Here is a 144,179-nt window from a genome sequence, read left to right on the forward strand (position 1 = left end):
AAGAAGTTCTGTCACTCAAGCTTTTGGGTCTCACTATCTGCCATGATCTTTCCTGGAAAAACCACATTTCAAATCTGGCCTCCAAAGCCAGTCGCCGACTGGGCATCCTCCGTCGTGCGAAGTCCTTCCTTGGCACACCTGAGCTCATCACCACATACAAGGCTTTCATCCGCAGCTCAATGGAATACTGCTCTCCCCTCTGGGCTGGTGCTCCTGCCTCACACCTAGCTCGCCTTCACGCTGTTGAAACCAAAGCATTCAGAATCATTGGAATCTCCCGCGATGAAGCTAACTCCAAGGGCCTCTCACTCACTCAACGCAGGCAGGTTGGTGGTCTTTCCGTCTTCTACCGACTCCTCTCTGGCCTTGCCCCCCCAGCTCTCTCTGGGCTCTATCCCGCAAATATTCCTACAGGTCGCACAAGATCTGCCTGCAACCCTCTTTTGGTTAAACTGCCAAAATCAAGACTCTCTGCTCACCTTCACTCCTTCATTCCTCTTTTCTCCCGCCTCTGGAACAAACTCCCTCACTCTCTTAAATCCCACTCCACCCTCCAAGTCTTTAAAACAGCTGTTCACCACCATCTCTTATCTTCCCCCATCCAAAACCTTGATCTTTTATACCCCCGCTAATTTCACCCCAATTCCCCTTTTTGAAATACCAACTTCTGTCCTGTAAGTCCTTGGTGTCCTTGTGCTTTATACTTCACCCTCCCCCCCCCCCCTTCCCATGCCTCCTCCCCCCGGGCCCTCTCCCTTCCACACATCTCCCTGCTCTCGGATGTTGTGTTTGTGTGCTTCCCCTTTTCTCCCCATCTTGTCTGCCGCTCCCTCTTTTTGTGTATTTTGTTTGTCTGGTCGATTTGTTTGTGAAGTAAATGTTAGCTCTTTCACGAGCCTCGATTCAGTGTACAAAAAACAAAAAACAAAAAACAAAAAAACAGGCATGGCAACGGAATGCAATAAATATGGGGTTTATTAAAAATAATGCAAAGTAACAGGGAAGGTGAGGTAAGCTAAATTCCTAAATGAGGGACCCTCCACATGGACACAGAGACACAACAAGGGAAGACAAATCATACTAAAATGCGCCATTTGGTGTCTGTCTGTCTGTCTGATGAATTTTTGACACCAATACATTCCGTCGTTACTTATCCAATCTCAACCAAACTTGACAGGACGACGATGGGTTACACAATGAAGGTTGTAGCGCATTTATTTGCCCCCCACCCAAAGGGAGTTTTCTCCCCCTAGCGGGTTTTCCCCACCATTTCCGTCAATGGCATTGTGTGTTGAGGTGTATATTAATGTTAAATTAGCTTTATCGTGGCGTTTGACCAAAGAAGAAGATTTATCGTGGCGTTTTTCCAAAGACGCGATTAATAACAAAATTAATGATAATCGCATATTGTTAATGTTATTACAAAACAATATTAATACTAATAGCCGGCGAAGCCGGTGTTGTCAATAAACGAGTACGTATTGTGTTGAAAACCTGATTATGCCTTGGCTCGAGAATTCCGAACGCAGTGGACACAGCCATCTTGCGGATGCGGAAGTATGCATAACAAATTTAAAACGTTCATTAGGAGTTTCTTTCACCCGTCATCGTTTGATTCACAATCTTATGCACCTCCAATGTATTAATAAAATAATTTAAGACCAACATCTGCCCGCACGGGCCTGGTTATCTTCAACAAAACGCGTCACCAAACACCGGACCCAATGAGAGTCGAGCATTTGCAAAAATATTTCTAAAATGAAATCACTCAATGGTGGCCGCCATCGACCGGATGCGGAAGTTTGCATAAAACAATTGCGAAAAAGTTCAATAGGAGTTTGTTTCACCCGTCGTTCTTTGATTCACAATCTAATGAAACCTCTAATTAGTAATTAAAATACGTTAAGACCAACCTCATTATCTTCAACGAAAATCGTCATCAAACACCAGAACCAATGAGATTCGTGCATTTGAAAAAATATTATTACGCGTGTCGGAGGGTTTAAAACGGCGTCAAATATTCTAACATTGACGAAGAATTATTTTTAAGAAATCTCGCGGCCGGATGGGATAGTTTTTCACGGCCAGAAATATGGTATAAGCGGTTTACATATTTAGTTTAGAAATACGGATAGTTTTTCATGGCCGGAAATATCCGAAGTCGAGACGGAATTCACCGAATTAATCACTGCAAGCTAACGTCTTCTGGTGGAGGAAGCCGCAGTGCCCGGAGAGTCAGAGAACCAGCCCTGGCGCCTGACAGCGACTGAAGTTAGAAGACGACACACATACTGTGAAAACGTATGTTAAGCCCAGTTAAAATTTCTTAAAATAGGCCTTATGCTAGCACATCGTATAGTTACTTCCTTAAGCTTCTTGTGACATTTATTGTATGCAGGTATTGCCATTGGGGAGGACTGTCTGCTCTTCTCTTTTACGAAGTCTTACCAGGTACGGTACCTACTACACCTACCTACTACCAACTACCTAACCTACTGATGCCATAGTGATGGGTAAAATAGTGGCAAGAGGCTTTGGCTTCGCCGGCTCATTGCGGCTTTGCAGTCGGTACTAGTAATGTCCCACTTCCCCAAGGCGTTTTTCCTGCAGTCATTATGTGTATAAATAGCTTATCGTTATAATGGCGTTTCAGTAAAAATATTATAAACCACAAACACGTATGATTAGCTTTTTAAACAGTCACTAATGCTCTTTATAACACTAAATGAAGAAATTTGGAGGAATCCCGACATCTGTGAAGTTAGGTTTACTTACAGAACTGGGCGAAGATCTACTGTACTCTATATAACCCACAAAGTTTGGGTTAATAACATGGCCCTTTCTGCCGCTACCGTGGCATTTTTCGTAGCGAACTTTTGAAACTCGCTCCTGCTGTTTGATACGAAACTGAAAGGGAGAAGCTCGAGTTGTGCTCCTTTACCAAGCAGCTAGCTAGCGCTTGCCAAGCCAGCCGTTCCTTAACGGTTTTGAATGGAGTGCTTGCTCGAATGCTTAAACCACTTGGCGATCTCTTCACAAGAAACTTGGTAAATGAACACACACCCAATGTTCTTGAGATCCGACCATAGATCGACTGTAATCTGTATACCCCAGAGAGGAATGACCCTTCCTGCCCCTCCCGTAGTGAGCGGGTGTACTAGTTGGAAGAAATGTGAGTTCAGATATCTCAGTGCGTGGAGCCACTTTTTTTGCGTCGGGTTTTGATTATTTTTTTGAATTGGAGGACCATAGATTAGCGCCTCTTCCTCATTCTTCCGAGTTGTTCCACAATTCAGGGATTAATGAAGGAATGAGAGAGTTGAGGTGTGAATGAGGTGCGTGGCTAAATTATGTGGAGAAGATGAGTGAATGGTACAAAGTGGGAGTTTGTGAGTGAAGCAGGGTACACCCACCTGTGGTGACAAGCCCTCACCTGCATTGGCGTTAGATTAGAGGAGGTTCAGATGTTTTGGTATGACAAGTTGTTCAGTGGTTGGTGCTGTTGGTGGAAAATGTTGTTTCACAGGGTGTAATGGTGTTTTTTTACGGGCTGGAAGCGTTTACGGGCTGGACGTCAGTGAAGGTAGGTTGTGTATTAAAGAGCACCTCGGGCACTGGGAGCCCATGAGTAGGCCGTGAACCCAGGGCCTGGGTACCCTGGGAAGGGAACCAGAGCGTCAATTGTCAGTGAGGGCACCGGGGAAGAAGCCAGAGAGAGCTCCCCCAGATTTTTGTCTGGAGAGCAGGTGTGCTCGGAAGATACCCCAGTGTTCTTGGGAGAGATAGAAATACCCCAGTAGGCAAATTGGTTGGCCTGCAGGTGAAGCCACACTGCCCGGCCACAATATCGTGCGTGACACAGGAAGAAAATTTGAATGCCGGGCCATAATTTGATGAAGCAAAAATGAGTGGGACACCTATGGCTACATAGAACTGCTGTGGGAGGGGCTGGGGGGGAATGTGTAGGGGAAGGTGGAGGTGTAATGATAAAGGAGAAATTGGTTTTGTGATATTAGGATAGAGTGAGGATGCTCCCCCCTTGGTAACATTTTTGGATGTCTGCGGCTGCTGGATTAACGGAGTATGGCAATTGGATTTTGCATGGATCCACTGTTATGTCGGGGTATGCATTGTTATGTAGGGGTACGTTCCCAATTTTTGTTATGTAGGGGTATGTGTGGTGGCAATGATGAGCTTACTCATTACTCCCAAGCCAAGGTGAGCAGAATGAGTATTTCCCCCTGCTCTACCCTCCCAATCCTCTGGAGGGCAGTCTAAGACCATAAATGACAAATGCAATTTGAGTAATGACCCATTAGCACTGCATTCCATACCAGACGATCTCCCCGTGGGGGGTCCGCGCGGGGCGGGAAGCAGACATGTTTGTATATTGTCTCTCTGCCTCCCCACCAGCCCTATCGCTGTCAAGGCCAAAATATTATGAACATTACTCCCCCCGAAATCAGTTGTTATTACTTTATGGTGGTCAAGCATTCTTGTCTTTCTCCCAATGTCCTTGTCTCTCTCTCCCAAGCTGGCTCGGCCACCTCTTTGATTTCTCAGTATGGGATGAGGGGGGAGGTGGGGGAAATGTGGACTATGTATATGACCGGCTTGGCGGGGAGAACTTTAAGATTTCAGTGTATGGCATCGAGGCAATCCCTTGTGTATTGTGCGCACCGCGACTTGCTTCTGGCTAATGTGGGTCATGCTGCTGTGCACCGGGGACTGTCCCCTTGGCTCGTAGACTGAAATATTCCGTGCACGTATTAGTGATCCTATAATAAACCTCTTGTAGAACAGTTCCAGTGCTTCCTGGGTTTATTCCTGGGGAAATGGGGAACCGGGGGTGCTGGGTGCTGCCCCCACATACGCATATTCCTCATATATATATGGAAAAGTGGCCCAACAATCCTGTGGCCAAACGCTCCCTGGAAGTTAGTCCATGGCCAAACGCTCCCTGGAAGTTAGTCCCTGGCCAAACGCTCCCTGGAAGTTACTCCGTGGCCAAACGCTCCCTGGAAGTTACTCCGTGGCCAAACGCTCCCTGGAAGTTACTCCGTGGCCAAACGCTCCCTGCAAGTTACTCCGTGGCCAAAGGCTCCCTGCAAGTTACTCCGTGGCCAAACGCTCCCTGCAAGTTACTCCGTGGCCAAACGCTCCCTGAAAGTTACTCCGTGGCCAAACGCTCCCTGCAAGTTACTCCGTGGCCAAACGCTCCCTGGAAGTTACTCCGTGGCCAAACGCTCCCTGGAAGTTACTCCGTGGCCAAACGCTCCCTGGAAGTTACTCCGTGGCCAAACGCTCCCTGGAAGTTACTCCGTGGCCAAACGCTCCCTGGAAGTTACTCCGTGGCCAAACGCTCCCTGGAAGTTACTCCGTAGCCAAACGCTCCCTGGAAGTTACTCTGTGGCCAAACGCTCCCTGGAAGTTACTCCGTGGCCAAACGCTCCCTGGAAGTTACTCCGTGGCCAAACGCTCACTGGAAGTTACTCCGTGGCCAAACGCTCCCTGGAAGTTACTCCGTGGCCAAACGCTCCCTGGAAGTTACTCCGTGGCCAAACGCTCCCTGGAAGTTACTCCGTGGCCAAACGCTCCCTGGAAGTTACTCCGTGGCCAAACGCTCCCTGGAAGTTACTCCGTGGCCAAACGCTCCCTGGAAGTTACTCCGTGGCCAAACGCACCCTGGAAGATACCCTGATATTTTCCTTAAATGTGTATTTGGAAGAAAAATACCTCAAGAAGTGTCGTCACTATTTGTTTGCACCAGTAAGTATTTCCACGCTCAATAAAGACAAGGAAGAACAAACACAACGACAGATAGATAGACAGTGACACGAACTTCCGGCCAAGAGAAATCATGGCTTTAATGCTGCATAGATATGATTGGAATGCAAGACAAGCCACGGTGATTCCTTCTGTCAAAATAAGACCTTGGACGGTGGAATGGGAACAGAGGGGGAGTTGTTAGGAAGGGGGTGCTGAGGTCGGACAGAAATGGGACAAGGACGGAAGTCGTTTTGGGAAAGTGAACTTGTGGCATCACAATTCAAGTCTCTGAAAAGAGCTTTTTCAGGAGGCACCAACAACTACCTAACGAATAGCTCTTTGGCTGTTAATACAGGGGTGTGGATGCCGTGGTACACCATGTTACCAAAACTATTGGGACAGCACACCTGAAGTGGAAATGCATCCTCCCAAACGGAGTGATCACATGTTCCCAAACGAGTGCCCAGTGCCCTAGAAAAGTTGTGCAGCAGGTATCGACTCACCTTCGACGTGGAGTAGTTACGAGCACCGGAGGTTCAGGACATTTTCTACACATCTGGCCTTCCAAATGTGGCCGTGAAGCTCCGGCGGTGTCCTCCCAGTGAATCGGAAGGCGACGGGTCATGCCAATGTTGAAAATAGGACAGGCAGGAAAGAAAAGATTCACCATCTTGAGCCACAAGAACCTTAAGGCATGAAATGGCAGGATGTTCTTACTGTCCTAAACATGCCCTTACTGTCCCGATACCCTTGGTAATCAGTGTGGCATGAACTCAACAACAGAAGTTTTTGTCGTCAGCACTGGCACATCAAAACCACATGCAAACTACACAGTACAACATGGCCCAACGACCTCATTCATTTAGTGTCGGGGGCATTCTGAAGGAAGGTCCATTTGGTAGAACCAGAAGCGAAACTCGATACACAAATGCAAACTTGTACACCGTGAGCCAACAACCGGTCACCATTTCCCTACCATGTGACATCGGGCCCTCCACGATACACGGGCAAACGGACCATTTAAACCAACTCATCAAGGCCTGTTTTATTTGTGGTGGACCTTCATGCCTGGTTCAAAACCCACTTCCACAAGAGAACAAACGCGTGGACAGGTTAAAAAATGGAGGCCATACGCATCCGTCCACCCATTCAAATCGTCACGTGTTGCACCGTACAGTCATATGCTCAAGGAAGCAAGACCTTCATCAATCCTGTGTGTCCTTCGGGTCTCAATTTGCATTAAAAAAAGACTTCCTTGTGAGACGTGGACAGCACATTGGAAACAGAGAAAACGTCATAATAAGAGTATAAATTAAGGACTGTACAGTACAAAAGTCGGTGCAAGGTCCAGTTGTGCATCCTATGCTTCTCCTATCCACAGCACAGAGTCCGCGTGGCTCAGCGAGCGGACGTTACAGATGACCGTATGCCGTAAAATGTCCAGCACGTGTGCAGAGTCACCGACATGAAGCAGGACGAGCTGCATCTGTCCAGGATTTCCCTGCGATTGCCAGACCCAAGATGGTGAGGGCTTACGTGCACAGGATGGTGAGGGCGGCAGTCCGCCCGGAAGCTCTCTCATTTGCTCATGTCCAGGTGTCCTTGCACGAGTGTCCTTTTCACCCTGCCGTTGATCTCGAGATGCATCCGGAACCCAAGGACTTCTATATTTTGGTGAAGATTGTCGTCTTTCGTTTGACTCTGCTTTGACTTTTTGCCGTCGCTGCGTGTCCGATTGAGCAGCGTTCCAATCTGACTGAGGAGCAACGGGCATCAGGCTCCAGTTTCCCATCTGCAATTCAACAACCAGGAGGTCCACGTGCCCAACAAATGTTACGTAGAGGTCGAAACCAGCTGTAGCCCGGGCGGTCGGGAGAAAGTGGACCGCAGCCACTGGGACGTTGGAGTCAAAGCACAGCCAGTGTTCGACGTAGCCTTCAGGAGACACGGCCTGAACTTCCAGTTTGCTATGATGTCCTTGTACAGGATGCTGGGAGTTTATGGGATGCAGGAAGGATGCAATTTTAAGTGCAACGCAGGAGTCTTCTTGAACTTTCCGTATAACTGAGGTGACTGCCAGGAACCCGCTTCGGATGATCGTGTCTTCATTGTAATTTTCAACATCACGACTAGGACGTCGCTTGCACATCCTTGGTTCTCGGTCGGTGGTTCCCAATGGCAGATCATTTTTAGACCTCTCGCCCTTTTCCACCATTGGCTCAACGTTCCCCGTCGTGGTTACTTCGTGGACATGGCTGAGGCTGACGATGAATTGTCCATCGGGAGAGGTGTGCGGTGAGCCCGCTGTGTTTAGATTGGGACCCAGTACAGTTCCAGTCAGAATATCCAAGCAAAGTTGTAAACTATAGCTGACTGAGGACCGGCACTGCACAATCAGAGTTCCGCCACGTTGAGTAAAGGTGAGGCCGCGTGGTTTGCAGTTCCACGGAGAGAGATCGATGGTGTGGTCCAGCTGGTGTTTAATGAGGTCCAGTATGCAAATCCAGGGCTGGCCTGTACACCAGATTAGGCCGAACCTGATGGAGTAAAACAACGCACCATCATTAATCTTTTCTACCATGAATTGCCATTTGGAATGGAAGGGGATCTCATAGGGAGCTCCCTGCCCTCTAGTCTGGATTTAATTCCTGACACAGTAGGATATGACCAGAAACTGTCACCCTGGTGCTACGCGAGCAGCCTAAAGATTCTACTCTACCATTTGAAAAGAGTAGGTCATAGTGTGCCATTACCGGATTGGAAATCCAAATACTTCCATCCCGATTCTCTAGCCAAAGAAATAACTTCCAGGCAATGAGGAGCATCGACAGTAGGCCGACCCATTCCAAAAGTCAAAATAAACTGGAGAGTTTGTAGAACACCTTACCCAGTGCAGTCTTGAGAAAAAGGACATTGGAAGGGCCTTCACAACTCTTGCTTTGCTTTTCCGAGAGCAATCTGTATAATAGCTTAGTCTAGTAGGAAGACTAGGTCCCTCTGCACCCCCCGGAGATATACTTCTAATCAGTGTTTCTAGATTGGAAAAAATGTGTAGAAAATGACTAGCTATGGCCCCAAGCTGAAAAAATGTCCCACATACCATTTTTATGCAAATTACTGCTGCAAATTTTATGCAAAATTATGCAAATTTTATGCAAATTTTTGATGAGGAGTAGAGTTGAGGGGTCTTTGAGGGCTTCATCGAGGTGCTCTCGGTTGCAAGACTGGGTCATTCTGAGAAGCACAGCAGGGTCAGAGATCATGATGTTCTCCTCCTCAGTGAATCTCTCCATCAACAGCCTCTCCATTGCCTCACACACTGTTTTGAGGCAAAAGAGGGACTTTGCGTAGGCCTTTCCACTGAGAACACCTTTGAGAGATCCACTTGTTACTAGTTGTGCCTCAAAGAGAATCTCTGCATATCCAGAACCACGCATCTTGTGTCCAGTGAGCATCCCGATGTAGTTCATGGATGTGTGGAAGGGTCCAATCGTTACTACATGACTAGCAAATTCATTTGGCCAGCGCCAGATGATGGGAAGGGCTTTCATGCAGACACCCAGATCAAATGTATTCAGGACCCATCTCTGACCCACCTCAGCAGTTGCTGCCTCGGAACGCTTCAGTAGCTCACGAACAACTGCGTTGTCTGTGATCGGTTGGTGGATAGGCGTGCAGTAGTCGACTGTTGATTTGCTGGGTGGGGGAGAACCAGTTGCAGAGGTGAAACCCCCTAGCCCAGGCACAGGCTGCAGGCCATTGCCATGCCATGCAGGCACCATTGCCATGCCAGGAGCGATGGCAGCCATACGAAGCCGTTGGGTGAAACGGAACAGTCTGGAGCTGGACCTTCTGTCAACTCTTATTGCATAAACTGAGGATTGTGGAACGATCTTTGAGGAAAAAAATGCACCAAACAAACAGACATATATTTTGGATGAATCTGCTGTTGCATCGCTAGCTCCGCCATTTTTGTCTGAATCTCGCTGTCACTCCATCCTCAGAGCACGAGGTAAATTCGATTGTTCAAGACGGCCTAAATATTCCAAATACTGCTAAACTCAGGGTTTTTGGAAGTGCAAACATGGGAATTCATATAATTAAATTGAATTAAAATAAATGTTTTAGAGGTTTTAGAATTTTTTTGGGGAAGTTTACCACCGTTGATGCGCCCTCTTTTACACCGCCTTATTTAACACGGTACATTAGTTATTCGTGCCTGTTGTTTGTGTCCTTTATGACGGGTCTCACTAAAATCCCAAATGGAGCGAAATGGACCTCAAAATCCGAAATGGAGCGAAATGGACCTCAAAATAACCAATAACTTCCCCATAGCCTACACTTTTCATTTCATTTCATACACAACATATTAAACCAACCTCAATAACATCCGAAATGGATGGTGATTCAGTAGTAAAATTAAATGTTAAAATACTGATCTAAAACAGGTGAGGAATGAATAAAATGTAATGTTAATTAAGTACCCCTAACCCTAACCCTAACAACCCTAACCCTAACCCTAACCCTAACCCTAACAACCCTAACCCTAACAACCCTAACCCTAACCCTAACAACCTTAACCCTAACAACCCTAACCCTAACAACCCTAACCCTAACCCTAACCCTAACAACCCTAACCCTAACAACCCTAACCCTAACCCTAACAACCCTAACCCTAACCCTAACCCTAACCCTAACAACCCTAACCCTAACAACCCTAACCCTAACCCTAATCCATTTCGGATGATGTTAAAGGTCCATTTCGCTCCATTTCGGATTTTGAGGTCCATTTCGGATTTTAGTGAGACCGCTTTATGACGTCCCTAAAAACAGTAAATTTCCTGTTTGTAATGATTTTCAATTTGTTTTCCTGACAGACAGACAAACTGAAGCAACTGCTTTACCGCGAGCGCGCTCACACAATCGGGACGAGGTTTCATACAATTTGACAAATTCAGAGCCAGAGTTCTGCAAAACTGCAGGTTCCTGTTCCGATTCGTGTTCAAAATACATAATTAAATTGAAATTGAGTAGTTCCTCAATCATAGGCTGACAGGGTGAACAAATTGCTTAAACCTTGTGGGGTTGTTGTTGTTGTTTTTCGTATGCAGCCTGTGGCTGCTGGTTGCATCATTTCTCTGGAAGCGCGTTTGTGCCGCTGATGCAGTGCCTGAATTGCCAGTGAGATGGTCCTCAATTTGCGGACCTCGGAAGGATTACAGGCTGGTTGCATCATTTCTCTGGAAGCGCGTTTGTGCCGCTGATGCAGTGCCTCAATTGCCAGTGAGATGGTCCTCAATTTGCGGACCTCGGAAGGATTACAGGCTGGTTGCATCATTTCTCTGGAAGCGCGTTTGTGCCGCTGATGCAGTGCCTCAATTGCCAGTGAGATGGTCCTAAATTTGCGGACCTCGGAAGGATTACAGACTGGTTGCATCATTTCTCTGGAAGCGCGTTTGTGCCGCTGATGCAGTGCCTCAATTGCCAGTGAGATGGTCCTCAATTTGCGGACCTCGGAAGGATTACAGGCTGGTTGCATCATTTCTCTGGAAGCGCGTTTGTGCCGCTGATGCAGTGCCTCAATTGCCAGTGAGATGGTCCTCAATTTGCGGACCTCGGAAGGATTACAGGCTGGTTGCATCATTTCTCTGGAAGCGCGTTTGTGCCGCTGATGCAGTGCCTCAATTGCCAGTGAGATGGTCCTAAATTTGCGGACCTTGGAAAGATTACAGGCTGGTTACATCATTTCTCTGGAAGCGCGTTTGTGCCGCTGATGCAGTGCCTCAATTGCCAGTGAGATGGTCCTCAATTTGCGGACCTCGGAAGGATTACAGGCTGAGTCAACCCTCCTGGTGTGAATTCAACGATCGACCGGGATTCAAACTCAGAATCCTAGGATCCCAGGCCAGCACCCTAACCGTTAAGCCAACACCAGACTGACCTTGTGGGGTAAAAAATACATTGGGAGGGGTCATGAAAACACCAGGAACATATTGTTTGGTCATTGGAAGTGAATATATGGCCACATGACTTGGGTCATGCATGGCAGTACACCACATAAAGCAACAACATTACATCATGACTGCACTCAGTGCTTTATCTACCTGGGTGTCTGACTCTGCAGGTGGATCGATGGGATGAAAAGACGTGGTCGAGCTGTGCAGGGAGTACGGACAGTCAGAGGCTTCGTGGTTGGATTCCGGAGGAACCTGGGGATGACCTGGGGATTGAAATAGGTTGCATCACGTGTATTTGTGCTAGGCCCATCACAAAGTGCAGTTGCACCTCTATATGATGCAAATTCCCAACATGATATTTATTAAACTCCATGTCATGCTTTGATGAACACAGTCATACCATTCATTACATGACAAAACTTGTGAGATGAGTTATGTACTGGAATTCCCAGGTGTTTCCCTATTTCTGGATTTTTGTGCGTTTATTTACTTTTCAGTCTCATCTGTTAACTGCATCCAGGACTTGTCCAACAACATGGTGAAGGGGTAACACACTTACCTTAGAGGTATCGAGTCTGAATTAGATTCTGACCTGACTATAAACTGTTGGATTCGTGATTGGTGCTTTCCCTGTTGCAGGGCCTTGCCTTCCCACACCTTCGGCCTTGCCTTCCCACTCCTTCAGGCCTTCCCTACCTGTGATTAATTAAATAATTGTGTACTTGTTGTGCTAATAATGAAAGTTTTAATTTTTTAGATGAGGGTTAGTTCTATTTTGTTGATTTTTTTTTATCTGCTATACCAGCCTACCACCACCCCTAACACTGATTTTTTACCTCCTATACCAGCCTACCACCACCCCTAACACTGATTTTTTATCTCCTATACCAGCCTACCACCACCCCTAACACTGATTTTTTACCTCCTATACCAGCCTACCACCACCCCTAACACTGATTTTTTATCTCCTATACCAGCCTACCACCACCCCGAACACTGATTTTTTTACCTCCTCTACCAGACTACCACCACCCCTAACACTGATTTTTTATCTCCTATACCAGCCTACCACCACCCCTAACACTGATTTTTTTATCTCCTATACCAGCCTACCACCACCCCTAACACTGATTTTTTACCTCCACCACCAGCCTACCACCACCCCGAACACTGATTTTCTACCTCCACCACCAGCCTACCACCACCCCTAACACTGATTTTTTACCTCCTATACCAGCCTACCACCACCCCTAACACTGATTTTTTACCTCCACCACCAGACTACCACCAACCCCTACCACCACCCCTAACACTGATTTTTTTAAACCTCCCTTACCAGACTACCACCAACCCTACCACCACCCCTAACATTGATTTTTTTTTACCTCCTCTACCAGACTACCACCACCCCTAACACTGATTTTTTACCTCCCTACCAGACTACCACCACCCCAAACTGTTTTTTTTACCTCCTCTACCAGACTACCACCACCCCTAACACTGATTTTTTACCTCCACCACCAGACTACCACCACCCCTAACACTGATTTTTTTACCGACACTACCAGACTACCACCACCCAACACTGATTTTTTACCTCCGCTACCAGACTACCACCACCCCTAACTGATTTTTTTTTTTACCTCTGCTACCAGACTACCATCACCCCTACCACCACCCAACACTGATTTTTTTTAACCTCCGCTACCAGACTACCACCACCCCTAACACTGATTTTTTTTACCTCCGCTACCAGACTACCACCACCCCAACACTGATTTTTTTTACCTCCTCTACCAGGCTACCACCACCCCTAACTGATTATTTTTACCTCTGCTACCAGACTACCGCCACCCCTAACACTGATTTTTTTTTACCTCCAGTATCAGACTACCACCACCCTAACTGATATTTTTTTTCGCTCTGCTAGCAGACTACCACCAACCTTAACTGATTTTTTATCTCCTATACCAGACTACCACCACCCCTAACACTGATTTTTTTTTTACCTCCTCTACCAGACTACCACCACCCCTAACACTGATTTTTTTTACCTCCTCTACCAGACTACCACCACCCCTAACACTGATTATTTTCATCTCCCCTACCAGACTACCACCACCCCTAACACTGATTTTTTTTAACCTCCACTACCAGACTACCACCACCCCTAACACTGATTTTTTAAAACCTCCGCTACCAGACTACCACCACCCCTAACACCACCCTTAACTGCAGGCAATGCATGTTGTCACCGCTTTTGTTTTTGCTTTGTAAACGTTGCAGTTTGTTCATGTTTTTTATTGTTTAATTTGTAATAACAATGTCTTAAATGACATTGTACGCATCATAACGAGGAAACCTCATCATTTGCAGGAGGATCTGTAAAGATTGGACCTTTTGCACATTATGGACTTAAATAAGTCCAAATAGTACAGGAGGTTGTAATTGTACACCTGTACCTGGAACTTAGGCCTTGATGGTGTGATCTATGTGTATATATCGAAAATGAACTGGTTGTTGCATTTTGGGTAGAGGAGCTATCCATATATGGCATGAGTGGGTTTGAGGGGCTGGAGGGGCTTTGAGGGGCTTTGAGGGGCTGGAGGGGCTTTGAGGGGCTGGAGGAGAGCAGGGTGTCAAGGATGAAGATGATGGGGGCGAAAAAAAGACTCTTGAGGAAATAAAAGGAAATGGTGTTGAGGATAAGACAATCATAGAACATCGAGGTGAGAAGAGAAATAGTGTAAAGGAGGTGATGGGGGTCAAAGGTCAGCCATTTTATAGAGACGGCCCATGTTTGGAAACCCCTATTAGATCCCTGAACAATATGCTTCCAAAGTCGAAGACTGTCAAAGGTCAACACCATTTGGAGAAATTAGCAAAAGCTTCCTCCGTAACTTCCTGTTATTGGCCACACAACTTCCTGTTATTCCTGTCACTATCCGAGTGGGCCTAAAATAATGAAGGTGGATAGAAATACTTATTTGGGTTTGGCTGAAACCTGGCAGAAGGAAACTCAACGGGCGAGTACAACTCAAGCATGTCAAATCCTCCTGCTGTCAACTTAACTCCACCTGATGGATGATTCAAGGATAAAAACACCTGTTTTTTCAAGGTCGTCCAGCACACGATGTCATCTCGAGAGCTATTCCTCAATTTATTTGGCAAACTGCGGATACCAAGCCAGCGGTGCTTTGAAACGTCCGGATATACGGTCCGGAGAAGTGGTAACGGGAACCGATGGCAGGTAGAGGTACTTGATAACGTGCAGCACCAGCAGGAAGTTCCACTGTGCAGGTGTAGGTGCAAGATGGATGGCGGCCCATTTGTGCTAAGAGAAACTGCTCGGCTACGCTTCCATGCTCCGCAAAGGACACTTTCTATCGTGCTGGGATTAATACGAGTGAAGGTGAATTAATTACTAGACACCGAAAGGTTTTTAGTGGACATCTGCAATGTAACAGGAACACAAAGAGAGCATGCATCTCTGTATGTCTGGCTCATCATGTCGAAACGGATCTACGTGCTGCGTCATCCCGGATCTACGTGCTCCGTCGTCCCGGATCTACGTGCTCCGTCGTCCCGGATCTACGTGCTCCGTCGTCCCGGATCTACGTGCTCCGTCGTCCCGGATCTACGTGCTCCGTCGTCCCGGATCTACGTGCTCCGTCGTCCCGGATCTACGTGCTCCGTCGTCCCGGATCTACGTGCTCCGTCGTCCCGGATCTACGTGCTCCGTCATCCCGGATCTACGTGCTCCGTCGTCCCGGATCTACGTGCTCCGTCGTCCCGGATCTACGTGCTCCGTCGTCCCGGATCTACGTGCTCCGTCGTCCCGGATCTACGTGCTCCGTCGTCCCGGATCTACGTGCTCCGTCGTCCCGGATCTACGTCCTCCGTCATCCCGGATCTACGTGCTCCGTCATCCCGGATCTACGTGCTCCGTCGTCCCGGATCTACGTGCTCCGTCATCCCGGATTTACGTGCTCCGTCATCCCGGATCTACGTGCTCCGTCATCCCGGATCTACATACTCCGTCATCCCGGATCTACGTGCTCCCTCATCCCGGGTCTATGTGCTCCGCCATCCCGGATCTACGTGCTCTGCCATCCCGGATCTACGTGCTCCGTCATCTCGGATCTACGTGCTCCGTCATCCCGGATCTACGTGCTCCGTCATCCCGGATCTACATGCGCCGTCATCCCTGATCTACGTGCTCCGTCATCCCGGATCTACGTGCTCCGTCATCCCGGATCTACGTGCTCCGTCATCCCGAATCTACATGCTCCGTCATCCTGGATCTACATGCTCCGTCATCCCGGATCTACGTGTTCCCTCATCCCAAATCTATGTGCTCCGTCATCCCGGATCTACGTGCTCCGTCATCCCGAATCTACATGCTCCGTCATCCCGGATCTACGTGTTCCCTCATCCCGAATCTACGTGCTCCGTCATCCCGGATCTACGTGCTCCGTCATCCCGAATCTACATGCTCCGTCATCCCGGATCTACGTGCTCCCTCATCCCTCATCTACGTGCTCCGTCATCCCGGATTTACGTGCTCCGTCATCCCTCAACGTCATCCGTCTGCCCAACAGTGTGCTGGCCATTCATTTGCAAGGATGCCGGTGTCACTTGCAAAGTTTTATATCCAGTCTCTCCAACCCAGAGCCGCAGAAATAGACCCCAAAATGGTGACGTTCCTGACTGATGCTCGGCCAACTGGAAAATGATGAAAACAACCTGCAATCCTATATCCGACCAGGAAAACAACCTGCAATCCCATATCCGACCAGGAAAACAACCTGCAATCCCATATCCAACCCGGAAAACAACCTGCAATCCCATATCCGACCAGGAAAACAACCTGCAATCCTATATCCGACCAGGAAAACAACCTTCAATCCTATATTGGACCAGGAAAACAACCTGCAATCCCATATCCCACCAGGAAAACAACCTGCAATCCTATATCCGACCAGGAAAACAACCTGCAATCCGAAATCCGATGAGGAAAACAATCTGCAATCCGAAATCCGATGAGGAAAACAACCTGCAATCCGAAATCCGACCAGGAAAACAACCTGCAATCCGAAATCCGATGAGGAAAACAATCTGCAATCCTATATCCGACCAGGAAAACAACCTGCAATCATATATCCGACCAGGAAAACAACTTGCAATCATATATCTGACCAGGAAAACTGTTATTTTATAATAAAAAAAGAATAAGTGTTAAAAGTCGTTTGATGCTCAGATCCAAACCCCAAACGAGTCGACGGGAATGCATTCATCGGATATTGCCATTCCTTTATCAGGTTGTTCATCATTTGTCATTACCTCCACCACCAAACTTGGATGGAGGTTATGTTTTCACCCCTGTCCGTTTGTCTTTCTTTTTTTTCTTTTTTTTTGTATACTGAATCGAGGCTCGTGAAAGAGCTAACATTTACTTCACAAACAAATCAACCAGACAAACAAAACACACAAAAAGAGGGATCTGTCCATCCGTTTGTCTGTTTGTGAATAAAATAACTGAAAATGTTGTGGACGGATACCAACGAAATTTGGCAGAGATGTAGCGAATGTGACAAGGACTAAATGATTAGATTTTATGGGAAGATCCTTCGAACGGACAGACAGACAGATGGACGGACGGACATTTGGTGAATTATAGTAAGATTGTTACGTGAGTGGGGGTAGGTAATGGAATACCTTAGTCGAGGTAGAATTGTATAGAGTAGCATGCTCCGAATGTTGCGAAGAAGAAACGCTCATGTATCTAAATTAGGGCCGAATGTTCGTGTAAGCATTTATGTGTCTCCATGCGAGGGGTGGAGCTATACTAATTAGGTAGGGCATAAGGATAAATTCCCAGTGTGTAAATGCCCCTGTCATTGTTCCCTTTGTTCTTATAACACTTACTCGTCCAGCCATGCACTCGGCACATAATTACAACAACATGATCGCCGACGGTACCCAGACACTACGACCTGGCCCAGCCGAACCTTCTCGATTGGCGCCACGAATGGCCGTGAGGCCACGCCCCGAAGGACGATTGGTTGGGACGATTCGAAAGCGCTTGGTGATTGGAGCGAGCGCCTACAATCCGACACCCTCACCAACCATCGACTGGACTTTGTGTCCTTCTCACTCGAGAAGGTACAGAAAGTCCACGTCCGATTGTATTCAGACGTCGTCTTCTTCCGTGTGCTCAAAATAACGAAAACAATTAAAACAAAATGAAAATTGATGATTTTATGCAGCCTTGATCTTTGAGCTTTAGATCTAAAAAAATAAAATAAATCAGCTTCAGGCTTTTGATTGATGAACCAATTCTGTGGCCCAATATGCAAGTTCTTAAAAATTCAGGTCAATTAGATGAAAATTGACCATTTAATGTGATGCTGACCTTTGACCTTTTGACGAAATTATTCATTTGTCTTCTCCATATTCTCATAATAAAGCTTTGGTGAAAATTTGATGACAAAACTCAAATGGTGAAAAGATATGGCCCGGACAGACACACACATGCACACAGACAGACACACACATACACATACACACAGATACAGACACACAGAGACGCACACACACACAAACACACATACACATACAGATAGACACACACACACACTCAGACACCCACACACACACTCAGATACATACACACACACACACACACACACACACACACAGTTGATTACAAAACCCTGTTTCCTGCTGTGCATGGGACGGGCTAGTGACTCGTGCAAAGACAATGCTGCAACATCAGTGGAAGGAGAGCTGAAGTTGGACTACCTGATGACTTGTCAATGAGATGAACAGGAGTATTCATGGTAAAATTAGCGAAAAATATTTTTGCCTTTTTATGAGGAAAAGCATTCCTAATGAAGAAAGACATAATTTAACATAATAGATATTATTTGTATGTTCCAAGCCTTTGTCTGTAATACTCTGTCTCCATCATCAAGATCCTTTCAACAGCAGTGAGACCAAGCGTTACGCCGAGGTCCCCCGTCGGTGAAGTGATGTGAGTTGACAAAGTGGAAGACGCAGAAAACATGGAAGAGTCGATAATATTTGCGAGTGGGTGGGAGATACACCCACACACCAGATTAGAAGTGAGTAGTTCGTTTATTTTTCAAGATATTTCGCTCACAAGGGTCAGACACACATGGCGGCGGCCATCTTGGATTTTGACGTGGCCACCCAATTTTCAATAGCCTTCTTCCTTATGCCTAGGTACACCCACACACCAGATTAGAATTCGGTCCTTCGCTTACGCACGCACGCACGTCCGCACGCACGCACGGACGGTCGGACGCACACACGGACGGACGGACGCACACACGGACGGACGGGAAAAGCATAGTCCCCCTTTCGCTCCGCGGTGCGACAGGGGACAATAAGTGTCGTGTGCTGGAATATTGGGAATTTTAACATGGCAGTGCTCAAATAACCTTCCCTATACAGTTTCCTTTAAGTCTTTTTTTCTATGGAGTAATCTGTATGGAATTGTATGATGTGGGTGTTGTGGATTTGACAGTGAGGGTAGAATAAACACAGCACACCTGCATGCTGGATCCATGGCCAAGGAGGAACAGCTGGTCAAGTAACTCATCATAAAGCAGATGGCAGACAGGAAAAGCAGTTGGTATTGTCTGAGAAACAAGCATTCATCAAATCCATCATATGAACATGAAAAGGCACGTTACATCACAAAAAATACTAGAAAGCATCTGAAAATGCAAAGCCCATCTTTAAATTTTAGGTCAATCAGGTGGAAATTGGTGATTTTATGCAACCTTGACCTTTGGCCTTTTGATCTAAAAAAAAAAAATCAGTTTCTAGCTTTTGATTGGTAAACCAATTCAGTGACCCAAAATGCAAATTCTAAAAATTTCAGGTCAATCGGATGAAAATTGATGATTTTATGTGACGCTAACCTTTGACCTTTTGACCAGATTCTTAATTTGTCTCTCCGTATTATCATAATAAAGCTTTCGTGAAAATTTGATGACAATAGCTCAAAAGTTACGGCCCGGACAGACACAAACACACAGAAGTGATTGCCAAACCCCATCTCCTGCTGTGCAGAGGACGGGCTAAAAACGAAATGCCAATTACACTTGTGATCAAGGAAATGTCATTTTGGATTCAAATGTGGTAGTAAATCTGGAAGGTCTTTTAAAAAATACGAACTCCAAGGAAATCATAGCTTTGGAAACAAAATATACTCGAGCACGGTCAGTTTTCGTTAAGATGAAGGGATGAATTCCATAGATCCTTCATCCTAATTAATTTTTGGCCAAAGCAGAATTTTAGCCCTGAAAAGTATGAAAAGGAGGTAAAAAGCATGGTAGCTTTATAGAATGTGCCACAATGTAAAAGACTACTTCTCGGGTACTTAACTTCACTTTCACCTGAAATAAACTTCAAACATTAAAAACAGAGATCGTTAGTTAAGTCCACTTACAAACTCCTATAGCGAGACTAGACAACTTACAAACTTCTATAGCTGGACTAGACAACTTACAAACTCCTATAGCGAGACTAGACAACTTACAAACTTCTATAGATAGACTAGACAACTTACAAACTTCTATAGCTGGACTAGACAACTTACAAACTTCTATAGATAGACTGGATAACTTACAAACTTCTATAGCTAGACTAGACAACTTACAAACTTCTATAGATAGACGAGACAACTTACAAACTTCTATAGCTGGACTAGACAACTTACAAACTTCTATAGCTAGACTAGATAACTTACAAACTTCTATAGATAGACTAGATAACTTACAAACTTCTATAGCTAGACGAGACAACTTACAAACTTCTATAGCTGGACTAGACAACTTACAAACTTCTATAGCTAGACTAGATAACTTACAAACTTCTATAGCTAGACTAGACAACTTACAAACTTCTATAGATAGACGAGACAACTTACAAACTTCTATAGCTAGACGAGACAACTTACAAACTTCTATAGCTGGACTAGACAACTTACAAACTTCTATAGCTAGACGAGACAACTTACAAACTCCTATAGCTAGACTAGACAACTTACAAACTTCTATATATAGACTAGACAACTTACAAACTTCTATATATAGATTAGATAACTTGCAAACTCCTATAGCTAGCGGTGAACCACAGTCGGCGGTGAACCGGCTGAAAGTGGACAAAGCTCCTGGGATTTGTGGCATCCATGCTGAGCTTCTCAATGATGGTGGAAATGCTGTACTTGAGACGATGAATGCAGTTCTGGGCTCTGTTTGGAGCACAGGCATCATCCCAACTGACTGGAAGAGGGGCCTTGTTGTCCCTCTCTGGAAAGGGAAGGGTGCTCACCAGGACTGCAACAACTACCGAGGGGTGATGCTACTCTCAGTGCCGGGCAAGGTCTTTGTTTGGATCATTCTTGAGAGGGTTCGCCATCATCTGCTCGAGCACCAGCGCACTCTGAACTATACTCTGTTACTGAGCGTGCTGTGAGGTGTTGTGGCTCCATCTCTGACTTATTTCCAGTTGTTACCGGAGTTCGGCAGGGGGTGTGTCGTGGCTCCCACACTCATCAGCTCTTGTATGGACTGGATTCTGGGGAGGATGTCGGAGAGGTCAGGCTGCGGTGCATCGTTTGGGAGTGTCAAGATCTCTGACGTTGATTTCACAGATGATGCAGTCATCTTTGCAGAGACACTGGATATTCTTACGGGGTTCCTCCAGGCACTGAATAAGGAGGCAGAGCCGTTGGGATTACAGATTTCCTGGGTCAAAACCAAGATCCAGGCTTTCAATGACATCTTGGATGCTGCTGTCTTGTCTGTGGTGAAGATCTTGAGGTCACGAAGAGATTCACTTCCCTTGACAGTGTTATTCATGTCTCCGCATGTTGTGAGCCAGAGGTTGATAGACGTCTGGGACGGGCCTGGGGAGTCATGCATTCACTGGATCATGGGGTGTGGCACCGTCGGTATCTATGCAGGAGGACAAAAGTCAGAGTCTTTAAGTCTTTGGTGCTTCCAGTCTTGCTCTACGGATGCGAGACTTGGACACTTACCAAGGGCCACAGAATGAGACTCAACTCCTTTTGAACCAAGTCTCTTCGGCTATCGCTGGTCGGACTTCGTGTCTAATGAGCGGTTGTTGAGAGAGACTCAGATGAGATTTGTTTCCTGTATGGTCCGTGAGCGTCAGTTGCGGCTGTATGGACATGTGGCTCGTTTTCCGGACGCTGATCCAGCTCACCAGATACTCTCAGCCTCGTGAGTGGAGGAGGCCAACGGGCCGACCGCGTGCCATGTGGTTGCAGCAGGTTGATCGACATCTCAAGGGGATAGGGATGGGCCAGACATCAGCCTGGGGGATGGCCAGACATCAGCCTGGGGGATGGCCAGACGGAGGCCCCTGGAGTACCGTCGGAAAGTGGAAGCGGCGACGCGCTGCTCTGGCATATGCTGCCATACCTGATCTGACCTGACCTTTACTTTACCTCCAGTAATTCAAGAGATCCGTGGACACAGAATTATTTTTTTTGATGTGATTAAATTGACTTTAAACCAAGAAACAAAGAACTGAATGTCGTTTTCAATTTTAGTTTTTTTTTTTAGATTTTACAGTTGAAAAGGCAAACCCATCAGGTACCGCCCCTTAAAATAGCGCTGGTCATGACGTCACCTGTGTGACGTAATCAAAGGCAAGGTTGTTGCAGCACGCAACGGATAATGGCCGTACAACTCCCTTGAGGCTCGTCAGAAAGTGAATTTGACGAAGATTTTTCTGATGACGAATCCTCTGATGGTCAAAATCATTATAAAAACTACCCGCAGCAAAAAATATCCTTGATGACGTAGCGGGTCACGTGGGTGATAAAATCGCCGTTATTTTGGCGAGAGGAAGGTTGTGATGTGTATCCGGGATTCGGTGTCAGATGCAGATATTTGATGCGAATGCGAGCGGTAACCTGGAGGTGTGGCTCCAAGTAGATGTGAAGCAGGATGAGCCGATGCTGCGCTGGTTGTGTGGCGACCAGGACTCGGTTTCTCACGTTGACCAAGGCACCCCATGCACATTGGCTGCTCGGCCCACACAATAAACCCTGCAGCAACCAGAAAGCAAACTCTCGAGCACACCTTTACTGTCGCAGCGCAACCATCCAATGCCAAAATCGAAGCTTTACGGTCACTCCAGCAGTCGACGCACTAACCGATCGATCCAGGCCTTGTTCCTGGACCTTTTAAATAGACAAAGCGAAGTGGATGTGGACACAAATGTTCAATGATAGGGATGAAGAGACAAAAAAAAATGCGGACATAGTTGAAGAGTGAAAGAGAGAAACCTTGATCTTCAGACACCGACAATTAAAGGAAAGTTTGCAGCACATATAATGACAAGATAAAATGACCAGAAGATGGAATAAATAAAAATAGCAGACACATGGAACCTGGAGAGACAGGTACCTGAACATCGAGAGAGGGAGAGAGAGACAAAGAGAGAGAGAGAGAGGGAGAGAGAGAGAGAGAGAGGAGAGAGGGAGAGAGACAAAGAGAGACAAAGAGAGACAAAGAGAGAGAGAGAGAGAGAGAGAGAGAGAGAGAGAGAGACAAAGAGAGAGAGAGAGGAGGGGGGGGGGGTTGAGAGGGAAGAGAGAGAGGGAGAGAGAGAAAGAGAGGGTGAGAGAGAGGCAGAAAGTGAGAGGGAGGAGGAGAGTGAGAGAGAGGGAGAGAGAGAGAGGACAAAGAGAGAGAGAAAGAGAGACAAAGAGAGACAAAGAGAGAGAGAGAGAGAGAGAGAGAGAGAGAGAAAGAGAGAGCGAGAGGGAGAGGAGGAGAGGGGGGAGAGAGAGAGGGAGAGAGAGAGAAAGAGAGGGTGAGAGAGAGGCAGAAAGTGAGAGGGAGGAGGAGAGTGAGAGAGAGCGAGGAGAGAGGGGGAGAGAGAGAGGGAGAGAGAGAAAGAGAGGGTGAGAGAGAGGCAGAAAGTGAGAGGGAGGAGGAGAGTGAGAGAGAGCGAGAGAGAGGGAGAGCGAGAGAAAGAGAGGGTGAGAGAGAGGCAGAAAGTGAGAGGGAGGGGAAGAGTGAGAGAGAGCGAGAGAGAGAGGGAGAGAGAGACAAAGAGAGAGCGAGAGAGAGAGAGGGGGAGAGAGAGAGGGAGAGAGAGAGAAAGAGAGGGGTGAGAGCGAGGCAGAAAGCAAACTCTCGAGCACACCTTTACTGTCGCAGCGCAACCATCCAATGCCAAAATCGAAGCTTTACGGTCACTCCAGCAGTCGACGCACTAACCGATCGATCCAGGCCTTGTTCCTGGACCTTTTAAATAGACAAAGCGAAGTGGATGTGGACACAAATGTTCAATGATAGGGATGAAGAGACAAAAAAAAATGCGGACATAGTTGAAGAGTGAAAGCGAGAAACCTTGATCTTCAGACACCGACAATTAAAGGAAAGTTTGCAGCACATAGGCCTATAATGACAAGATAAAATGACCAGAAGATGGAATAAATAAAAATAGCAGACACATGGAACCTGGAGAGACAGGTACCTGAACATCGAGATAGGGAGAGAGAGACAAAGAGAGAGAGAGAGAGAGAGAGAGAGAGAGAGAGGGAGAGAGAGACAAAGAGAGACAAAGAGAGACAAGACAGAGACAGAGAGAGAGAGAGAGAGGGAGAGAGAGACAAAGAGAGACAAAGAGAGACAAGACAGAGACAGAGAGAGAGAGAGAGAGAGAGAGAGAGAGAGGGTGAGAGAGAGGCAGAAAGTGAGAGGGAGGGGAAGAGTGAGAGAGAGAGCGAGAGAGCGAGAGAGAGAGAGGGAGAGAGAGACAAAGAGAGAGAGAGAGTGGGGGAGAGGGGGAGAGAGAGAGGGAGAGAGAGAGAGAAGAGAGGGTGAGAGAGACGCAGAAAGTGAGAGGGAGGAGGAGAGTGAGAGTGAGAGTGAGAGTGAGAGTGAGAGAGAGAGAGAGAGAGAGAGAGAGAGAGAGACAAAGAGAGAAAGAGAGGGTGAGAGAGATGCAGAAAGTGAGAGGGAGGGGAAGAGTGAGAGAGAGCGAGAGAGAGAGGGAGAGAGAGACAAAGAGAGAGAAAGAGAGGGTGAGAGAGAGGCAGAAAGTGAGAGGGAGGGGAAGAGTGAGAGAGAGCGAGAGAGAGAGAGGGAGAGAGAGACAAAGAGAGAGCGAGAGAGAGAGGGGGAGAGAGAGAGGGAGAGAGAGAGAATGAGAGGGTGAGAGAGAGGCAGAAAGTGAGAGGGAGGAGGAGAGTGAAAGAGAGCGAGAGAGAGGGGGAGAGAGAGAAGGAGAGAGAGAAAGAGAGGGTGAGAGAGAGGCAGAAAGTGAGAGGGAGGAGGAGAGTGAGAGAGAGCAAGAGAGAGGGGGAGAGAGAGAGGGAGAGAGAGAGAAAGAGAGGGTGAGAGAGAGGCAGAAAGTGAGAGGGAGGGGAAGAGTGAGAGAGAGCGAGAGAGAGAGGGAGAGAGAGACAAAGAGAGAGCGAGAGAGAGAGAGGGGGAGAGAGAGAGGGAGAGAGAGAGAAAGAGAGGGTGAGAGCGAGGCAGAAAGTGAGACGGAAGAGGAGAGTGAGAGAGAGAGAGAGAGATGAATGAATGAAGCGGCAATAGAGACCAAGAGAACGATCACTCACAGTGCACTTCTCATACCTTTATTGGATTTGAGTTTGCACCATCGACCACCTGAGTAACACTAATGCCGGAGCCCACTGGGTTAAAAGCAGGCAGATGATGGACCATTAACCATGAAAATACACGAGAATAATTTCTGAGGCCCACTGGCTTCCATTAGCTAGACCTCGTCCACCTGTCTAAATCGATGATCATGTACGTTCAGCTGTGGATCTTGGCCCGTGCCCTGCAAGGCAACGCTACAGGGTGAGTCATAAGTCCCAGGACACGGTTCCAACTGCTTATACAAGATTTGTTTATACCATCTACCAGGGTGAGCTGTAAGCTCCAGGAGTAATAACAAATTACAGAAATACATAATAACAAGAGTAATAATAACATATTGCAGTAATACAACAATCCCATTACCTCCTTGGACAATGAGTGCATCTGTATGATGTCCGTCGTTGTCATGACACAAGACAGTTTTTCTCCACGTGCGGTGTGAAAACCGACGTAAAATACACCATGTGTTATGGTGCCAAATGCTTCCTGAATGCGTTGTTTCCGTTCATCAACAGATGCCGTACGATGCTCTGAAACCTTAGCTTTGACGTACCCCCACAGAGCATTGTCACGAGTGGTCAGGGCAGGACTGTCTGGTGGCCACAGAAGTGTGCCCACAGTCATGAGGTGTCAATCTGATTTCATGATCTGCATCTGACAATTCACAAATCACAGTTGGTTTATCTGGTTTCATGTGAAGGTCTTTCATTATGCGACGGAACGAGGAATATGAAACACCCAACTCTGCAGAACGTTTCCGCAATGATTTTTTCGGAGATCTCAGAACAGATGTTTTAATGTTTTGAATTCCCAAATCACGAATTTTTGATCGTCCGCTGCGCTTTCTGTAGAGTATACTTCCAGTCTGAAATGTCTTTTTTCCCCCCAAAGATGAAGATTTCATTTTGACGGTGCTGGATTTCCAAAACGCTCCTCGAAGTCTTCTTGCACCTGTTTCATCATCTTGTTTGTGTTTCTCCTCTTGTGACGCCACACCACCACTACCAGTCTCTCTTCCACTGTAAATGAACTGGTGTCTGCCATCTTGGTATAATGTATTATTTGTATTATCTGAAAAAAACCAGGATAAATACATGGTAAAAAACAAATCTTGTATAAGCAGCTAAGACTGTGTCCTGGGATTTATGACTCGCACTGTAGGGTTGCGAGATAGGCTAACCCTAACCCTAACCCTAACCCTAACAACCCCAACAACTAACCCTAACCCTAACTCAGCTTCCTGAAAGTTTTTCTGCATGAAGAGAAATGCATGTCGCCTTTAAACATTGTTGAGCACCGTTACATTTTAAGGGTAGAGAACATGGAAATGAAACAACTGCATGATGTGTAGTCGAGGAATGGAGGGCAAGATGTCCACTGCACATCCCTCATCCGTACCTACTTCATCGCGACTTCCTGGACAATGTACGGATACATTTTCTGTAGTTTACATAAAGCACACATCATCGTCATCATATCCAAGTCCCAAACCAAATGGAAGCATGTTAACTCGACCGAGCACGAAATAGCAGACCTCACTTCTGGAAGTCGGTAAACTAAGTCGATGATCAAAAGATCAGATCTTAAACTTTCAATGAAAATCGACATCTCTACGATAGGGGCGTCCGGCACGCTATGTCATGAACCCAAAACAACCAGCTCATGTCGAATCTCTCACATCTCTCCACACCGACGAGTGGAACTAAGGTGCTTCACAGTATCTAAGCAGTAATTGTTATCAAGGTGGCCATGTTGGTGCCCGAGGTTCCCTCCATCTCACCGCGCGAGGATCCGCTAGTGGAAAGTCTGCACGAGCAAAGCTGTGCAGCTCGCACGTAGTGGGCTCGAGGGTCCAAATGCCATCAGAGGAGAAGATGTAGAACGCGTTGCGTGGTGCCCACCCTTTAGAAAACACACACACATATATATCAATGTCACCACTGGAGTGGATTTCGTTTCATTCACCAAACAGATCTCTGCACTCCAACAATACATCGACGCCAATAAATATATGAACAAAACATTTGCTGATCATCCCAAACTACTGCTGCGAGTACAATCAGTCCCAATCATTGCCACCTTCTTGCCGGCGTCGGCTGGAGAAAGTTTTTGGCCCCAAATCATTTATGGGTCAATTGCCAAGTTTTAAGCGAGGTCTGACGTTTAACTGAGGGTCATTTTGACAGAAATTTGGGATTCGTTCAGGGTGCGACGATAGCTCACCACTCCAAAGCAGAAGGAGCATCCGTTCATCCGACGGATGGCACACTTTCTGATGGAACACCCTGTGCGCAAACACCAATCTGACGGCTCATAGTCCGGTCAGGAAGCAGACGCAGACTAGACAGCTCACAGTTAGGTGCGCTACTTCCGAAACACCTTGTTGGACTAAACATCTCAAAACTCCCCAAAAGTACGCTCCAGAGGTTGACAGAAATCAGACTGAAATCCAGATTTGACAGGACTTACGACAAAGGCGATCGTAACACTTCTGCCAAAATGGTGACATTGTTAGCGTGCTTGCCATCTGGAGGTCAAATGTCCCTCAATGTAAAGAATGTCCTTGCCTGGTCGTCCCTTTCCCCCTTCCTCTTGTCAAATTTAGATTTGAGATACTACTCGTAGATGCTACCAGTTGAGGCAGCTGCCCTTGCCTCTTGTTGATGCTCTGGTAAAAAATTAAAGGAGTATCTTTTCCTAGATTCCAAGATGCTCGGAGATGAGACCCAGTATGTTCTGATCATGCCTCAGAGCCAATATGGCTGATGCCAGGCGTCATATCAAGACACTTGTTGCGGAGAGAATGAAATGAAAATCATCCCGCTGTGCACCACATAGTGTGCGAACACACGAGGGTCTGTCAAATTGGGACGATACCGTAGTTGGCCTAACTGCGGAAATGTAAGTTTGTGCTGAAAATGCTGGAAGACTAAGCCGGACAAAGTCCTCCTTCCCATGAAACAAATTGTCTCAACGAAATGTGTAGACAGATATGCCAAATCCCATGAGAAAAGATGAAAATATAGGACGTGTCGAGTTGAAGGCGAGCTCTTTTTCAAAGCCATAGAATAGAGAAAGGTCTTGGGTTGGAGAGAAGCACAGGATTGCTGAAAAATGACAGAAGTCACCTTTTCACTTGAGCCAAATCACACCTGAGTCTGTAAGGAGGTGCTTAAAAGTTTTGAGTGTTTCTGCTTCAACAACCGTGGCAACTCGGCAACTGCAATTGATTCATAGCATCCATTAAGAACCTGGAGGCTTCGCTTTCTCATGATAAATCTTTGCCTCTCGTGTTGCACGGACTCGCCTTGATCTCACTGTGACCTTTTACCTGTAAAAAAGATTGTAGATTTAAAAAAAACTCCAATTACAAATGTCCATTCAGCCTCCAAGACATCAACTGCACCATCCGAGGGAAAAGATCGACCTGGCTGTAATTAAACAATAATGTGATTACATTGCGGACCGTTGTGCGAGGGATCGTCTCCCTCAATGGAGTTATCTCTTTCTGCAGTGCATACCTGAGTTACTATCCCATGGAGTCCAATAAGCCAATGCCCCTGAAAGAAGGCTCTTTGGTGAATTGAAAATTCCATTCTCAACGTTTTCAACACAAGGCGGACAACTTGATACGAAAACAGACACACTCCTCTATACTGCATGGAATGGTGACCATGGACCACATGTCACACCAGCACATGCTACTTCTGATCACCCTGGTAACGCAGGGGTCCTGACCACCAGGGGGTGCCTGCCAAACATCCACCCTGTTTCGGTAAGAACTTAACTTTTAACGTCAAATGGGCGAACCGGCTCAGCTACAGTATGTGAAAAACACGGAACTACCCAATGTTTAAAGCAGCTACAGTGCAGCATCAATCAAACTGTATAGGTTACATAAGAATTTTCATTTGGGGAATTTTGGGGAATTTTTGTAGCCCCCACCTCGAGTGGCCTTAGAGGCTTTGTGGTGGGTGATATCTCATTTAAAAAAAGTTTTAATCAGAAGTCCTTCCCCGGGGAAAGGAATCAATCCACGGACACATTTCTGGTTTCCTGGCCATCATCAGCGCAGAGTGAAAATGGGCTGATATGAAATCACGTGAGGCCAAAGATGCCTCATTGGAATGATTATTTTATATATACATTGTATGTATAAAATAATAATATAATAATCAAACCCCCCACAGACCCTGATATTTTTAATGCCATAAACAAACTTTGGTACATCATTGGCGATGAAGGTTGTGATGAAGTTTCATTGAAATAGTGTGTGTAGTTTTGGAGAAGAGAGCAAATACCACTTGGGGGTGGGGGGATCAACCCCCCCCCCTCCCCATAGACACCCTTAATGAGTGCAGATTTTGATGCGGTAAATACACCTTCACTAGGTATCAGATATGAAGCTTGTGGCCAAGTTTCATCAAAATCGTGTGTTTGGTTCAAGCGATAATTCGTAAAGTGTTTACAGACTCATTCACTCACTCATCACTCATTCACTCACTCACTCACTCACTTACCTACAGACACTGCTCGATTGCATAAGCTCACCGGACTAAAGTGCAGCTACGCACCTCGAATTCGCTCACCTTCTCGATATTTGAGATGATTTTGCCTTCAGTGCTAAACTTCACACACAGACAAAGCGAATTCAAACGGATCGCCCATTTCGACACCAGAATCACAATTGAGTAGTTGGTGTGGGGGGCTGCAGGGGATGCGCCACCCCCCCCCCCTCCTTTGGATTTTCGATAATAAGTTATTTGCTGTGATGCTGGATGAAGTCCAGTGGCAGAGAGAGTGGTGGCACCATTCAACTTTCCCTTCATGTGTTAGTCAATTATGTGTGTGGTTACAGGATACACACCTGGTGAGAGGTGTCGACTAAAAATTTTAATCACTTTTAATCATCCCAATTGTACTGTTCATCTTTTCGTTTCCCAATCAGCACGTCAGAACGCACGGTAGGCGTTACATTACATTATCAAGTATTACGTTACATTATGAAGCATTATGTTACGTTACATTATCAAGTGTTACGTTACGTTACATTATCAAGTGTTATGTCACATTAAGTTATCAAGCGTTACGTTACATTATGTTATCAAGTGTTATGTTTATGTTACATTATCAAGTGTTATGTTACATTGCGTTATCAAGCGTTACGTTACATTATGTTATCAAGTGTTATGTTACGTTGCATTATCAAGTGTTATGTTAAGTTAAATTATCAAGCGTTACGTTACATTATGTTATCAAGTGTTATGTTATGTTACATTATCAAGTGTTATGTTACATTACGTTATCAGGTGTTATGTTACGTCATCGAGTGTTACATTACATTATGTTAGCAAGTGTTACGTTACGTTATGTTATCAAGTGATACGTTATGTTACATTATCAAGTGTTGTGTTATGTTATGTTATCAAGCGTTACATTACATTATGTTATCAAGTGTTACGTTATGTTACATTATCAAGTGTTATGTTAAGTTACGAAGTGTTATGTTATGTTATCAAGCATTATGTTACAAATTGTTACATTATGTTAACAAGTGTTATGTTACATTACATTATCAAGCATTGTTACATTACGTTATCGAGCGTTACATTACATTATGTTATCAAGTGTTACGTTATGTTACATTATCAAGTGTTATGTTAAGTTATCAAGTGTTATGTTATGTTATTAAGCATTACATTACATTATGTTATCAAGTGTTATGTTACGTTATCAAACGTTACGTTACATTATGTTATCAAGTGTTATGTTACATTATGTTATGAAGCGTTATGTTACGTTATCAAGTGTTACGTTACGTTACATTACGCAAATTACTATAACACCCAATTTATGTTCGGAGATGTTAAGTCAAAATAGATGAACCAAAGGACCAGGAGATGGGTTCTTCCAAGGTCAGTATATTCAATTCAGAACTGTACAGCGTAACAATTACTCCAAGTGAGCGCGGCACTCACCAAGAGTTCAAGCACCTCACGGCCACACTTCCGCCATTACATCAGTCTTCGCACCCAAAAACCAACCACTGGAAGTCCCTCCAAGAAGATCCAGGCATTTCAACTAACTAACTATTGTGTTTACATATTATAACTAACTATTGTGTTTACATATTATAACTAACTATTGTGTTTACATATTATAACTAACGATTGTGTTTACATATTATAACTAACTATTGTGTTTACATATTATAACTAACGATTGTGTTTACATATTATAACTAACTATTGTATTTACATATTATAACTAACTATTGTGTTTACATATTATAACTAACTATTGTGTTTACATATTATAACTAACGATTGTGTTTACATATTATAACTAACTATTGTGTTTACATATTATAACTAACGATTGTGTTTACATATTATAACTAACTATTGTGCTTATATGTTAAAACTAAGTATTGTGCTTGTATGTTATAACTAAGTATTGTGCTTATATGTTATAACTAACTATTGTGCTTATATGTTATAACTAACTATTGTGTTTATATGTTATAACTAACTATTGTGCTTACATTACTAAAAAAATATCATTACGTAATATTTTAACGGTCCCGTATTGGGTTAAACAATCCGTGACCATGTAATGAATCAGCTCGTTCTGATATAACCGTGGCGGAGGCTGACATGGTGAGAGGTGTCGAGTTAAATTTTTAAATAACATTAAATGTGTGTTTCCCAATGGCGCTGTTCATCTTTTAAGAGCGTTTTAAATGCGCGCTTCCCAATCGGCCCGTTACCGGATTTTGTCGCAGGTTGTCATGTGGCCACAGTGTGGCCATTCTTGTTTTGACCAAGGATTCCAGCTGGACAGGTCTACAAACCAGTTCGCCTCTTTGGCCCGTTACATTAGCCATCACGGATCTGCTGAACTGTCGGGCCAGGGAAGAATGCTAACAACTGCAGAAATTTCCACGAACACAGGAAATACTGTTTTATTAAAAGAAGACAAATACCTGTGTGTGCTTGGTCTCAACACAGGAGCTGATTATCGGTGCGAAACAGCTTTGAGGAAGTTGGCAATTGCTTCGCTACAGAAGCTTGTTCATGTGGCCCATCACAGGGCTTATCGGTCTATCTCAGTTTTGTCTAAATCCGTCCACAACTTTATGAGATATCATGCTCACAGACAGACAGACAAACAGACAGAGGTGAATACGTAACCTCCATCCAACTTCAGTGGCGGAGGTCATAAGAAAAATTTTCTTGAAAGAAGAAACTAGGAAAGTTCATCAGTAACTTGAACTTCTAAAGTCTAAACTGTTATAGGGTGCCCCTTCCCTCATGGGTTGGCTGGTGTGTAGCGGCTTGGGATAAACAGCCACCATTTTCCAGGTTGATTGGTAAAGTAATTAGACGTAGTGCTTTGCAGACATGTGCCATGTTTGTTCGCCACATACGCCACAATACACACGTGGCTTGGTGGTGAAATCCGTCACAAAGAGCCGAGCTGAGGCTTGAACTCGTCCAAACGCTCCTTGTGCCACACAGCTGTACGTTGCCGTGTCCTCGAACTGCACTCGTTTGATACGCAACACCGCGCCATCACCTGCACGCACGAACGATTCATACGCTTCACAACAGCAAACATGAATCCGTTTTATTAGCCCCCGTTGGACTTTGTCCAAAATGGGGGCTAATGTCTCGTCTGTCTGTCCGTCCGTCCGTCCGCAACCACATCTCGGACATGTACGGACTGATTTTCTTCATACCTGTTACAAAAACAATACATGACGGTATACATACGCACATCGATCAAAGATGGCCGACTGGCGGCCATTTTAGTTGTAAAAAACCTGATGTTCAACACGTCCTCAACCATTTATCGGACAGGCATTTACCGATCTTGTTCAAACTTTGCAAACAGACAAAGAATGATGGCTTACATATGCACGTCATTATTTTTTCGAGATAGGATTCAAGATGGTCGACTGGTGGCCATTTTGTTACTTAAACATGTCCCCAAGCATTTATTTAACATGCATGGTCCGATTTTGTTCAAACTTGGCACAAAGACAAAACATGAGAGTGTGGCGGACACAAAAGCCCACTGGCGTGGTGACATCATTCCACGCACCAAGTGGGCGGTGGCCACGCCCGAGGGGTAGGCGTGGCCTCATGCTATACACCGGGCGACCAGCCCGGAGGAGTTCAGTGTTACAGTGTAGTCTTACAATAAAGACGTTTATATGTTACCGCTTGTCCGCTTCCTCCTTGCTCACAAGCAGCGCGCGTAACGCCGCGCTTTACTGGTGACCCTCGACGTTGGATCTGCCGTAGCGATCCTTCCGAACACGACGCCATTGCAATGGCCAACGACAAGGCAATGGCGATTAAACTTCCCGAATTTTGGGAGGCCCAGGCCGAAGTCTGGTTCGTTCAAGCCGAAGCCCAATTTCAGCTTCGGCGCCTCACCAACGACGACCTGCGCTACTGCCATGTCGTCGCCTCCCTCGGGCCCGGCACGGCCGCTCGAGTTGTGTCCGTCCTTCGCCACCCACCGGACGGCCACAAGTACGAGGCACTCAAGCGGCTACTCCTAGCCACGTTCGGCCTCACGGACGACACACGGGCCGATCGCCTCCTGGATCTCCCCGAGCTCGGTGAGACGCGCCCGTCGGTCCGAATGGACCATATGCTGTCACTGTTGGGCGACGAAGCCCCCGGTTCGCTATTCCGGGCGCTTTTCCGTCGCCAACTTCCAGCGCAGGTTCGCCTCGCGTTGGCCGGGACCGGGCTAACGGAACCCCGAGCATTGGCGGCCGAGGCGGTCAAGTACTTCGCCGCTTCGGACACGCGGGCGAGCGTTGGCGTGGCCGTCACGGCCTTCGACGCTGATGTTCCACAGCATCATCTTCTACAGCACGCTGAGGTTCAACAGCATGCTGATACGCACCTCGTGAACGCCGCCACGCCCCGCCCACCGCCGCGGCGAAAACCGCCACCGCGGGGAAACCCGTCGACTCCACCGGCCTGGCGGAGCCAGCCGCGCTCCTCCAGCTCCACCACCTGGTGCTGGTTCCACGCCAAGTTCGGCCACGAAGCTCGGCGGTGTCATCCGCCGTGCTCCTTCAACGGGTCGGGACACGCCCGGGCCGGCGCTCAATTGTGGCGATGAGCGCCGGCCGTTCGAGCAGCCTGCTGTTCATAACGGACACCTTCTCCGGGCGCCGTTACCTGTGCGACACGGGAGCACAGGTGAGTGTCATTCCCGCCGGCACGTCAGACAAGCACGCCGCGGGTGGGGGCCCCGCGCTGCTTGCCGCGAACGGGACGCCCATCCGTACGTACGGAAAACGCTGCCTCTCTCTGCGGTTTGGAGGGCAGGTTTTCCGATGGACGTTCGTCACCGCCGACGTGCCCATGGCACTGCTTGGCGTGGACTTCCTGTGCGCTAATGGGCTCCTGGTCGACGTCAAGCGCAGACGGCTTGTCCAGGCCGAGACGTTCAGCTCGCTCGCATGTGCGTTGCCCAGCTCAACGAGCGGCTTGCCAAGCGGCTTGCCGAACGATTCGGTTCCGGCCACGTTGGTCTGTACGCTTCCGGCAGCGGACGCATTCACCCGCCTCCTCGCCGGCTTCCCGGCCCTCACGCGGCCCACCTTCTCGGCGGGGGCCGTCAAGCACGGGGTGGCCCATCACATCCCCACCGTCGGGCCACCGGTCTACGCCCGGGCACGCCGCCTCGAGCCGACGAAGCTGGCGGTGGCAAAAGCGGAGTTCGCTACCCTGGAGCGACTCGGCATCGTTCGGCGCTCAGAGAGCGCTTGGGCGTCGCCGCTGCACATCGTGCCGAAGCCCGGCGGGGGGTGGCGACCGTGCGGGGACTATCGCCGTCTCAATGACGCCACGACTCCCGACCGCTACCCCGCCCCCCACATTCAGGACTTTTCCGCCCGTTTGGCGGGCAGGTCCTTCTTCTCGAAGGTGGACCTCATACGCGGCTACCATCAGGTCCCCATCAGGCCGGAGGACGTCCCGAAGACGGCGGTCATCACGCCATTCGGACTCTTCGAGTTCCTGCGCATGCCCTTCGGTCTGAAGAATGCGGCTCAGGCGTTCCAGCGACTGATGGACAGCGTCCTGCGCGACTTGGATTTTGTCTACGTCTACCTGGACGATATCCTCGTCGCCAGCGCGTCCCGCGAAGAGCACCTACGCCACCTCCGCACGCTCTTCGAACGCCTGGGCCAGCATGGCCTGATTGTGAACCCCGCAAAGTGCCGGTTCGGCGCCGCCACAATCGATTTTCTGGGGCACCGTGTCACCAGGCACGGAGCCGTCCCCCTGCCGGCCAAGGTGGAGGCGGTGAAGGGGTTTCCGCGCCCCCGCACGATCAGAGGGCTGCAGGAGTTCCTGGGCATGGTGAACTTTTACCATCGGTTCCTGCCCCGTATCGCCCAGCTCCTGCGCCCCCTGCACGAAGCTCTCCGAGGTAAGCCGGGCAAAGGCGACGTTACCTGGACCGAGCAAATGGACACGGCGTTCACGGGCGCGAAGCTCGCCTTGGCTAACGCCACCATGCTCGCGCACCCGGCGCCCGATGCACCGATCGCCCTCACCACCGATGCCTCGGACTACGCGGTGGGCGCGGTGCACGAGCAATGGGTGCGTGGAGCTTGGCAACCGCTGGCGTTCTTTAGCCGGCAGCTTCGCCCGCCCGAACGCCGTTACAGTACCTTCGACCGCGAGTTGCTCGGACTTCACTTGGCGGTCAGGCACTTCCGCCATCTGCTCGAGGGCCGGGCGTTCACTGCCTTCGTCGACCACAAGCCGCTGATCTTCGCGATGGGCAAGGTCACCGAGCCGTGGTCGGCCCGGCAGCAGCGTCACCTCTCGGCCGTGTCCGAGTACACGACGGACATCCAGCACGTCGCGGGGAAGGACAACCCGGTTGCGGATTGCCTTTCCCGGGCCGTCGCCCACGCAGTCCACCTCGGCATCGACTATGCCCGGATGGCAGCGGACCAGGCCGCTGACCCCGACGTCCAGGCCTTGCGGACCGCCGTCACGGGCCTCCGCGTCACCGAGGTGCCGTTCGACGGCGCGGGCGCGGCCCTCTTGTGCGACGTCTCCCTCGGGCGTCCTCGCCCCATTGTGCCCGCGGGCTGGCAGCGCCAGGTGTTCGACGCCATCCACGGCCTGTCCCACCCGGGCGCGAGGGCCTCCCAAAGGCTGATCGCCGACAAGTTCGTCTGGCATGGCCTCCGGAAGGCCGTCCGCGGCTGGGCCAGGACATGCCTCGCGTGCCAGCGCGCCAAGGTGCACCGGCACACCCAGGCCCCGTTGGCCCCGTTCACGGTGCCGGAACGCCGGTTTGACCACGTCCACGTGGACCTGGTGGGACCTCTGCCCCCCTCGCGGGGTTTCACCCACGTCCTCACCATGGTGGACCGCACCACCCGGTGGTCGGAGGCCGTGCCCTTGGCGTCGACAACGGCGGCCGATGTCGCGCAGGCTTTCATCGCCACCTGGGTCGCCCGGTTCGGCGCCCCCTCAGACATCTCATCCGACCGCGGCCCCCAGTTCACCTCGGAGCTCTGGGGGGCGGTTGCGCAGGGGCTCGGGGTCCGGTTGCACCGAACCACGGCCTACCACCCCCAGGCTAACGGCCTGTGTGAGCGATTTCACCGCTCATTGAAGGCCGCGCTCCGGGCCACCCTCCGCGACGGCGGCTGGGTCGACAGGCTCCCCTGGGTCCTGCTGGGCCTCCGGACGGCGCCCAAGGAGGACCTGCGCGCATCCGCGGCGGAGTTGGTCTTCGGGCAACCGCTGCGGGTGCCGGGCGAGTTCCTCCCCGACTCCACGGCACCATGGTCCGCGGCACAGCAGCGCTCCGCTCTGCAAGAGACCGCCCAGAGGTTCGCCCCGGTGCCAACGGCATGCCACGGGCACCCACCGACGCACGTCGCCCCGGAGCTTCGCACGGCGGAGTACGTCTTCGTCCGCCACGATGCCCATCGGACACCACTGCGGCCCCCGTACGACGGGCCTTTCCGCGTGCTGGAGACCGGGGCGAAGCACTTCACCCTGGACATCGGCGGTACTCCTGACCGCGTTTCGGTAGACCGCCTCAAGCCGGCCCACCTCGATGTGGACCATCCACCGCCAGTGGCCCGACCCCCACGTCGGGGCCGCCCTCCTGCGGGCGGACCCCCGGCACCGCCCAGCCCCGCCGCCACGGCGCCCCCCGGTCCTGCACCCATCCCAGGGGCAGCCAGGGGCATCCCACCTGGTATCCCTGCACCCCGGACGCCGCCGATCGCCAGGGGGCGCTTCGGCCGGGTCATTCGACTGCCCCACAAACTGGCCCTCCAGGTGCGCGGGAATTCTGGGGGGGCGCGTGTGGCGGACACAAAAGCCCACTGGCGTGGTGACATCATTCCACGCACCAAGTGGGCGGTGGCCACGCCCGAGGGGTAGGCGTGGCCTCATGCTATACACCGGGCGACCAGCCCGGAGGAGTTCAGTGTTACAGTGTAGTCTTACAATAAAGACGTTTATATGTTACCGCTTGTCCGCTTCCTCCTTGCTCACAAGCAGCGCGCGTAACGCCGCGCTTTAAGAGTGTACATATGCTGAAGATTTTGTTTTGTAATCCATCCAAAGATGGCCCAATTGACGGCATTTCATTTGGCGATGGTTCCGGCGATCATCCCCACCCAGTCCAAACTTGTCTCCTTGAGGTTCTCCTTTCTATGGAGCACTCAAAGAACACCGTTCCGAAGATTTCTACGCAGGTGGCATCAAGGCACTACCAGGTATGAGCCTCGTACATGTGTCAGGGGAATAAGTTGAGAAGCAGGTGAGGCTTCATCAGCTACCCTGCACCTTTCGATTCTCTTCAATGTCAAATTACAACAAATCACAAGAGGCCACGTCAAAATATAGCATATCACATTGCATGTTATTAGTGCACAAAGAGCAAACCGTTGGATGTGGAACCGAACGTATCTTGGATCAGTCATGGTCACTGCAAAAATGGCTGCCACCCGAAGTGCCAAAAAATTGTGGAAAGAGAGGACATGAAGTGGAAGGATGCTGATTCCAAATTCCCAAATTGGACAAACGGAGATAAATATCACGGGATGGGAAGTAAGAATATTTGTTGAGGGCACGTAGAAATATGGTGCTGTAGTTGCGGGAGGAGAGTTCGTGGATCAAGCGCTTACTATCTGGCAGAAGGTTTTGGGAAATAAATTTTGTGAAGAAGAAGAAGAGTCTATTATGGTGAAGAAGAAGAACACGCTGAGTACTTGAGAAGAAATAAGGAAATTTAAACATTTTAAATTGATTTACTTGAGTTGTTTAGCTGCTTGCAGAATGCAACCGGAAATCCCTTTAAAAAGCACAAATATCCAATCGCTTGAGAAGTTGTTGTATGACAAAGGCTCAATCTGACATTTTACAAATACACAATAGGGATCATGTGACCTCTGATGAATATGACATCACAAGCCAGGCTGTTACCCCTTCTACTTGCTTCTCACGTTTGTCTCAATTTCTACAAAACCTCCCAGCGAGCTTGAGTGACGAATACCTACTCGTTGTGCATGCGAGACATTTTACTCACTCTCGATGGCCAAGCGTCCGCTGTTGCTGATGTTGAGCTCCTCGCCGTTCTTTGTCCATGCGAGTCGTGCTCCGAGGAGGCCGTGACCTTGGCAATGGAAGCGAGCTGGTGCTCCGGGTTCTCGGACCTGGCTCTGTGGTTCCACTGTGATGAATGGTCCTCCTGGAAGGATGAGGTTGGAGAGAGAGAGAGAGAGAGAGAGCGAGAGAGAGAGAGAGAGAGAGAGAGAGAGAGAGAGAGAGAGAGAGAAAAGGCACAAAAGCCTCAGGGTGGTCCATTTGTCTCGTTACCCAAGTGAATCCTCCCCACCCCTCCCATTGATACATTCCATCCAATGGAAATCTATTACTGTATTTATTCACAATACCAATCAACTTCAGGAACATAACAATTGACAAGAGACACAAGAAATTGACAAGACAACAAACTATTTGCTGGTAAGTAGGGATGGGGGTTTCGGGTTGTTTGGATGCTGTGTTGCATTAGCGGTTTTTTGAAATATAGACAATCTTGTCCAATCTCTGAGAGAGGAATGATTTGGCAGATTGTCAGACGAGCTTGTTTCCCCCCTGGGGGAATGACACACACAAGAGTATAAAGTTCCACGAAGGCCTTATATCCACTGTGTCAGTGTTTCTTGGCAGCTCGGAGATGCTGAAGTGGGGTTCGGCCATGGCAGTATTTTTTGATGTCATAAAACTCAAGTATTAGGAGGAGCTCGATGGAGGTAATAATGTCGTCGTGTATATTAAAGCTATCAACACTAAAGTGGAGTTATTATGATTGTGTTGGAGATGTTACCGCTGTGTGGTCCAATTTCACTAAACCTGATCATTTTGTACACCGATCACGTGATCAAGGTGTATCTGTTACTCGTTGTCCATTGTCCCAAATAACTCCTCCAAGCCCTCTGGAATACCTCCGGCTGCTTATCCTATCTTTATTACCTCCATTAACTCTTCCTAACCCAACCCTCTTAAGAGTTACATATATGTCATTGCAAGTTAAATGTGAGCCAAATACATAGGACAAGGACACGTTTGGCGAGGTTGTCTGTTCATGGATAACAGTTCCTTGTGCAAGAAGCCGAAGCAGGAATATGCTCGGTGTTTTCCCATTGCCATTCTCACAGAGGTCCATTGAAGGGATTTTTGAATAGGCCAGGGCACTGACACATGGCTATCGATCTTCACAACAGCATCCGCAAACATGAAATGTCAGCATATGGTGAACACAGCGCTCTTTTAGTAGTCCTTGAGCCAACCAGCCATTTTTTGAAGTGAATGCTCCGGGGGGGGGGGGGGGGGGGGGGAGTAATTCTCATTATGATTTTCCATTAGACCAATGTCTCAAGTGTCAGAAAAGGTGTGATGGACATCTGAGAACGGTAGCTTAGTGCCCGGATGGACGCCATCTTTGAAACCACCCAGCTCGAAAATGCCCATTTGGTGGGGTACATTGTTGCACGTGTATCTGGACTTCTATACTAGCTATCGATGTGCGGTTGATGACTAAATATACGTCCGATGTGTACCGTCTAAATAAAAAATAATATGAAGCATTTTGTTTTAGATTAATTATTATAAAAATCAATTATCGAAAAAAAATCATATATTTTTCAATATTTTATTATTAGACTTGTACTTTTTTTAGTGAAACAACACTGGTATGATTTTCCAAATTATACATTGTGCTACACCGTTTATCTGTCTATAAAAATAACTCAAAAACTAAAACATATCATCCACCACGAGTGTACACAAAAAATATATGAAAAGGCATGCACTTTCCACAAACCGAAACTATGTCAGTTGGAATTTCCCGCCGATAATCAACCCACAGAACCCAGTGCCGAAAGTGACGTCAGTCTATTCTATATCTATATTCTATATTCTATATCTCAGTCTGAGATTTGTTGCGGTGACCTGATTAATTTCTGAGGGGGGGGGGGGGGGGGTGGGTGGCTTAAGAACTAAAAGTTAACATGTTAGATGGCGCCACATACAACTCTATTATAGAGTTGTATTGTGGCGCCATCTAACATGTTCACTGACTTGGATGAGTATGTCTATGTAAGCTGGCGAGCTTTTCGGATATCGGAGTAATCTAACGTCAGTCTTTTTGTTCTTTCAGCTGAGATGGCCGGTGTCGAGGCGAAACGGGCGAAGATTGAACCTGAGTCCGGAACGTGCATCCTGTGCAGCAAGAAGTCGCCACTCTCTGAACTAAGCAAGGCAGCGGGCAACAGTTCTTGGAAGACATTGTGTGACGCAGCCGCAGTTAGAAACTTTTATCCAATTCTAAAGCTAGTCCAAGAAGGCGCAGTTGAACTTCCTAATATTCCAATATTATACCATAGGGCTTGTAGATCAGACTTCACTCACAAAAACCACCTAGCTACTTTGACCAATGCAGCTAGAAGTTCTTCAGTTGATACTGGCGATGCGGTGCGACGGCGATCATCACGGGAAGAGACAGGATCAACTTCAACGGTCTACGATGATAAATGCATTTTTTGCCAGCGTGCTTCAAAATTCATAAAAGGCAGTCGTACCCGTGAAACAGTTGTCTTGGCTGTTGAACTTCGAGCAGATAAGACAATAAGAGATGCTGCGACAGCTCGCAATGATGAGAGAGTTTTGGCATTGACTACACGAGATATGGTTGCAGCTGAGGCTCACTACCACTTCTCCTGCTATAGAAACTACACACGGCCCCAAAAACCTCAAGTAGAAACTGACATTGAAGATAATATCGAGAAAAAAGAAATGATACGATGTATATTCAATTTCATTCGCACTGACTTGTTCTTGAACCCGAGGATTGTTCCAATAGTTGATGTTGCAACAGATATCCTGTCTTCAGATACATTTTCAGTTGATGTTCGTGACTCCATCAAGAAGAATCTGCAGCGCACATTACAAAGAGAGTTTGGAGAATCGCTCATCTTCTTCAATGTGAAACACCGTGTATACTTGATGCCCGATAATCTGACAAAGCGAGAGATTGCTGCAGAGTGCGTAAACCTGAAAGCAGAAGTGAAAGCATTTGAACGAACGGACGGTGAAAGTAACATTGTGCGTGCAGCTACTTCACTGCGACACCAGATCAAAAGATGCTCATTACAATGAACGTTGGCCGCCTCAGCCAGCAGAACTCACTTCAGATTACGTGAAGATACCAGATTCTCTTCGTGTATTTCTGCATACTTTGATTTGCGGGAGTGGGGGTAGCTCTGCGCGTGCCGACACACTGGTATGGTCGATGGCTCAAGATATCATCAATGCTGTACACCGGGGTACCATCAGAACATCGAAGCATGTCCTACTTCCGTGGGTCATGAAAACGCTCACCGGTAATACAGAGGTCATCAGAATATTGAATCGACTCGGGCACGGATGTTCGTACACAGTTCTGGAAGAAATCGAGACAGCGCTATGCATAGACAAATTAGCAAGTGTGGAGAAAGATACAGTACCACTTCCGTCACATGTGCACCCTTCGGTCCCGACTGTATTAGCATTCGATAACATCGACAGGCTAGAGGAATCACTGAGTGGTGGCGGAACATCGCATCGCGTCAACGGTATCATCGTCCAACCGAAGTCGCAGTCGTGTTTGCCGCCCCAACCTCCATCGGCAGTATCCAAAGCAGATAAGAAGCGATCTATCCCGTCATCCAGCCATTTAGTTCCAATATACAGCGGTGGGAAACGAGAGGGCCCACCTGCAATCAAGCCTGCAGATCTTTCTGACACTCTTGCAGGCGCAACATCCCTTGCGCAGCGCCGAAATCACGTATGGATTATGACTCGCATGCTGGAACCATGCGACCAGACAATCAGTTCGTGGACTGGTTTCAACATCATGACTAGAGATCGTGTTCAGGTGACGGAAGATGTAGTTGGCTACCTGCCGACTATAAACGCGCCTGCCACAGATATGGCAACAGTGCAAGAAATCCTCAGAGAAGCTCTGAACATCATGTCATCACTTCAGCTTGAGCGTATACCGGTGGTGCTAGACCAGGCACTATTTGCTAAGGCGACCGAAATAGCATGGAAAGATGTCGATCGATATGGAAGAATCGTGCTCATGATGGGGAACTTCCATACCATCTGTAACTTCATGTCGAGCATTGGGAAAATGTTTGGAGATGCAGGCCTTCGGGATGTAGCTGTTGAGTCAGGAGTAATCGCTGAAGGTTCCATCAACAGGGTTCTGGAAGGCAAGCAATACAACCGTGCTGTGCGACTCCACAAGTTGATGTACGAGGCACTAATGCGCATCATTTGGAAGGGCTTCCAGGTGTGGATAGAAAGCAATCATCCTGACAAGGAACCCCAGATTCGAAGCACTGACCTCAAAATTCGCAGCATCAAGGAGGATGTTTGCCACGAGACTCTCGCTGCTGCTCTCGATGATGATTCATGTGTACAGAGCTTTGACATGTTCGCGAAATACCTACATTTTCTGCGAACCAAACATGGAGACCTGGCTCGCTTCTGGATGATGTATATTGATATGGTAGAGACCCTGCTGGGGTTGATTCGTGCGGATAGAGAAGGCGACTGGATGCTTCACTTGGCTTGTGTCAGAAGAGTGACCCCTTGGTGTTTCGCAATGAACAAGGTGAACTATGCTAGATATCTACCAGTGTACTATGCACAGATGACGCAACTCCACGAAACATGCCCCGAGTTGTACAGGCATTTCAATCAAGGCTACTTCTCCGTACAGCTTAGACCAGGGAATCCATTTGCCAGAATCGCTGTTGATCAGACAACAGAAGAAACAGTAAACAAAGATACGCAAACAGCTGGAGGAACACGAGGTTTTAGTCTTCGACAAGGGGCTGTGTCACGATACTATCTAACTGCAGAAAATCGGGCTACTGCACTGAGGCAACTACGAGAAACTATCCTTGTGAATGGCAGCGACACATCTCACGCCAAGCACCCTGACTTGTCTACTTCTCGCATCAAACGTGATGAGTCTGGCGTCACAGCTATCTGTGATCTACTGGAAAATGACTGGACCAATCCATTCGCCGATGATCCGTCATGTCTTCTCAGTATATCTACCGGAGCGGCTGCGAGGGAGGACGTTTCTAATGACCTACTCAACACCCTGCAAAAGGGGGAAGCGGCGTATCAAAGCTTCCAGAAACGTCTTGAAGAGGGAACAGGCTTTCATGACACATTGAACAAGCTAAACTTGAAGACCTTTGGTAAGATCAAGCAGAAAGTTGTGAAGGGCACAAACAAGGAGATCGTCCTGAGAGCTGACAGACAACTGTTTGCCACCATGATACTCATCGCCAAGACAAGGAACCTCGACATGCAATTTGTCCTTTGTCACCCACTAGGGCCGTTACCATGGTCTTTGGCAAACGTTGATGGGTCAATGAAAAAAACGAACAAAGCTGCACTTGCGAAACACATGGAAGGTCTTGTGGAACCAGCCGAGAGCGTTGACAAGCGAAGTGCAACAATAATTGATGCGATGGCTCTCATACAAAAGATGCATGGCGAGAACGACACGTTCGAAGAACTATCTGACCGCATCCTTGCTGCAGTGCTTCATGCTGGTCAAGGCAGTGAGCGCATCGATGTTGTCTTTGACACATACACAGAAGAATCCATCAAAGCAGCTGAGCGTGTGAACCGCGGTTCAAATGAAGGCATCAGTTTCAGCGAGATCAGACCCGCACACAAAATCATGAACTGGCGGCGTCTCCTTGCTTGCAGCCAGACAAAGGAGAAACTGGTTGTGTTTCTGGCGGAGTCGTGGAAACATGAAACAAATCGCGAAAAGCTAGGCAACAGAACACTGTATGTCACCTGTGGTGAAAAATGTGTGGTACTGACCCGCGATAGGTGGAAGTTGGTGCAAGCACTCGAATGTAGCCACGAGGAAGCAGACACGCGTATGTTTCTCCACGCAAAGCACGCCGCTACCCACTACAAGACGATCATCTTAGTGGCAGATGACACCGATGTTCTGATCATCAGTCTTCATCTCAGCAGAACCATCGATAGTCAGCTCTTCATCAGACGAGGAACAAAGGTTCGAGTCAGAATGATCGACGTTGGAAAGTTGGCTGCGGTATTGGGGTCTGGAGTTTGCAGTGCATTGCCAGGGCTTCATGCATGGAGCGGGTGTGACACTGTGAGTGCTCTGGCTAGCCAAGGAAAGATAAAGGCTTTGAAGCTTGTGCAAGCGAATGAGCTGTATCTTCAAGCATTCACAGATCTGGGATCTTCGTGGAATGTACCAACAGACGTCTTCAATAGCATTCAGGCCTTCACGTGTCAGCTGTACGCCAAGAACACGAAGATCGTCGGTGTTAATTCGCTCCGTTATCACATGTTCTGTGCAAAGAAGGGCCAGATCGAATCTGGACAATTGCCGCCTTGTGAAGACTCCTTGATGCAGCATACGCTTAGGGCCAACTATCAGGCGGCTATCTGGCGACGCAGCCTTGAAAACCTACCAGACGTCCCAACACCATCAGCAGGACATGGTTGGGAACTCGATGATGGCGGTTCGCTCACAATCCGATGGATGGCGGGTCTACCAGCTCCAGATGTCGTCTTGAATCTCATCTCATGCACATGCAGAAGGACGTGTCGACCGTCAGATTGCTCCTGCATACTGAATGGGTTGAAGTGCACTGTTGTGTGTAAGCTGCAGGGATGCTCCAACATGGTGCAGGATGATGCTATCGTGGCTCAGGATGCCAATGACTCTGATGGCGACTCTGATGATTAACTTTGTGTGCACTGTATATTGTATAGCATATGTTGTTCTCTATTATAATGCAGGCCAAATTGCCTGAAAATCTTTATAGACAGATAACGGTTTAGCAAAATGTATAATTTGGAAGATCATACCGGTGTTATTTGACTAAAACATGACATGTTCAATGATACCTCCGCTTGCTTATTAGGAATATACATCGTATGGTGTTAAAATCAGCTCCATACGTCTTTCCAAACTCTAGTAATGAATAATTAATATAATTGGCGGCCATTTTGAAATCCAAGATGGCCACCAAAGTGCAGATTTCCTATGTAACAATTTCCGCCTGCTTATTAGATATCGTATGGTGTTAAAATCCTCTCCGTACGACATTCCTAACTTGCGTTATCGTCAGAATAGATAATGCCAGCGGCGGCCTAAGTAATTTTATGCCTCTTTACATTTATTTGTTGTAAACTCGTGGTGGATGATATGTTTTAGTTTTTGAGTTATTTTTATAGACAGATAAACGGTGTAGCACAATGCATAATTTGGAAAATCATACCAGTGTTGTTTCACTAAAAAAAGTACAAGTCTAATAATAAAATATTGAAAAATATATGATTTTTTTTCGATAATTGATTTTTATAATAATTAATCTAAAACAAAATGCTTCATATTATTTGTTATTTAGACGGTACACATCGGACGTATATTTAGTCGTCAACCGCACATCGATAGCTAGTATAGAAGTCCAGATACACGTGCAACAATGTACCCCACCAAATGGGCATTTTCGAGCTGGGTGGTTTCAAAGATGGCGTCCATCCGGGCACTAAGCTACCGTTCTCAGATGTCCATCACACCTTTTCTGACACTTGAGACATTGGTCTAATGGAAAATCATAATGAGAATTACTCCCCCCGCCGGAGCATTACTTTTGGTCTGGCTCAAGGACTATAGGTGTAATGTGAAGAAGAAGCATCCTCTCATTTTGCGATAATGTGCCCATGAAGCTGTGCCTCTGCAGCTTTGATGTTGCCATGCGATTGGTAAATTATCTTAGTAAGCGGTCTCAATAATCCATCCGTGGCCATGATCAGATTTCATGTCGAACCCTTACAATCTATGACGTCATAATGGGCTTGCCCATCACTTAAGATTTATACGCACGAGCTCCGAAAAGCTGGAACATCAAATAGCCAGGTTGCGTCCCAGATTGTACGGAAATTGTCGCCGATCGCACACGTTCTTGGAGTTGTTCTCCAGACTTTTAACGACGATACGCCGCTGGCAATATTTAACTTCAACAATGTTCCATGTGAATGCGGAAAACGTAGAGTGGCCACATGATCAGCAGGGATGAGAAACTATGATTGAAACCCCCACGGGTACAGTCAAACATTTCCTCGGAGACCTCCAAGGAAATGCTTGAACGCTTGGAGACGCGCTCAGCTCTGGCCATATCCAGGATATATGTTACTATCGGTGGAACCCCCTCCTTTCCCATTGGAGGTTGGAGTGCCCCAAGGCAAGTGTCCTGGGCCCAATCCTGTTCCTCATGTACATACATATACAGTATTGCACAAAAGTTTGGGTTATTCCAATAATTATAATAATAATAATAATAATAATACATTTATTTTATATAGCGCTTTTCAAGAAGCCCAAAGGCGCTTAAATATAATACACATACTTTCTGGTAAAGTCATCAAATCATCAGTGATAACAGTTATAATATATATATATATATATATATATACATATATATATATATATATATATATATATATATATATATATATATATATATATATATATATATATATATATATTGTATATATATATATATAATTATATATATATATATATATGTATATATATATATATATACGTGTTGATTATTGTAAATTAACAACCTTTATAAATGGACTTCAAACAATATTATAGTATCAGTCAATACTTTGTGTGTCCGCACTTTGCCTTTGTGAGTGCCACCACTCTTTTTCCCATCCTTCTGACATATGACTGAAGAACTCTTTCAGGAATATTGCACCAAATATATTCCAGTACATTCTACAGTTCTGTGAGGTTCGTTGGGCTCCTCTTCGTCTTCTCCGTTTCTAATAATCCCATATGGACTCACGTCCGGACTCTGGGGTGGCCATTCTAACACGAGGAGCACACCGGCCGTTACCATGTTCTCCAAGTACAACACTGGAAGCCTTTTGATCATTATCCTGTTGGAAAATGAATCCTCTTCCCATTATTAAACAATTTCCACAAAAAAAAACTGCGTGGTGATGCAGTATCTGCTTGTACTTGTCTTTTTTTAGCGTCCGAGTGATTTTATCAATTTTTCCTGCTCCAAACGCTGAGATACAAACCCAGACAGTCACAGAGCCTCCCACATGTTTATCGGTAGGGAACAAACATTGCATGTTGTAACCTTCTCCAGGTCTTCGGCCTACAAACTGGTGTCTCTTACATCCAAAAAGTTCAAACTTTGATTCATCAGACCAGAGTATCCGATTCCATTGTTCAGTCGCCCAATCTTGGAGTTGCCATGCAATTTTCAGTCTTTTCACAATATTCGGTGGTCTCCGCAGTGGTTTCTTTGCTACTGCTCACATAGTGCTGGATGAGATGTTAATGTTGAGGCCTGCTCCGATTTTATTTATCGGAGATCTTCAGCTTTTCTGCCATTTCCCTCATAGAGTGCCCTTCTCACAGAGTTTGGATCTTCACACCGTGTTCTGTTGAAACTTGCTTCCTTAGCACCATTCTGAACCCAATCACAGACTTTTAAACAAGGGAATAAGCTGGTGAAAACTAATTTCACATATTCACTAATTTGCAACTTTTATTGTGCTTGTAATTTGCATTAATGCGACTGGTGTTGGTTGATTCATTAATTTATTATTATTTACTGAACAAAACTCCACAACCTGGTTCATGCATATTTTTGTTGTGGTAAGTGGATAATACAAGCGCATGATAATCTACTCGTATAATGTATATATATATATATATATATATATATATATATATATATATATATATATATATATATATATATATATATATATATATATATATATATATATATATTGTTGCGGATATGGGATTTGGATCCATCCATATCCGCTTGTAAATATTCCCCTATTTCCTCAATACTTCCCAACTATCCCCAATCCCCCATTCCCTAGTCCCATTTTCTGTAAACAACACTCTGTAGACCCGACCTCCCCCTATTTCCCCCATTAAATGTTGCATCCAGGTCCACCGCATCTCACGTAGACAACTATAGGACATCTTGCTAGTTATTCTTAGTCTATGTCAGTTAAGGACTCGTTTCCATTAATTCTGACTCTTCGTTGCACCAGAATGTGATTGTATGGCACCGTTAGGAAGTTTAGGACCTCCCAATACCTCCCCGCAGCTCTTCCTCACGGTTCAGCAACAACAACAACAACAACAACAACGGCGGCGGCGCGGGGAGTGCGCGTCCTCACTCCGGCTTGGTTGGTAGGGGGTGTTGGGAGGGCACCATGCCTTTCCAACGAGCCGCCATGGAGCATGTGCTCGACGGGGTTACCAAGTAGGGGCTCGCTGTCAGCTCCTCGTCAAGGGCGGAGCCCGGTAACCCCCACACCCAATAGAAGCGGCGGACCGATCCCATCTGGGGCGGAGCCAATGAGCCGAGGGCGTGTCACTCCCCACTGAGCATGCGCAGGAAGAGGGAGGTGACGTCAGATGCGCGCTGAGCTTGGAGAGAGAAGGACGCCACCTCCGAGCGCTGTGACACCTCCCCGCATCTCTGGACTGGACCGTGCTTTATCCTGTCCCTGAGCCAAGGTGCACCTTGTGCTATCGACTGCCTGTCCTTCCCTGCCATCAATCCCTGTGTAAGTCAGTCTTGTTCCGTTTGTCTGTGGTCTGTCGGGGATAGATAAGATTGTGTCTAAGTGCCTATCTCTTCTGTGTCTTTACCTCATTACCTTGTAATCTACCCCTTTTCTCCACCACTAATTATATCCTCCTCCGGAGGTCTTGAGAACTGTACCCCTTGCGTCGTTTCATTTATCCCAGTCGTTGTGTCCTTTCCAATCATTGATTTAGCATAGCGCGATTTGGTCAACGTCGGGTGGAATCGGGTGAGTTGGGGAAGAATCGGGGGAACTGTTAGGTCGCGGCAATACCACCGCTCGGTAAATAACATCTAATCCGCGATCCGTAACAATTGGTGTCGGGAAGTGAGATTGGACCCGAAGCGCGCTTCACGCGCTCGAAATTATTAACTGTGAAATTTGTTTTGTTTTAAAATAAAAACCCGAATTTTGAAAGTCGCGCTATGGCAGATCAAGATGGCTGGGTTCCGGTAGAGGAGAGTGAGGCAGGGTCGATCCAGGACCAAATTGAGGGACAAGAGGAGAGCGAAGCAGTGAGGGCGGCAGGTTCGCAAAATGGCGTCCTCGCGCACGAGGTTACGGGCGCGCAAAATGGCGCCTCGCACATGGCCACGGCGACCGCGCCCGCGACAGTAGCAGCGCCGCCGTTGGATTCGGACCTTTTGTTGCTACAAATCGGGGCCCTTATGGACAAAATGAGGGACGAAGCAAGGGCTAATAGTGAGCGATTGGAAGCCAGAATGGGTGAGCAAATAAGAAACGAAGCGAGGGCTCAGAGTGAGCAATTGGGGGTAATGAGGGACGAAGCGAGGGGTACCGGTGAGGGGTTAGACAAGAAATTTGGGAAATTAGACAATAGATTAGGGGAAATACAGGAGGGGTTCACGGGGGTGGAAAATAGAATGGCTGCCCAGGAGAATCAGATAGAGGGAGTGAAAAATGGGTTAGAGGGGTTAGAAAACAGTATGGAAGGCAAATTGAGGGACATGAGGGACCAAGCGGAAAGGGAAGTTAAAAAAATGGGGCAGCAGATAGAGGGGGTCAGAATGGGGGTAGAAACTAAATTGGATGCTCACAGGGAGGAAATGGAGCAGATGAGGGTGGCATCTGGGCAGGAGATGCAAGTGATGGGAGAAGAGATCAGAAGAGGGGTGAGTGAGGAGGTCGGAGGTGTGCGCGAGGAGGTGAGGCACTGTAAGGAGCGCATGGAGAAGGAGGTGAGAAAGGGGACTGTAAAATTGCAAGGTGGTATAGAGGAGTTGACGCTGGGAGTAGAACAACTGACAGTGGGACAAAAGGAGTTGGGGGACCAGGTAAAGAAGAACACAGCGGTAATAGAGGGTTTAAAATCGACACAGAAGGAGATGAAAAAGGACGTAGGGGTAATTAAAAAAGAGTGTCAGACGGTACATGAGGACCTGACGAGGAAAATGAACAAGGTGGTAGAGGTGATGGAGGTTAAAGAGCGGGAGGTGCGGGAGCACATAGAAAAAAATAAGGTGGAGTTAGAGGAAGAACTTAAGGGGGCGCACGAGGAGATGAAGTAGGTGAAGCAGAAATTAGAAGAAGTGGAAGAAGGGGTGAGCGAAATTAAGAAGCGACGGAGAGAGGATAAGAAAGAGATAAAGGAGGAAGTAAAAGAATTGGTCCAAAGTCTGTGTTCGGATCGTGATGATGTGCTCATTAACCGGATGAGGGATTCGCAGGTGATGGAGGAGAAGCGAAGAGAAAGAGGACCCGGTGTAAGTGGTGACCAATATGGTCGTGCGTATGATGCGCCAGGTGATTTAATAAGCTTGGGGGTCGAGATGGACCCGGGTGTTCGTGAGAGGCCGTTGGTGAAGTGTGCGACAGGTCTGGTGTGCGAAAAAGGAGGTGTGCGAGAAAGTCTGACTCTGGGGTGTGTGAGGAAAAAGTGCGTGCCAAGGAGTGAGGGTGCTGTCGAGAGTGAGTCGGTCGTAGCGCGTGTGCGAGGGAGCACATGGAAGCGCGTAGTGAGGAGTGTTACGGAGGATGTAAAGGGAGAACGCACACCTGTGGTGAGTGTTACAGAGGATGTAACGGGAGAGTGTGCGTGAGAAAGATGTGTGACGGACAGGTGCATGGGGAAAGAGTGCGCTGTCAAAAGTAAGGAAGAGTGTACACCTGTGGTGAGTGTTACAGAGGGTGTAACGGGAGAGTGTGCGCGAGAAAGGTGTGTAACGGACGGGTGCATGAGGAAAGAGTGCGCTGTCGAGAGTAAGGGAGAGTGCACTGTCGAGAGTAAGGGTGAGTGCGCTGTCAAGAGTGGAGGTGAGAGTAGTAAGAGTGACACGGAGCGTGAGTTGGTTGTGACAGGTGAGAAAGGATGCACACCTGGAATGGTAGAGCGTGTGTGGGAATGCACACTTGAGTTGGTCGTGAGGCACATGGTTGGGTGTGCGAGTGAAAGCACACCTGTGATTGTCACAGAGGAGGTGACCGAGGAAGGGGCGCGAAGAGGTGTGTTGGTGAGGTGTGCGACCAACGAATGTGTGCCAAAGTGTTCGGTGGTCAGGTGTGTGACCAAGGCTGTGAGTGGAATGAGTGTACCTGGGTGTGTTAGAGAAGGTACGACGAGGAGCATGGGAACAGCTGGATGTATGGGCAAGAAAGGGGTAGCGTATGCGTGTAAGCATGCAGGTGAGGCATCAACGGTAACCGGGTTAGCGGTTAGAGCGACTTTTAGCCGAATCGGGCCCTCGGTGCGTGCCGGGCTTCGCGTGCCGCGAGAACCAGCGGGGATCCGAGCCACGGCGGGTTCGAAAGGACCGCCGTACGCGATCCACGCTGGGCCTCGCTTTGAACGGCCGCTTCCGTGCTCCACTAGGCGGAGCGGGCAGCCCGATAGGAAGGGTCGTCATGGCGACCACTTTTTGTGGAGGCATTCCGGCAGGTCGAGATCGGGCCATGGGATGGCTCCGTGCCGAGATGGTGCGTGGGACCTCGGCCCGGGTAAACCTCCTTCCCTGCACCGAATGCGGGACGTATCCAGCCGCTGGCACCAAACAACCCGCATTCATTGCTCGGCTGTACGAAGCTGAGCTTTAGAAGTGAATTGGCGCACCGAGAGGCATTAGTAAGTAGACTGTAATGACGAGGATAGTGTTTTGGCCCCGAAATTAGAAAAACGAAATTTGATGATTGGCAAAGGATTGGCAGTAATGATTGGCAGATGATGGGTAGTGATTGGCAAATTTTTGATTTGTTGAAATTTGATGTGCAAAATTGGTAGTGGGAGATGCCCGATGTGGTGGGATGGCAACTCTGTCATCCCTCACAAACTGGGGGGCAAAGGAGCACTAGATTATGGGGTGTATGGCAGTGAAAACTAGCCCGGGTGGGTTAGGATATTGTGTGTAGGGCCCTAGAAGATGACATTAGATAACGTTAAGGTTTAGATAGTGACTGATACCTGTAGTGGGGACGTAGTAACTTAGTGTTTGATAATGATGAGGGAGCGCAATAGTTTAAAGGGACGACTCGGAAGCGCAAGTTTCAGAGGGGAGTAGTTAGATGAGATGATGCTGTGTGAGAACTGGACAGGTGTGTGGAGCAGTGAGTGTTGTGGATCAGCGCGAATGCGCTTGGGGGAGAGAAGAGTGCAGGCGGCACCAAGTATGAGAGCACAGGTGTGCAAGTACAGGTGTGTGGAATATATGGAGCAGAGAATGAGTGGTGTGGAGAGAGTTGGAGTAAGTGGTACGGAGTGGTGTGCATGGTGCGAAGGTGTGGATGGGGGAAGAGTGGACCCCTTTCACGAGTACCCGGGGCGGGTAGTGTAAGTGTTAGGTAGAGGGTATAGGTAAATTGTGGTTGGATATTGGCATTTGTGGTGCGGTTGCAGAATGGTATTGTGGATGGGTGCATTAGTGTTGTGGAAATGGCTGGGCATGTAGCCTGTTAGTGTGTGTAGTTGGTTTGGGCACTCCACCACTGTGAGGATGCCGGCCAGGTGAGGCCGCAGGTGGGCTCTGGGAGCCGTTAGTGTCAGTGGGTGCCTGAGGATCCCGGGTGTGGATCGGGCAGCCCGTGCCAGAGAGGACACTGAGGGGGTGAGAGTGCGAGAGGGCCTTCCCCAGTTAGTTAGGTTAGGGTGAGGAGCAGGTAAGCTCGGGTGGCAACTACAGTGGTGGAGGTGTGCAGGTGGGTAGACCTGTTGGGAGAGCTACACGTCACAGCCCAGAAATTGTGCGAGGGCACCGGGAGATGAATCGGGGGAGTGAGACCCCAAATTGAGAAGCACCACAGTTTGGTCAATGGGAATTGGTTTTTAGAACCCATAGTGTAAGTTGGCCAATGGATTGGCAGGGAAAGACCCCGGGTAATGTAAAGTTGTTAAAGTCATTTAGGAAATAGTTAGGATTGATGAACTTGTCGCACCATACGCAGCCACTTACCTGAGGTGATGATGATGACTCCACACCTGTGTTCCTTTGTTCTGTGTTGCAGGAAGGGAGAATTGCTGTGTGGATTTGTGAGACGCATCACGACGTGGATGAGACATTGGGGTGATTCCATCTCTCCCTCCTTAGGAGGGACTGATGATGAATTGGTGATGGCAAATTTTGATGTTGAGTTGGAGATGGCAAATTTTGATGTTGAGTTGGAAATGGCAAATTTGATTGGTTAGGAGGGAGAGAAGACGAATTTGGTTTATGGGAGGAACGGGGAAGACAGTAGGGACGTTTGTTGATGTGTAAAGTAGATGTTTATGGGTAGTGTTGTGTTTTGTGGATACAGTAAGGGGTAAGGGAGGGGCAATGTAGGTTACCTGGTGGGGGGGGGGGGGCGTATGGTAGGAACGTACCTGTCTCACCTGGTTCCCATGTGCCCCCAGTGTGCATTACCTTATGTTGCGTGCACTTTTGCGCCCTTACCACCTTACTCACTTGTCTTCTTTTGTCTCCCACCTCCGAGGATCTGGCTTTGGGGCAGAGAGAGAGGAGAGAGAGGTGCTGGCTCTGCAGTTGTGGGCCTGTACTTCCGCTGCTTGCTGCCTGGATTGATACACCATATGGACCGCAATTTTGGTGGCCGCCCACAATGGACCGCAGTTCTTTTGCGGGCAAGCACCACCCGTTGATGGACCTCTGGGTCAACGTGGCACCTATGCCATACAGGTGAACCACTTATAGTTGGCCCCCCTGACGGCCACAATTTAGAAATGGACGCGGTTGGCGCCTTTCTTTAGTTCTAAAGAAGCCAGAAGGCCAAGTGCACTCCATGAAGGCAAGACCAGCGGCAGAACATCGGCTGGCTGCGACACCACCGGTGACCATGGACACTTAATTGTGCATTGTTACTGAACACTTTATTGGTGCACCGGATGGTGCTGACTGTGCGTATGGGGTGGTGCTTTTGGTGCTTGGATGGGGTGCTCTGCACATTATTAAAGGCCGTAGGGCCACAGGGCACTCGTGGATTGGTGTATCGATGCTGGCATGCGTGCTCTCTCTATGCATAACATCTGCATGTGTTCCTCAAAGAACAGGTCCTGGATCGTAGTGTAAATATCAGTGTAGTCTTGTGTAAATGATGCTCCCTACCGGCTGTATGTTTAGTTTGAGGATGCTTTCCGCGATTCGGTTATCCTGTGGGTGTGTTTCTGTGAGGAGAAGGGTGCAACGTCGCAGGGGGACATATTTACTCATTTGTGAACATCTGTAAAACTGTCGCACTCAGGGTTGAGTTAATAGTAGAGGGAACTACATCTGAGTGCCACACTAACGTAGGTAAAAATTTATCGGGTCGGGACGCCCCCAGGTAGAGAAGGGTGCAATGTTGCGGATATGGGATTTGGATCCATCCATATCCGCTTGTAAATATTCTCCTATTTCCTCAATACTTCCCAACTATCCCCAATCCCCCATTCCCTAGTCCCATTTTCTGTAAACAACACTCTGTAGACCCGACCTCCCCCTATTTCCCCCATTAAATGTCGCATCCAGGTCCACCGCATCTCACGTAGACAACTATAGGACATCTTGCTAGTTATTCTTAGTCTATGTCAGTTAAGGACTCGTTTCCATTAATTCTGACTCTTCGTTGCACCAGAATGTGATTGTATGGCACCGTTAGGAAGTTTAGGACCTCCCAATACCTCCCCGCAGCTCTTCCTCACGGTTCAGCAACAACAACAACAACAACAACAACAACGGCGGCGGCGCGGGGAGTGTGCGTCCTCACTCCGGCTTGGTTGGTAGGGGGTGTTGGGAGGGCACCATGCCTTTCCAACGAGCCGCCATCGAGCATGTGCTCGACGGGGTTACCAAGTAGGGGCTCGCTGTCAGCTCCTCGTCAAGGGCGGAGCCCGGTAACCCCTGCACCCAATAGAAGCGGCGGACCGATCCCATCTGGGGCGGAGCCAATGAGCCGAGGGCGTGTCACTCCCCGCTGAGCATGCGCAGGAAGAGGGAGGTGACGTCAGATGCGCGCTGAGCTTGGAGAGAGAAGGACGCCACCTCCGAGCGCTGTGACACCTCCCTGCATCTCTGGACTGGACCGTGCTTTATCCTGTCCCTGAGCCAAGGTGCACCTTGTGCTATCGACTGCCTGTCCTTCCCTGCCATCAATCCCTGTGTAAGTCAGTCTTGTTCCGTTTGTCTGTGGTCTGTCGGGGATAGATAAGATTGTGTCTAAGTGCCTATCTCTTCTGTGTCTTTACCTCATTACCTTGTAATCTACCCCTTTTCTCCACCACTAATTATATCCTCCTCCGGAGGTCTTGAGAACTGTACCCCTTGCGTCGTTTCATTTATCCCAGTCGTTGTGTCCTTTCCAATCATTGATTTAGCATAGCGCGATTTGGTCAACGTCGGGTGGAATCGGGTGAGTTGGGGAAGAATCGGGGGAACTGTTAGGTCGCGGCAATACCACCGCTCGGTAAATAACATCTAATCCGCGATCCGTAACAATATATATAAAACCGAAAAACACGGTCCATGAAGCCGTACATTTGTCCATCCATCCGTACGTTTGTCCGTCTGTCCCTCCAGGAAGCCATAAAGCCGTGTGATTATATGTCAATTATTTCTCAACTGTTTGAACGTCAGTTGCATCCTGTCTATTAATTATGTACTGTTGGAATCTTAACAAGTGGAACATGTCTTTCAATCCTGACAAATCTCACACTCTCACTTTGTCTCTCCAAAAAGAACGTCTGGACAACCCTCCCATCTACTTTCTGAACAATCCTCTCCAAGAAGTTCTGTCACTCAAGGTTTTGAATATCACTATCTGCCATGATCGTTCCTGGGAAAATCACATTTCCAAGCTGGCCTCCAAAGCCAGTCGCCGACTGGGCATCCTCCGTCGTGCGAAGTCCTTCCTTGGCACACCTGAGCTCCTCACCACATACAAGGCTTTCATCCGCAGCTCAATGGAGTACTGCTCTCCCCTCTGGGCTGGTGCTCCTGCCTCACACCTAGCTCGGCTTCACTCTGTTGAAACCAAAGCTTTCAGAATCATTGGAATCTCCCGCGATGAAGCTAACTCCGAGGGCCTTTCACTTACTCCGAGGAAAAACAGCTGTTCACCACTCTTATTTTATCATCTCTTATCTTCCCCCATCCAAAACCTTGATCTTTTCTACCCCCGTTAACACAACCCAAATCCACCTCTTTCAATCTCCGACTTCATTCCTGAAATTTCTAGTATTGTCAATTTGTTTTCTACCGTGCACCCTTCAATTTGTCAATCTCGCTTTGACTCTCCTTTGAAAATGACTCTTCCCCCCTTCCACAGATCTACCGACGTCCCTGTTCTCTACTGTTGTTGTGCTTGTGTGCTTCCCTCTATCTCCCCTTCTTGTCTCCCTCTCCCTTCATTGCATGTTTTATGTGTCCGTTTATGTTTTTTGTGTTTAATATGTTCGCTCTTACATGAGCCTCGACTTTGTATGCAAAAACAAACAAACAAAAAAAAACCTTTCGACCCTTTCAACTGCCGAGATCCCTTACACCTTTGAAGACCCTTCATCCCATTTAGAATGACTTTTTGAGGTCGACGTGTTTTTGAGATCAGTTGATTTGGGATGGAGTCCAAAACGCATAACAACATCTTTATAATGATCAAAGGAACTTTGAAAATATCCATCATGTGACGTCATGCAAGCCCTGCAGAGTGAAATATGTCGTCTACAAACACAAAATGTACACAAATTACCTTTTATTGATTATTTTTTTAAATGTTTCTGCTTCTTGTTCATTTACTTCTGCACAACATCTCTTGAAATGCTAATCATTTGTAAAACAAGGTCCCAGCTCGATGCGATGCCAGGTACAGCACGTAAACATCACCTTGTAGCAGAAGCAACTGAACACGTTAACGTTCCTCGGGGTCGAAACGCATGGATTTTCCCATCTAACAGCATCACATTTTATTCTACAGCGTTACCTGCAACTCTAGGGGTCAATGGCTGTGTTGCAATTCGGACTACGCAGCGCCGCAAACACATTGGGTCGATAAGCAGGACACATTGATCATGACCGCTCCCGGCTGGACAACTGGGCACGCGAAGCGGAAAGTGTGGCTCAGAAATTGGTTAATTTGTCTGTCTGTCTGTCTGTCTACAAATGTCAATGTATGATCGAGGAACGACTTAAATTGAGGAACAACTTAATTCCAATTCCAACGTTATATTTTGAACATGAATCGGAATATGAATCGGAAAACGGACCTGTAGTTTAGCAGTACTTTGTCTCTGAATTCGTCCCGATCGCACATACGCAGAGACGAGTGAGATAATATCTTTACTCTGTCTGCCAAAAAAGAAAATCATTACAAAATTTCCAAACAGGAAATTTTACTGTTTTTAGCAACGTCATAAAGGACACAAACAACAGGCACAGAGACCTAATGTAACGGACTAGAGTCCCTGTATAAAGAGAGTTGTGTCAACTCAAATTTGGACGCCATTTTGTGTCTAAGTGTGTCGGATTAGATATACATGTACATTCGCGATATGGGGTGATATATTCTAAACCTGCTAAAAAAAAATTTACTACACATATTTAGTCTTATTATTACATACAGGTGATATTTGTTTTGTCAAAAACTCAGCTATTGCCGTGAAAAAGAGCTGTGTGGTGATATTAAAAGTGGTATGGCAATGCATATTACAAGCCAACACTGCATATAAGAGCTAACATTATAAGTAAGACAAACCAATGCTGTCGTTCTCTGAATTTTAATAACTTTTAGAAAGGAGTGTGGGCATATCCAATATTTTTTAAAGGGTGCCGAGAGCAATTCCGTCCGGTGTAGGACTTCCAGCCGACATATAGTCTAACACACTTAAAACAAATTATGTACGTGGTATTGCCATATTTCTATAGTGTACAACTTTAGTTTTATCGACATTTATATTCAATTTCCATTGTAATGATTTAACAAGCTGCAAGTCAGCTTCTGTCTCTGACATAAGGAAAACGTCATCGGCATCTAGTAAGATTGAAACGTTCATTTATTACTACACCCTTGCCCAGAACTCTGATGGATATTGCCTGATCGATTAATATGTTTCATAGCTGGCGACTTGGCTGCACAACCCGCAAAAAAATTGAGCAGGTCCCCCCCTAAAATTGCTTTTATGATTGCCGATTAGGCTAAAGATTTTAAACCAAAAAAATAACTTGCCTCGGAATAAGTTTTGAATGGACGGACAGACAACTGAAAACAAAACGGACCATGGGTTTCCCACCCCTATAAAATCAAAATTAATTCCCTCTGAAAAAGTACAGTGACATTGCCCGCAGACTACCCAACCGCAGACCAGGCAATGTCACTGTACCGGGACATTTCATCAATCAATGACAATATGCGGTCCGCTAGGACTACCCGAAAAAAATTGAGCAGGGTTCTTCCCACGGAAATGCATTTTTGGTCAGCTCCTTGAAGATTATAAACAAACACAAATCACTTCCCTTTAAAAGGGTTTTCAACGGACAGACAACCAAAAAAAAACCGAGCAGATAGAATTGCTTTTGAACATCGATCATCAAGCGGCGTGGGCCTACCTGGCAGAGTCTCGAGGAGTCGATCGCTTTCCAGCTCTTTCGTCTGACTTTCGCTTCCCAAATTTGTCTTCTGACTTTATCACTTGGAAATCTATACATCTTATATTTCCCAGATTGGTTTGAACAACCAAAAGCAGAACAACCAGTCATTTTGTTTGGCAATAAACAACATTCCCGTACCAAGCTGACGTTCACGCACGGTGAAGTTAGACACAAAATGGCGCCACGAAATCACGTGACCAGAAATCTCGGGTCAGCGCATGGCGCAACTCTCTTTATACAGGGACTCTATAACGGACTAAATAAGGTGGTGTAAAAGACGCTGCATCAATGGCGGTAAACTTCAGAATTGTTTTTTTCTAAAACCTTTAAAATCTTTATTTTATTTCAATTTAATTATATACTTGAACAATGTAGAACACAAATCACCTTTTTCACACTTTCAAAAACCTTCCATTTAGCAGGACTTGGACAAAATATTACGGCATTTTACGTCATCTCGACCAATCAAATTTGTCGCGCGCAGACCCCGCCCATGTCCTTGTTTCTCAAAACTGCACAAGGTGAAACGTTTGCAGTAAGGCGACGAGTTCAGGACTACAAACAGTTTTGGGAACATACATTTATTACCTACAGGACCGAAAGAGGACGGAGATTACGTTTTCACCCTTGTTTGTCTGTTTGTTTGTCTGTAAGCACAATATCTCAAAAGGTTATGGATGGATTCTGAGTAAATTTGGTGGACAGGTTTGGTGTGTGACAAAGATGAAATGTTTACATTTCGGTGAGATTCCTGGTCCGGATCCGGAGAATCTGTACTGTGGAAGCAGTTCCCTAGAAAAGGTTATGCTAGATGGTTTGCCGATACCAATAAGGTATCTCATTCGTAGATCCATTGGATGTATAAAAAGTGTTCACGAAACTACGTACAAACAGATCAACCAGATCACTGGATTTTGACTATCTGAAAGGACAGGCAGGATTTAGGAAAGGACATCCTGCAAGTGGTCACCTCCAGGAAATCCAGAAGAGGGCAAAGTCAACCTACGGCAGTCAATCGGCTTGATTGACTATTCACATGAAGGTATTCTTGCAATCAATGACAAATCCAGGAATCGGTGATATTCATACACATACACACATATATATGTATGATTTCTGCTAATTCTGCCTTCATATATATGTATATAATGCATGGAATCAATAGGAATCGAATCTGTAACTTCTTGAAAATTAACTAATAAGGCACTAATCTGAAAAATAAATAATTAATCGATTGATTGATTAATCAAAAATACCCTTTACAGACAAATCTCTTGGTCACTGTCATGTCCAAATATCAGCTTCCGAGCTCAAAAGGTGCATGAGATATTGACTGGTTGACAAAGAAAACAAGAAAGAGCAATCAGAGATTGCAAACCCTCGCCAGGATGTATTTACTGTGGTTTTTAAGGCTTTTGTGTTAAAGCAAATATGGCGGCTGAACCACGTGACCGATAACGTCATCATTTTTTTTTTCTCCACCAGTTTATGCCGACATGGCGCTCAAGAAATTTCATCTTGATCGGATGAAGTTTTGTAATTGTCTAATTATGAAGTCATAATGAAGGCACCTATGACATCATCATTAACATATTTTATTCCCCATGGAGAGTTCCTTACAATGAGCCATGTCTCAATTTCCTCTATTGAGCGCTTTCTGAGATATGGAGGTGCAAAGTTTTTCAATTTTTCCAAGATGGCGGCCGAACCACGTGACCTATGACGTCATAATTATCATTAAAAAATTCTACAGCTGGAGTTGCACCTATGGTGAAAATTACCTGTCAATCGGACCAACGGTTGCAGAGAAAATCATATTTATTCTGTGCAGACAAACAAACAGACAAACAAACAAGGAAGAGGTCGAGCAGAACACGATACTTGCAAAATCCACCACCTCCTCCCCGCCCCCCCTCAAAATATGCCATAAATACATCAAATTGTTCATTTCATCAAGATTTAAATTGACGAACTTAATGAAAGCTCGGTTCAATAAGATATGGATTGATTATTTTTCAGATGGAAATTGATGATTTTAGAAGTTCGACCTTGAGTTGGTTGACGTTTGACCTTTTGACCTAAAAAAATAATTGCTTTCCCAATTCAATGACACTACGTAATTGCTGTTTAATTTCCAAGTAATGGGATGAAAATGAACAATTTTTCAGATGAAAATTGATGATTTTAGAAGTTTGAACTTCAGTTGACCTTTGACCTTTTGACCTCGAAAACAGTTGCTTTCCCAATTCAATGACACACTATGTAATTGCTGCTTAATTGTCATGTTAATGGGATGAAAAGTGATGATTTTTCAGATGAACATTGATGATTTTAGAAGTTTGACCTTGAGTTGACCTTTAACCTTTTGCCCTTAAAATATTTGGTTTCCCAATTTATTGACTCAAGATGCAAAGTTGAGTCAATCAGATGAAAAATGACAATTTTAGAAATCTAACCTCAAGATGACCTTTGACCTTTTCACCTCAAAATCAATAGGCTTCTTCCTTATGACCAAGTCTACAATTTGGTGTAGTTTCGTTAAGATTGGATTAAAATTGCAACCTGTATATGACTGACATACAGACAGACAGAAAGAATAACGCACACGACCAACCAATATATTTGAAAAATTTTCGATTTTACAAGTAACAGAAAGAGTGAAAACTGAGCACCCTCAATTAACCCTCGTTAATCCGGACTACTTTGTTCCCAGCACCCAATGTCGGATTAGCGAGATTGTCCGATAAACGATTTGCGGATTAGAGGGATAAAATGAATGGCGGAAACCTATTCCACGGATGTTTTGGTCGGATAGCAAGATTTCCGGATTAAACGGGGTCGGATTAACGAGGGTTGACTGTACTCCCTTTCGGCGCGCGTCATCGCCGGGCCCCCTTTGGCGTCCGGCGATGACGTCATGCAACGCCTGGAGGTAGAATTGGAAAGGAACTGTGTACAAGAAAAAGAAAGAGAATAATCTGTGGAAGAGTCGATAAAAGGTCAGGTAAAACATTTGAGTGCGCATTAATGAAAGAGGTGTACAAGTGGTGTTAGAGCACTCACTGTTCACGTGCAGAAGGTGTAGCTCCTCGATGGATCTCCCCCCATGTTGCACCTGACAGGTGTAGACACCAACATGTAGCAAGGAGACCGTCGGAATGTACAGTCGCCGCCCTTTCACCACAAACTGCAAGGACAAATTTTATAATTGCAAAATTAAAATGCAGACGACGAAAAATGATTGGCTAAGCGATGGGTCACCTGATGCAACAGACACCATTTATTCTTGTATGATTTATTTTATTACAATGATCTTGTGCTTGTGCCGGAGAATTTAGCAGAGGTTGATAGGCCAATGGCCTCGTCCTGTTTTCAGGTTCCTTGTGTACATTTTTGGTGAAGATTTTGGTGAAGATCCGCATCTGGATATTATTATTATTTTTTACCTCCATCACTCGAAGTGGACGGACATCATGTTTTCACCTCCGTCTGTTTGTCCCCATTTGCTTGTCTCTCCGAGAGCACGATATCTCAAAAAGTTTTGGACGGATTCGGACGAAACTTGGTGGGCAGGTCAGGTGCGTGGCAAGGAAGAATTCATTTTACTTCAAAGATCTGGATTCGGATCCAGATTAAATAATTTTTTAAGTGATTCTTCACCATTGAGTGATAGGTCATTCTCGCATTTGTGAACATTTATTTAAATTCGACAAACCATCACTATGGATGTGCACAGAAGGAAACGAAGCAAGTACCACCAGGACATCATGAAAATGAACCAAGTTATTTGAATGTTCACTTATTTTCCCGAGCAACCATTGTATCCTCCAAGTGTCCTCTTTTTGTGTCTCTCTAACCTGCTGCTGTGGGAGTGTGTCCACGCTTCACAATGAGTTGTTACTGTTCTGTATTCCAGCTCTCCTGTGAGTCTCCACTTTGGATCCCCAAAAAATCAATTATTCACCAAGAATTGAAAATTATTTAAGTTAACTATTTAACGCACACATGCACAAATACACGAACACACACACGAACACACACACACACACGAACACACACACACACACACACACACACACACACACACACACACACACACACACACACACACACACACACACACACACACACACACACACACACACACAAGGGATTTCAGTCAATTCCCAGGCTAATGGGGGCAGTTTGACCCATTTGGCTCCCCAGCGTCTGACTGTCTGGTTTTGGGAGGCTGTTGACAAAATCTGTGTCAACAGCTTGCGTCAACATTCTTTCCTTATGAGCAGCTCCCCGCTTGCTTGCCTTTCTCTCAAGGCCCAGCCCAGTCTGTGAAACTGGGAAGATGTTTATTTTGAGTTTTTTCTTTCATCTTTGAAGTATATTACCGAATACAAATTGTGATTCCTTGAGATGACATTGGGGCTTGACTGTGTGAGCCAAAGCCCAATGCCCAATCCCATGCATGATAATCTTATCCAGTTCAATAAACCTCCTGCACACTTGGTCCGAGTATTGAGACTCCTGGGCGAAGGGATTCAGGAAAACACACAACACACAACACACAACACACACACACACACACACACACACACACACACACACACACACACACACACACACACACACACACACACACACACACACACACACACACACACACACACACACACACAGTGAGTTCAAAACAATGAGAGTAATGGATAAAAACAATTGAGAGTGCAAAACAATGAGAGTAATGGTTCAAAACAATGAGAGTAATGGTTCAAAACAATGAGTATTGGTTCAAAACAATGAGAGTATTTGTTCAAAACAATGAGGGTTAAAAGCCATGAGAGTTCAACACAATGAGAGTATTTGTTCAAAACAATGAGAGTTCTAAACAATGATGGTAATGGTTCAAAACAACGAGAGTGCAAAACAATGAGAGTTATGGTTCAAAACAATGAGTATTGGTTCAAAACAATGAGAGTATTTGTTCAAAACAATGAGAGTTAAAAGCCATGAGAGTTCAACACAATGAGAGTTCTAAACAATGAGAGTAATGGTTCAAAACAATGAGAGTTCTAAACAATGAGAGTTTTAAACAGTGAGAGTAATGGTTTAAAACAATGAGAGTTCTAAGCAATGAAAGTAATGGTTAAAACAACGAGAGTTCAAAACAATGAGAGTAATGGTTCAAAACAATGAGAGTTCTAAACAACGAGAGTAATGGTTAAAACAATGAGAGTTCAAAACAATGAGAGTAATGGTTAAAGGCAATGAGAGTTTAAAACAATGAGAGTAATGGTTAAAAACAATGAGAGTTCTAAGCAATTAAAGTAATGGTTAAAACAATGAGAGTTTAAAACAATGAGAGTAATGGTTAAAAACAGTGAGAGTTCTAAGCAATGAAAGTAATGGCTAAAAGCAATGAGAGTTTAAAACAATGAGAGTTCTAAACAATGCGAGTAATGGTTAAAAGCAATGAGAGTTCAAAACAATGAGAGTAATGGTTAAAAGCAATGAGAGTTTAACACAATGAGAGTAATGGTTAAAAGCAATGAGAGTTCAAAACAATGAGAGTAATGGTTAAAAGCAATGAGAGTTAAAACAATGAGAGTATTGGTTCAAAACAATGAGAGTTCTAAACAATGAGAGTTCAAAACAATGAGAGTAATGGTTAAAACAATGAGAGTTCAAAACAATGAGAGTAATGGTTAAAAGCAATGAGAGTTTAAAACAATGAGAGTAATGGTTCAAAACAATGAGAGTTCTAAACAACGAGAGTAATGGTTAAAAACATCGAGAGTTCAAAACAATGACAGTAATGGTTAAAAGCAATGAGAGTTTAAAACAATGAGAGTAATGGTTAAAAACAATGAGAGTTCTAAACAACGAGAGTAATGGTTAAAAACATCGAGAGTTCAAAACAATGACAGTAATGGTTAAAAGCAATGAGAGTTTAAAACAATGAGAGTAATGGTTAAAAACAATGAGAGTTCTAAGCAATGAAAGTAATGGTTAAAAGCAATGAGAGTTTAAAACAATGAGAGTTCTAAGCAATGAAAGTAATGGTTAAAAGCAATGAGAGTTTAACACAATGAGAGTAATGGTTCAAAACAATGAGAGTTCTAAACAATGAGAGTAATGGTTAAAAACAATGAGAGTTCAAAACAATGAGAGTAATGGTCAAAAGCAATAAGAGTTTAAAACAATGAGAGTAATGGTTCAAAACAATGAGAGTTCCAGACAATGAGAGTTCAAAACAATGAGAGTTCTAATCAATGAGAGTTCTAAACAACGAGAGTATTGGTTCAAAACAATGAGAATTCAAAACAAGGAGAGTATTGGTTCAAAACAATGAGAGTTCAAAACAATGAAAGTTCAAAACAATGAGAGTTCTAAACAATGAGAGTTCAAAACAATGAGAGTTCAAAACAATGAGAGTAATGGTTCAAAACAATGAGAAAAACAAAAGAAGAATATTTGTCCATGTTGGTTTGTTGGAACACTGTCTGCAGTGCGTTACTCTCTGTCCCACAATGGAATGGAAGCACAGCCACTCAACACTATTTAGGTCAGATTATCTATAGGCCTTAGGAGAACACAGCACAAATCCAGGAGGCCTTGGAGTTAGAAATGGGCCACGACTGGCTGTGTCACCAAGCCGACACAACCCGACATGCAGGTCCGAGCAACACAATCAAATTACTGACACTCAAAGCTCCAAGGGGAAAGAAGGTGAGAAGAGAGAAAAATGGCAGCAATGAAGCACTAACATGAGAAGAGATAAATCTGTCATCGTCATCTGATACGGACACGTCCTCATTTTCTCATTGAAATTGTTTTTAATCAAACCTATGTATTGAAAAGTTTTTAAAAAGTCAAAATGGTGGCAGCAAGTCTTCACCATCGTAATCTCATAATTTTGTCGAATGACCCACGCATATCTGCGGTTGATCGACAAATGACCCACACGACAATCCAAACTGCCATCATGAAAATCTTGTCAATCAGAACTGAAGAACATGCACCAGAACAAATGGGTCAAATTATTGCTCTTATTGCTTATGGGACCTGAATGCCAAGTATTGTGAAGTCCAGGTATTTTCCCCCCAAAATAGGTATTTTTTGTTTGTTTGTTTCATCTTATGATTACGGTAGTATGATTTTACATGATGCCCTGTCTTCTATTGGTGAAAGGAGAAGCGTCCGTTCGTGTGTGTGTGTGTGTGTGTGTGTGTGTGTGTGTGTGTGTGTGTGTGTGTGTGTGTGTGTGTGTGTGTGTGAGTGTTATTACCATGGGTACCACTAGCTAATTGTATTAACAGGAAATAATAACAACCCGACTCCTCTCTAACAAGGATATTTCTCGTGTTCCTATATTTCCGCGAGTCCCTTTTTCATTTCAAGCAATAGAAAAATTTATAAAAGTACACCGAAGGAGCACAACAACAACAAGCACAGACACAACAACAACATGTCATAAAATATCCATTATTTTGTGTGTTTTCCTTCATTTTACATCCTCAATCACACTCGCCATCTCAGACACACATGCGGGGGCACTGCAAGGGGGGAAGTCAGGATGATTCCAAGGGCCCTGCACTGACAGGGGCCCTAAAAATTATTAGAACATTAGGTAAAAATGTGCGCGCGTGCTTCATCGGGGCCCAAAATCCCTGGCGGCGCCCCTGCACACATGGGATATGCTTGTGTAGTAGAACACGCTGTCTTTTGATTAAAGCCGTCAGCTGTCACCATAATGAAGTTCATTACGAAAAGCGATTACTGTCGACTCGACGACATGAAAGTGCAGATAAGACTTGCTTGTTATCTCCGCAGGCCTGCTGCTTCATATTGTTTTTCAATTCCTAGGGGCCATTCAAAAGTTGCATAACGCTTGGAGGTGTGGGGAGCCTTCCAGGAAGTGGAGGTGCAAAAACGTTGGAGCAAAAAAAGCCTTGCGGAATTTTTCAACAGGCCCGTATTCTAATGAAGTGTGACTCGTAGCTATAGTAGAGCCAGACAGGCAAGAGTTACAGTACCCAATTACAGTACCATTTTGCTTTGAATCGCACACAGAGAAACAACATGGCCGTTCAAAGTACGCAGCCCGCTGAGTCACCTTGTCTGTACAGGTATGTGAGTGGCCGGATGACCTTCCCAATGCTAGAACCAGGCCACACTAATCTCAGGGAAAAGAGCATCGGTACGGTACGTAAATACTTGCCATCCATCCATCTTCTCAAACCAAGGTTTCCTTCTCAAAGCCGAGCAAGTAAGGAGGGCTTACCTCCATCTGTCTCGGGCATTGCATGGTCCTCACACTCCAACGGTATAATCAAGGATTCAGAAGTTCTCCCACCATGTTTGGATCACCACTCAGAATTAGGCCTCTCCATGAATTATTCCTCGTTACACCTAACAAATCGAGTATAACAAGGCTGCCCAATCAATTTGTTGATTGGCTCAGTGGGCTGCATCTTGCAATGTAGTGAAGAATGGTTAAATCCTATAGGCACCTGGTAGGAAAATCATTGGCAAACCTCCCAAGTATATGATTTGCAGACATTCTTCTTCTTCCTCTTCTTCTTCTTCTTCTTCTTCTTCTTCTTCTTGCATATGCAGCACATGGCTGTGGATAGCATAATTCACTAGGGACATGGCCATGCTGCTGTGGGTATCCGTTTTCTTCATTTGAAAGGCCTCAACTATCGGGTTCCGGCGATAGTCCGTCGACTCTTCACCAAGGGCACCGTGGGATCTTTACCGTCCACTGACTAATGCTGGCAGACAGGAGGGGCAGTTTAACGCCCATCCGAGGTTCGGCACACACATTTATGAATTGCTGCAGAAACACTGCCTTCGTAGCATTAACTCTTGCGTTGAAGCAGATGAGACATTGAATGGATACCCTGTCTATGCCAGGTACCCATAATATTTACTGCATACCGTGCATTGATGTGTAAGAAGTCTGTAAGAATTATGAGTATGTAATAATTGCAAATTTGTTTTACTGCCGGTGTTGAGCTCGCTTAATGGAAACTTAGACTATGACTTGCAATACCGACTCTCACCAGAAGTGGCGCAATACTATATGATGCACATTTACATTGAGGGAATTCGGTACTTTTCGGTACTTGCAATACCCTCCCCACCCCCCTTGACCTTAAACCCCAGGGCCTATGAAATCTTTTTTACCCACTAATCTCCCCTTGCTACTCATGGCATAAACAAAAATTTATGCCGCTTTGCTGCAAAGCTCAGTGTTGGACGCTTTGGTTTGAACCTCTGCTTAAAATGAGTGAAATGAAAATTTCGAATTATCCTCACTCAGATTTCAACATCACCGTAACGCAAATTATCAAGTTGTTTAAACTTTCTTTATATGAGAAAAGACTAGAATGTAAGGCCTATCGGACGCACGGACGCAAGGACACAGGCACACTGAGACTGAGCTCCTTTTATCTATCTATAATTCCAGTAATCTCTGTCTGTCTGTCTGTACGTCTGTACGTTTGTCTGTGACCGCTGTTTCTCGACAACCACGGGTCCGATATACTTTTAACTTGCCAGGTATATTGCTGGGGACCCGAGGATGTGCCTTTTCAAGGTTTCATATTAATCGGACAATTACTTACCGAGCTATGTCCAAAAAACGATTCAACCAATCAGAGAGCAGCGAACGATCGCGTGTGCCGAACGTGGCGGGCACACTCTGCCTCGGATGGCACATTTGAGAGCGTATTCATTTATTTCACGTTTGCAAACTATGTTGGCGTTAAACTATGTTTTGATAAAGTTTTAAAACTAATAAAAACGAATTTGCGATTCATTCGCTTTCCTGCGCGTTTGTGCACGCGATGGCGATTGCTTTACCAAACTCCGGAAGCCGTTCGCTTTGGACCAAACCATTGCATGTAAATAGAGGGGGGGGTTCTGTGGTCGTTGCGAATGGACCAAACCATTCATGTAAATAGAGGGGGGGGATTGTCACTGTACTCGCAAGCCGTTCGCCGTTCGCTTTGGCGTTGCGAATGAACCAAACCATTTCATGTAAATAGAGGGGGGGGGATATAATTTTAGATAGATATATAGTACGGGCATATATATAGTACGGGCATGCCCTAGTATATTAGATGATTGGTAATACCGGATACCATAGGGTGGCTATACGATACACATTTACATAATAATAATAATAATTCATTTATTTTGTATAGCGCTTTTCCAAAAGGCCTCAAAGGCCTGTGACCTGTAGGCACTCTATGTGCTTTTGTATAGCACATAGAGAGAATTAGGGTCTTGCCCTCACCCTGAAAGCCCAGCCTCAGATATGCTACCAAGATATAAACCATACTCCGGGTATCCGTAGGTAACATGCAGAATTTTGTGGATTAGGTTCAGTGGTTTTTATTATTTTTTGAGGCCTGTATAAACAAATAAATAAACAAATAAATAAGAAATATGTCATGCATAGCACGACGACTGCAAAATCCCTAAAATAAGCTTCCTTCTCAAAGCTTTGGAAATTTGGCCTATGTTGACCTTTTGGCATATGTTGACCTAAAAAAATATTGGTGGTTGAATTCAATGATCAAGTATTAAAATCCTGTTGAAATTCCAAGTCAATCGGATGAAAATTGAGGATTTTAGAAATTCGGCCGATGTTGACCTTTTCACCTTTAGACCATGAACATTAATAGAGGTTGAATTAAGTGACCGGATATGCAAATCCTGTTCAAATTCCAAATAAATCGGATGAAAATTGAGGATTTTAGCAACTTCACCTAAGTTGTTGACCTTTAGCCTATGTTGACCTTTGGCCTATCTTGACCGGAAAAATAGTTGGTCGTTGAATTCAGTGATGTGATATGTAAATCCTCTTCAAATTTCAAGTCAATCGGATGAAAATTGAGGATTTCAGAAATTCCATCTACGTTGTTGACCTTTGGCCTATGTTGACCTTTTGGCCTATCTTGACCTCAAAAATAATTGGTGGTTGAATTCAGTGATGTGATATGTAAATCCTATTCAAATTTCAAGTCAATCGGATGAAAATGGAGGATTTTAGAATTTGACATAAGTTGTTGACCTTTGGCCTGTGTTGACCTTTGGCCTGTGTTGACCTTTTCACCTTAAAATCAATAGACTTCTTGCGTCTGGCCAACTCTAGCATTTGGTGAAGTTTCGTGGAGATCTGTTGAAAATTGTGACCTGTAGGCAATCGACAAACAGACAAACAGCCAGACAGACAGAATGAAAAATCACTCATAGAGCGACATTTGGCAAAACAGAACAAAGTAGAATGGCACTCAGTATAGCATCCTTTTAACCTCAAAAATAGTTGGTGGTTGAATTCAGTTAACTGATATGAAAATCGTATTCAAATTCCAAGTCAATCGGATGAAAATTGAGGATTTTAGAAATCTGGAGAAAGTGGTTGACCTTTGGCCTATGTTGACCTTGTGACCTATGTTGACCTCAAAAATAGTTGTTGGTTGAATTCAGTGACCTGATATGCAAATTGTCTTCAAATGTTAAGTTAATCGGATGAAAATTGAGGATTTTAGAAATTCGAAAAAAGTAGTTGACCTTTGGCTTATGTTGATCTTTTGACCTTTTGACTTCAAAAATATATAGGATTTTGTCGGACCACGAACTGTAGCATTTGGTGAAGTTTCGTGAAGATTGGTTTTAAATTGTGACATGTCGGCAAGTATAAGTGAGCGGACAGACAAACAAACACACAAACACACAAACATACACACACAAACCGGAGTGAGCAACATACTTGTCCAATTTTTTTGCAGGAGACAGTTGTAGGTCGGGAGACATCGGGACATTCAGGAGATCTTGGGTGTCGGGAGATTTTAACTGGACAAGCGACGTGGACATTAGTCGAGCGATATGCAGACAGGTATACGGTACGTACCGTGGCTTGCCGGATACACCAGCTCAGGCTGACATTGTGTCGCCTCCACGAGGGCGAGTGGTTGTGGATGCCAGGTAGGTGGCACACCAGGGTGGCCGAGCTACCAACGGTGGCCAAAGTCAGCACCGGTGAGTTACGTTTCCTCATCCAGCCTCGGGTAGCTGAAGGAAAGAAAAAGTTGGGATGAGTTGTTGAAAATGAAGAAACGTGTCTGCACAAAATAAACAATTAAATGAGTTAAGTGGGTTACAAACATCTGGATACTTCAATGATGGCCATTTCAACATTTTAAATAAATAAAGTAAATAAAATAAAGCCGAATACGTACTAAGGTCATGTGCCACAACTATTTCATCATACAGTAAATTTAGTGCGAGGTACAAAGGAATCCTCCAGGATTTGAACCCAGACTAGACATCTGGAGAGACGACACCTCAAGGCTATCCTGCCAGGCAGCCACAACCAATAATTGGCAGATAGTTCCAGTGGCATGGAGTTTGTTTAGGTTATTATGAATAAATGGCAGAACCTGGCTTTTGCAACATGGTCGATCGAGTCGACATCATCAGGGAATGATATCTCCATGAACCTTAAAAAGGCCACTGGGAAAGGTGGGAAGGTCGTCACCATGGCAGTGGGATGGTTACAAAGAGGAGTTCCGAAATACAAGGCACCTCATTGCTCTTGCCCGCTGAGCTGCGGCCTGCAAGGATTTCTGGCTCGACAGCACTGAACCTCGGAATCGCTCAGGCCTAGACTATCGGAAGGACTGCGGCCGCCCGAGTATAAATGGCTCTTTTGACGGAGAGCAAGGAAATTACTCGGGATATAGAAGAGGGAAAGCGGCATCGCGGAGGAGGGAAGGGGAGTAGGGTGAGGGAGAGTAGAGGGGGGGGGGGGGGGGGGGGAGAAATTGCACTTTTTTTCTCTTTTTTTTTTTACACGCGAGGACATAATTTGCTTCGCCATTATCTAGGCCTGGTAATAGGCAGGGTGGGGGATTGATGAACGGGCCTGCGATGTCGGTGCACTTTCTCAGTTAGTGTACTCGCGTTTGCCGAGATTGCGTGCCAAGGGAGTAAGAATTATGGTAAACTCACTTTGAACCTGAAAATGGAACTTAACTGGGTTTGAGCTGGTTAGATGTTGAGCAGATGTTGAGCAGATGATGATCCTTATCAGCTATAGTCTTAAATACTATTACTTATATATAGCTGTTGAAACACATGGAGAAGGTGGGCACAAAAGAGCAGAAGGTCAAAGGAATGATAGCGGGACGAATATGAAAAAAGGAAGACAGAAAAACCTGGACACACCATGGGATGATGAGGGAGTTCGAGGTTAAACAAGACCAATAGTCCAATAACGGTGTAGCCAGGCTTGGATCTTCTGAGTGGAGGATCTGCTGTCCTCCTGTCATGTGACCAGATCCTCAGCTCTGATTGGTGTTCGTTTGTGAGGGACATACATACATACGCTGTTCCTAGTCCAGGCAAAATAAGGTTTCACTTGGAACAAATTGCAACAGAAATTATTTCACCACAATGCATTTCTACAAGGTCCGCAGAACAACATACTAAAAGTCCCAAGCAATCCCAACATGGGAAATATGTCTAATTTGCATAATCCAATATGGCCGTATGGCCAACCAACATTGACTCCTTCCTGAGCTGTCATGCCATTTGCAATGTTGAGCAGTGTACTGTTATTAACAAATGGGTTTCTCTTTTCAAGATAACTGATAAGGTCAAGGGTGTCGCTGACATCTCTAGCTTGTCTTGCTGATGATATGTCCTTGCGTTGGTCACTGGTTTCATATGACACACCACTGAGCTTTTGCATGGCATCATTGATGTTTGCACACGCTGGCGTAGATAGGACCCACACCAAGCGCTGGGTTTCTGTCATCCCCTTTCCTCTTGTAAGTCCCCCACTTGTCTTAACACTTCTCATGAGCACTTGTTCAACAATGAGATCGGTCGACAATCCTGACCAATATCTGTCGCTGCGTCTCACCACATGGTATCCCTGCTCAAATTTCTGGTTGACTTCTGGGTGTGTCTCTGGCAGATATAACATCATTTGAAGATAGATATATGCAGACTTTGCATATAGTGGGTCCAGATGCTGCAAAGTATGGTAACATTTCACGTACTGATTGGAGAAGCATTTTCCAATTGCCTGTGCGTTCAGCCTTGCGAAACCTCTGTAGAATGTCTACCATTTCCATATATTGTACCCAGAGCTTGACTCAGAACAAAGGCAACACCTTTCCATTATTCAAGGTATTACATCACCATCCTGAAAATACAAATGTACATAATTAGAGTGTTGTAGCGGTTACCGGAAGCATGACACAATCACCTTGCACCGGCCGATGACGTAACCGGCGGGCGGTTACTTGCCCGGACTCGCCCGGACGTGTCCGGACTTGCCTTGCCCGGGCGGACTCTCGATTTGCATACCACGCCCCGTTGAGAGGCGTGGCTGACTTATTTGCATACCACGCCCCACCTGAGCGGCGTGGCTTTTGTGTGGTGAACTTTTGATATAAATTGCCGCCCGTGTTAACGGGCTATTCAGTGCTTTTGAGTTCTTTCGAGTTGAGCTGGAATAAATAGCTCAGTGAAACTTCGTTCCTGGTGTCGTCCATTTTGTCCGGCTTTATCGTGCGAGCATACCTCCACAATTGGTGAGCCCTTTTCGAGAACACAGCGATGGAGTCATCTGTAGCTTTGAAGCTCCCTGGCTTCTGGGAATCACACGCAGCCGTCTGCCCAGGCATATTCTCTCTTCGCCCTGCGGAACATCACGGAGGACACGACGCGTTACCACCATGTGTTCTCCGCGCTCAACGCCTCCACTGCTGCCCGGGTCCTGAGCTTCCTACAGAACCCGCCGAACGCCGACAAATACGGCGCGCTCAAAGGCCTACTCATCGGTGCGTTTGGACTCACGGAGACCGAACGCGCGCGACAACTGCTCGACCTCCCGGAGCTGGGTGAGGCCCGTCCATCCGAGCGCATGGACCACATGCTGGCTCTACTCGGCGACCACAGCCCGGATTTCCTCTTCCGCGAGCTGTTCATCCGGCAGCTACCCGGGCAGGTACGGTTAGCTTTGGCTAACTCACCCATCACGGACCCTCGTGCCCTGGCCAAGGAGGCCGATAAATTTTTCTCGGGCCAGGCGACATGTCGGAGCGGCCGCCTGGAACCCTGGGCCGACCGAGGCAACGCCCGCGCCACGACCGGCGCCACCACCGGCCGAGTCAGCGCCACTGGCGGCAGCGGCCGCCGAGACGCCCCATCGACCGAACCCGACACGACCGCCGGAGCCTCCACCAGAGCGAACCATGTGCTACTACCACGCCAGGTTCGGGCAGAAGGCCAGAATGTGCCGCCCACCATGCACTTTCGGCAGGTCGGGAAACGACCAGGCCGGCGCTCGCTGCCTGCCATGAGCGTCGGCCATTCAGGCAGCCTTCTGTTTATCATGGACACAGCGTCCGGGCAGCGTTTTTTGTGTGACACCGGCGCTCAGCTGAGCGTGATACCCGCCTCGGTGCAGGACAAACAGGCCGCGCTTTGCAGCCCCGCCTTGGTCGCCGCAAACGGCTCCTCCATCCGCACCTTCGGTTCGCGCAGCGTTGCACACTGCTTCGGGGGCCAGCGCTTCAGGTGGGACTTCATCACGGCGAACGTGCCCATGGCCTTGCTGGGTGCAGATTTTCTGTGCGCGCATGGGCTTTTGATGGACGTCAAATGGCGTCGGCTCATCAACGCGGAGACCTTCAGCTCGCTCGCTTGCTTATTGAGCGGCTCCGCACCAACCAAGCTAGCCTGCGCGCTCCCGGCAACCGGACGATTTCACCCGCCTGCTCGCCGAGTTTCCCGCCCTCACGCAGCCGACGTTTTCGGCCGTCGCCATCAAACATGGCGTCGAACACCACATCCCGACCACAGGTCCACCGGTCTACGCCAGGGCTCGTTGCCTCGACCCGACCAAACTCGCCGTGGCGTAGGCGGAATTCGACGCGCTGGAGCGATTGGGCATTGTGCGGCGCTCGAATAGTGCGTGGGCCTCGCCCCTGCACATCGTGCCCAAACCGGGTGGCGGATGGCGACCATGCGGCCATTACCGCCGCCTCAACGACGCCACCACCCCCGACCGGTACCCGATACCACACATACAGGACTTTTCCGCCCGTTTGGCGGGGCGGGTGATCTTTTCCAAGGTCGACCTCATTCGGGGCTACCACCAGGTACCCGTCCGGCCGGCCGACGTGCCGAAGACGGCGGTAATTACACCTTTTGGCCTCTTCGAGTTCCTCCGCATGCCGTTCGGCCTTAAGAACGTGGCCCAGGCCTTCCAGCGGCTGATGCACAGCGTGCTGCGCGACCTCACCTTCCTTTTCGTCTACTTGGACGACATTCTCGTCGCCAGAACTTCCCGGGCGGAGCACCTCATCCACCTGCGCATGCTTTTTGAGTGCCTCGGCCAGCACGGCCTCATCATCAACCCGGCGAAATGCCAGTTTGGCGTAACGGCCGTCGACTTCCTGGGGCACTGCATCACGAAGCGCGGGGCCGTCCCGCTGCCTACCAAGGTGGAGGCAGTCACAAGTTTTCCACGCCCCCGCTCCATCAAGGCCCTACAGGAATTTTTGGGGATGGTAAATTTCCACCACCGGTTCGTGCCTCGCGCCGCCCAACTCATGCGACCCCTGTACGAAGCCCTCCGGGGCAAGCCGGCCAAGCACAACGTCGCCTAGACCAAAGAGATGGATGAGGCATTCACGGGCGCTAAGCTGGCCCTCGCCAACGCGACCATGCTGGCGCACCCGGCGCTCGCGCACCCATCGCCCTCACCACGGACGCTTCCGACTACGCGGTGGGCGCCGTGCATGAACAGTGGGTGAACGGGGCTTGGCAACCGCTGGCCTTCTTCAGCCGCAGCTTCGCCCTAACGAGCGCAAGTATAGCGCTTTCGACTGCGATCTCCTCGGCCTTTACCTGGCCGTTCGCCACTTCCGCCATCTTTTAGAGGGCCGCCCGTTCACGGCGTTTGTGGACCACAAACCCCTGGTCTTCGCCATGGCCAAGGTTGCAGAGCCGTGGTCGGCCCGCCAGCAGCTCCACCTCTCCGCCGTGTCCGAATTTACGACGGACATCCGGCACATCGCGGGCAAGGACAACGCTGTGGCCGATTGCCTCTCCCGGTCCGGCGTGAATGCCGTCCACCTCGGTGTGGACTTCGCCTGCATGGCGGCCGACCAGACCGCCGACCCCATGGTGCAAGCCCTCCGGACAGCGGGCACAGGCCTGCGGTTGGCCGATGTCCCCTTCGAGGACACAGGCACAGTTCTCCTGTGCGATGTTTCCCTGGGCCAACCTCGCCCCATCGTGCCCACCGGATGGCAGCGGCACATTTTTGACGCCCTCCACGGCCTTTCCCACCCGGGCCAGAAAGCGTCGCAGAAGCTCGTGGCAGCAAAGTTCGTCTGGCACGGGCTCCGTAAGGACGTCCGTGACTGGGCCAACGCCTGTGTCGCCTGCCAGCGCGCGAAGGTCCACCGGCACACCCAGGCCCCTTTTGCACCATTCGACGTGCCCGCGCGGTGCTTTGACCACGTCAATGTGGACCTGGTGGGACCCCTTCCCTCCTCGCGGGGCTTCACCCACCTCCTCACGATGGTGGACAGGACCACTAGGTGGCCGGAGGCCGTCCCGCTGGCATCAACAACATCCGCCGACGTGGCGCAGGCCTTCATTGGCACCTGGATTGCCCGTTTCGGTGCCCCCTCGGACATCTCCTCCGACAGAGGCCCGCAATTCACCTCCGAGCTTTGGGGCGCAGTCGCCAAGGCCTTGGGGGTCAAGCTACACCACACCACGCCCTACCACCCCCAAGCCAACGGCTTGTGCGAGCGGTGCCACCGCTCGATGAAGGCCGCTCTCAGGGCCAGCCTCCAGGACGACGGTTGGGCCGACAGGCTCCTGTGGGTCCTATTGAGCCTCCGAACGGCCCCTAAAGAGGACCTCCAGGCTTCCACCGCCGAGCTGGTCTACGGCCAGCCACTGCGCGTGCCGGGCGAATTCATCCCTGACGCCACCGGCCCCTGGTTCGCGGCTCGCCAACGCTCGGTCCTCCAGGAGGCTGCCAGGAGATTTGCCCCCGTGCCCATGTCCCACCATGGCTGCCCCCAACCTCACATCCCCCCAGCACTTCGCACTGCGGAGTACGTTTTTATCCGGAACGACGCACACCGGGGACTGCTCCGGCCGCCGTACGATGGACCTTTCCGGGTCCTGAAGAGGGACGACAAGTCGTTCATCATTGACATCGGCGGCAAACCGGACCGCATCTCCATGGACCGCCTCAAGCCGGCCCATTTGGACCTCGACCAACCTCCACGGTTGGCCCTTCCTCCACGACGGGGCCGTCCCCCATCAACCAAACTCCCCGCCCGACCATCCACCGCCACGCCACCTACCACCCCCACACGAATCGCCAGGGGTCATTTCGGCCGGGTCATCAAGACCCCCCTCAAACTGACTCTCCCGGTGCAAGTTATTTCTGAGGGGGCGCATGTAGTGGTTACCGGAAGCATGACACAATCACCTTGCACCGGCCGATGACGTAACCGGCGGGCGGTTACTTGCCCGGACTCGCCCGGACATGTCCGGACTTGCCTTGCCCGGACGGACTCTCGATTTGCATACCACGCCCCGTTGAGAGATGTGGCTTTTGTGTGGTGAACTTTTGATATAAATTGCCGCCCGTGTTAACGGGCTATTCAGTGCTTTTGAGTTCTTTCGAGTTGAGCTAGAATAAATAGCTCAGTGAAACTTCGTTCCTGGTGTCGTCCATTTTGTCCAGCTTTATCGTGCGAGCATAGCTCCACAGTGTTATAATTATTATTTCATTGCTATTACTAACTTCTATAATTGCAGATTGGCGGCCATATTGGATTATGCAAATCAGACATATTTCCCACGTTGGGATTGCTTGGGACTCTTAGTATGTTGTTCTGGGGACCTTTTAGAAATGCATTGTGGTCAAAAAAATTCTGTTGCAATTTGTTCCAAGTTGAGTGAAAAAATGGGCTGGATTGCCTGGACTATCCAGACGGCATTGCCCTACAGGCTACGCCGTAAAAATATGGCTGTCGAACCACGTGGCTGATGACGTCATCAAAAATTTTTTTCACAAACAATTTATCCCTAGATCACGCTTAAGAAATTTCATACCGATCGGATCAAGCGTTCTACTTGTCTATTTATGACGTCATAATGAAGGCACCTATGACATCATCATTACCATATGTTATTCCGTATGGGGAGTACTTTACAACGAGCCACCTTTCAATTTTTTCCATGGAGAGGTTTCGGAGATAGAGGTGCAAACTTTTTGGGATTTCCAAGACGGCGCCCGTACCACGTGGCCTATGACGTCATAATTATAATTTAAGAATTCTACACTATTTTTCGCCAGCTAAATTATATTTTTCGAATGCAACACTTTAATTCTACACTTCGACTGAAAATTACGTGTCAACCAACGGTTGCAGGGAAAACGAATTTTAAACGGAATAAACCCACAAAATGCCGGCGGAAGGGACATACATACATACATGCATACATACATACATATATAGACAGGACAGACAAACGCTGTTCCAGATGGCAGTGCCCTACAGGCTACGCCGTAAAAAGGGGTCATGGGGTAAAAAAAATCTCAGAGGTTTTACAAAAAGGGAAAATAGTGAGGTAGCGTAAACATGATCCACGCCTGAGGCCTGCGAGTTGGACAAACTATAATCGCAACAATATAGACAAATGCACAAGGTGGGACAGAGATGGACACGGAAGTTGTTTCAGGCAACAGTCGGACAAGGAAAACATGGTGCCAGTTCTTCAACCTTGAAGAAAAATTACTCGGACGAAGCAAAGTAAAAAAGCAGCATCGAGGAACAAGAAAGCAATATAAAACAACAACAATCATAGTTATTGTTCTGTACATATAATAGCAATGTTACGATTTACGAAAGCGACACACTAAAATGAGATCATTCAATTGCGGCCTGTCCAATAACCAAAAATGTTTTCTTGCTTTTATGAATTGTCAACATTGAAAACCTTCATGGAACAAAGAAATTCCACCTATAAATGCCCAAGGTGCCTGCCTTGGGCCCTTATAATCCCACTCAAACTGTGTCCTTCAGGAAAAGCCACGTATTGATCGGAGAGATTTTGCTGTCATCTGCACGCTGCTTGCTCCACCAGGTTCCGGCAGGTTTGGGAGGTGCACAGGTGTTTGTGAGTAATAACACCAACGTTTTGGATCCAACAACTGCGTGGTTAACTGATCCAACAACCCCCACCAAAAATATTTGCTTTTCCAATACGTCGGTGCATGTCTGCCCACCTTGAGCAGAATTTACAGGAGGGATGGACAAGATATGACCTGGAGATTTGAAACAGCTGCAGCTCAAATGCAGGCACAGAGTCCATAACAAACCACAACTCAAAATTTCAACTCAAAATCTCAACTTAAAATCTCAAATAAAAATCTCAAATAAAAATCTCAAACGAAAATATCAAATCTAAATATCAAATCAAAATGTCAACTGAAAATCTCAAATCAAAATCTCAACTCAAAATCTCAAACCAAAATATCAAATACAAATATCAAATCAAAATGTCAACTGAAAATCTCAAATCAAAATCTCAAATCAATATCTCAAATAAAAATCTCAAACCAAAATATCAAACCAAAATATCAAATCAAAATGTCAACTGAAAATCTCAAATGAAAATCTCAAATCAAAATCTCAAATAAAAATCTCAAATAAAAATCTCAAACCAAAATATCAAACCAAAATATCAAATCAAAATGTCAACTGAAAATCTCAAATCAAAATGTCAACTCAAAATCTCAAATCAAAATCTCAACTCAAAATGCCAACTCAAAATCTCAAATCAAAATCTCAAATCAAAATCTCAAATCAAAATCTCAAACCAAAATCTCAAATCAAAATCTCAAATCAAAATGTCAACTGAAAATCTCAACTCAAAATTTCAACTCAAAATCTCAAATCAAAATGTCAACTCAAAATCTCAAATCAAAATCTCAACTCAAAATGTCAACTGAAAATCTCAAACTAAAATATCAAATCTAAATATCAAATCAAAATGTCAACTGAAAATCTCAAATCTAAATCTCAAATCTAAATCTCAAATCTAAATCTCAAATCTAAATCTCAAATCAAAATGTCAACTCAAAATCTGAAATCAAAATGTCAACTCAAAATCTCAAATCTAAATCTCAAAGCAAAATATCAAATCTAAATCTCAAATCAAAATGTCAACTCAAAATCTCAAATCAAAATGTCAACTCAAAATCTCAAATAAAAATGTCAAATAAAAATCTCAAATAAAAATCTCAACCCAAAATCTCAAATCAAAATCTCAAATCAAAATCTCAAACCAAAAATCTAAATTCTAAATCGCAAATCAAAATGTCAACTGAAAATCTCAAATCAAAATGTCAACTCCAAATCTCAAATCAAAATCTCAACTCAAAATCTCAACTCAAAATCTCAAATCAAAATCTCAAATCAAAATCTCAAACCAAAATATCAAATCTAAATCTCAAATCAAAATCTAAACTCAAAATCTCAAATCTAAATCTCAACTCAAAATCTCAAATCTAAATCTCAAATCAAAATGTCAACTGAAAATCTCAAATCAATAATGTCAACTGAAAATCTCAAATCAAAATGTCAACTCAAAATCTCAAATCTAAATCTCAAATCTAAATCTCAAATCTAAATCTCAAATCAAAATGTCAACTCAAAATGTCAACTCAAAATGTCAACTCAAGATCTCAATTCAAAATGTCAACTGAAAATCTCAATTCAAAATGTCAACACAAAATCTCAAATCAAAATCTCAAATCAAAATCTCAAATCAAAATCTCAAAGCAAAACCTCAAATCAAAATCTCAACTCAAAATCTCAAATCAAAATGTCAAATCTAAATCTCAAATCAAAATGTCAACTCAAAATCTCAAATCAAAATGTCAACTCAAAATCTCAAATATAAATCTCAAATCAAAATCTCAAATCAAAATCTCAACTCAAAATCTCAAATAAAAATCTCAACTCAAAACCTCAAATCAAAATCTCAACTCAAAACCTCAAATCAAAACCTAAAAACTCAAATCCACAACTGGTGAATGTAAATGACTGCATCAAAACTGCGGTCATGGCAATTATTGACAATACGGTGTTGAGGTAACATTGTAGCGGTTACCGCTGGATGCACACAATCGCCTTGCACCGGCCAGAACACGGCCAGACGCTCCTCTCCCGGGCATGCCCGGACTCACTGTTCCCGGGCACGCACGAACCTCCCGGGCACGCCCGGTCTCGTCTTTCCCGGGCATGCCCGCTCTCGCCTTTCCAGGGCTCGCCCAGAGCGTCCGGGCATGCCCGCTATCGCCTTTCCAGGGCTCGCCCAGAGCGTCCGGGCATGCCCGCTATCGCCTTTCCAGGGCTCGCCCAGAGCGTCCGGGCATGCCCGTCCTCGCCTTTCCAGTGCTCGTCCAGAGCGCCCGGGCACGCCCAGCCTCGACTTGCCAGGCCGCAGCCAAACACACCCGGGCAGGTCCAGACTCGCCTTTCCAAGGCTCGCCCTTGACACCCGGGCATGCCCGGTATAGCTTTTGCCGGGCAAACTTCCCGACATAAATGTGTATATACAGACTTGGCATTTAATATGGAATTTTTTTTTTCTTCTTGACTTGGGTTTACTTTCTTAACTCAGTATATCAATCTGGTGAGTTTCTTTTACACTTTGGTGATTTATTTGTTAAAAGAACCATGTCACTGATTGTCTGTCGCAGCAAGAAGTCAACAACAGGATTATATCACAGGTGGCGTGGCAAAATGTATGGACAGGTGCATTTGATGATTGGCTTCACAGTCGAGTATACAAGGGTTGTTGCGTTCTGTATTAGTGGAAAACAAATGCTGCACGTCTCCAAAAGTTATTGCCGCTTCCTCTGGAGATGGTCCGTCAACTCGACAATGCTGTTTGTCATGGAGTGGTGGCTTTACGAAATTACGGCATGAAACAGCATGCTATTGCTCGGCAGTATGGCATCACTCAAGGTCAGGTATCAAAGATCCTGAAACGAAATGCTCAGAGGGGTGTCCCTACTCCAATACCGAGGCCAGGACGTCCCCGCAGAACCACAAGGAGGGATGATCGCCAGCTGCACCGGTTAGTCCGCAATAGCCATACCAAGTCAGCTAATCGGCTTAGGGCTGAGTGGCAGCAACTGACAAATGTGCCTGTATCCAGAAGGCTAGTCAACCAATGACTGGTTCAAGCAGGCTATCGTGCCAGGCATCCCCTGAGAAAGCCATGCCTGACCAGACAACACCGCCAGCGCCGATTGCAGTGGGCCAGAGAGCACCGTCAATGGCAGCCAGGACACTGGAATCACGTGATCTTCGGTGACGAGTCTAGATTTCTGGTCTATCGTCAAGATGGCCGCGTCCGAGTGCGCAGACAAGTGCATGAAGCCTACAACAAAGATTGCATAATGCCAAGAGTCCAAGCTGAAGGTGGTGGGGTGACCGTTTGGGCTGCTTTTCATGCAGGGGGCAAAACTGACCTGGTTGTTCTGAATGGAAACCTGAACCATTTCAAGTACAGGTCCATTCTGGAAGAAACATTGCTTCCATTTGGTCGTGCAGCCTTTCGAGGAAACTTTGTCTTCCAAGATGACAATGCACGGCCTCATCGTGCTCGCATGATCCAACACTTTCTTGCTGACAGTGGTGTAGAGCATATGGAGTGGCCTGCCATGTCCCCGGATATGAATCCGATAGAGAACTTGTGGGCAGAATTAACGCGTCAAATCGACCACTTGGATCAGTAGCCGACCTCTGTGCGTGAATTGCAGCAGGCTATTGTCACTGCATGGCAAGCGATTCCTGTCCAAACCGTAGCAAATCTTGTGACCAGCATGCCTCAACGTTTACGTGCTCTCCTGAATGCTCGTGGGGGTTACATGAAGTACTGAACTGTAATTTTACTGTCCGCAATCCCAGTCGTAATTTAACTTTTGTTTTTGTTAAAAAAAAAATTGGCTAATGTGCAAAATAAAGAGATACTTCTGGAAAACGTACAGAAGTTTAACACAGTACTGTCCATGAATTGAGTTCGATATCAGTTTACATCACTTTCAAGGATCAATTTATTTGTTTCGAAATGTCAAATGTGGTTTTTGTTTCTTTTAAAGGTCACATTAACAAAATCTAGAATAATTTCAACATAATTCCAATGAACTTTTGGTTCTAAGACATCTTGAAAAGTAAGTTCACCCCCACAAAAAAAATATTCCATATTAAATGCCAAGTCTGTATATTGCTGCCCGATAAACGGGCTTTTGGTCAGAATACCTGAGCTGTTTTGTTTCAATAAAGCAACTCGGACGAATTCCGTCTTTGGTCGCGTCACTTCTTTCGACTCGCGTTGGAGCGCAGCTCCTTCACTGGTGACCTACCGACATGGACACGGCAGTGACTCTTATACTGCCTACCTTCTGGGAGGCTCACGCGGCTGTTTGGTTCGCCCAGGCGGACTCCCAGTTCGCCCTGCGAGGCATCACCGCGGACGACACCCGCTTCCACCACGTCGTGGCAGCGCTCGGTTCCGCCACCGCGGCCCGCGCCCTGAGCCTCCTCGAGCACCCGCCGGCTGCCGACAAGTGTGACGCGCTGAAGACGCTCCTCCTCGACGCTTTCGCCCTCTCACCGGCGGCACGCGCACGGCGCCTGCTCGACCTGCCCGAGCTCGGTGACACGCTCCCGTCCGAGCGCATGGACTATATGCTCTCGTTGCTCGGTGAGCACTCTCCGGATTTTCTGTTCCGCGAGTTGTTCCTTCGCCAGCTGCCTCACCCGGTACGCCTCGCCCTGGCTGGCACGTCGATCACCGATCCCCGCGCCCTCGCCAGGGAAGCCGATAAGATCTCCACGGCGGGCCAACACATCGGCGCGGCTACCTGGAGCCTGCCGCCGTCCGAGGCGACGCCCACGATGCCCGACCGCCCTGCGCGGTTGGAGGCCGAACTGCCGGTGAAACTGGCGGCCGCCACGCCGCACCGACCGCTTCCGACACGACGGCCGGGGCCTCCACCTGACCAGGCGTGGTGTTATTACCACGCGAGGTTCGGACACAAGGCTCGGACGTGCCGACCCCTGTGCACTTTCGGCAAGTCGGGAAACGGCCGGGCCGGCGTTCATTTCCAGCCATGAGCGATGGCCACTCGGGCAACTTGCTTTTTATTCGGGACAAAGCGTCCGGGCGGCATTTCCTTTGTGACACCGGCGCCCAACTGAGCGTCATACCCGCCTCCGAGCAGGACAGGTGGGACGCCGTTTGCGGCCCCTCTTTGGTCGCTGCTAATGGCTCGGCCATACGCACTTTCGGCCCGCGCAACGTCACCCTCTGCTTCAGCAGCCAGCGCTTTCAGTGGACCTTTGTGACCGCCTGCGTCCCCATGGCTTTGCTGGGCGCCGACTTCCTCTGCGCGCACGGGCTGCTGGTCGACGTCAAACGTCGTCGCCTTGTCAACGCCGAGACCTTCAGCTCCCTGGCGTGCACGATGAGCAGCTCCGCGCCGACCGAACTGGCGTGCGCCCTCCCGACGGCGAACGAGTTCGCTCGCCTGCTCGCGGAATTCCCGGCCCTCACACGGCCGACGTTTTCGGCCGTCGCAGTGCGGCATGGGATCGAGCACCACATACCCACTACGGGCCCGCCGGTCTACGCCAGGGCACGCCGCCTCGACCCGGCCAAGCTCGCCGTGGCAAAGGCCGAGTTCGACGCGTTGGAGCACCTCGGCATCGTGCGGCGCTCCAATAGCGCGTGGGCCTCACCACTGCACATCGTGCCAAAGCCGGGGGGTGGATGGCGCCCGTGTGGCGACTACCGCCGCCTCAACGACGCTACCACCCCCGACAGGTACCCGATCCCGCACATCCAGGACTTTTCCGCCTGTTTGGCGGGACGGGTCATATTTTCCAAAATTGACCTGATACGGGGATACCACCAGGTACCTGTCCGGGCGGCCGACGTCCCGAAGACGGCCGTCATCACGCTGTTCGGCCTGTTCGAATTTTTGAGGATGCCGTTTGGCCTCAAGAACGTGGCCCAGGCGTTCCAGCGCTTAATGGACGGCGTGCTGCGCGACCTGCCATTTCTTTTCGTCTATCTGGACGACATCCTCGTCGCCAGCACGTCCCGCGCCGAGCACCTCCTCCACCTCCGAACACTGTTCGGTCGCCTCAGCGAGCATGGCTTAATTGTCAACCCGGCCAAACGCCACTTCGATCGTTGACTTTTTGGGCCACCGCATCACCAAGACCGGGGCTGTGCCGCTGCCGACCAAGGTCGAGGCCATCACCACGTTCCCGCATCCCCGTTCCATCAAGGCCCTACAAGAGTTCCTCGGCATGGTGAATTTTTATCACCGATTCGTGCCCCGCACTGCTCAGCTCATGCAGCCCCTTTACGAGGCCCTCCGGGGCAAGCCGGCCAAGCATGACATCGTTTGGTCCGCGGCCATGGACGCGGCCTTCGCGAGCGCAAAACGGGCCCTCGCTGACGCAACGCTGCTGGCTCACCCGGTGCTCAACGCGCCCATCGCCCTCACTACGGACGCCTCGAACTATGCGGTGGGCGCCGTCCATGAACAATGGGTGGACGGGGTTTGGCAGCCACTCACTTTTTTCAGCCGGCAGCTCCGGCCGAACGAGTTAAAATACAGCACGTTCGACCGCGAGCTGCTCGGTCTATTCCTGGCCGTTCGCCATTTCCGACACCTCCTGGAGGGCCGCCCGTTCACGGCTTTCGTCGACCACAAGCCGTTGGTCTACGCAATGGCCAAAGTCATGGAGCCGTGGTCGGCCCGCCAGCAGCGCCACCTCTCCGCCGTGTCGGAATTCACCACGGACATCCGGCACGTCGCCGGCAAAGACAACGCTGTGGCCGACTGTCTTTCTCGGGCCAGCGCGAACGCGGTCCACCTCGGCGTGGACTTCGCGCTCATGGCGGCCGACCAGACCACCGACACCTCGGTGCAGGCCCTCCAGGCGGCGGACACGGGCCTCCGCCTGGCCGACATCCCCTTCGCGGGCACCGTCCTGCTCTGCGACGTCTCCCAGGACCAGCCTCGCCCCATCGTGCCCGTTTCCTGGCAGCGCCGCATCTTCGCCTCCATCCACGGCCTTTCTCACCCGGGCCGGAAAGCTTCTCAGAAGCTGGTGTCGGCGCGTTTCGTCTGGCACGGCCTTCGACGGAACGTCCGTGACTGGGCCAACGCCTGCACGGCCTGCCAGCGGGCCAAGGTCCACCGCCACACACAGGCCCCGCTGGCACCTTTCACCGTGCCTGCACGGCGTTTCGACCACGTCCACGTGGACCTGGTGGGACCCCTGCCCCCATCGCGGGGGTTCACCCACCTGCTCACCATGGTGGACAGGACCACCAGGTGGCCGGAGGCCGTGCCCCTCACCTCCACCACCACCGCCGACGTGGCGCAGGCATTCATCGCCACCTGGGTCGCGCGCTTCGGTGCACCGGCGGGCATCTCGTCCGACCGCGGCCCACAGTTCACGTCCGAACGTTGGGGCGCGGTCGCCCGCTCGTTGGGGGTCACGCTGCACCGCACCACGGCCTACCACCCCCAAGCCAACGGGTTGTGCGAGCGGTTTCACCGCTCCATGAAGGCCGCACTCATGGCCAGCCTTCAGGACGACGGTTGGACCGACCGGCTGCCGTGGGTCCTTTTGGGCCTCCGCACGGCCCCCAAGGAGGACCTCCGGGCGTCCGCCGCCGAGCTCGTCTACGGCCAGCCGCTCCGCGTCCCGGGTGAGTTCGTGCCCGACGCTACCAGTCCCTGGTCCGCCGCACACCAGCGCTCGGATCTCCAGGAAGCCGCCCGCCGATTTGCCCCCGTGCCAACGTCCCGCCACAGTGGCCCCCAGTCCTACGTCCCCCCGGCGCTTCACACAGCGGAGTACGTCTTTGTGCGTCATGACGCGCACCGGGGGCCACTCCGGCCGCCGTACGACGGGCCCTTCCGGGTCCTTTCGACGGGGCGACAAGTCCTTTGTCGTCGACGTTGGCGGCCGGTCGGACCGGATCTCTGTGGACTGCCTCAAACCGGCGCACATGGACGTCGACCGACCACCACGGTTGGCCCTTCCTCCGCGGCGAGGCCGCCCCCCGTCCACAGTTCCCCCCGCTCGACCACCCACCACCACGTCGGACTCCTCCCCACGACCCTCCAGGGGTCGCTTTGGCCGGGTCATCCGGACCCCCCTTAAATTGACCCTGCCGGTGCAGGTCGAATCTGGAGGGGCGTGTGTAGCGGTTACCGCTGGATGCACACAATCGCCTTGCACCGGCCAGAACACGGCCAGACGCGCCTCTCTCGGGCATGCCCGGACTCACTGTTCCCGGGCACGCCCGAACCTCCCGGGCACGCCCGGTCTCGTCTTTCCCGGGCATGCCCGCTCTCGCCTTTCCAGGGCTCGCCCAGAGCGTCCGGGCATGCCCGCTATCGCCTTTCCAGGGCTCGTCCAGAGCACCCGGGCACGCCCAGCCTCGACTTGCCAGGCCGCAGCCAAACACGCCCGGGCAGGTCCAGACTCGCCTTTCCAAGGCTCGCCCTTGACACCTGGGCATGCCCGGTATAGCTTTTGCCGGGCAAACTTCCCGACATAAATGTGTATATATATTGCTGCCCGATAAACGGGCTTTTGGTCAGAATACCTGAGCTGTTTTGTTTCAATAAAGCAACTCGGACGAATTCCGTCTTTGGTCGCGTCACTTCTTTCGACTCGCGTTGGAGCGCAGCTCCTTCAACATCATATTTATCGATTCGGCCGTGGTCTGACCTTTTTATTCAGCGAATAATTCCCCCGATGAAGAAACCATTGAATAAATCAACCACGCGCAGCGAGTACAACAAACAATGCCCTATTGAGGTCGAAATATTACTGTTGATTATAATATAATGGGCTAATTCAGTCTGTCTGTCTATATCTGTCTATGTCTGTATGTCCCACCCTGAAACACAAAAACGCCCCTTGGAGAGAAAAAAAATTAAGTAAAAGCTGCTTCAGATTAATCCAAACTTACGAGAAAATTACAATTCTTTTAATCAGGCAAAAAGTTGAACCTGGGCGGTGTATCGGCAACAGACCGCTTCTTTTAATCAAGCAAAAAGTTTTTTCCCCATTGAATATCTGTGGCGCGATTTTGGCCAACGTTCAGAAATCGGGTTAGTCGGGGTAACTGTTCGGCCGCGGCGCCATCCGCTCGGCAAACAACATCTTGTCCGCGGTCCGTAACAATTGGTGTCGGGAGCGGGGTCGGACCCGAAGCGCGCTTAACGCGCTCAAAATTACGAGCTGCTGAAATTTGATTTGTTTTAAAGAAAAACCCGAATTTTGAAATCGCGCCATGGCTAGTCAAGGCGATCGGATGCCTGTGGGGGAACTAGAGGAGGGGTTAGGGGTAACCCAGGATCAGAGGGAAGAAATGGAGGAGGGCAATGAGGAGGTGGTTGAAGAGGTTTCAGGTGCGCAAGATGGCGCCCTCGCGTACGAGGTTGCGGGCGCGCAAAATGGCGCCTCGCACATGGCTACGGCGGCCGCGCCCGCTGCACAAGTGGGAGGGATTGACATGCAGGCCCTCATTGTGCAGCTGCAAGCAGCTGTGCAGATGAGTATGGGAAACCAAATTGAAGGTTTGGAAAACAGAATGGGGGAGCGACTAGGAAATCAAATCGGGGTCTAGAAGCTAAATTTGAGAGTAAATTTGGGGGGTTAGACAAGAAATTTGAGGGGTTAGACAATGGGATAGAAGGGGTGAAACATGGGTTAACGGGGGTGGAAAATAGAATGGCTGCCCAGGAGAATCAGATAGAGGGGGTGAAAAATGGGTTAAGGGGGCTAGAAGATAGGATGGAAGACAAATTGCCGGAATTAGGGGAGCAATCCGCCCGAGAAATTAAACAAATGGGAGAGCAGATAGAGGAGGTGAAAATCGGGGTAGAAACCAAATTGGATGCCCAAAGGGATGAATTAGGACAGATGAGGGCGGCATCTACAAAAGAGATGGAGGAGATGGAGATGAAGGAGGAGATACGACGAGGTGTAAGCGAGGAGGTCTCGGGGGTACGCGAGGAGGTAAAGCGAGGTGAAAAGCGTATGGAGAAAGAGGTGAGGAATAATACGGCTAGGTTACAAGGGGGCATAGAGGACCTGACGCAGGAGGTGGAACAGCTGACGGTGGGACAGACGGAGTTAGTGGAGCAGGTACAAAGGAACACTGCGGTACTAGGAGGGTTAAAAGCGACACAAAGAGACATCAAGGACGACTTGATAGCGACGAAGAGGCAATGTCAGATGGTACGTGAGGGACTGACAACGAGGTTGGACGAGGTGACAGAAGTAATGGAGATGAAGGACCGGGAGGTGAGGATGCACATAGAGACGGTCAAGGTAGCGTTAGAGGAAGAGATAGAGGAGATGCACCAGGAAATAAAAGAGGTAAAGGAAAAATTAGAGGAGGTGGAAGAAGGGGTGAGTGAAATTAAGAAGAGACAGAGGGAAACTAAGAGAGAAATAAAGGAGGAGGTAATGGAATTGGTACAAGGTCTGTGCTCGAATCGTGATGATGTGCTCGCTAACCAAATAAAGAGTTTGCAGGTGGCGAAGGAGGTGCGGAGACGAGGTGCCAAGGTGAGTGGCGATATATTCGGAAATGCATATGATGTGAGGGGAGCTTCAGTCGGCTTGGGGGTTGATTTGGATCCGGGTGTTCGTGAGAGGCCGTTGGTGAAGTGTGCGACAGGTACAGAGTGTATGGACAGAGGAGGTGTGCGAGAATGTCCGACTCTGGGGTGTGTGAGGAAAAAGTGCGCGCCGAGGAGTGAGTGTGCCGTCGAGAGTGCGTTGGTTGTTGCGCGTGTGCGAGGGGGCACATGGAAGCACGGAGTGGGGAGTGTTACAGAGGATGTAACGAAAGAGTGCACACCTGTGGTGAGTGTTACGGAGGGTGTAACGGGAGAGTGTGCACGAGAAAGGTGTGTAACGGATGGGGGCATAAGGAAAGAGTGCGCTGGCGAGAGAGAGGGTGAATGCGCGACCGAGTGTGGTGGTAAAAGTAGTAAGAGTGACACGGAGCGTAAGTTGGTTGTGGCAGGTGAGAGAGGATGTACACCTGGAATGGAGGGATGCACACCTGGAATGGTAGAACGCGTATGGGAATGCACGCTGGAGTTGGTCGTGAGGCACGTGGTAGCGTGTGCAAGTGAGAGCGCACCTGTGATTGTCACAGAGGAGGTGACCGAGGAGGGGGCGCGAAGAGGTGTGTTGGTGAGGTGTGCGAACGACGAGTGTGTGCAAAGGTGTGCGGTGGTCAGGTGTGTGACCAAGTCTGTGAGCGAAAGAACAAGTGCAATAGCGAAGTACGCGGGGTGTACGGGCGGCGCTGGAGCACCGAGCTCTGTGAGGGTGAAAGGGGTAGCGTATGCGTGTGAGCATGCAGGTGAAGCATCGACGGTAACCGGGTTAGCGGTTAGAGCGACTTATAGCCGAATCGGGCCCTCGGTGCGCGCCGGGCAGCTTCGCGTGCCGCGAGGACCAGCGGGGATCCGAACACGGCGGTTTCGAAAGAACCGCCGTACGCGATCCACGCCGGGCCGCGCTTTGAACGGCCGCGTCCGTGCTCCACTGGGCGGAGCGGGCAGCCCGATAGGAAGGGTCGTCATGGCGACCCCTTTTTGTTGAGGCGTTCCGGCAGGTCGAGATCGGGCCATTGGACGGCTCTGTGCCGAGATGGTGCGTGGGATCTCGGCCCGGGTAAGCGTCCTTCCCTGCACCGAGTGCCGGACGCATCCAACCGCCGGCACCAAAGAACCCGCATTCATTGCTCGGCTGTACGAAGCCGAGCTTTAGAAGTGAATTGGCGCACCGAGAGGCACTAGTGAGTAGACTGTGATGATGAGGATAGTGTTTTGGCCCCGAAATTAGAAAAACAAAATTTGATGATTGGCAGAGTGATGATTGGCAGATGATGGGTAGTGATTGGCAAATTTTTGATTTGTTGAATTTGGACGAGCAAAATTTATAGTGAAAGATACCCGATGTGGTGGGATGGCAACTCTGCCATCTCTCACAACGGGGGCAAAGGAGCACTAGTTATGGGGTTTATGGCAGTGAAAACTAGCCCGGGAGGGTTAGGATATCGTGTGTAGGGACCTAGAAGATGACCTTAGGTAACGTTAAGATTAGGTAGTGACAATGATACCTGTAGTGGGGACGCAGGTAGATTAGTGTGGATTATAATGACGAGGGAGCGCAATAAAGTAAGGGACGACTGGGAAGCGCGAGTTTCAGAGGGGAGTAGTTAGATGAGATGATGCCGAGTGTTTGAGGATCGAAAGTGTATTGAGCAGAGTATGAGTAACTGATTGTGATTGTGAGTTGTATTGTGATTGCACAGGTGTGCAACTGAACAGGTGTATGGAGCAGTGTATGAGGGAGTGATGGTGATGTGTGTTGTGTTGACCAAATGGTCCAGGAAGGAAGGAGGGTGCAGGTGGCACCAGGTGTGATTGCACAGGTGTGCAACAACAGGTGTATGGAGAATGGTTGTGTGAAATACATGGAGTGTGGAATACATGGAGTATTGGAATGGATGGTCGTGGAGTGAGTATGGTGGAAACTATGGAGTGGAGTGGATGGTGCGAAGGTGTGAATGGGGGAAGGATGGACCCCCATCACGAATACCCGGGGAGGGTAGTGTAAGTGTTAGGTAGAGGGTATAGGTAAATTGTGGTTGGATATTGGCATCTGTGGGGCGGGTGAACGAATGGTATTTGGATGGGTGCATTAGTGTTGTGGAAATGGCTGGGCGTGTAGCCTGTTAGTGTGTGTAGTTGGTTTGGGCACTCCACCACTGTGAGGATGTCGGCCAGGTGAGGCCGCAGGTGGGCTCTGGGAGCCGGTAGAGTTGTTGTGGATGGGGCCCGAGGATCCGGAGGATGGACCCGGGTAGCCCAGTGCCAGAGGGCACCGAGGGGTGACAGAGCCAGGAGGGGCCTTCCCCAGTTAGATAGGTTAGGTAAGGAGCAGGTAAGCTCGGAGGCAACTACAGTGGTGGAGGTGTGCAGGTGGGTAGGCCTGCTGGGAGAGCTACACGCCCCAGCCCAGAAATTGTGCAAGGGCACCGGGAGATGAATCGGGGGAGTGAGACCCCAAATTGAGAAGCACCACAGTTTGGGCAATGGGAATTTGGTTTTTAAAACCACATAGAGTAGGATTGCCAATGGTTTGGCAGGGAAAGACCCCGGGTAGTGTAAAGTGTGTTAAAGTCATTTAGAGAATAGTTAGGATTGAAGTCTCCTCGCACCATCTGCATCCACTCACCTGAGATGACGTACCTCCACACCATGCCAGGTGGTTTTTGTTATTTTTATGATGCAAATGTTTTGGATTGTGAGACGCATCATGACGTGGGTGTGACATTGTGCTTGATGTTCCATCTCTCCCTCCTTATGAGGATTGATGATGAATTGGTGATGGCAAATTTTGGTTAGAGGGATTGTGGAGACGAATTTGGTATAGGGGAAATATGGGGAAGACGTGACATTAGCGACGAATTTGTAAATGTGTAGATTTTTGTAAATATGGGGTAAGGGCAAGGGTAGAGTAGGTGACAGGGGGGGTGACGTACGGTAGGGACGAGCTTTCTCACTTCGCTCTCCGTACGCACTTCGCATTGCATTGCCTTGATTGATGTGTACCATTGTGACCTTACCCCTCGCTCATCTGTCTTCCCCCCCCTTTGTCTCCCACATGAGGACCTGTGCGCCACTGGGCGCCGAGGGGAGCGTGCGTGAGTCCGCCATTGTGCGCCCGGAACTCCCAGAACCAGCTGTCTGCATCGATGCACCACATTATGGACCACATGTCTGTGGCCGAGCACCACTTATGGACCCCATGGGTTGGGGCATGGCCCCTCTGCTGGAACCGGCCATGAAGGCCCGAAATCTTGCTGGCGGACCTTGGCCACAGGGCACCGATGCCCCACAGGTGAACCACACTAGTCAGCCCCTGTGGGCCATAAATAAATAAAAATGAACACGTTGGGTGCATTTCATTTTATGTTCAAATAGGCCGCCAGTAGGAAAAAATGAAAGAAAATGACAACATCTGGAAGAAAGCAAATAGCCAGCAGAGGGAGCTGAAGAGCAAGAGACCACCTGCAGGGTTAGGGGTTGTTGGTTTATTTTTTATTGATGACAGTGATGACTGTGCACCGATTGGTGCTTGAGGGTGTTGGTGCGTTTTGGGTGCTTTCAGGGTGCATTGATGCAGAGCAGACTGTCTCTCCCCCCCAAAAGAACAATCACAGGTCCTGGGTTGCGTTTTGTAAATAAAGTAGAGCCATTGTAAATAATGCGCCCCCACCGTCAATGTATAGTTTGAAGACCATTCCGCAATTCGGTTAGCTGTGGGCATGAGTCTGTTAGGTAGGGTGCAATGGAGCAGCGGGACATATTTATTTATGTTTTAAAACTGTCGCACTCAGGGTCAGGTTAAAAGTAGAGGGAACTACACCTACGTGTCACACTAAGTTAAAGTTATAGGCCCGGGACGTGCCTAAGAGGAGGAGGGTGCAGTGTTGTGGATATGAGGATTGTGTTTTTTTATTGTGTTTTTTATTATTAGTGCTTTATTCTGGAGTCTGGACCCTCCTTACTCCAGTTATGTATAAAGGTCAAAGGGCGTCCCATAATTAGGTCATAAACAATCACGTCAGCCAATCATAGATTTCCCCCTTGTTGATAGTTATATCTTTATTATGTGTATTAGGGTAAGGCCTTGTCTTCCATTAAGATGACACTCCATTGCACCAAGTGAAACAAGATAGATTCCCTTTCATTCCCATTCCCAAAATCTCCATTTCCAGCTACATCCCCTCCAAGTCTCCATTGCCAACCGCACTGGGCAGTTTGCCAGGTTTGTTACAGCGGTGGGTTGCTGATTTCGCCCCAAAGCCGCCATTAAGCATGTGCTCAGCTCGGGGAAGAAGGGCGTGCCCGCCCATCGTCATCAAGGGCGGAGCCAGAGGGTCGTGCCGACCAATCAGGGCCGAGGCGAGCTGACCGATGGGCGTGTCCTGAAGGCCGGCGGCTTGATCGCCTGAGGCGCTATAAAAGCGCGCGCGCAAGAAGCAAGGTTGTTGTTGAGTTGTTGAGTTGAGTGGTTGGACCAGATGAGCTTTTACAGAAGTGGTTGGACCAGATGAGCTTTTACAGAAGTGGTTGGACCAGATGAGCTTTTACAGAAGTGGTTGGACCAGATGAGCTTTTACAGAAGTGGTTGGACCAGATGAGCTTTTACAGAAGTGGTTGGACCAGATGAGCTTTGACAGAAGCAGATGAGCTTTGACAAGACGAGAGAGACGAGTCCTGAAAAGAGCACGCGACGTCCACACAGCCGCAGCAGCAGCAGCCACAGCAGCAACAACAGCAGCTTGGGGCCTAGACGGCAGTTTTGAGCAGGGCCGCAAAGGAACGGCGGCTGCTAAACGCGCCGATCGTGCTGCAGTATCCGTTGGACCTTCCTCTCCCTCCAGCTATCCACCTCCTGCCTTTCCATCCTTTTGTGTACGTGAGTTTGTTCTGTGTGTCTTGTCCCTGGGTTAATTAAGACTGTAGGTAAGCTAGCGTTGCACTATGTCCCTAATATCTTCTGTAAATTATTTTCTTATCTTTCCTTCTTCCTTGGTTACTTTTGGTTGTATATAGTAAATAAATTATATTTGTATTCCTTACCCTTTGTCTTTCTTCTTCTTCACATCCTTCGCTTTAGTCTTTTCCCCATTGAATATCTGTGGCGCGATTTTGGCCAACGTTCAGAAATCGGGTTAGTCGGGGTAACTGTTCGGCCGCGGCGCCATCCGCTCGGCAAACAACATCTTGTCCGCGGTCCGTAACAATATATATATATATATATATATATATATATATATATATATATATATATAAAAAGATGGATTTCTATTATATCTAGAAAAATGGCAATTTCAGTGGATTTCTCAATCACTCCCCAACGAGCATCTTTGAGTGGTGGTCAATTTTCCAAAAAAAGAAAAAAAAATGAGGGCGAAAGCACCCAAAATCTTTGATTGATGAGCCCTGATGCTTCATCCATGAGAAAAGAGTGTAATGTAGCTCTAGTTCCTTGGGACGTTTGTTTATTCGCATTTTGCTTTTTGTTCAATTACCCGCTCACATGCACACACACACACACATCATACTGAAGAGCATCGCACAGTCCGCCATTCACCGCCCGCCCTCCTGCCACATCCTCATCCTCATCCTCATCTGCAGCAATCGTGCTGCAATGTTCAAAAAGCAATTACCTCCTAATGGGACAGGGGTAAAGACAGCAATGATGTCGGAAACTTTGTGAGAAAGGGCAAGCCAAAGATTCCCATCCGTATTGGATGTAACTGAATAATGAAAATTCCTGAAAAACGCAGGCCATGGTTGTGTGATTATCAGAGGTAATTCCATGGTGGTGTGATCATACTGATATGTTGGCAGAAACGCAACAGATGTTGCTATTATTCACAATTTTTTTCATCAATTTTTCATGTTGTGCAATGATGATGTTGTTGTTGTTGTTTGTTTGTTTTTGTCCCAGACAGTTGCCTGAACAAGCCCACATCACGGAGGTGGCCGATCAATCTCCCAAGAGCGAGTGACCCAGAGATCCCCCGCACCCAGGATGGTGTACCCCGCCTTAACTAAGTCAGGGGCACGACAGAGTTCGAGAGAGAGGGAGAGTTAGAGAGAGAGGGAGGGAGGGAGAGTTAGAGAGAGGGGGAGAGTTAGAGGGGGAGAGTCAGAGAGAGAGGGACAGTCAGAGAGAGAGAGGGAGATTTAGAGAGAGAGAGAGAGAGAGAGTGGGAGAGTCAGAGAGAGAGGGAGAGTCAGAGAGAGGGGGAGAGTTAGAGAGAGGGGGAGAGTTAGAGAGAGGGGGAGAGTTAGAGAGAGGGGGAGAGTTAGAGGGGGAGAGTCAGAGAGAGAGGGACAGTCAGAGAGAGAGGGAGATTTAGAGAGAGAGAGAGAGGGAGAGTCAGAGAGAGAGGGAGAGTCAGAGAGAGAGGGAGATTTAGAGAGAGAGAGAGAGAGGGAGAGTCAGAGAGAGAGGGAGATTCAGAGAGAGAGGGAGAGTCAGAGAGAGAGGGAGAGTCAGAGAGAGGGAGAGTCAGAGAGAGAGGGAGATTTACAGAGAGAGAGAGAGGGAGAGTCAGAGAGAGAGGGAGAGTCAGAGAGAGAGGGAGATTTAGAGAGAGAGAGAGGGAGAGTTAGACAGAGGGAGAGTTAGACAGAGGGAGAGTTAGACAGAGGGAGAGTTAGACAGAGGGAGAGTTAGACAGAGGGAGAGTTAGACAGAGGGAGAGTTAGACAGAGGGAGAGTTAGACAGAGGGAGAGTTAGAGAGAGGGGGAGAGTTAGAGAGAGTGGGAGAGTTAGAGAGAGAGTTAGACAGAGGGAGAGTTAGACAGAGGGAGAGTTAGAGAGTGAGTGAGTGAGAGAGAGAGAGACAGACAGACAGACAGACAGAGAGAGAGAGAGTGAGAGAGAGAGAGACAGACAGACAGACAGACAGAGAGAGAGAGAGTGAGAGAGAGAGAGACAGACAGACACAGAGAGACAGATTCTCTGCTCACCTTCACTCTTTTATTCCTCTTTTTTCCCACCTCTGCCACAAACTGCCACACTCTCTTCACTCCCTCGCCTCCTTTCAAACCCTCAAAACAGCTGTTCACCACTCTTATCTTATCATCTCTTATCTTCCCCCATCCATAACCTTGATCTTTTCTACACCCGTTAATACACCCCAAATCCACCTCTTTCAATCTCCGACTTTATTCCTGAAATTCCTAGTAGTGTCAATTTGTTGCGCTCTCTCATGCAATTTGCCCCCCCCCCCCCCCCCACTTCCCCATATCCAGATCACCCAATGTCCCCGTTCTCTACTGTTGTGCTTGTGTGCTTCCCTCTCTCTCCCCAACTTGTCTCCCCCTCCCTTTATTGTTTTATGTGTCCGTTTATGGGTTTTTTTGTGTTTTATGTGCTAATGTGTGTTTAATGTGCTAGCTCTTACACGAGCCTCGATGTTGTACACAAAAAATAAAATAATATAAGACAAGAGGGAAAGGGCCGGTCCATGGGGACCGATCGTCACTGTGACTCTGACCGCGCTGCACTGGTGAGTCCGGGCATCAGGGAAGAATGGGGAAGATTTGGCGTGTTGCTGGGGTCCAACCATCACGAGGAGGCGTCCCCAGTTGTGCGAAAAACAACAACAACAACTTCCACATCTTATTCCCAGGATGCAATGTGGAATTGGCGACATTTTATTTTCCCATCTGCCACGTAATGCGGTGTTTTGTTTTAGAGCGTCGTAGACCTCCGTTTATCTGTTCTATACTTTCCCTTGAGCATTCGCTCATTCTATGGGTAAGGACACCTGGTAGGCTATTACCTGCACTGAAAATACCTCTCCGAACCACTTTAATCGTTTCGCATTTTTACTTCCGTCAAGAAGGTGGACGCAGGTTATGTTTTCACACCTGTCTGTTTGTTCCTTGCGAAAATCGAAGATTGTTCAAGTACGTTGGTTGGTCTTGTGCGTTAATCTGTCTGTCTGTCCGTTTGTCAATCGCCTACAGGCCACAACTTGAAACCAATCTTTAGGAAACTTCACCAAATGCTAGAATTGGTCATAAGGAAGAAGCCTTTTGATTTTGAGGTCAAAAGGTCAACATAGGCCAAAGGTCAACAACTTTGTCAAATTTTAAAAGTACTCAATTTTCATCCGATTGACTTGAAGTTGAGCACCAAGATGTTTGAAGAGGATTTACTGATCAGGTCTCTGAATTCAACCAGCAATTCGTTTGAGGTCAACATAGGCCAAAAGGTCAACAACTTTGGTGGAATTTATGAAATCCTCAATTTTCATCGGATTGACTTGGAATTTGAAGAGGATTTGTATATCAGGCCACTGCAATAAACCACCAACAATTTTTGAGCTGAACATTTGCCAAAAGGTCAACAACCTTGTCAGATTTATAAAATCCTCAATTTTCATCTGATCGACTTGAAATTTGAACAGGATTGCCATATCGGGTCAATTAATTCAACCACCAATTATTTGTAAGGTCAAATTTGTTTTATGGATTTCGCAAGTATCGTGCTATGCACGACGTCTTTCGTGTTACTTGGCCAAAAAATTTTTTTGACGAGTATATTGATCACTCCGGTTTGTGTGTGTGTGTGTGTTTGTTTGTCTGTCCGCTCACTTATACTTGCCACAGGTCACACTTTTAAACCGATCTTCACAAAACTTCATCAAACGGTACATTTTGTGGTCCGACAAAATGGTATATATTTGAGGTCAATAGGTCAAAAGGTCAACAAAGGCCAAAGGTCAACCACTTTTTTCAAATTTCTAAAATCCTCAATTTTCTTACGATTGACTTGAAATTTGAATAGAATTTACATATCGGCTAACTGAATTCAACCACTGACTATTTTTGAGATCAACATCGGCCAAAAGGTCAACATAGGCCAAAAGGTCAACCACAGGCCAAAAGGTCAACCACTTTCTTCAGAGTTCTAAAATCCTCAATTTTCATCCGATTGACTTGAATTCTGAATATTGAACTGAACTGAATTGAACTGAATCTGAATATTGAACTGAACTGAATTGAACTGAATCTGAATATTGAACTGAACTGAATTGAACTGAATCTGAATATTGAACTTTATTCGAATTTCTAAGATCCTCAATTTTCAACCGATTGACTTGAAATCTGAATAGGACATGTGGAACAATGGACAAAATCACCAAGACGTTGATCGAGGTATACTCACCACCTTTGGAAGCAAGGCAAGTGTTAACACTTGAAACGACAGCTTCCCGTTGCTTCCCACGTCGGTTCGCAGGCCTCGATCAACAACTCGATTTCAGATCAACATCTGAAATAATCATCATTGGCCCAAAAACGCTCACAAAATCCACCCATAACTTTGCCCTCAACATCGACGGTATCCCAGTATCCACCTCCCCTCACATCCGGAATCTTGGCGTCATCTTTGACCAAACCCTTTCCTTCGACAAATACACTAAACAGATCACAAAGTCAGCCTTCTTTCACCTGAAAAACATTGCCCGTCTCCGCTCATCCCTCTCCTCCACGGCTGCAGAAACCCTCATCCACGCCTTCATCACCTCCCGTCTGGACTACTGCAATAGCCTCCTCTATGGTTCACCCTCAAAAATCACCAATAAACTCCAATACATTCAGAACTCCGCTGCCCGTCTACTCACCCATTCCCGGACCCGTGACCACATCACCCCCGTCCTTTACAAGCTTCACTGGCTCCCCATCCCCCAGAGAATCCAGTACAAAATCCTCCTCTTGACATACAAAGCCCTCCATAACCTGGCCCCATCCTACCTAGCTGACCTCCTCTCCAGACACACTCCCACCCGCAACCTCCGCTCTGCTGGTACCAACCTCCTGACCCCCTCCATCCGGACCAAATTCAGATCCTGGGGGGACAGGGCCTTCTCCATCGCTGCTCCCACCCTCTGGAACTCACTACCTCACACCATCAGAGACTCCTCCTCACTCACCACATTCAAAACATCACTAAAGACCCACCTGTTCAACACTGCATTCAGCATTCAACCCACAGCATTTAACCCCTGACTATCTCTTCTCCTTCTCCCTCCTTTTGCTTTAAATATTTCCCTATTGATTCTTGTCTTTTTGCAATTGTTGTTTTCATGTATTGTTATGCATTATGTTTGCCACTCTGTCAAAGCGCCTTTGGAAAAGCTTCTGGCTTCTGGAACTGGCTTCCGTGGAGGAGAGGGGCTTCTGGAAAAGCGCTATACAAAATAAATGAATTATTATTATTATTATTCATTTGATTCCATCCATTGTGTCAAAATAAGCCATTAGGGAGATTTCTACTGACCCGATTTGGCCGCCTCACCCGATTCGGATGATGCAAACTGCGCATATTGAAATATTTATATGCAAAGAAAAACTGTCCGCCTATTACCAAAGAGCCGCATACAAACAACCTAATATACCATCTTCCACTTAACCTGAGTGGCTTGGCGGAAAAATAGTCACATGGCGTAAAGCAAAGCAACAAAAGCATGCCAGCACGTACTGCTTTGGTGCATGTTTGCAAACCATTGGTGATGGTGTATCATAAAAAACTACACTCACCAAACAGCAAGTACCGTCGTGGCCAAAAATATTGGCACCCTTGCACTTTTTTCAAATATTGCATCATTTCTTCCATAAAATTGTTGAAATTAATAAATATTTTGGTATCCATATTTGTATTTCTTTGGTTTTCAGTGGAACAAAACAAAAAAAGGTGAAAAAAATTACTAAATCTTAGTTTATTCCACACAGAAATCCTAAAATGGCCCGGACAATATTATTGGCACCTTTTGCAAGTTGTTAGAAATAATTAGATTTCAAGCAGGTGATTCTCCTCTAATTTGGAATTGAACTCACATGTGGTTAGTTGCAGGTGCTGGCAATATAAAAATCACTCATTCAACCAGTTTGAATAGAGAAAAGGAGTCATTCTGCTGTTTTGTGTCCCTGTGTGTCCCACAATGAGCATGGAGAAAAGAAAGAAAACCAGAGAATTGTCTGAGGAGTTCAGACACAAGATTGTAGCCAAGCATGGACAATCTCAAGACTACAAGTCCATCTCCAGAGACCTTGATGTTTCTGTGTCCACCGTATGCAATGTTATCAGGAAGTTTAAGACCCATGGCACTGTAGCCAACCTCCCTGGATGTGGCCGCAAGAGAAAACTTGATTGAAGATTGCAGCGAAGGATTGTTTGAATGGTGGAGAAAGCACCTCGATAAACTGCCAAACAGATTCAAGCTGACGTTCAGACACAAGGTACGACAGTTTCAACTCACACCATCCGTCACCAACTCAATGAAAGGGGGTTCTATGGCAGGAGACCCAGGAGAGACATAAGACTCTCTCACTGCTGAGAGAGAGACATAAGAAAGCCCGACTGGAGCTTGCCAAAACACACCTGAACAAGCCAAAATCCTTCTGGGAGAATGTCCTGTGGACAGATGAGACCAAATTAGAGCTTTTTTGTAAAGCACATCATCTCTATGTTTCCAGAAAATAAAATGAAGCCTTCAAAGAAAAGAACACCTTCCCTACAGTCAAACATGGAGGAAGTTCAGTGATGTTTTGGGGTTGCTGTACTGCCTCTGGCACTGGGTGCCTTGAATGTGTGCATGGCATCATGAAATCAGGAGATTACCAAGGCATTTTGGAGCGCAATGTTGAATCCAGTGTCAGAAAGCTGGGTCTCCGTCGAAACTCATGGGTCTTTCAGCAGAACAATGACCCCAACCACACTTCAAAAAGCAACCAAGAATGGTTCAAGACAAAGTGCTGAACTGTTCTGAAGTAGTCACCAATGAGTTCAGATCTAAATCCCATTGAACACCTGTGGGGAGATCTGAACACAGCAGTTCGGAGAAGGCACCCTTCAAATCTGGGAGAACTGGAGCAGTTTGCACAAGAAGAGTGGGACAAACTGCCAGTAGAGAGGTGTAGGAAGCTCATTCATGGCTACAGGAAGCGCTTGACTGCAGTTATTTTGTCCAAAGGCCGTGCTACCAAATATGGTCTCGGGTGTCAAAAATTTTGTCAATGCCATCTCTTTTTATTTTCTGATTTAAAAGGATGTATAAGTTCTGAATTAAAAACAACGGTTCTGTAATATTTACAGTGAAATAAAAAATTGTGGAGATCAAATACTTTTGTCAATTTCAACTTATTTTTGGAGAAAATTGTGTTATTAAAAAAACGTGCAGGGGTGCCAATATTTTTGGCCACGACTGTTTGGGTAGTGTGGAAAACGGGATGGCAACCAGCGTTGCATAAATCCAAAAATGTCCAACTTCGTCACTCACCTACATTTGTCAGGAGCTTTCAATCATCTCCCACCGGTTTCATTACCCGCAGGCCCCAGCAGTGACAAGGATTTCATAATTGTGCTCTCGAATTGCAAAATCCTCGCTTGGCCGCTGTGGGGTAAGCACACTTACAATGTAATCGCAAAAATGCTCCAAGGGCTTCACTCAAACTCTGACATCCGTAACTCGAATGACACTTGGTAGACGCATACCTCCGCCAGGCTGAACAGTTTATGTTTTGTATCCCACTGATAGGCCGGATCTGGATCTGGACCTGAAGCAAAATCTAATCGGCTTGTTCTTGTCACTTAGACAACTCATCCACCTAGTTTTGTCATATCTTGTCCACAACGTCTAGAGATATCGTGTTATATATACTTTATCTCTAAATTGTGAAGAATCACTTTAGAAACCTTGTGTAGGGATCCAGATCCTCACCAAAATCTAACCAATACAGCACTTCCGAAATGACGTAATACGCCACAAAATTCTCGGTGCGCACTCCGGGAAGCTGAAGAGATCGGGGAAAAATAAAATGTATTATGTGTCCAGGATAAGGATTGTTACTTGGAATGGCTCACCAAGCTTCTGAAAGATACTTAGAAAAGTACCTGAGAGAAAGGGCACAGAGCTTTTAAAGAAGCCAAAAATACTTGGAAACGTACATGTGAGAAAGGGGCGTGCCTCTGCACAACGAAAGACTTGGAGAACTTTCTCAACTCACCGAACGGGCACCTGTTCCATGTTGGTCCATGTTGGTCCATGTGGGTCCATGTGGGTCCATGTGGGTCCATGTGGGTGGGAAGTTATATCTGGAGCTCGTGCTTGCACTGGATTAGTTTCTTTATATTAATCATGTTGGGACGGTTGGCGGGGGAGCTCTACAGGAGCTTTGATGGCTGTTAGAAGTATGTTGCTTGTTTGGTACAGGGGCTACAAGAAAAATGATTCTTGATTTTTGCATCTATTGGTAAAAGTTGAACCATCTGTCCATGTGTGTGCTTGTTTGTTATATCCATTGCCGACAAGAATGCACCAACAGTAAATGGTACGAACCCGTTAACTCTCAATCAAGCACATTTCTCATACTGTATGTGTATCCCATATTTCTGTGAATCCGATTTGCATTCAGGAACAGAGCAATTGTGGTTAACCATCTTGAAATTTCCACTCTTTATCGAAATGCTGGAAATTGCGTTTGAAAGACTTTGAACCACAGATTTAGTGCTGGCAACGGCAGGATAAAGGTGCCCGTCGAGCCAAACTAAATCAGGGTTAAAAAAACACAGCTGATGCACAAAAGCATTTTAGCATTCATCCACCATTTCGAAAGTCACATATTCGTCCTTGTCGCACCCAACCTGTCCACCAAATTTTGCCCGAAACTGTCTATAACCTTTTGAGATATCCTGCTCAAAGACAGCCAAACAGACAAACAGACAAACGGACAACAGGGGTGAAAACATAACCTTTGGTGATCCAAAGGTCGCCTCTTGCGACAAACACGGAATTACCAGTGAACTGGTACTCAATTTGCCTCATACTGTATGTGTACTGGTACTCAAGCGATCGACCGGGATTTGAACCCAGGATCCCAGCATCCCAAGCCCAGCACCCTAACCGCTAAGCCAACACCAGGAGAATAATATAAATGTACATATGTGCATATACATTGTGTAAGACTGTAAGGTCACTGTTATTCTGTACGCTGCCAAGCTAGATTAATGGGATGTGTTATTCCACATTACAAAGTTTTGACCGTAAATTATTTTTTGTCTCGTACGTTTCCCTTGTTGAATGAGCGATGGTGAAACTGATGTCCCGGTGGTGTCAGAGATTGAGAGCAGATGAGCACAGTCGAGCGTCGCACAAAGGGGCAAAAGTGGAAGAGCGTTCGGCCTTAATAAAGGGTAATAAACCTGCTCCATCAGGCAAGGAATATAATTTTATACAAAAATAAATAAATAAATGTGGAAGCTGAGAAAGCAAAAGCACCAAAGTTGCTGAATCAACAAAATTAGAACAAAAAAACAGGAATGTCACTGCACTGCTTACATTGGATTCATTCCTGTACATTTCCAGGCGAAATTACCCAGCACTAATCAAATTGCCCTATTATGCATTTGTCATCATGAATAATTACCTTCATTATCAAATAATCTTAACACGTACAACGAGGACAAATATATTGTATCGTTGTCTAACATGACCTTGTTATTATTACGTGCATCACCAAAGCTGGACGGAGGACACTCTTCACTTTTGTCTGTCTGTCTGTGAGCTGGATATCTCAAAACGTTGTGGACGGATTCGGACGAAATTTGGTGTCAGTTTGAGTGTGTGATGAGGACGAATTGTTTACTTTTTGGAGAAGATACGGATACAAGTTTTTTTTTTAGTGATTCTTCACTATTGAGAGATAGGGCCAAAAACGATATATAGCACTTACAACTATAACTATATATAGCAAACTATTACTATATATAAACAAAAAACTATATACAGCGCATAGCAAAAACAGATCCTTGCAACTACAGACCAATCAGCCTGCTCCCAATAATAATCAGCAAGGTCATGCAATCAATCATCGCTTCTGATATCAAATCTTTTTGATATCTGACTTCCTTTCTGTTCGCAGTCAACATGTGGCCCTGAATATAATTCCCTCATCTCCCCTTCCTGTTCAGGCTGGAGTTCCCCAAGGTAGTGTTCTGGGCCCTGTGCTTTTTCTGGTCTTCATTAATGATCTCTCCGACTCTCTGGAAAATCCTCTCTATCTCTTTGCTGATGACTCCACTCTCTGCAGCTCCATATCTTAACCCTCAGATCGACAGGCAGCAGCCTCCTCACTCTCCGCAGACCTGGAAAAAAAATCACAAACTGGTCAAACAAGTGGAACATGTCTTTCAATCCTGACAAATCTCACACTCTCACTTTGTCTCTCCGAAAAGACTGTCTGGACTACCCTCCCATCTACTTTCTGAACAATCCTCTTGAAGAAGATGTGTCACTCAAGCTTTTGGGTCTCACTATCTGCCATGATCTTTCCTGGGAAAACCACATTTCCAAGCTGACCTCCAAAGCCAGTCGCGACCTGGGCATCCTCCGTCGTGCGAAGTCCTTTCTGGGCACTTCTGAGATCATCACTGTTGTGGCAGAGCAGAGCAGAAAAGACAAGTAGGCCTTTAAGTAGGCTTTAATCAACACAATGGTGGCCAGTGCACAAGAAGAGGCCTAAGCAGGGCTTGAAGCCCTTAAGAGGGAACACAGCATGTAGCGGAGCGTAGGCAGCCCGCATGTCGTCGGCTGACCCGCTTTTATACAGTAACGATCCCAGAACACAGGAAGTGAGGACACAGGAAGTGAGGACACAGGAAATGAGGTACACAGGAAATGAGGGACACAGGAAGTGAGGGATACAGGAAGTGAGGACAGGAAGTGAGGTACACAGGAAGTGAGGTATACAGCAAATGAGGTACACAGGAAGTGAGGCATCAAGAAACTGGAATTATGTATGTCACCACATACAAAGCTTTCATCCACAGCTCAATGGAATACTGCTTTACCCTCTGGGCTGGTGTTCCTGCCTCACACCGAGCTTGGCTTCATGCGGTTGAGACCAAAGCATTCAGAATCATTGGAATCTCCCGTGATGAAGCTGGTTCTGAGGGCCTTTCACTCAATTACTGCAGGCAGGTAGGTGGACTTTGTCTTCTACCGACTCCTCTCCGGCCTTGCTCCCCCAGCACTCTCTGTGCTCTGTCCCCCAAATATTCCTACAGGTCGCACAAGATCTGCCAGCAACCCTCTTCTGGTGAAATTGCCAAAACCAAGACTCTCTGCTCACCTTCACTCCTTCATTCCTCTTTCCTCCCGCCTCTGGAACAAACTCCCTCACTCTCTTCAATCCCACTCCTCCCTCCAGGTCTTTAAAACAGCTGTTCACCACCATCTCTTATCTTCCCCCATCCAAAACATTGATCTTTTCTACCCCCGTTAAAACACCCTAGATCCGTCTCTTTCAATCCCCAAATTCGTTCCTGAAATTCCTCAAAGTGTTTATTTGCTTTATACCATGCATCCCCCAGCCCTCTCCCTTCCACAGATCTACCGACGTCCCTGTTCTCTACTGTTGTTGTGCTTGTGTGCTTCCCTCTCTCTCCCCCTCTTGTCTCCCGCTCCCTTCATTGTATGTTTTATGTGTCTGTGCATGTTTTCATGTTCAATGTGTTAGCTCTTACACGAGCCTCGATTTTGTATTTAAAAAAAAAAAAATTGCACAATATTTCAAAAGGTTGTGGACAGATTCGGCCAAAACTTGGTGGATGAATTGATTAGCGACGAGAACAAGCCGATTAGATTTTAGTTCAGGTCCGAATCCAGATCCGGCCTATCAGTGGGATACAAAACGTAAACTGTTCAGCCTCGCAGAGGTATGCGCTCTACCGATTGCTGTTCTAGTTGTATTTGTAACCAAGGTTAAGTTATATGTATTACAACAGTTAGCACATGAAAAGTGCAAAATTGCCAAAGGGTTTCCTCTTGGAGAAATATCTGGAAAGAGGAGCTGATAGACCCAAAATCATATAATGGAGGTACACTTTGGACGTCATCTGAAAAAAAAGTCTTTCAAAAATTAGGAACACGTTACGTATTGGTATTTTATGATGGTCAGACATGTGAGTGATCAATGGTGGAGTTGCCCAAAGACAATCAATAGTGGAGCACCACCTTAGATGATTATGTTTGCGGATCATGACAACAACACCACCACCACCAACAGGAATGGTCGGAAAATTTCCCCATTTTGCAAAGAAAAAAAACCACATTCATCTCCGAATGTTGTGGATAAATCGCATGCAGGACATCATTGTACTTCAATGTAAATTACAAAGATATTAACGAAGAACCCTGTCTTTCCAGATGGGGCAATTCCCCCAGCATTGCCATTTTTATTGCGACTTGTAATACCCATTCCTACAGGGAGTGGCGCTGTTTGTGACTTGCAATACCCATTCCTACAGGAAGTGGCGCTGTTTGTGACTTGCAATACCCATTTCCCACAGGGAGTGGCGCTATTCCGTACATTTTCATCATTTCACGTGCAGTCTGTGGCCACTGGTTTGCATCATTGCTGTGAGCATGGCTGTGCCGCTGATGAGGTTCTTCCTCCTGGTTAGAGCAGGAATTTGAAATTAGTTCCATGGTGCTCGCTGATACTCGCCTACTCATCGTGAAGGACGCCGTGTGATCTTTAACGTCCACAGACTAATGTCGGCAGATGTGCCCGTTTAATGTCCATCTAAGGGACGGCACACAGATAGATGGATCATCTGTGAAACACCAGGATGACAGTTTACATCTGGGCTGGACAGCTTAGAGACCATTGTGCGTATCTCTAGGCCATTCTGGCAGTCCGCCTCAATATTTGGGGTCTTCATCTCCACCCCAAACTATGAATTTTTTTTAACCTCCTAAAACACTGAGTACTTCCACCAGTTTCCATCTCTTTCCATGCAGCGGACGCACAACAGACAGACAGACAGACAGACAAAAAGAGATGCTTCTCGAATTATAGGATGATGATTATTATAGTTGACAAAGTAGATATCCATTGTTATTGTGTCGACAGAATTTCAATTTGGGTTCTGAGCACCATGAGCAGCCAGTCCAGGTCGGAATATCGAACCAACAGGCCAATCTGTTTAAGTGTTTGTAAATACCTCCAGGATTAGAAAACGAATAAACTCAAACCGGGAGAATTGTCTGCCCCCACGAATGCACAGACACCTTCATTACTTGTCCGAGACAGTTTCAGTGAGAAGATAAAACTTCAGGGGAAAGCGACAAAACACCAAGAAAGTTCATATGAATGTGGTGATACTCTTGACAGCAACCGTATATTCAACGCTTTGTCTTAAACGTTTCCTTTCCATCTTCAATATCCTCGGAGAGATTGGAAATGTGCCTTGCTGCTGGAAAGCATACCTGCGCAGGTGATAGTTGCAGTTCAGTGTGATAGTGACTGTGGGTTAAGAGTGATTTATGGAGATGAATACACCCGCTCACTACGGGAGGGGCAGGAAGTGTCATTCCTCTTTGGGGTATATAGATTACAGTCGATCTATGGGCGGGTCTCAAGACCATTGGGTGTGTGTTCATTTACCAAGTTTCTTGTGGAGAGATCGCCAAGTGGTTTCAGCATTCGAGCAAGCACTCCATTCAAAACCCTTAAGGAACGGCTGGCTTGGCAAGCGCTAGCTAGCTGCTTGGTAAAGGAGCACAACCCCAGCTTCTCCCTTTCAGTTTCGTGTTAAACAGCAGGAGCGAGTTTCAAAATTTCGCTACGAAAAATGCCACATTAGCAGCACAGAGGGTCGTATTATTAACCCTACATTTGTGGGTTATATAGAGTACAGTAGATCTTCGCTCAGTTCTGCAAGTAAAACTTACCTCACGGATGTCGGGATTCCTCCAAATTTCTTCATTTAGTGTTATAAACAGCATTAGCGACTGTTTAAAAAGATAAGCATACGTGTTTGTGGTTTATAATAGTTTCACTTCTGGTAGAGGCCGTTGGGCCGTTGCTCCCAAGAAAACGCCATGATAAGCTATTTATTTTATAAACGTTGACTCGACGTTTGTTCAAGGAGGAAAACCCCCTTGGGGAGGTGGGATATTATTAGTATTAATATTGTTTTGTAATAACATTAATACGAGTACCCGACTGCAAAGCCGCAATGAGCCGGCGAAGCCAAAGCCTCTTGCCACTATTTTACCCATCACTATGGCATCAGTAGGTTAGGTAGTTGGTAGTAGGTAGGTGTAGTAGGTACCGTACCTAGTTCAAAATGACACCATTTGCATTCTGGATGAAATTAAAATTTATAAAATTTCCTTCTTGATTAATTCGGTGAATTCCGTCTCAACTTCGGATATTTCCGGCCGTGAAAAACTATTCCCTACGGCCGCGAGATTTCTAAAAAATAATTCTTCATCAATTTTAGAATATTTGACGCCGTTTTCAGCCTCCGAAACGCGGTACCGGTAATAAGCTTTTTTGAAATATTTTTTCAAATGCTCGAATCTCATTGGTTCCGGTGTTTGGTGACGATTTTCGTTGAAGATAACCAGGGCCCGTGCAGGCCCGGGGAACGAGGTTGGTCTTAAAGTATTTTAATTACAAATTATAGGTGCATAAGATGGTGAATCAAACAAAGACGGGTGAAACAAACTCCTATTGAATTTTTTCGCAATTTTTTATGCATACATCCGCATCCGCAAGATGGCGGCCTCCATGGAGCGATTTGGTGCGTCAAAGCTTCGAAATTCTCAAAGGATTCAGCTAAATCTGGCTTTTCAACATAATACGTACGCGTTCATTCACAACACCGGCTTCGCCGGCTATTATGCTATTATCGTTAGTTTTGTTATTCGAAGCGGCCTTGAAAATGCCACGATAAAACTAACTTAACAGAGATTTACACCTCAACACGCAACCCATTGACGGCAAAGGTGGGGAAAACCCGCTCGGGGGAGAAAACCCCCTTGGGGAGGGGGGCAAATGAATGCGCTACAACCTTCATTGTGCAACCCTTAGTCATCTTATCAAATTTGGTTGAGATTGGATAAGTAACGATGGAATGTATCGCGGTCAAAAATTCATCGGACAGACAGACACGAAATGACGTATTTTAGTATGATGGTGCTCATGTACCTGGCTGCTGCACCTGCAGCTCCAACTCCTGACAATGTTTCTCGTTCCCGATATTCCACAACCACTCCTCCCCTCGTTCTCTTTTTCAACCTCTCCTCCAAGAACTGCACTAAGGCTGGGAAAATGCTTGCTTCCGGGTCTATAGGTCGAAGGTAAATCAATGATACTGATGTCGGATCTTTGAAGCTTCATTCTCAGACAATCTTGAAATGTTCGGAGTTTTTCCAAGCAAGCGTTGCGAATATGGACCTGAAAGTACAACGTAGAGGTACACAGAGGTACACCACTGAGTTGTCTACCCTGGGTTTGAACCTCAGCCAATATTTCAACTGTCATCCTGGGGTTATAGCTTGCAGGGCATCGACATGCACCGTCCATCGGATGAAATTAGCTGGTGGATGCAAACGACCCCACAGTGTCCTTCGTGAACAGTGGGGGAGTTAACACCGGCCGAGAAAAAATACAAATTCTTACCATGACTAATTCAAAACCAAAATGAAAAACCATGCAGCGCTCCTCCTCTCCCCCATCTCTCTCCTCTCCCCCATCTCTCTCCTCTCCCCCATCTCTCTCCTCTCCCCCATCTCTCTCCTCTCCCCCATCTCTCTCCTCTCCCCCATCTCTCTCCTCTCCCCCACCTCTCTCCTCTCACCCACCTCTCTCCTCTCCCCCACCTCTCACTTCTCCCCCACCTCTCTCCTCTCCCCCATCTCTCTCCTCTCCCCCACCTCTCTCTCCTCTCCCCCACCTCTCTCCTCTCCCCCACCTCTCTCCTCCCTCTCTCCTCTCCCCCACCTCTCTCCTCTCCCCACCTCTCTCCTCTCCCCCATCTCTCTCCTCTCCCCCATCTCTCTCCTCTCCCCCATCTCTCTCCTCTCCCCCATCTCTCTCCTCTCCCCCATCTCTCTCCTCTCCCCCACCTCTCTCCTCTCCCCCACCTCTCTCCTCTCCCCCATCTCTCTCCTCTCCCCCATCTCTCTCCTCTCCCCCATCTCTCTCCTCTCCCCCACCTCTCTCCTCTCCCCCATCTCTCTCCTCTCCCCCACCTCTCTCCTCTCCCCCACCTCTCTCCTCTCCCCCACCTCTCTCCTCTCCCCCATCTCTCTCCTCTCCCCCATCTCTCTCCTCTCCCCCATCTCTCTCCTCTCCCCCATCTCTCTCCTCTCTCCCATCTCTCTCCTCTCCCCCACCTCTCTCCTCTCCCCCATCTCTCGCCTCTTCCCCATCTCTCTCCTCTCCCCCACCTCTCTCCTCTCCCCCATCTCTCTCCTCTCCCCCACCTCTCGCCTCTTCCCCATCTCTCTCCTCTCCCCCACCTCTCTCCTCTCCCCCATCTCTCTCCTCTCCCACATCTCAAACACTCTTTGTAACTAAGACATGTCTGCCATTGACGTCCATTACATTGTGTTTGTGTTTCTTCCATGTGGACTGAGTTGTTTCGACATTAGCAATTTTCCCTCCTCTCATAGACATGATGGCGACATGTTTGGCAGTGATGACCACAGTAAAAAGTTCAACACAAGGCCATGGAGACTCTTTACTGGGTTTTAGGCCATCTGGACCTGGCAAGGCCTTGTTCACGGGTAGGGTGAGTTTGATATTCCTCATTTGATGTCCCAAACACACTTTTTCCCTCTCTCTCATTCTTCCCAACCGCCCCGACACTCTTCCATTCACCCACCCTCCTCACTCATCTGTTCCCAAATTAATTTCATTCCATAATATCTCATTCATTTTCCCTTCCTCTCTTCAAAATCCTGTTTCTAAATGTACTCTTTCATTTCCGTATATATATATACACTAGTGGGGGTCACCCGTGGGAATCCCACGGGCATGGACGTCTTAATTTAGATGTTGCACATTCAGTTTTACAAACTGGTTACTGGCAATTTATCAGATCCACAAATGATGTCATATACACAATGTATTTACTTCTGATAACATGTGAATGCATGTGCATGCACATGGGAAATACAGTTTGAAATGTGTGATTATATCTCATGTAAAATGTGAATTTAAGAGCTCAAATCCTCTCCCTCCCACATCACACACATAGGGGAGAGTGGGTCACACACACACGGGAGTGCTATATATATATATAGTCACGTGAAAAAGTAAGTACACCCCATGTAAAGTTTTGACTTTTTCAACATATTTCAACATACAGCTATTTGATCTTCATTTCAACAATATTGACAGATAAAGGTGATATAATATAACAAATATCATGAAACATTTACATTTTGTAGTCCATTGTATAATTTAAATAAACATAAATGCAAATTTCGCATGTGGAAAAAGAAAGTACACCCTTGGCTCTAATAGGTGGTATTGCCCCATTTGGCAGAAACAACCTCAAGTAGGCGTTTCTTATAACTGTCTACCAGTCTCTGACATCGACTGGGAGAAATTTTTGCCCACTCCTCCATGCAGAATTCTTTCAGCTGTGCGATGTTTGAGGGGTTTCTTGCATGCGCAGCTCGTTTCAAATCCCCCCACAACATCTCAATGGGATTTAGATCCGGGCTTTGACTTGGCCATTCTAGAACCCTCCATTTCTTTCTTTTCAGCCATTTCTTGGTGGATTTACTGGTATGTTTAGGGTCATTGTCATGTTGCAAGGTCCACCTTCGGTTGCGCTTCAACTTTCCGACAGATGGCCTCACATTATCCTCAAGCACCCTCTGGTACAATGAAGAATTCATAGTGGATTCTATGATGGTGAGCTGCCCAGGCCCTGATGCAGCAAAGCTGCCCCAAACCATAATATTTCCACCACCATGCTTTACAGTTGGTATCAGGTTCTTGTGGTCAAATGCTGTCTTTGGTTTTTGCTAAACATGTCTTCTGGTACTGTGGCCAAATAGCTCTACCTTTGACTCATCTGTCCAGAGCACATTGTTCCAGAAGTGCTGGTCTTTGCCTCGGTGTTCATTGGCAAACTTTAGTCTTGCCCTGATGTTCTTTCTGGACAGCAAAGGTTTCCTCCTGGCACACCTCCCATGTAGATCAAATTTGTGCAGACTCTTTCTAATGGTAGACTCGTGCACTTTGACATCAACAGTGGCAAGAGCTACCTGTCGGTCCCGTGATGACATTCTGGGGTTCTTGGAGACTTCTTTCAGCATCTTGCGGTCTGCTCTCAGGCTGAACTTGCTGGGGCGGCCTGGCCTGAACAAGTTGGTAGTTGTTTGGAATCTTCTCCACTTGTAGATGATCTTCCGGACAGTCCAATGATTGATTTCAAATTGTTTGGAGATCTTTTTAACTCCCTTCCCAGACTCGTAGGCATCTATAACCTTCTTTCTGAAGGCCTCAGAGAGCTCTTTTGATCTAGGCATGGTGACGCCGCACACTTCAACAACAAAGAGCAAACCAAACTAAATGTCTGAGGTTTAAAGAAGACAGGTTCCTCCAAGATCCTCTCTAACGATGTTCTAATCATTTGCACCTGAGCTGGTGCACCTGATTCTAATTTTAGGTATTTGAAGTAGTGATAAATGTAGGGGAGTACTTACTTTTTCCACATGCGAAATTTGTATTTATGTTTATTTAAATTATACAATGGACTACAAAATGTAAATGTTTCATGATATTTGTTATATTAGATCACTTTTATCTATCAATATTGTTGAAATGAAGATCAAAGAGCTGTATGTTGAAATATGTTGAAAAAGTCAAAACTTTACATGGGGTGTACTTAATTTTTCACGTGACTGCATATATATCCATCACAAATGTCGTCATCATTTCACCTTTTTGTTGAATATATGCTGGTGAATGTGCCATAGATAACGTTTCTGAGTTAAGTATGATGACGTTAAGGAAGAAGAAGAAGCCTTACCACCAACTTCTGCCACTTCTGGAATTGTTTGATTATTTGTGTTCAAATGTCTGGTGATTGTTTTGTATTTATTTATGTGAATGTGTACTTCTATATAACTGTCATCAATGAAAAAGATTTAGGCACTATAGAGAGATTTTTTTATTGTTGCCTAAAACACTCCCAGACACTCACTGATGAACTTCTGAAAGTTTGACGAAGATCCGTTCAGCCATCTCTGAGAAAAATGGCGACATACAGACAAACGGCTCTCTTATATAGTAGATTGTGGCGGACACAAAAGCCCACTGGCGTGGTGACATCATTCCGCGCACCAAGTGGGCGAGGGCCACGCCCGAGGGGTAGGCGTGGCCTGAGGATATACACGGGGCGCGCAGCCCAGAGCGGGCTAGTGTTACAGTGAGCTCCTGAAATAAAGACGCTTATAAGTTACCGCTTGGCCGCTTCCTCCTTGCTCGCAAGCAGCGCGCGTAACGCCGCGCTTTACTGGTGACCCCCTCGACGTTGGATCTGCCGGAGCGATCCTTCGACACGCGACACCATTGCCATGGCCAAGTTCATCAAACTTCCCGAATTTTGGGAGGCTCAGGCCGAAGTCTGGTTCGTCCAGGCCGAAGCCCAATTTCAGCTTCGGCGCCTCACCGGCGATGACACGCGCTATTGCCACGTCGTCGCCTCCCTCGGGCCCGGCACGGCCGCTCGAGTTGTGTCCGTCCTTCGCCACCCACCGGACGGCCACAAGTACGAGGCACTCAAGCGGCTACTCCTAGCCACGTTCGGCCTCACGGACGATGCACGGGCCGACCGCCTCCTGGATCTCCCCGAGCTCGGTGACATGCGCCCGTCGGTCCGAATGGACCATATGCTGTCACTGTTGGGCGACGAAGCCCCCGGTTCTCTATTCCGGGCGCTTTTCCGTCGCCAACTTCCAGCGCAGGTTCGCCTCGCGTTGGCCGGGACCGGGCTAACGGAACCCCGAGCATTGGCAGCCGAGGCGGACAAGTACTTCGCCGCTTCGGACACGCGGGCGAGAGTCGGCGTGGCCGTCACGGCCCTCGTGGCTGATGCTGCTGATGCTGCTGATCCACAGCATCAGCTTATACAGCATATGCAGCATGCTGATACGCACCTCGTGACCGCCGCCACGCCCTGCCCACCGCCGCGGCGAAAACCGCCACCGCGGGGAAACCCGCCAACTCCACCGGCCTGGCGGAGCCAGCCACGTTCCGCCAGCTCCACCACCTGGTGCTGGTTCCACGCCAAGTTCGGCCACGAAGCTCGGCAGTGTCATCCGCCATGCTCCTTCAACAGGTCGGGAAACGCCCGGGCCGGCGCTCAATAGTGGCGATGAGCGCCGGCCGTTCGAGCAGCCTGCTGTTCATAACGGACACCTTCTCCGGGTGCCGTTACCTGTGCGACACGGGAGCGCAGGTGAGTGTCGTTCCCGCCGGCACGTCAGACAAGCATGCTGCGGGTGGGGGCCCCGCGCTGCTTGCCGCGAACGGGACGCCCATCCGTACATACGGAAAACGCTGCCTCTCTCTGCGGTTCGGAGGGCAGGTTTTCCGATGGACGTTCGTCACCGCCGACGTGCCCATGGCACTGCTTGGCGCGGACTTCCTGTGCGCTAATGGGCTCCTGGTCGACGTCAAGCGCAGACGTCTTGTCCAGGCCGAGACGTTCAGCTCGCTCGCTTGTGCGTTGCCCAGCTCGCCGAGCAGCTCAACGAGCGGCTTGCCAAGCGGCTTGCCGAACGGTTCGGTTCCGGCCACGTTGGTCTGTACGCTTCCGGCAGCGGACGCATTCACCCGCCTCCTCGCCGGCTTCCCGGCCCTCACGCGGCCCACCTTCTCGGCGGGGGCCGTCAAGCACGGGGTGGCCCATCACATCCCCACCGTCGGGCCACCGGTCTACGCCCGGGCACGCCACCTCGAGCCGACGAAGCTGGCGGTGGCAAAAGCGGCGTTCGCTACCCTGGAGCGACTCGGCATCGTTCGGCGCTCAGAGAGCGCTTGGGCGTCGCCGCTGCACATCGTGCCGAAGCCGGGCGGGGGATGGCGACCGTGCGGGGACTATCGCCGTCTCAATGACGCCACGACTCCCGACCGCTACCCCGTCCCCCACATTCAGGACTTTTCCGCCCGTTTGGCGGGCATGTCCTTCTTCTCGAAGGTGGACCTCATACGCGGCTACCATCAGGTCCCCGTCAGGCCGGAGGACGTCCCGAAGACGGCGGTCATCACGCCATTCGGACTCTTCGAGTTCCTGCGCATGCCCTTCGGTCTGAAGAATGCGGCTCAGGCGTTCCAGCGACTGATGGACAGCGTCCTGCGCGACTTGGATTTTGTCTACGTCTACCTGGACGATATCCTCGTCGCCAGCGCGTCCCGCGAAGAGCACCTACGCCACCTCCGCACGCTCTTTGAACGCCTGGTCCAGCATGGCCTGATTGTGAACCCCGCAAAGTGCCGATTCGGCGCCGCCATAATCGATTTTCTGGGGCACCGTGTCACCAGACACGGAGCCGTCCCCCTGCCGGCCAAGGTGGAGGCGGTGAAGGGGTTTCCGCGCCCTCGCACGATCAGAGGGCTGCAGGAGTTCCTGGGCATGGTGAACTTTTACCATCGGTTCCTGCCCCGTATCGCCCAGCTCCTGCACCCCCTGCACGAAGCCCTCCGAGGTAAGCCGGGCAAAGGCGATGTTACCTGGACCGAGCAGATGGACACGGCGTTCACGGGCGCGAAGCTCGCCTTGGCTAATGCCACCATGCTCGCGCACCCGGCACCCGATGCACCGATCGCCCTCACCACCGATGCCTCGGACTACGCGGTGGGCGCGGTGCACGAGCAATGGGTGCGTGGAGCTTGGCAACCGCTGGCGTTCTTTAGCCGGCAGCTTCGCCCGCCCGAACGCCGTTACAGTACCTTCGACCGCGAGTTGCTCGGGCTTCACTTGGCGGTCAGGCACTTCCGCCATCTGCTCGAGGGCCGTGCGTTCACGGCCTTCGTCGACCACAAGCCGCTGATCTTCGCGATGGGCAAGGTCACCGAGCCGTGGTCGGCCCGGCAGCAGCGTCACCTCTCGGCAGTGTCCGAGTACACGACGGACATCCAGCACGTCGCGGGGAAGGACAACCCGGTGGCGGATTGCCTTTCCCGGGCCGTCGCCCACGCAGTCCACCTCGGCATCGACTATGCCCGGATGGCAGCGGACCAGGCCGCTGACCCCGATGTCCAGGCCTTGCGGACCGCCGTCATGGGCCTCCGCGTCACCGAGGTGCCGTTCGACGGCGCGGGCGCGGCCCTCTTGTGCGACGTCTCCCTCGGGCGTCCTCGCCCCATCGTGCCCGCGGGCTGGCAGCGCCAGGTGTTTGACGCCATCCACGGCCTGTCCCACCCGGGCGCGAGGGCCTCCCAAAGGCTGATCGCCGACAAGTTCGTCTGGCATGGCCTCCGGAAGGCCGTCCGCGGCTGGGCCAGGACGTGCCTCGCGTGCCAGCGCGCCAAGGTGCACCGGCACACCCAGGCCCCGTTGGCCCCGTTCACGGTGCCGGAACGCCGGTTTGTCCATGTCCACGTGGACCTGGTGGGACCTCTGCCCCCCTCGCGGGGTTTCACCCACATCCTCACCATGGTGGACCGCACCACCCGGTGGCCGGAGGCCGTGCCCTTGGCGTCGACAACGGCGGCCGATGTCGCGCAGGCTTTCATCGCCACCTGGGTCGCCCGGTTCGGCGCCCCCTCAGACATCTCGTCCGACCGCGGCCCCTAGTTCACCTCGGAGCTCTGGGGGGCGGTCGCGCAGGGGCTTGGGGTCCGGCTGCACCGAACCACGGCCTACCACCCCCAGGCTAACGGCCTGTGTGAGCGGTTTCACCGCTCATTGAAGGCCGCGCTCCGGGCCACCCTCCGCGACGGTGGCTGGGTCGACAGGCTCCCCTAGGTCCTGCTGGGCCTCCGGACGGCGCCCAAGGAGGACCTGCGCGCATCCGCGGCGGAGTTGGTCTTCGGGCAACCGCTGCGGGTGCCGGGCGAGTTCCTCCCCGGCTCCACGGCACCATGGTCCGCGGCACAGCAGCGCTCCGCTCTGCAAGAGACGGCCCAGAGGTTCGCCCCGGTGCCAACGGCATGCCATGGGCACCCACCGACGCACGTCGCCCCGGAGCTTCGCACGGCGGAGTACGTCTTCGTCCGCCACGATGCCCACCGGACACCACTGCGGCCCCCGTACGACGGGCCTTTCCACGTGCTGGAGACCGGGTCGAAGCACTTCACCCTGGACATCGGCGGTTCTCCCGACCGTGTTTCGGTAGACCGCCTCAAGCCGGCCCACCTCGACGTGGACCATCCACCGCCAGTGGCCCGACCCCCACGTCGGGGCCGCCCCCCTGCGGGCGGACCCCCGGCACCGCCCAGCCCCGCTGCCACGCCACCCCCCGGTCCTGCACCCATCCCAGGGGCAGCCAGGGGCATCCCACCTGGCATCCCTGCACCCCGGACGCCGCCGATCGCCAGGGGGCGCTTCGGCCGGGTCATTCGTCTGCCCCGCAAACTGGCCCTCCAGGTGCGCGGGAATTCTGGGGGGGCGCGTGTGGCGGACACAAAAGCCCACTGGCGTGGTGACATCATTCCGCGCACCAAGTGGGCGAGGGCCACGCCCGAGGGGTAGGCGTGGCCTGAGGATATACACGGGGCGCGCAGCCCAGAGCGGGCTAGTGTTACAGTGAGCTCCTGAAATAAAGATGCTTATAAGTTACCGCTTGTCCGCTTCCTCCTTGCTCGCAAGCAGCGCGCGTAACGCTGCGCTTTAAGATGTTATTTAAAAAAGTTATGTACGAGTTATGATTAATCTTGGGGTACGAGTTAGTTTGGTGACAAGAACAAGCCAATTAGATTTTGGTTCAGGTCCGAATCCAGATCCGGCCTATCAGTGGGATGCAAAACAAACTGTTCAGCCTAGCAGAGGTATGCGCTCAACTGAGTGCTGCTCTAGTTTTCTGCTGCATCCGTTCTGGTGTTGCACCCTCTACTATTTCCGTTCTTTAACACCTCCCCCAGGCTTCTGCAGGGGGCACACACACACGGTCCACCCCAACCCCCTTCTGGAGAAACTCTTAAAATCCAGAATCACTGCTCACCTCTACTCATTCATTCCTCTTTGTCCCTTCCAGTGGAACCAACTTCCACATTCTCTTTAATCTCACTCCTCCCTCCAGGTCTTCAAGACAGCTGTTCACAACCATCTCAGATCATCTGCAATCCAAAACCATTATGTTTTCTACCCCCATTATCCCCTTCCCCCCACCTCCTTCCATATTTCCAGTTTTTCCTTCCTGAGCGTTTACTTCTGCATCAATCTTGTTCACCCCATGCGTCCTTCCCTAACCCTCATTCCTCCGCACACCCATTATTGATTATTTGTCCTTTATTATTTGTCCTCCCTTTATTTTGTCCTTCAACCCTGCTGTTGGTGTTTTGCCCCCCTCTCCGCTGTTGCTTTTATTCTCTAGCGTCATGGTCCATTTGGTGTACTACCTGTCCCACAAATAAGGCAACTGCCACACCACAGGATTCGGTGTACCATAGGGGGGAGGAAGGGTACGATAACTGAAGATGAGATCTATACACAAGACAGAGCAGGTTTTTGTAGAAAAATTCCCAGGATTCAATATCCGGGGCGGCAGACATGGGAGACCAGTCCTGAAGTGAGATGGCGACTTCCAATCCCTGCCAGTCATCCCAAGTGAAGTGCCAGGCTTCCGGCGCTGATGTGAATCCTTGAAAATAGCCAGGAAGGTGATGATCCACCAGCCAGGGAAATAACACTTGATGAGACAAACCAATTGGAGCAAAGGAAGGACAGGAGACATTAGCAGGAAAGTTGGTGATTACCAAGTCCAGAAAGGAGGATTTTCCATCGACAGAAATCCGGGTCCACCACGGATCGAGTCAGTTCTCACGTAGCACCGGGTCCGTCAGCCATCAGACAATGACTAGATGGAGTTATGTGTTCATCTTTTTGTTCATTTGCTCAAAATTCCAAGAACTTCAATTGACCCCAAACATCAGAAACTTCAATTGACCCCAAACATCAGAAACTTCAATTGACCCCAAACATCAGAAACTTCAATTGACCCCAAACATCAGAACCTTCAATTGACCCCAAACATCAGAAAATTCAATTGACCCCAAACATCAGAAACTTCAATTGACCCCAAACATCAGAAACTTCAATTGACCCCAAACATCAGAAACAAAACTGTGCAGATCTTGTGCAAGAAGCGATCGCTCTCACCTTCTATCGATCGCTCTCACCTTCCATCGTTCTGTTCCGTTGAGACATCATGCAAATGAAAGAGGAGCATTAAAGGAAGAAGGAAGAAAATGAAAGACGACAAGTTGGCTTCAAGGTCCTAAATATTTCATCAAAATGCTGCACACACAATCGGGGCCTCTCGGGATATTAACATTGAGCTTTCGCTCCAAAGGAAGAGCTTATTTGATTAAGGGATGGAACGCGGTAGTAAATCGCTATTACCTTCAAGTTGCCAACGCACTGCACTAGTTTCCAGCTGCCTTGAAAGGTGAACATAGCGAAACGATCTTCTTCCTCTTTCTGTTTTTGGTTTCAAGGAGTGGGATAAGGCGAATGTCAAATCGGCCTCTGGGAAAAGTCTGAATGCATGATTTATGTGCTAGCCGCACTCTTCTCTCATTTTGTCAATGCATGAGCAGATCTGTGTTGCGAGGCAGGAGCAACCGGGCAGAAGTGAAATGTCAAACAGTATTGCTTTTTCTTGAGTGATATAAGGCTCAGAGTGCGCTTGGACACAAATCACGTGCAAGCCAAAGGTGTTCGTAGGTATCATTGTACTTGCACGTAAATTAGAGGACATCGGGAGACGAGGCACGGGCACCTACGGCATAGGGGATGTGAACCTGGTTTCCGTGCGACATGTGCCAGGGGGCATATGGGTGTAAAATGTAAGTGTAAAACACTACACTCAACAATCAATTAGTGTAGTGTTTTATTGTAATGTTAACTTTCATGAAAGAGTGTCTTCGTGTGCAGAGGAATTGAAGTTAACTACAATTGAATCATGGAGAAGTCCACCAGGTTTTGGCGAGTCTTATGTGTGTATATGTATAGAGCGGGCATAAACAAGTATGCATGGCTACCAGGATAGCTTAGAGGTATTACGTACTTGCATTTGAGGTGTCTCGTCAGGTTTTGAAATCAGACGCAGATTGGTTAGGGTGGAGGGCTTGGGATCCTAAGGTCCTGAGTTTGAATCCCGCTCAGCTGTTGAATTAATACCAGGTGGGGTTAACTCAGCCTGTCATCCTTCCGAGGTCTGCGAAATGAGTACTAGGGTGCTGTGTCCTCTCTCAAGGAGGTTGGTGGCAGGATTTGCACTCCAGCCGCCATAAAAACACCTCATTCCATAACACACACATTGGTGTGTGTCGGGATGGTGCTGAGCACAGGAGATTTCCCTCAAACAAGCCCACGCACGGAGACAGCCAATCGATCTCCCAGAAGGGACCAAGATATCCCCCACACCCAAGATGGTGTACCCCCACCTTCATGAAGTCAGAGGACATGTCAGAGTTAGAGAGGGAGAGAGAGAGAAGAGGGAAAGAGGCAAAAGAGCCGATCCATGGGGATCGATCGGCACTCTGACCGTGACCACCCTGCCCTGACGGATCCAGGCAGCAGGAAGAATGGTGGTACAACCACTATAAAGAGGAGTCCCCATTAGTTGTTCATGTTTAGGGATGGTGGTGGGGGTGGCAACTGTGAGGGCTGTTACAAATATCTTGTTTGCTGTGGTCTGGGGTCACAAGATAAATTATACTAAACTAGCTGAAAGCACCCGGCGTTGCCCGGGTTCTTTTTGAATGAATTTACTACTATAATTCAGCTTTTACTCACTGCCGTAGAAGATTGACTACTATAATTCAGCTCGCTTTTAATTGTGAAATGGGCCCAGCCCGGCCGAGGCAGCATTGGCCGTCCTCGTCACCTAGCCTATAACCTTCCCGGGGCCCGTCCCGACATTTTTAGTTCTTTTTGAATGAATTTACTACCATAATTCAGCTTTTACTCGCGGCCGTAGAAGATTGACTACTATAATTCAGCTCAGCTTTTAATTGTGAAATGGGCCCAGCCCGGCCGAGGCAGCATCGACCGGCCTCGTCACCTAGCCTATAACCTTCCCGGGGCCCGTCCCGACATTTTTGGTTCTTTTTGAATGAATTTACTACCATAATTCAGCTTTTACTCGCGGCCATAGAAGATTGACTACTATAATTCAGCTCAGCTTTTAATTGCGAAATGGGCCCAGCCCGGCCAAAGCGGCCTCGGCCGTCCTCGCCACCTAGCCTAAAACCTTCCCGGGGCCCGTCCCGACATTTTTTGTTTCAGAGGTTTCCTCCTATCTTTCACCGTTCAGGAGATTAGCGCGTGCAGACAAACAAACAAACAAACAAACAAAAACTTCCTTGATATATATATAGATTTTCCAATAATTGCTTCTTCTTCATTCGTACGAGGAGTAGCATGATTGTCTGAGGATGCGGCTGTGCCACTGATGTAATGCCCTCTGCTGATTAGAGCAGGAATTTGTAAATTGTCCACGGTGCCAGTGAGAGCTCGCCTACTCTTCGCGAAGGACAACGTGAGGATCTTTAACGTCCGAAGGATGGCACACACATCGCCTGTGAAACACCAGGATGACAGTTTATAGCTGGGTGGGATTCTGACCCAGGCCAGACACCTTAGAGCTGACGTCTGTGTACCCCTAGTTTTAGTCCATCCTGTGTGCCCGCATCTATTGCTAAAACGAGAAGTGTGTGTGTGTGTTTTTTTTTTGTGTTGCCATTGGTTCTTTAAACAGGAAATGATAGGAACTCAACACCTCTCATCCACAGATATTTCGCGTATCTCCTATATTTCCGTGAGTCCGATTTGCATCCAGGTACGCAACAATTATGGTTAACCAATTTGGAATTGCCACTTTTTCATTTTAATGCTGAAAATTATGTTTAAATGACTTTTTGAATGACAGATTCTGTGCTAGCAACGGCAAGTAAAAGTGTTGGATCAGGTAAAAGTGGCTCAGGTAAAAGTGGCTCAGGTAAAAGTGGCTCAGGTAAAAGTGGCTCACGTAAAAGTGCCCCGGCTAGCAGGATCGGTAAAAGTGTCCCGGCTCAGGTAAAAGTGTCCCGGCTCAGGTAAAAGTGTCCCGGCTCAGGTAAAAGTGTCCCGGCTCAGGTAAAAGTGTCCCGGCTCAGGTAAAAGTGTCCCGGCTCAGGTAAAAGTGTCCCGGCTCAGGTAAAAGTGTCCCGGCTCAGGTAAAAGTGTCCCGGCTCAGGTAAAAGTGTCCCGGCTCAGGCAAAAGTGCCCCGGCTCAGGCAAAAGTGCCCGGCTCAGGTAAAAGTGCCCCGGCTAGCAGGATCGGTAAAAGTGTCCCGGCTCAGGTAAAAGTGTCCCGGCTCAGGTAAAAGTGTCCCGCCTCAGGTAAAAGTGTCCCGGCTCAGGTAAAAGTGTCCCGGCTCAGGCAAAAGTGTCCCGGCTCAGGCAAAAGTGTCCCGGCTCAGGCAAAAGTGTCCCGGCTCAGGCAAAAGTGTCCCGGCTCAGGCAAAAGTGTCCCGGCTCAGGCAAAAGTGTCCCGGCTCAGGCAAAAGTGTCCCGGCTCAGGCAAAAGTGTCCCGGCTCAGGCAAAAGTGTCCCGGCTCCCGGCTCAGGCAAAAGTGTCCCGGCTCAGGCAAAAGTGTCCCGGCTCAGGCAAAAGTGTCCCGGCTCAGGCAAAAGTGTCCCGGCTCAGGCAAAAGTGTCCCGGCTCAGGCAAAAGTGTCCCGGCTCAGGCAAAAGTGCCCCGGCTCAGGCAAAAGTGCCCCGGCTCAGGCAAAAGTGCCCCGGCTCAGGCAAAAGTGCCCCGGCTCAGGCAAAAGTGCCCCGGCTAGCAGGATCGGTAAAAGTGTCCCGGCTCAGGTAAAAGTGTCCCGGCTAGCAGGACCGATTCAGGAAAAAGTGTCCCGGCTTCGTTAGCGCATGCGCAGGAGAGATTCCGTGTAAACGCACACAGCGCATGCGCAAAAGGCCTCGTTAGCATTCGTACGTCATTTTGAAAGTCCCGTTTTGGTCAGAGAATGGCTGCTAATTCCCAAAGCAAACCTCCATCTCTATGAACCTGTCATGAAAGAAGTTGTCACTGCACAAGATATCCATCTTCACATGAACTTGCTGATTGTGAGCGAACAGGAAATTTAACAGCCAATCCGGGACGAAAGCACAGGTACCAATAGATGACATCTTGTAAATCACAGCAGGGTGTCGGACAAGATTAAGTGCATGGAAGATATCTTGTGAAATAGCGTACACCTCTTTTGTCGATATGGAGGTCATCCATCCATTCCTGACAAAGCAGAAGAGGCACGTCGAAGATGGAATGGCCGAGACAGAAGCCAAAGCGAAAAAATGCTGTTAGAAACCGTGTGCTGAAAGTTTTAAATGTACTAAGTACAGGAAATGTGATAAGTACAGGAAATGTACTAAGTACAAGAAATGTGATAAGTACAGGAAATGTGATAAGTACAGGAAATGAGCAAAGTACAGGAAATGCGATAAGTACAGGAAATGAGCTAAGTACAGGAAATGTGATAAGTACAGGAAATGAGCAAAGTACAGGAAATGAGCAAAGTACAGGAAATGTGATAAGTACAGGAAATGTGATAAGTACAGGAAATGAGCAAAGTACAGGAAATGCGATAAGTACAGGAAATGAGCTAAGTACAGGAAATGAGCTAAGTACAGGAAATGAGCTAAGTACAGGAAATGAGCTAAGTACAGGAAATGAGCTAAGTACAGGAAATGTGATAAGTACAGGAAATGAGCTAAGTACAGGAAATGTGATAAGTACAGGAAATGTGATAAGTACAGGAAATGTGATAAGTACAGGAAATGTGATAAGTACAGGAAATGTGATAAGTACAGGAAATGTGATAAGTACAGGAAATGAGCTAAGTACAGGAAATGTGATAAGTACAGGAAATGTGATAAGTACAGGAAATGTGATAAGTACAGGAAATGAGCTAAGTACAGGAAATGAGCTAAGTACAGGAAATGAGCTAAGTACAGGAAATGAGCTAAGTACAGGAAATGAGCTAAGTACAGGAAATGTGATAAGTACAGGAAATGAGCTAAGTACAGGAAATGTGATAAGTACAGGAAATGTGATAAGTACAGGAAATGTGATAAGTACAGGAAATGAGCTAAGTACAGGAAATGAGCTAAGTACAGGAAATGTGATAAGTACAGGAAATGAGCTAAGTAAAGGAAATGTGATAAGTACAGGAAATGTGATAAGTACAGGAAATGTGATAAGTACAGGAAATGAGCTAAGTACAGGAAATGAGCTAAGTACAGGAAATGTGATAAGTACAGGAAATGAGCTAAGTACAGGAAATGTGATAAGTACAGGAAATGTGATAAGTACAGGAAATGTGATAAGTACAGGAAATGTGATAAGTACAGGAAATGAGCTAAGTACAGGAAATGTGATAAGTACAGGAAATGTGATAAGTACAGGAAATGAACTAAGTACAGGAAATGTGATAAGTACAGGAAATGAGCTAAGTACAGGAAATGTGATAAGTACAGGAAATGTGATAAGTACAGGAAATGTGATAATTACAGGAAATGAGCTAAGTACAGGAAATGCGATAAGTACAGGAAATGAGCAAAGTACAGGAAATGCGATAAGTACAGGAAATGAGCTAAGTACAAGAAATGTGATAAGTACAGGAAATGTGATAAGTACAGGAAATGTGATAAGTACAGTACAGGAAATGAACTAAGTACAGGAAATGTGATAAGTACAGGAAATGTGATAAGTACAGGAAATGTGATAAGTACAGGAAATGAACTAAGTACAGGAAATGTGATAAGTACAGGAAATGTGATAAGTACAGGAAATGTGATAAGTACAGGAAATGAACTAAGTACAGGAAATGTGATAAGTACAGGAAATGTGATAAGTACAGGAAATGTGATAATTACAGGAAATGAGCTAAGTACAGGAAATGCGATAAGTACAGGAAATGAGCAAAGTACAGGAAATGCGATAAGTACAGGAAATGAGCTAAGTACAAGAAATGTGATAAGTACAAGAAATGTGATAAGTACAGGAAATGCGATAAGTACAGGAAATGAGCAAAGTACAGGAAATGCGATAAGTACAGGAAATGAGCTAAGTACAGGAAATGTGATAAGTACAGGAAATGTACTAAGTACAAGAAATGTGATAAGTACAGGAAATGTGATAAGTACAGGAAATGAGCTAAGTACAAGAAATGTGATAAGTACAGGAAATGAGCTAAGTACAGGAAATGTGATAAGTACAGGAAATGAGCAAAGTACAGGAAATGCGATAAGTACAGGAAATGAGCTAAGTACAGGAAATGAGCTAAGTACAGGAAATGAGCTAAGTACAGGAAATGTGATAAGTACAGGAAATGAGCTAAGTACAGGAAATGTGATAAGTACAGGAAATGTACTAAGTACAAGAAATGTGATAAGTACAGGAAATGTGATAAGTACAGGAAATGAGCAAAGTACAGGAAATGCGATAAGTACAGGAAATGAGCTAAGTACAGGAAATGTGATAAGTACAGGAAATGAGCAAAGTACAGGAAATGTGATAAGTACAGGAAATGAGCAAAGTACAGGAAATGTGATAAGTACAGGAAATGAGCTAAGTACAGGAAATGAGCTAAGTACAGGAAATGAGCTAAGTACAGGAAATGAGCTAAGTACAGGAAATGTGATAAGTACAGGAAATGAGCTAAGTACAGGAAATGTGATAAGTACAGGAAATGTGATAAGTACAGGAAATGTGATAAGTACAGGAAATGAGCTAAGTACAGGAAATGAGCTAAGTACAGGAAATGAGCTAAGTACAGGAAATGCGATAAGTACAGGAAATGCGATAAGTACAGGAAATGCGATAAGTACAGGAAATGCGATAAGTACAGGAAATGCGATAAGTACAGGAAATGCGATAAGTACAGGAAATGCGATAAGTACAGGAAATGAGCTAAGTACAGGAAATGAGCTAAGTACAGGAAATGAGCTAAGTACAGGAAATGAGCTAAGTACAGGAAATGAGCTAAGTACAGGAAATGACCTAAGTACAGGAAATGAGCTAAGTACAGGAAATGAGCTAAGTACAGGAAATGAGCTAAGTACAGGAAATGAGCTAAGTACAGGAAATGTGATAAGTACAGGAAATGAGCTAAGTACAGGAAATGTGATAAGTACAGGAAATGTGCTAAGTACAGGAAATGTGCTAAGTACAGGAAATGTGATAAGTACAGGAAATGAGCTAAGTACAGGAAATGAGCTAAGTACAGGAAATGAGCGAAGTACAGGAAATGTGATAAGTACAGGAAATGTGCTAAGTACAGGAAATGTGATAAGTACAGGAAATGAGCTAAGTACAGGAAATGAGCTAAGTACAGGAAATGAGCTAAGTACAGGAAATGTGATAAGTACAGGAAATGTGATAAGTACAGGAAATGAGCTAAGTACAGGAAATGTGATAAGTACAGGAAATGTGATAAGTACAGGAAATGAACCAAGTACAGGAAATGTGATAAGTACAGGAAATGTGATAAGTACAGGAAATGTGATAAGTACAGGAAATGTGATAAGTACAGGAAATGAGCTAAGTACAGGAAATGTGATAAGTACAGGAAATGTGATAAGTACAGGAAATGAACTAAGTACAGGAAATGTGATAAGTACAGGAAATGTGATAAGTACAGGAAATGTGATAATTACAGGAAATGAGCTAAGTACAGGAAATGCGATAAGTACAGGAAATGAGCAAAGTACAGGAAATGTGATAAGTACAGGAAATGTGATAAGTACAGGAAATGTGATAATTACAGGAAATGAGCTAAGTACAGGAAATGCGATAAGTACAGGAAATGAGCAAAGTACAGGAAATGCGATAAGTACAGGAAATGAGCTAAGTACAGGAAATGTGATAAGTACAGGAAATGTGATAAGTACAGTACAGGAAATGAACTAAGTACAGGAAATGTGATAAGTACAGGAAATGTGATAAGTACAGGAAATGTGATAAGTACAGGAAATGCGATAAGTACAGGAAATGTGATAAGTACAGGAAATGAACTAAGTACAGGAAATGTGATAATTACAGGAAATGAGCTAAGTACAGGAAATGCGATAAGTACAGGAAATGAGCAAAGTACAGGAAATGCGATAAGTACAGGAAATGAGCTAAGTACAGGAAATGTGATAAGTACAGGAAATGTGATAAGTACAAGAAATGTGATAAGTACAGGAAATGCGATAAGTACAGGAAATGAGCAAAGTACAGGAAATGCGATAAGTACAGGAAATGAGCTAAGTACAGGAAATGAGCTAAGTACAGGAAATGTGATAAGTACAGGAAATGTACTAAGTACAAGAAATGTGATAAGTACAGGAAATGTGATAAGTACAGGAAATGAGCTAAGTACAAGAAATGTGATAAGTACAGGAAATGTGATAAGTACAGGAAATGAGCTAAGTACAGGAAATGTGATAAGTACAGGAAATGAGCAAAGTACAGGAAATGAGCTAAGTACAGGAAATGAGCTAAGTACAGGAAATGAGCTAAGTACAGGAAATGTGATAAGTACAGGAAATGAGCTAAGTACAGGGAATGTGATAAGTACAGGAAATGTACTAAGTACAAGAAATGTGATAAGTACAGGAAATGTGATAAGTACAGGAAATGAGCAAAGTACAGGAAATGCGATAAGTACAGGAAATGAGCTAAGTACAGGAAATGTGATAAGTACAGGAAATGAGCTAAGTACAGGAAATGAGCTAAGTACAGGAAATGAGCTAAGTACAGGAAATGAGCTAAGTACAGGAAATGTGATAAGTACAGGAAATGAGCTAAGTACAGGAAATGTGATAAGTACAGGAAATGTGATAAGTACAGGAAATGTGATAAGTACAGGAAATGAGCTAAGTACAGGAAATGAGCTAAGTACAGGAAATGAGCTAAGTACAGGAAATGCGATAAGTACAGGAAATGCGATAAGTACAGGAAATGCGATAAGTACAGGAAATGCGATAAGTACAGGAAATGCGATAAGTACAGGAAATGCGATAAGTACAGGAAATGCGATAAGTACAGGAAATGAGCTAAGTACAGGAAATGAGCTAAGTACAGGAAATGAGCTAAGTACAGGAAATGAGCTAAGTACAGGAAATGACCTAAGTACAGGAAATGAGCTAAGTACAGGAAATGAGCTAAGTACAGGAAATGAGCTAAGTACAGGAAATGAGCTAAGTACAGGAAATGTGATAAGTACAGGAAATGAGCTAAGTACAGGAAATGTGATAAGTACAGGAAATGTGCTAAGTACAGGAAATGTGCTAAGTACAGGAAATGTGATAAGTACAGGAAATGAGCTAAGTACAGGAAATGAGCTAAGTACAGGAAATGAGCGAAGTACAGGAAATGTGATAAGTACAGGAAATGTGCTAAGTACAGGAAATGTGATAAGTACAGGAAATGAGCTAAGTACAGGAAATGAGCTAAGTACAGGAAATGAGCTAAGTACAGGAAATGTGATAAGTACAGGAAATGTGATAAGTACAGGAAATGAGCTAAGTACAGGAAATGTGATAAGTACAGGAAATGTGATAAGTACAGGAAATGAACCAAGTACAGGAAATGTGATAAGTACAGGAAATGTGATAAGTACAGGAAATGTGATAAGTACAGGAAATGTGATAAGTACAGGAAATGAGCTAAGTACAGGAAATGTGATAAGTACAGGAAATGTGATAAGTACAGGAAATGAACTAAGTACAGGAAATGTGATAAGTACAGGAAATGTGATAAGTACAGGAAATGTGATAATTACAGGAAATGAGCTAAGTACAGGAAATGCGATAAGTACAGGAAATGAGCAAAGTACAGGAAATGCGATAAGTACAGGAAATGAGCTAAGTACAAGAAATGTGATAAGTACAGGAAATGTGATAAGTACAGGAAATGTGATAAGTACAGTACAGGAAATGAACTAAGTACAGGAAATGTGATAAGTACAGGAAATGTGATAAGTACAGGAAATGTGATAATTACAGGAAATGAGCTAAGTACAGGAAATGCGATAAGTACAGGAAATGAGCAAAGTACAGGAAATGCGATAAGTACAGGAAATGAGCTAAGTACAGGAAATGTGATAAGTACAGGAAATGTGATAAGTACAAGAAATGTGATAAGTACAGGAAATGCGATAAGTACAGGAAATGAGCAAAGTACAGGAAATGTGATAAGTACAGGAAATGTGATAAGTACAGGAAATGAGCAAAGTACAGGAAATGCGATAAGTACAGGAAATGAGCTAAGTACAGGAAATGAGCTAAGTACAGGAAATGAGCTAAGTACAGGAAATGAGCTAAGTACAGGAAATGTGATAAGTACAGGAAATGAGCTAAGTACAGGAAATGTGATAAGTACAGGAAATGTGATAAGTACAGGAAATGTGATAAGTACAGGAAATGAGCTAAGTACAGGAAATGAGCTAAGTACAGGAAATGAGCTAAGTACAGGAAATGCGATAAGTACAGGAAATGCGATAAGTACAGGAAATGCGATAAGTACAGGAAATGCGATAAGTACAGGAAATGCGATAAGTACAGGAAATGCGATAAGTACAGGAAATGCGATAAGTACAGGAAATGCGATAAGTACAGGAAATGAGCTAAGTACAGGAAATGAGCTAAGTACAGGAAATGAGCTAAGTACAGGAAATGAGCTAAGTACAGGAAATGAGCTAAGTACAGGAAATGACCTAAGTACAGGAAATGAGCTAAGTACAGGAAATGAGCTAAGTACAGGAAATGAGCTAAGTACAGGAAATGAGCTAAGTACAGGAAATGAGATAAGTACAGGAAATGAGCTAAGTACAGGAAATGTGATAAGTACAGGAAATGTGCTAAGTACAGGAAATGTGCTAAGTACAGGAAATGTGATAAGTACAGGAAATGAGCTAAGTACAGGAAATGAGCTAAGTACAGGAAATGAGCTAAGTACAGGAAATGTGATAAGTACAGGAAATGTGCTAAGTACAGGAAATGTGATAAGTACAGGAAATGAGCTAAGTACAGGAAATGAGCTAAGTACAGGAAATGAGCTAAGTACAGGAAATGTGATAAGTACAGGAAATGTGATAAGTACAGGAAATGAGATAAGTACAGGAAATGAGCTAAGTACAGGAAATGAGCTAAGTACAGGAAATGAGCTAAGTACAGGAAATGAGCTAAGTACAGGAAATGAGCTAAGTACAGGAAATGTGATAAGTACAGGAAATGTGATAAGTACAGGAAATGTGATAAGTACAGGAAATGAGCTAAGTACAGGAAATGTGATAAGTACAGGAAATGAGCTAAGTACAGGAAATGTGATAAGTACAGGAAATGTGTTAAGTACAGGAAATGAGCTAAGTACAGGAAATGTGTTAAGTACAGGAAATGAGCTAAGTACAGGAAATGTGCTAAGTACAGGAAATGTGCTAAGTACAGGAAATGAGCTAAGTACAGGAAATGTGCTAAGTACAGGAAATGTGATAAGTACAGGAAATGTGATAAGTACCGGAAATGAACAAAGTACATGAAATGAATTAAGTACAGGAAATGAATTAAGTACAGGAAATGTGATAATTACAGGAAATGTGCTGAGTACAGGAAATGTGCTAATTACAGGAAATGTGCTAATTACAGGAAATGTGCTAATTACAGGAAATGTGCTAATTACAGGAAATGTGATAAGTACAGGAAATGTGCTGAGTACATGAAATGTACTGTGTTCAGGAAATACAAATGTAGGGACATCACTCAAGGCCGCCCTGACGTTGCTAATTATCGTGATGTAATGAGCGAAACATTAACAGAAATAAAAAAATGTCATCATGATCATCAGAGAAATGAGGCTTGAACGATAAGATGGGACATTCTCTTGATAGATAGAGAGTTGTTGAATGAACAAATGGGACTTGGATTGTAAAAGGTCCATTTGATCACATTTACCTGTCCATTGTTGATTCTATATACTGTGCTGTATAAGATGTAAAAATGTAGGACTCGATGTAAAAAATTCATTCAGCGATCTCGATCACATGGTTTTTGCCTTCTACATGAGCTTTGATGACAATTTAACTCACCATATATATTTTAAATATCCATGTCAGTTTAATGTTACTTATATTTAAAAAAAATTATTTCTACTTTAAAAAAAAAATCCAGATCTGTGACATATTTGGGGAAGGAAAAATTACCGATACAGTGACAAACCCCCCCCCCCCCCCCCAAAAAAAAAACGAGAGCAATGCGACTGTGTCACCAATAGGCCTCCGCGTAGTCCCTGCCCGTGGAAATGGGTAGATACCTTCGTTCACTGTCATAAAAATAAACAAGTTTAGTTAAAGTCCCTTCAGCCGTTTTGAAGTATCACATTTTTACCACAGCACAGGTTTCACATCGATCAGTGAAGCGTTTTCGGAGAAGGGTTTTTTTTTTTTTTAATATCAGCTTTCAAGCTAATATGGCTGCCAAACCACATGACATATGACATAAAAAATGGACACTCTGCATATGTATGGGTAGGGTATCACATTTGTGAAGTTTCGTGTTCATCGGAAAAGATGGCTGTAAAACCACGTGACCTACGATGTACATAATTTTCAAACTATATGCAGCAATCGTGTTTGATGACATTTGTAAAATTTGGCATTGATAGGGTAAGCGGTTTCAGAGACATAATTATTTAATATTTTCCTTCAATCCAATATGGCTGCCAAACCATGTGACATATGATGTCATAAATTTAATATTTCAATACAAATGGGTCACAGATCATGTGCATGCAATTTCAGATATTTAGAACAAGTCTTTAGATTAAAACATTTATGGCTGGTATACCACTTCACCAATGATGTCATCATTATCATGCTTTTGTTCCCCATTGGGAGTACTTGACAATGTGCCAAGTTTCCAATTTTTCCATTCAGCGGTTTCCGATAAATATTTTTATGTCTTCACCAACAAAGTCGCCGGAGGCATTATGTTTTCAGGTTGTCCGTCCATCCGTCCGTCCGTCCGGGCTAAACCTCGTTTTTCTCAGCAACCATATGTCCGATTGAGACGAAACTTTCAGGGTAGCAGTGACACCCATGCAGAATGTTTTTATGATAATTGTGATGTCATAGGTCACGTGGTATGGCAGCCATCTTGGATTAAAAGCAACTAATTAAAATTTTATTTCTCGGAAACCGCTGAATGGAAAAATTTGAAACTTGGCACGTTGTCAAGTACTCCCAATGGGGAACAAAAGCATGATAATGATGACATCATCGGTGAAGTGGTATACGAGCCATAAATGTTTTAATCTAATGCCTTATCCTAAATATCTGAAATTGTATGCACATGATCAATGACCCATTTGTATTGAAATATTAAATGACAACATAGGTCACATGGTTTGGCAGCCATATTGGATTGAAGGAAAATATTAAATAATTATATCTCTGAAACCGCTTACCCTATCGATGCCAAATTGAAAAATGTCATCGAACACCATTGTTGCATATAGTTTGAAAGTTACGACATTGTAGGTCACGTGGTTTGGCAGCCATCTTGGATAGAAAAATGAACCTTTTCCGATCAACACGAAACTTCACAAACGTGAACCCCTACCCATACATATGCAGAATGTACATTTTTTAAGGTCATATGTCATGTGGTATGGCAGCCATATTAGCTTGAAAGCCGATATTTAAAAAAAAATCCCTTCTCTGAAACTGCTTCACCGATCGATGTGGAACCTGTCATGTCTGGTAAAAATGTGATACTTGAGAACAGCTGAAGGGATTTAAATCAAACTTGTTTATTTTTAGGACAGTGAACGATGGCATCTACCCGTCGTGGGACGATGCGGAGGCATATTGGCGATACAGTCGCATTGTTCTCCTTTTTTTTTTTTTTTTTTTTTTTTTGTATACTGAATCGAGGCTCGTGAAAGAGCTAACATTTACTTCACAAACAAATCAACCAGACAAACAAAATATATAAAAAGAGGGAGCGGAAAACAAGATGGGAAGATTGCAGATTTCAGGTTTTCAGGAAGATTGCAGGTTGCAGAAAACAAGATGGGGAGAGAAGGGGAAGCACACAAACACAACCTTTGAGAGCAGGGAGATGTGTGGAAGGGAGAGGGCTTGGGGGGAGGAGGCGTGGGAAGGGGGGGGGGGGGTGGAGGGAGAAGTATAAAACACAAGGACACCAAGGACTTCCAGGACAGAAATTGGTATTTCAAAAAAGTGGATTTGGGGTGAAATTAGCGGGGGTAGAAAAGATCAAGGTTTTGGATGGGGAAGATAAAAGATGGTGGTGAACAGCTGTTTTAAAGACCTGGAGGGTGGAGTGGGATTGAAGAGAGTGAGGGAGTTTGTTCCAGAGGTGGGAGAAAAGAGGAATGAAGGAGTGAAGGTGAGCAGAGAGTCTTGATTTTGGCAGTTTGACCATAAGAGGGTTGCAGGCAGATCTTGTGCGACCTGTAGGAATATTTGCGGGACAGAGCCCAGAGAGAGCTGGGGGAGCAAGGCCAGAGAAGGAGTCGGTAGAAGATGGAAAGACCACCAACCTGCCTGCGGTGAGTGAGTGAGAGGCCCTTGGAGTTAGCTTCATCGCGGGAGATTCCAATGATTCTGAATGCTTTGGTTTCAACAGCATGAAGACGAGCTAGGTGTGAGGCAGGAGCACCAGCCCAGAGGGGAGAGCAGTATTCCATTGAGCTGCGGATGAAAGCCTTGTATGTGGTGAGGAGCTCAGGTGTGCCAAGGAAGGACTTCGCACGACGGAGGATGCCCAGTCGGCGACTGGCTTTGGAGGCCAGATTTGAAATGTGGTTTTCCCAGGAAAGATCATGGCAGATAGTGAGACCCAAAAGCTTGAGTGACAGAACTTCTTGGAGAGGATTATTCAGAAAGTGGATGGGAGGGTTGTCCAGTCGGTCTTTTCGGAGAGACATCGTAAGAGTGTGAGATTTGTCAGGATTGAAAGACATGTTCCACTTGTTTGCCCAGTCTGTGATTTAGTATTTAGTCTGTGATTTGCATTTTATCCAAGATGGCTGCCATACCACGTGACCTATGACGTCACAATTATGATCAAACTTTCTGCATGGGTGTCACTCCTATCCTGAAAGTTTTGTCTCAATTGCACATGTGGTTGCTGAGAAAAACGAGTTTAACCCGTACGGACGGACGGACTGCGGACAACCTGAAAACATAATGCCTCCGGCCACCTTTGGTGGTGGAGGCATTAAAAAAAACCTAGAACGGCACCTGGTAAAGAGTATTCCTCCACCAGGCTGAACAGTTTCTGTTTTGTATCCCACTGATAGGCCAGATCTGGATTTGGACCGGAACCAAAATGTAATCGCCTTGTTTTTGTCATTTACTCAACTCATCCAACTAGTTTTGTCATAATCTGTCCACAACTTATTGAAAAATCGTGCTATATATCCTTTTTGGCCCTACCTCTCAATGATGAAGAATCGCTTAATTTTTTTTTTTTAATTCCTGGATCCGGATATGGATCTTCACCAAAATGGAATAATTTCGTCCTTATCATACACCCAACCTGTTGTGCAAGTTTCATCTGAATCCATCCACGTTTTCAGATATCGTGCTATATATAGTTTTTGGCTCTGTCTCGCTCAATGGTGAAGATTCACCTAAATAATTATATTATGTGGATGCGGATGCGGATGCAAATTTTCACCAAAATCTAATCATTTCGCAAAGATAGGTGGTCCGCAGGCAGGTAGGTGGTCTTTGTGTCTTCTACCGACTCCTCTCCGGCCTTGCTGCCCCTGTTCTGTCTGTGCTATGTCCCCCAAATATTCCTGCAGGACGCACAAGATCTGCCAGCAACCCTCTTATGGTTAAACTGCCAAAATCGAGACGCTCTGCTCACCTTCATTCTTTCATTCCTCTTTTCTCCCGCCTCTGGAACAATCTCCTTCACTCTCTTCAATCCCACTCCTCCCTCCAGGTCTTTAAAACAGCTGTTCACCACCATCTCTTATCTTCCCCCATCCAAAACCTTGATCTTTTCTACCCCCATTAAAACACCCCAAATCCGCCTCTTTAATTCCCCAAATTCTTTCCTGAAATTCCTAGAAGTGTTCATTTGCTTTATACCGTGTACGCATCCCTCCTCCCCCAGCCCTCCCCCTTCCACAGATCTACCGACGTCCCTGTTCTCTTCTGTTGTTGTGCTTGTCTGCTTCTCTCTCTCTCCCTCTTGTCTCCTGCTCCCTTCATTGCATGTTTTATGTGTCTGTGCATGTTTTCATGTTCAATGTGCTAGCTCTTACACGAGCCTCGATTCTGCATAGGAAAAATAAAAAAAAGATTGTGGATAGCCTTCCGTGCGGGGGTAGGAGTCGGATGCAGACTGGACAATTAAAAGGGCTACCCCCTGTGCCACCCTTTTCGGATTCAACAAATGTAATGTTTTCAAGAAACGAGGATGGCGGAAGACAACTGGAGTTTCGTCTCATTGCCAATTCTCTTCCTGTGAAGTGGACTCGCCCCATCTGCCAGCATTAGTTGGTGGGCATTGAATATTTCTCGGTGTCTTTCGCAAAGAGTGGGCGAGCTTTCTCAGACACCCTGGCCAAATTCCAAATTCCTGCTCCAACTTACTTAGTCGAACGTCCGGCCAGGCCAGCTGGGTAATGGAAGACATGGATCAAAAGCGTAGACACGGACCGACCCCACAAGAAGATGGGACAAATTCCAAAGGGGACATCAAAGAAGGAAGTAGTCATCTAGAGAGAAAAACCAAAAATAATAAATATGACTCAGAATTGAGTTGCCATTACCAATATTACAAAAATGAGAACCTCTAAGTAAATTCGTAGTCTCCTAAAGCATGCCATCTTAGGAGCGCCATTGCACCTGCATTAACAGTTACCTTGCGGTGATATGTGATCAAACCCGGCCCATCGTGCCTCCATTACAGATAGTGTTTCAAGACGGGGCCCTGGTAGGAAGAAAATCAGGTTGTTACTATGCAGAGGTGACGTCCTGTGTTCCGGCTATGTAATCAAAATGGACGGCTCAATCTGGTAGGTTGCAACCTTTCACGAAGAAGATTCCGCTACGCAATGACAGGTCACAATTGCAAATGGTGACCAGTGGCCTACTAATTTGGGGGCAAGCAATTGGAGATGAAGTGCACCCTTTGAAATTGGGTCGTTCATGGAAATTCCATTATTGGAACTTCCAAGTTTGCACTGTGAAAAATGTGTGTACATTTTGCTAAGTTTCCTGTGTCATGGATTGCCTTTCCTGAGCAACACTTGCGTGTCATCAAGCATGTCCCTCCTTTCATCATGTCAAAAAAGAAAATTGAATCAATGCTGATTGGGACAATATATGGCTTATCAGGTAGATGAACCAAGACTGGCAAGAGAGTAAAATGAAGTGTTATGAAGTTTAGAATATTATGATTGGTGGCTTTTCCACACAATTCCCGGAGGCCATATTACTCAGAAGCCATCTCCTTGGCCCTGGCCACAAACGTGGTCGCAATTCCACATCTTGTGAAGGTGTTTCTGAAAATCTTAGCACAAAAATAGGTGAAAATCCAAAACAGGGTGGAAGAGGCAGTGACGGTGGTGCTTTCACAGCATTTCTCGAGCTGGGATAAAGTCCTTGTTGCTGTCAGATTGTATTCCAAGAATCCAAGGCTGAAAAACATTGCCTACAAATCATACAACCTTCTCCTCTTCTACGGTGGACAAAATTGCATCGTCTCCTCCGGTCCTGAAAAACTTTTCCAGACGCGGTGGTGTAATGGTGGTGTAATGGGTAATGGAAGATGGTGTAATGGTTGGTGTAATGCGGTGGTGTAATGGTTGGAGTGTCCACTCTGAATCTGGGAGGTTGGCCGTTCAAACCTGGCCAATTCATACTTTAACTAGAACGGCACTCTTCATCGTCGACTGATATGCCTCCGCCCACATTATTACATCATTATACATACCTGTATCCAATTTGATTTAAATCCATTCAGCTGTTCACAAGCTGTCACATTTTTACCTGACATGACCTCTGACCATTGTCCTTTGACCTTGGGACCCTATAATCTAATCATTTAATCTTTACATCATTATACATATCGGTACCAAGTTGGAATTAGATCCCTTTAGCCGTTCTCAAGTTATAGACCTATTACAGACTTTGACCTTTGACCTCTTGACCCCAAAATCTAATCAGTTAATGTTTACATCATTATACATACCTGTACCAAGTTTGAATTGGATCACTTTAGCCGTTCTCAAGTTATAGACCTATTACAGACTTTGATATTTGACCTCTTGACCCCAAAATCTAATCAGTTAATCTTTACATCATTATACATATCTGTACCAAGTTTGAATTAGATCCCAATTAACCGTTCTCAAGTTATAGACGTATTACAGACTTTGACCTTTGACCTCTTGACCCCAAAATCTAATCAGTTAATCTTTACATCATCCTACATACCTGTACCAAGTTTGAATTAGATCACTTCAGCCGTTCTCAAGTTATAGACCCATTACAAATTTGATTAATCTTTGACCTCTTAACCCCAAAATCTAATCGGTTAATCTTTACATCATTATACATACCTGTACCAAGTTTGAATTACATCACTTTAGCCGTTCTCAAGTTATAGACCTATGAGACTTTGACCTTTGACCTCTTGACCCCAAAATGTAATCAGTTAATCTTTACGTCATTGTACATACCTGTACCAAATGTGAATTAGATCACTTCAGCCGTTCTCAAGTTATCGTGGTAACCAAAACCTATCAGGGACGGGCGGACGGACAACCTGAAAACATAATGCCTCCGGCGACTTCATTGGCGGAGGCCTAAAAATGGTAAGCGCATCTCCTTGTTTGATGCTCAACATTTAAGAAGGATGGAGCACGGAGAATCAACTATAGATTGGAAACCATATTGCAGACTTGATGGGCCTAAAGGTCTCTTCCTGCACTGAAGATCTTTGTAAGGGAACTCATGTCATATCAATTTGATTTATCCGGTAATGAAGGGGGAATTGTTGAAGTGCGACAAACGATGTTTCAGCATTGGAGGAAAAAGTCCATTAGGAGGCTTTAGCAACAGTGTGAATCGAAAACTAGCTTGAATTTAACTTCAATATCACAACATAACAACGAAGAATCAGGTTGGACTTCTTTACATTTAAGCATAAAACTCAAAGGAAACAGTTATAACAAGATGGTATTCAAAGAATACTTACCCTGTGCAGTCAACTTGTTGCGAACCAACTCTTCTGTTTTTGAACATTTTTTTTCTTTGATCCACTATGGCTGCCAGACCACGTGAGCGACGACATCATAAATTTATATTTACTCCCACCAGGGAGTAATGCATTCGCTCGTGTCCGTCCGTGTGTATTTGTATTAGTGTATTTGTGAACAAGATATCTGGAAAAGTTCTGAACGGGTTTGGATGAAAGATGGTGGTTCAGTAGTTGCCGAAGACGACAAGAAGAGGCCATTTCGTTGGGTACAAAGCTTGTTTATTGTACTGAAATCTCCAGCAACTGCTGGAGAACGGACGTCGTAACGGCTTATATAAAACCAAAAACCCTCTTCGGAGGGCGTGGCTCCAACAGCCGCGCGTGCGTCACGACCACACAACCAACAGCCCGTGCGCGTGGGTTAGACCAAACATATCGTATTGGTAACAGTCACATGCGGATAAGATACCCGCGACATGTGAATAAGGTAACCGCTACATGCGCCCCCCCAGAAGGCACGCCACGGGCGTGTACGTAGTTTGCAGGCGCACTCGGCAGTGCCGAGAAGGCTCGAGCAGGGCCCGGCCCCGGTACGCGCGAAAAAACGCCGCCGTGGGGTTGAGTCGACCGAGGGGCTGGTCAAGGCTTCGGGGGAGGCTGCCGAGGTTTCTCGCGGGCCTCCCGAGGATGTAGAGTAGGAGTCGTAGTTGCGCGAGTGGCGAGCAGCGGTAGCAGTTGTAGTTGCAGCAGTAGGAGTTGCGGGAGTGGCGAGCAGCAGTGCGCGCGAAGGTAACGAGACTCCAGTGCGTGGAGGTTATGAGCAGCAGTGCTCGGCCTGTGTGCGCGGAGGATACGAGCAGCAGTGCTCGGCCTGTGTGCGCGGAGGTTACGAGCGGCAGTACTCGGCCTGTGTGCGCGAAGGTTACGAGCAGCAGTGCTCGGCCTGTGTGCGCGGAGGTTACGAGCAGCAGTGCTCGGCCTGTGTGCGCGGAGGTTACGAGCGGCAGTGCTCGGCCTGTGTGCACGGAGGTTACGAGCGGCAGTGCTCGGCCTGTGTGCGCGGAGGTTACGAGCAGCAGTACTCGGCCTGTGTGCGCGAAGGTTACGAGCAGCAGTGCTCGGCCTGTGTGCGCGGAGGTTATGAGCAGCAGTGTTCAGCCTGTGTGCACGGAGGTTACGAGCAGCCGTACTCGGCCCATTTGCGCGGAGGTTACAAGCAGCCGTGCCACCAACGCCTCGCAACGGCGTTCCTTCGGAGGGTCCCGGAGCAGGCTCGCCCCTCTAGTCGTAGAGGAGGAACCGAGCGCGATGCGCAAACCACATGGCCGCTCGTCGTTGCTGAAACTCCGGCAGTTCGAGTTTAGGTCTTGTGGTAGAAATTGCGGTCGCAATACTGCCGTGTTCATGTGCAGCCCCCGAATACGTTCGGGGGCGACGGGGTCACCAGTTTAGTAGTTGCCGAAGACGACAAGAACAGGCCATTTCGTTGGGTACAAAGCTTGTTTATTGTACTGAAATCTCCAGCAACTGCTGGCGAACGGAAGTCGTAATGGCTTATATAAAACCAAAAACCCTCTTCGGAGGGCATGGCTCCAACAGCCGCACGTGCGTCACGACCACACAACCAACAGCCCGTGCGCGTGGGTTAGACCAAACATATCGTATTGGTAACCGTCACATGTGGATAAGATAACCGCGACATGTGAATAAGGTAACCGCTACAGTGGGATGATTGCCCTTGGGATAAGAAAGAATAGATTAGTTTTTTGTGAAGCTCAGGATTTATTCCGGAGCCAGAAATTTTTGGGGGGAATTTTTTTTCTGTTTTCCTTTAAAAACCATTTTCTCTGCAATAATTGGACCGATTGAGATCAAATTTTCACCATAGGAGGGACTCGGTCTGTAGAATATTTTAATGGTAATTATGACGTCACAGGTCACGTTGTTTGGCCGCCATATTGTTTTGAGTGAAAAACACTAAAATCCAATTTTCTCCAAAACGCCTGAACAGATCGAGGCCAAACTTTGCAGGCAGAATCGCATACCCATGACGAACAAAAAAGTCAGCAAGCATGACGTCATGCATCGCATGGTTTCAGAGTTATGACGTTTTTAAGCACAAACATTTAAAACCTAGCTTCTCCCTCATTTGTGATCCAATCGAGAGGAAATTTCACAGATCTGTTCAGCATATCAGTCTACTAAAATGTCCCTTTGGAATTTGCGATAGGTCACGTGGTTTGGCAGACATCGTTAATTAAAGGCAAATAATAAAAACATTTACAGTCACGTGAAAAAGTAAGTACAGCCCATGTAAAATTTTGACTTTTTCAACATATTTCAACATACAGCTATTTGATCTTCATTTCAACAATATTGACAGATAAAGGTGATATAATATAACAAATATCATGAAACATTTACATTTTGTAGTCCATTGTATAATTTATATAAACATAAATGCAAATTTTGCATGTGGAAAAAGTAAGTACACCCCTACATTTATCACGACTTTAAATACCTAAAATTAGAATCAGGTGCACCAGCTCAGGTGCAAATGATTAGAACATCGTTGGAGAGGATCTTGGAGGAACCTGTCTTATTTAAACCTCAGACATTTAGTTTGGTTTCCTCTTTGTTGTTGAAGTGCGCGGCGTCACCATGCCTACATCAAAAGAGCTCTCTGAGGCCTTCAGAAAGAAGGTTATGGATGCCTACGAGTCTGGGAAGGGATTTAAAAGATCTCCAAACTATTTAAAATCAATAATTCGACTGTCCGGAAGATCATCTACAAGTGGAGAAGATTCCAAACAACTGCCAACTTGTTCAGGCCAGGCCGCCCCAGCAAGTTCAGCCCGAGAGCAGACCGCAAGATGCTGAAAGAAGTCTAAGAACCCCAGAATGTCATCACGGGACCTACAGGTAGCTCTTGCCACTGTTGATGTCAAAGTGCACGAGTATACCATTAGAAAGAGGCTGCACAAATTTGATCTACATGGGAGGTGTGCCAGGAGGAAACCTTTGCTGTTCAGAAAGAACAGACTAAAGTTTGCCAATGAACACCTAGGCAAAGACCAGCACTTCTGGAACAATGTGCTCTGGACAGATGAGTCAAAGGTAGAGCTATTTGGCCACAGTACCAGAAGACATGTTTGGCGAAAACCAAAGACAGCATTTGACCACAAGAACCTGATACCAACTGTAAAGCATGGTGGTGGAAATATTATGGTTTGGGGCAGCTTTGCTGCATCAGGGCCTGGGCAGCTCACCATCATAGAATCCACTATGAATTCTTCATTGTACCAGAATGTGCTTGAGGATAATGTGAGGCCATCTGTCGGAAAGTTTAAGCTCAACCGAAGGTGGACCTTGCAACATGACAATGACCCTAAACATACCAGTAAATCCACCAAGGAATGGCTGAAAAGAAAGAAATGGAGGGTTCTGGAATGGCCAAGTGAAAGCCCGGAGCTAAATCCCAACGAGATGTTGTGGGGAGATTTGAAACGAGCTGTGCATGCAAGAAACCCCTCAAACATCGCACAGCTGAAAGAATTCTGCATGGAGGAGTGGGCAAAAATTTCTCCCAGTCGATGTCAGAGAATAGTAGACAGTTATAAGAAACGCCTACTTGAGGTTGTTTCTGCCAAAGGGGGCAATGCCACCTATTAGAGCCAAGGGTGAACTTACTTTTTCCACATGCGAAATTAGCATTTATGTTTATATAAGTTATACAATGGACTACAAAATGTAAATGTTTCATGATATTTGTTATATTATATCACCTTTATCTATCAATATTGTTGAAATGAAGATGAAATAGCTGTATGTTGAAATATGTTGAAAAAGTCAAAACTTTACATGGGGTGTACTTACTTTTTCACATGACTGTATATCTCTTGAACCACTTCTTCATTGATCGACGTGAAACTTCATACTTTAGTAGAAGTCATGAAGAGTAACAAGTGTGCAAAATTTGAAGATGATTTGATGTACGGTCTGGAAGCTAGAAGTTGTTATTTCGTGAAGAAGAAGAGTCTTCGACTGTGGACGATTAATAATTATTTATCACATGTACAGACTTGCAGGCATCGTTTGACACAAGCTCTTGGGTTAATTTGAACCTCAAATAAAATTATAATTCCAGGTTTGTCATTGGCTGAGGTATATTAACAAATGAATAAAACAGATTTGGCAAAATTCCAACTTTTTTTTTTTAAAAGATCGCATATTCACCCAGGGTTGTGAGAGGCTGAAGAAGAAGAAACCTCGCATGGGCTTCCCAGACGAAATAAATAATTCTTGTTCTGGCTCTGATTTTCAGGTTTATTACTCCCACCAGGGAGTAATGCATTCGATCAT

General features: G+C 47.0%; 1 protein-coding gene across 1 annotated transcript; it reads right to left on the reverse strand.

Annotated features, from left to right (window-relative positions):
* Positions 1-5,851: 5,851 nt before the first annotated feature.
* Positions 5,852-103,591, reverse strand: LOC137428441 (follistatin-related protein 4-like). The gene is made up of 13 exons (XM_068118358.2): positions 103,562-103,591; positions 102,881-102,948; positions 96,086-96,173; positions 74,349-74,466; positions 71,668-71,828; positions 62,814-62,937; positions 39,017-39,178; positions 32,858-32,992; positions 27,195-27,316; positions 22,705-22,839; positions 19,304-19,393; positions 11,874-11,989; positions 5,852-8,306 (listed from the first exon to the last, which is right to left on the reverse strand). The coding sequence occupies exons 1-13, from the start codon at positions 103,589-103,591 to the stop codon at positions 7,130-7,132; spliced, it is 2,526 nt and encodes an 841-aa protein (XP_067974459.2). The 3' UTR covers positions 5,852-7,129.
* Between the last annotated feature and the right edge of the window lie 40,588 nt (positions 103,592-144,179).

This window comes from Myxine glutinosa, chromosome 5, assembly GCF_964187855.1.
Source record: "Myxine glutinosa chromosome 5, kmMyxGlut1.1, whole genome shotgun sequence".
Taxonomy (NCBI): Eukaryota; Metazoa; Chordata; class Myxini; order Myxiniformes; family Myxinidae; genus Myxine; species Myxine glutinosa.

Bases quoted from the DNA above. Each gene is read 5' to 3' on its own strand.
- LOC137428441 (XM_068118358.2), bottom strand. From the start codon at position 103,591: ATGGACCAACATGGAACAGGTGCCCGTTCG. The intron at 74,467-96,085 runs GTGTGTGTGTGT...GATGTTCCGCAG, and splicing joins GCGATGCTCTTCAGTATGAT to GGCGAAGAGAGAATATGCCT. The intron at 8,307-11,873 runs GTAGATAAAGCA...TTACTCCATCAG, and splicing joins CTGCAGAGTCAGACACCCAG to GTTCGGCCTAATCTGGTGTA.